This window comes from Mizuhopecten yessoensis, unplaced genomic scaffold, assembly GCF_002113885.1.
Source record: "Mizuhopecten yessoensis strain PY_sf001 unplaced genomic scaffold, ASM211388v2 scaffold11141, whole genome shotgun sequence".
Taxonomy (NCBI): domain Eukaryota; kingdom Metazoa; phylum Mollusca; class Bivalvia; order Pectinida; family Pectinidae; genus Mizuhopecten; species Mizuhopecten yessoensis.
Genome location: NW_018408900.1, coordinates 12,784 through 156,962, shown reverse-complemented (window position 1 = coordinate 156,962; position 144,179 = coordinate 12,784). Strand labels below are relative to the sequence as shown.

General features: G+C 35.3%; 8 protein-coding genes across 13 annotated transcripts in view; 5 read left to right on the top strand and 3 right to left on the bottom strand.

Moving 5' to 3' along the window:
* Nucleotides 1-6,240: 6,240 nt before the first annotated feature.
* On the top strand, nucleotides 6,241-8,598 carry LOC110466693 (vesicular inhibitory amino acid transporter-like). Its single transcript, XM_021523378.1, has 2 exons — nucleotides 6,241-6,282; nucleotides 7,378-8,598. Exon 2 carries the CDS (start codon nucleotides 7,381-7,383, stop codon nucleotides 8,596-8,598), a length of 1,218 nt encoding a protein of 405 aa, XP_021379053.1. The 5' UTR covers nucleotides 6,241-6,282; nucleotides 7,378-7,380.
* A 4,769-nt stretch (nucleotides 8,599-13,367) lies between these two features.
* Nucleotides 13,368-21,400, bottom strand: LOC110466700 (synaptogenesis protein syg-2-like). Its single transcript, XM_021523395.1, has 11 exons — nucleotides 21,346-21,400; nucleotides 20,619-20,741; nucleotides 19,369-19,563; nucleotides 18,621-18,935; nucleotides 18,053-18,263; nucleotides 17,084-17,166; nucleotides 15,888-16,101; nucleotides 15,108-15,199; nucleotides 14,506-14,790; nucleotides 14,124-14,260; nucleotides 13,368-13,633 (listed from the first exon to the last, which is right to left on the bottom strand). The coding sequence occupies exons 1-11, from the start codon at nucleotides 21,371-21,373 to the stop codon at nucleotides 13,586-13,588; spliced, it is 1,731 nt and encodes a 576-aa protein (XP_021379070.1). The 5' UTR covers nucleotides 21,374-21,400; the 3' UTR covers nucleotides 13,368-13,585.
* A 5,189-nt stretch (nucleotides 21,401-26,589) lies between these two features.
* Nucleotides 26,590-54,934, bottom strand: LOC110466668 (extracellular signal-regulated kinase 2-like). 5 transcript variants are annotated; one of them, XR_002464758.1, is made up of 16 exons: nucleotides 54,782-54,934; nucleotides 52,921-53,019; nucleotides 52,051-52,171; nucleotides 51,648-51,778; nucleotides 50,448-50,617; nucleotides 49,733-49,872; nucleotides 49,168-49,225; nucleotides 48,577-48,711; nucleotides 48,092-48,197; nucleotides 45,849-46,065; nucleotides 44,915-45,021; nucleotides 42,892-42,975; nucleotides 38,630-38,794; nucleotides 35,940-36,035; nucleotides 26,931-32,703; nucleotides 26,590-26,896 (listed from the first exon to the last, which is right to left on the bottom strand). XR_002464758.1 is itself a non-coding variant. In XM_021523339.1 (15 exons), exons 1-15 carry the CDS (start codon nucleotides 54,845-54,847, stop codon nucleotides 32,512-32,514), a joined length of 1,887 nt encoding a protein of 628 aa, XP_021379014.1. In that variant the 5' UTR covers nucleotides 54,848-54,934; the 3' UTR covers nucleotides 26,590-32,511. The 5 variants fall into 5 exon arrangements, 3 of the variants coding, with proteins under 3 accessions (XP_021379014.1, XP_021379016.1, XP_021379015.1); XR_002464757.1 differs by having other exon boundaries at nucleotides 26,590-26,994; nucleotides 27,366-32,703; XM_021523339.1 differs by having other exon boundaries at nucleotides 26,590-32,703.
* A 272-nt stretch (nucleotides 54,935-55,206) lies between these two features.
* On the top strand, nucleotides 55,207-59,277 carry LOC110466682. The gene is made up of 2 exons (XM_021523362.1): nucleotides 55,207-55,291; nucleotides 58,124-59,277. The coding sequence occupies exons 1-2, from the start codon at nucleotides 55,285-55,287 to the stop codon at nucleotides 58,603-58,605; spliced, it is 489 nt and encodes a 162-aa protein (XP_021379037.1). The 5' UTR covers nucleotides 55,207-55,284; the 3' UTR covers nucleotides 58,606-59,277.
* Nucleotides 59,278-67,489: 8,212 nt separating this feature from the next.
* On the top strand, nucleotides 67,490-93,850 carry LOC110466701 (methyltransferase-like protein 24). Its single transcript, XM_021523396.1, has 6 exons — nucleotides 67,490-67,866; nucleotides 79,730-79,860; nucleotides 86,634-86,762; nucleotides 89,285-89,359; nucleotides 89,613-89,760; nucleotides 90,827-93,850. The coding sequence occupies exons 1-6, from the start codon at nucleotides 67,735-67,737 to the stop codon at nucleotides 91,127-91,129; spliced, it is 918 nt and encodes a 305-aa protein (XP_021379071.1). The 5' UTR covers nucleotides 67,490-67,734; the 3' UTR covers nucleotides 91,130-93,850.
* Nucleotides 93,851-98,145: 4,295 nt separating this feature from the next.
* LOC110466702 (eukaryotic translation elongation factor 1 epsilon-1-like) lies at nucleotides 98,146-104,872 on the bottom strand. 2 transcript variants are annotated; one of them, XM_021523397.1, is made up of 6 exons: nucleotides 104,758-104,872; nucleotides 103,969-104,080; nucleotides 102,605-102,708; nucleotides 101,809-101,904; nucleotides 98,783-98,842; nucleotides 98,146-98,301 (listed from the first exon to the last, which is right to left on the bottom strand). In XM_021523397.1, exons 1-6 carry the CDS (start codon nucleotides 104,842-104,844, stop codon nucleotides 98,215-98,217), a joined length of 546 nt encoding a protein of 181 aa, XP_021379072.1. In that variant the 5' UTR covers nucleotides 104,845-104,872; the 3' UTR covers nucleotides 98,146-98,214. The 2 variants fall into 2 exon arrangements, with proteins under 2 accessions (XP_021379072.1, XP_021379073.1); XM_021523398.1 differs by having other exon boundaries at nucleotides 103,969-104,068.
* Nucleotides 104,873-105,100: 228 nt separating this feature from the next.
* On the top strand, nucleotides 105,101-126,822 carry LOC110466687 (uncharacterized N-acetyltransferase C9.02c-like). The gene is made up of 6 exons (XM_021523366.1): nucleotides 105,101-105,346; nucleotides 116,051-116,154; nucleotides 119,132-119,204; nucleotides 123,513-123,562; nucleotides 124,511-124,664; nucleotides 125,353-126,822. The coding sequence occupies exons 1-6, from the start codon at nucleotides 105,271-105,273 to the stop codon at nucleotides 125,388-125,390; spliced, it is 495 nt and encodes a 164-aa protein (XP_021379041.1). The 5' UTR covers nucleotides 105,101-105,270; the 3' UTR covers nucleotides 125,391-126,822.
* Nucleotides 126,823-139,333: 12,511 nt separating this feature from the next.
* LOC110466666 (monocarboxylate transporter 13-like) overlaps nucleotides 139,334-144,179 on the top strand; it is a 13,961-nt gene continuing 9,115 nt past the window's right edge. The window contains exons 1-2 of the mRNA XM_021523337.1: nucleotides 139,334-139,483; nucleotides 142,642-142,884. Of these exons, the coding sequence (XP_021379012.1) occupies nucleotides 142,647-142,884 (238 nt within the window). The 5' untranslated portion in view covers nucleotides 139,334-139,483; nucleotides 142,642-142,646. The remainder of the gene's footprint in view (nucleotides 139,484-142,641; nucleotides 142,885-144,179) is intronic.

The following is a 144,179-nucleotide window of genomic DNA, read 5'->3' as shown; positions in this document are numbered from 1 at the left end:
GGCTCCGACATTCAAATATATAGTTAATTTTGATTCATCAGGAAAGAGATATGACGCAACGGATAATTTCGGGGAATTCCGACAATCGACACATTTTTGTCAGGAGAAAAAAAGGAGAGCTGTCTTTCGCAGTTGAAATACATTTGAATTTTTGCGATGCTTTCCAATAAAAAAGTGAATAAATAAACCAAAAAATGTTGTCTGTAAAATAAATTAAATCACTCAAATATGTATCTCAAAAGCCACCAGATGGCACGACAGAGCTTCTAGATCAAAAAATAAATCCGGGGAGACATGCCCCGAACCCCCCCTATAAAGGCTTCGCGCCTTTGGCGCTCGCATTCGCACCTTCGGTGCGACTTTCGGCATGCACATGGAACCAGCCCAGCCACACGCCTGATTTTATCTAGGATTTCCATGTGATTATATTGATACTCTTATGATTTTGGTTAGTAATTGACAATCTTACAACTCCTTGAAATACGGACAGGGCCTCGTTTGGGTTGCTTCCGCAATACACCGTGCTGTAGGGACAATTAATTCACGCACCCTGTTAAAACCGGACGCAATACGCACTGAGATGCTCCAAATAGTTTAACGTTCATGTAACACATGTGTCACTTATGAATTCAATCACAGACGACATGACAGGGTTAAACATTAACTTTTCGGCTTGGTAGTCTACAGGACTAGTTGAACTGAACATAGCTCTAGATTTTCCTTAGGCAGACAAGCCCAGTAAGGAATAGAAAAAGGTATTGATCGTTGAAAACATGAAGCCTCCTATATTGTGACCGAAATTCGGTGAAGTCATAGGAAATCGTGACAAACCAATACAATACCTTTATAATTTAAGCAACTTCGGAAATCATTTTCTTATTTTATAGATCAGTCAAACGATGTTTATACAAATCCAAGCGACTATTGAGGTCGGACGGTTCTCTAGTTCTTGTAGAAATATACTAGTCTCGGACTAGTTAGTTTCTAACCCTGCCTGAAACTATTGGACTTGTTGTTCTCACTTAAGCTTACAGTGAAACTTCGAAAAAAGTGACAACAGAATTAAAAAAAACATTGTCACATATAAACTGTTAATAAAAATGGTGACAGACAATTTTAAATGTTCAATTTGTTTCATGATTAGATGGTTTTGTGATTTTAAATGGACACAAGGAAAATACACGTCTGTTTAGGAGAATAAAGCATACGATACGCCAAGAAAGTATTTCTGCTTTTATTCTTAAATGACCACATTACATATTAACTGCGATGAGTCGTGGAGTACGGAGCGAACAGGAAACCATTGCTACCAGCTGTTTGGTTGTGTAGATGCTAATGCGAAAGTTTATTGAATAATTCCATTCCGAGGATGTCAATAGTTCTTTGCCGTTTGGAAGTTTTTGGCAATTTGCTTTGTAATTTAACAGCTGTCGAATTGCCTTACTGTTCCGTAATGATTTAAGGGGAAGGAAGCTGTCAAAAGGAGAGAATTAATAACTCTTAAAGCTTAGAGGTACTTGTGACAGCCAACGACATTGGTCGTCTGCTAGAGATGTTTGTCACTGAAAGTCGGGAATGTTTACCAACATGATTGCATCGGACCAAACCAAAAGAATTTCCCAGTAACCCAACAGACCGTGATCTATAAATCAATCTCCCGCTGATAATTGGTTTTGTTGATTTCAGAAAACTGTACACATATTTCCATTCGTTCTTTTCAAAAGTGGTTATACAGGCTTATGTGGCGTGCCATACGTTGCAATATTCAATGCAGTATAACCCTGATAAACCACCATCTCCCGTTCAAGGACATTTCGGCAGTATAACGAGTTTGTCGGTACAACGACTTGTCCCTCATAACTGACATATGCTCTACGCTTGTTTGTTAAACAATGAATTCTCCAACATACATGTATGTATATATATACAATGTTTGAAACAGTAATTAAGTAGGAAATGTGTTGGATGCAATAAACAAAGTTATAAGGCTTTATGTATTCTAGAGTACTTGTTAGTGTCAGTTTGTTACTTGCCCGGATTTAGATCTACTTACGTTTGACAGGTACTGTCTACTTAGTAATATAATAGCCAATGCTGGCAATAACTTGCCGCAAATACATGCATATGTGTACGTCAAATTGTTAAATGTCAGGGTTTTTTCACGTCATCAAGAATGTCATCTGTAATTTTGCATTATAATCGAAATTTTATATATTTTCAATAATTATACATATATACGCAATGAATGTTCATTGTGCGTTTTGCAGCTGTATTAATTTCACTTTTGCGCTACATCAAAGCTGTTTATGACGATATGATATTCAGACACAATCCGTATGTGCGTTTACGGCCGCCATTTCTCATGAAGTTGTATTTAAAACTTAATAAGTAAGGAGTTATATTACAAAATGGCACAATACACATATTAATGATGCTTGGTTTAAATAAATATTAGGAACACACTAAAAGTTGATATCGTAACCGATATTCAATTTTATCAGACGGTAAACGTTTGTATATTACAGTTTTGCCCAAACTATTTTGTTGTACGGGGGCGTGTCACGGAAATGGGAATTGCTTTACGCGCGCGACACACCCACATCGACCACAGATTGCGGACAGGCGTAAAGCACCATAGAAGGGAGACACCGGCTGTGTGACTGGTCTTACACACACACTAATGGAGTAGACTACGGACACGATTTCCAAGTCTGTAAGTATCGTTTTATACATATTATAATTAACTTCTATATTTTTAAGGATGAAATAAACATATGGACAATATTCGTTTTAGAAAAGAATTGATTTTATATTGTTCTTCTTTGCTTCGTAATTAACAACGATTGGAGGTACATATGTAGAATTATGTTATTTCATTTCAACATATTATATTGACTGATACGTACTAGGACATTACGCCATGTCTATAAAAGAGCTGCCAAGAAAGAATTCTAATGGTTGTTTTTGCATCTGAAATGCTGTTACATGTATATTAATTTTATTCTAATATTCAGTATAAAATATTACTATTGTTGCTTGTTTCATGTACTGTAGAAAATCGAAAATAATTAAGTTTCATGAAGTTTGATTGATATGCAATGAAACGGGGTTTCTGCAATAGTAAGATTTTAAGATGATTTCATAGATGTTTTCCCCTTCCTTGCACGGTTTCTGAACCCAATGCCCACTAGAACTGAAAAAAGGGCATACAAAACTTTCTTGACGCTTTTTATACGTCTCACTGGCCTTACTTGATTTTGCGCCTCTTGGGTTCAAAGTAATAGACCCTCATCCCCTGTAAGTAACTCAGTGTTTTTGAGCAGCCTTTACCGCACGTTTTTAATATATTTGAGCACATGTCAAAGTCGAAAGAAGAGTTAATCGGACACAAAGCTTCTTTAATTTTAAGCACTTGGTCAGAATGTGATGTGTAACGCCTTCTGGAATGCCACCATATGAGCGATCTCATAAACAGTACAACGACAGGCATACAAATCATTGCTTCATATCAGCAATGTTCGTATTGATGCTACAGCAGCTGGTCTTTCTGACCTATCTGGCATGCATGGGCGTGTGATACGTAGTTGATATTTCTATTCAAAAAGCAATTAAATATGTCTACCATTCATCGAAACACAAATCCAAACATCATATCAAATGATTAAAAGTCACTCTATATTTGATCGTATATGAAAACTATATGAGTTTTTATATCTAATGCTTTGTGTCGGAAGTTATTATATATTTAATTTCATTTTGAAAAAAGATCAACTATATAGGTTATGGACTCATCTGTTAGGTTGGGCGTGGAAGAAATACATTATGATTTGTCGGGCTACTTAGAGGGTGTAACCTTATTTTAATGCCGTAGTGCGGGTGAGTTATATTACAGAAAAGGTTATACAGAGAAAACAGCTATTAAGTTAAATGCAAATTGACGCTTTAAGCTACTTTCGAAAATTTATTTTAGAACATTTTGTTTCTGTTTAATTTTTATGTATGTTAGTGATGCATTTCCGTGATAATACATTGTATGAAGAATTAATTACATAAAGAAAACATTACTGTAGATTTCTCAATTTTCGTGCACACTTAATTTTGCGAATATTTCTTACTTGAAATAAGAAATTAAACGATGTATTCTACTACATACAGTATAGTTAATGCGCTCATAACTACGTATCTTTATTGGAAAAATCATTACTTACGATAGAAATATAAAGTGAGGAAAAACCAGTCAATGTTTACTGTATCATAGACTAATTCGGCCTTTTAAAACTATTCAGTGTTACTAATTCAATTTCAACAAATTTTATTGACTTTATTTATGTCAAATGGATTGCACATCAGGCTAGGCCTATTTATGTCCTTTCCAAACTTATTTATAAACATAACATACATTCTAACAATTAAATAAATCATGTTTATTTGTTGACAACCTATCCTACATAAAGTCGAAGGCACACAGGTCCATAAGTCCCTGTGTATAAACACATTAGCCATCCACCCACTTGATATATAGGATCAGTTACCAAGAAATACACATTTTGTAAAATTTCAAAATATGATATGGATTCATATGAGAAAATGTACATGTACTTACTATTATCTATCATTGGAGTTAATTCTCTTAAAATTTAGCTCACAAAGCACTATAGATTGATCATGTAACTATAAAATAATTAAAACAGGAATAAGAGCAGTAATCATAAACTCCACCTAGTGAAGCCAAATATCAGAGACGTTGTGAAGATAGGTATACAAAATGTATGTACACCAGTATCGATATTTATCATCACAGTGACACTGTACATATTAACATCACTTTCATTGTAAAGAGAGAAAAAAGTAAAAAGACTAAAAATCCATACCTAAATTGTTCCGCAACAGGAAGATTAAAGTACCATAAAATCCTTTAGATATATAGAAGGGAAAGAAATACGGCCTTGGAGACAAAAACACCAACTCATGTTAGGTCCGAAGTGAATACAAATAACACGCTTGGTAGTAGATAGATCCTACTTATAATTCTTACTATCAGAAAAAAGACTTCAAACCTGGAAAACAACCTATTTCATATAATAAATATTAATATAACACGCTTGGTAGTAGATAGATTCTACTTATAATTCTTACTATTAGAAAAAAGACTTCAAACCTTGAAAACAACCTATTTCATATAATAAATATTAATATAACACACTTGGTAGTAGATAGATTCTACTTATAATTCTTACTATCAGGAAAAAGACTTCAAACCTGGAAAACAACCTATTTCATATAATAAATATTAATATAACACGCTTGGTAGTAGATAGATTCTACTTATAATTCTTACTATCAGAAAAAAAACCTCAAACCTGGAAAACAACCTATTTCATATAATAAATATTAATATAACCCATACTTCGTTTTTCTGGTTTTCGATTGATATGATACGCACAAATAAAGTACATGTTAGAGGGATCAGGGAACAGGTGTGGAGCTTAAGACAATATCTGTTACCTTAGTCATTGATATTAGGTTTATTAGATATCTTTTCTTGAAAATATGATTATCCGATTTTTTTTTTTAATGATTTAATCAAGTCTACATCATGAATGCTATTTTGCAGTTTTTATGATAAGGTTAGTATAGTAAATGTTATTTGACAATAAACATTATTTACTCTAACGAGTGTTTATTGTATTGTAACTTATATTATAGCTTACATTTTTTCTTCAGATGAGTTCCTAACTCGGAAAACTGCAAAACTTTTTTCATGAATGGCCTAACAAGCTTTTGACATTATAAAGGGTTTGTTGTTATATCGATCGAGGCATGGAAAAGGAACCTATAGGTATGTTTGAGGTAAGCGAGGTTGCATTATGTCAAAAGGTGCGTTACATTATTACACAATAGTGAAAGCGCTAAGATAAATCAAGGACTTTAGACATGACGAGGTCTTTATCATTACCTTGGGCTTGGAACGTTTTAAGAAATTAACATTATTCTTATTGACCATCGCATTTACATTTCAGAAGGAAACACAAGGAATTCAACACAATGTCCTATTCACTTTCCGGTGCTTTCCGATGGGCCCGATCGTTCTGTCCAACATTCAATGCGACAAAAGAGGAAAAACTACATTTCGTGAAATACTCGTCCTCTGAGAATGAGAAGGAATTGTGTGAGCTGACAAACGGTAAATTCCCTCATTCGGAATCAGATGAGGTCGGCATTGACCCAAAAGATCAAATCAACGAATGGCAGGCTGCTTGGAACATAACCAACGCCATACAGGTATGTTTAAAAACGTTAAAAGTGGAGCCAGAGCGAAAATATACACTCGCAATCATTTTTCGACCTCTAATGTACATGTTTTTGCGCATGGTACATTATTTTGGTACACTTTCTAAATTCTTTTTCCCTGAATAAATATTAAATAAGTCAAAAGTGATACTAATGCATTGATTTATGTGTATCATTTTTGTTCATTACTACGGTAAAAATGCCTTCATTGATATATCGTCACAATTGTGACCCATCAGCGATATAACTGCGGTAAAAATGCCTTCATTAATATGTCGTCACAAATGTGACCCATCAGCGACATAACTACGATTAAAAATACCTTCATTAATATATCGTCACAAATGTGACCCATCAGCGACGTAACTATGGTAAAAATGCCTTCATTAATATATCGTCACAAATGTGACCCATCAGCGACATAACTACGGTAAAAATGCCTTCATTAATATATCGTCACAAATGTGACCCATCAGCGACATGACTACGACAGCGCCATAACCTAATAAGCCGCTTTGTTGTAGACGAATTAACTTTGTCGATTTTGTAAACTAATGCAGTGATATTGGAAGACATCATGTAAGCGACATTCTCTTTAGTTATTCACCAGTTATTCTTTATTATCGAACTAAGAGTTCAAATATGCTTACATAGGGACGCAACTTAAAAATCTTGTTTTATTATTCTTTACGGATTAAAGAGCGGTAACAGACGGTATACCTGTTCGTTTTGTAGCACAAATAAGAACTACATGTAGAGAAAAACTACGAATATGATTTTAAATGGAGTTATGCTTTCTATTTGTGTGGGGTTTTAACATCCTCACAAAATAGCTACGGTCATATGGAGACGGATGCGTAGGGAAACAATGTTGAAAACAAAATGGAGTGAGAAAAGAATATATATATTGATCCCCAGTGTTGCACTGAGGGAAGCATATGAGTTTTGGTCTCTTCAATATTCCCTAAGTAGAAGAAAAAGAAAAAAACCCACCCGATTCTGCAGAGGGACCCACATAGTTCGCCTTTGACTATTACATACAAAGATAATTTTTTCACATGCTTACACGATATTTCCTTTTTACAGGGTATGGTGATTGTCAGTCTGCCGTACGTGGTCCTGAAGAGTGGCTACTGGGCCGTAGTCGCCAACGTGCTAGTAGCTGGTATTTGTTGCTACACGGGAAAGATCCTGGTCGACTGCTTATACGAGGAGGACGAACACGGGGTCAGGGTCAGGGTTAGGAAGAGTTACGTGGAGGTAGCTGACTTTGCTTTCGGATCTGTGATTGGAGGAAGAATGGTATACGTCGCTCAAATTATTGAGCTGCTGATGACGTGTATTTTGTACATGGTCCTTAGTGGTGATCTTATCATTGGTAGCTTTCCTAACCTTCCCGTCGATCTGTCGTCATGGATCATGATAAGCACGGCATTCCTTATCCCTTGTGCGTTTCTACAGTCGCTTCGTAGTGTGTCGTGGTCAAGCTTCTGGTGCACCGTCGCACATCTTATCATCAACGCCATTGTACTGATTTTCTGTATTACCAAAGCAGCGCAATGGAAGGTCAAAGAGGTTAAAGTGCATCTGGATATATGGTCATTCCCTATATGTCTAGGAATCATTGTCTTTAGTTACACATCCCAGATTTTTGTGCCTACTTTGGAGGGAAACATGGTCGACAAAAGTAAATTTTCCTGCATGATGAACTGGACTCACTTTGCTGCTGCTCTGTTCAAGTCTCTGTTCGGATATATAGGATTTCTGACATGGGGAAGTGCAACCAAGGAAGTAATTACCAATAACATATCATCAGAAATATTCAAAATCATTATTAACATGTTTCTTGTCATCAAAGCATTGTTTTCGTATCCTCTACCATACTACGCCGCTGTAGAGTTGATAGACACCGCTCTGTTCAGCACTGGAGGTAAGGCAGTATTTCCTTCTTGTCTAGACGACAAAAAGGCTTTAAAAGTCTGGGCTGTCGCACTCCGTTTAGGACTTGTACTAGCGACGATGCTGATGGCAATATTTGTACCGTTCTTTGCCCTCCTAATGGGACTTATTGGGAGCTTCACCGGAACGATGTTATCCCTAGTCTGGCCCTCCTACTTTCATTTGTACATAAAATGGAGGACATTGCGTTGGTATTCGAAGGCTCTAGATATTGGAGTGATGATACTGGGATTTGTGTGCTGTTTTGTTGGGATGTACTACAGCGGCATAGCACTTTATCAGGCAATACGGGGACTCCCATCCACCCCTAGTCCCGCGTCACATGTGCCCTTTCATAAGGGCGTATGACCTGTATGTGTTTGGTATTCATATTATTTTATTAAAACAGAACAAAGCATTGATAGACAGGAGAAACTATATTCTTTTATTGATCAGTTAATGAATTTATGTTCCTATAATAGTTAGATTGAATAATGCAATACTTAATTTCTGAAAAATCATCAAATAATTTAGTCACACAAGCCGTCATTCATTTGGCTATACATCCTTTTATGTTTCGTTAAAACCTTAACTCTGTTCCAGGGGTCTTTTGCTGTTTCTATGTCGATACACAGTCGTACAGGTAAGCGAATGGAACAATTTGTGTTGTTTCAGGTTCGAATTTACATCTCACAATGGACCCATCGGATGTTGGCTGTATTATTGTTATAATGTAATATTTTATATATAAAAGAAATACAATGTACAACTTTTAATTTAATCAAATCTATATATAGGTATGATAACACAACAGTGTCCTATCCGAAGAGTTTGTAGGTGGAAAGAGGGATTGCGCAAACATTTCCCGCCAATTTACTTGGATAGGGACATTAGATTTGTTAAGTGACCAGTTTGTTGACATGTACATCAAATTGTAAATAATTGAGGCTGTTGTTTAATTGATTGTAATATCGCTCCGTTTATTGAAACTCCAATAAAGCCACAATTGATTGTAGATGTAGACGTGAATTAATTTACTGATAATCGTTACTATTGAACTCGATAGACGAGTCTGTTTACGCTAGGTAGTCTTGTGTTGTTTTTAAAACAATTGTTACCATGTGAACCAGGATTATTCGGTTAAATGTATAGTTTTACCTCTACATTCGTTTGCAGAAGATCGAAGACACACTATATTATACTTTGTGTGCTTCTGGGTGTGAGTGTGTGTGTATGTGTGTGTTGGGGCGGGGATAAGGAATCATATGATAAACTCGGTTATTGTTAAATAACACATTAATTCAAAAGAAAGATCAAGTATTACAGTTAAGAAATTCGACCAGACACACCACAAGACATGTCTTCACAGTTTGATTTATCTACGTATAATTTCATTAATCAGCTAATATCATACCAATACTCACGACAGTTGGCTTACAATGTTTTGACGACTCCTGTAATTTCAGACATACATGTATTTTTGCGGTAAAACATGTTATCTCTCTGTTTTAAACACTCGTTTTAGCGACACATTTGTCATTGTGAACTCAAATCCATCTTCTCTTGATGTCGATAATGTCGGGTTACCAACGTCTTTACCGACCTAATGATATCCAAACCCTCGGCAAAGTCAGGTTTCATAGAACCGTAATTAGATTTCATATTTTATCAAAAATAAACTGGAGATGTTCTTCTCTTTCCGTTTGGCTTCACTTCTGCATCACTGTCAGAGTCTATAAAGGCAATGTCTTGTGTGATTTCCCCTATGACTGGTTTCTGGTCCGAGGACACCTCTACGATGCTGTCAGGTCCTGCCGATTCCTGAGGGGTGCTAAATTCTTCTGAATCACACTCGCTTGATGAGCTGACTGAAGAATTTGAACTTGAGGATGTATCACTGTCAACATGAGAAATTGTATTTGCCTCAGCGTCAACACGTTTGCAACGTAATCTTATCTTCTCAACTTGTTTGGAAGGTAAATTGTTCGACTCATCCCGGCCCTGTTTGTCATGTATTGCATTCGTATAGCTTATACATTGCTTACTAGGTGTTGCCGTCATATCAGTGTAGTCCTGTTCAAGTGGTATTTGAGTTGGCTCAACCTGGCGCAGATCGTCAGGTAATACCGCCGTCTCATCGTGTTCTTGTTTGCAGGGTAATAAAGTCATTTCAAAGTAATTTTCCTGTTCAGGTATTGATGGCGCCTCAATGCAGACCTGTTCGCCGACAGGAATTAAAGTTTTCTCGTCAAGATTTCCCTGTAACGAAGTCATCTCAACGTAGTCAGACTCCTTGTCGCCATGTAGATTTTGACACCACTTTCCCTGGTCTGTTATTGGTTGGTCGTTGTCGTTAGAAAGGCCTTCGTGATCCTTCTGTACGACATGTTGACTCATATTGTCACTACTGCTCTTGAAGGAATTAGATGTATCACTGTCATGCCCCGTGTCCAGTGATGTGTCGTCTGCCAGTGTGGCATCAAGAGCCGCCAATGCCTCAACCGATGCCGAGAAAAAGTCGTTAAAAGCAAAGTCGTCATTATTATGCATGGCTAGTTTGTAACTTGGTCTCTTAATTGTTTGTTTATTATAATCTGAAAGACTAGAATTGTCTTTTTTCGGATTGATATCAGTGTCTCTGCGCATGCGGTCTTGTGCTATGGTTTCATGTCCTTCGCGTTTCGAATCGAAGGAAGCTGACGACGATCCTGAACTTTCATTTTGTTCCACACAATTATCCATGTTTATGAAACGGGGCGAAAGTGTAGTTTGAAACATCGAACCAGTATTGTTAGTTTTTGGATCATTCGTCAGCGGTATGATTTCTAATGAAACAGACTTCTTGTCATCAATCCAAGATGCGGATCTGGGATTTATAGAGGCCATCGAAATATCCGCTTCACTGTAACAAAGATTATGCCTTGAACTTTTGCTAAGATTAGAAGGAGTGCCATTTAGCCAATTCTGAAAGTCGTTAATGTCGAAGTTGTCTTCATTTTTCGTCTGTACTTGGACGTTGTCCCCAACAAGCGACTGCTCTTGTGTCTGCGGGGCAGATACAGGAGGATATGTCTGCATCTTATCGGGGATCGAATTATCGATGTCACGATCGAAGTTCTTGATATCATTCGGATTTATATGTATAACGAAGGACTCATTTTGATTTGCTGCTATAAATCGATTGTTTGAATGTTCTTCATAAGAATTCTGAGTGGTATTTGTATTCTTTGTAACATCACTCTCTTCTGCTCTCCTCGTCCTATGACTTACACCTCCTTGTTTTGATTGGCTGGTGTCTGGAACTGTGTAATCATAGAACATTTCATTGAAAAACAATATGTCTTCAATAATTATTATACATATCACATGCATTGCAATCTCATTAAAATCAGATGTTAATAAAAAAAAAAAGCTATTGTTCATGCGGTACGTGATAATGAACAGCTGTATTTATTCAGATTTCATGCATTGCAGTGTTCAAATTTTGAATGTTTCGCCTATTGTGTTGGTTTTGTTTTATAAATCCATAGAGACGATATCCTGAACATGGTGAGAAATAAGAGTAGAAATTTAACACGTGATAAAAACATTTTGTAATTTGCAAAATAGCAACAGGAACACAATTTCAACACCGAGCGACTTTGTTTTGATTGAACCGAGGTCGGAAATATAGTGGTGCAAAAAAAACTACGGGTTTCAATAATCATCACAACACAACCGTGGCAATGCCACTTGGTAAAGGGAAAGTGCAATTGAAAATGTAGTGTATACTACAATTGTGTAAGCAGGAAAGATAGAAAAATAAAGCAATTCAGTTGTAAGTCTAAATGTGTGTAAACACCATGTGACTGTAAGTATACCTAACGTTAAGTGATGATCGGTGGCGTAACACGTGATCGATATTGTGTACTCACGAATATTCTGGTTCCATGAAGATTCCTCTGTTTCCTCTGACGGCTGTAAATATTTTTACATTTTCATTTTCTCGGTATAATATATTAAGTAATAAACCTATCGTATATCCTTACAGTTTTTGGGACTGGTACCATAGATAAGAAGGCATTTTGCAGCTATGCGTCTCTACTTTGTAGCCTTACCCACTTACGCGAATCCAATATTCCATTTGAATGTTCTCATTTATTAAACAAAATATTGTCATAATAAAATGACCATTCTGAAGGATATCGGCTCATCAGGTTTCACAAATAATAAATAATTCAGAAAGCAGATACTTAAGTAAAGCATGCTAAAAGGAATAGTATTGTATTGAATTCAAATGTTTTAAAAGAAAAAAATCCATTTTACATTTGATTTGTTTTATTTCATTTTGTAAAATCACATTTCTGTATACATATTCTTATGTTTAATTGTTGCAGTAAAATGTTGTAAAATTTATAAGTAATGTCCTGAAATTTGTTGAAGCATTACTCAAATGGGTTGTTTGTATGATTTACAAATTGGTAGTTAAATATCTATAAAAATAGTTTTCATATTTAGTTTTTATATGACTCAGATTCCGATTGTAAACTAGACGATAATTATCAAAGATTAATTATGTAAAGTATTTTGAATAAAGGATAACGTTTAACATTTAGATTCTAAGTGTGAAGGTTTATGACATTTTGAACGAAAAATCGATAACATCGATATCTAAAGGGAAACCCTAATAAAAAAAACTCCGCGTAATCATAACATACACCTGCTTAATTGAAGTCGGTTGTGTTCTACATATTGGCTTGGACTTGACTCGAGAAATCCTGAATAGTTTCACAAATTTCTCTCGTGGGGTCCATTATTTTTCCCTTTTTTATGTTTCCTAAGTTCCTGTTTATCTTTTTGTATTGACTTTCATTTTTCATTCGCCATCATTAGATATTAAAACAGTGCAGTTATAATGATTCAAATTTTAGTTCCAGCCTAGTAAATATTTCCATAAACGTGGACCACTTTGTAACAGCACAGCTAAGAAGCATGTGTTAGACCTTGTGTCGGATACATAACAAAAATATACTGTACACACAGACGATAAACTACACAAAGAACTGAAACAAAACAGAAAGGAAGGCTGAACATACAAATATGATAACATTTATTATTCATAGAATATCAAAAATAACGAACAGCAAGTATAACACTGTTAAAAGAATATGAATATGTTCTAAAAATGCAAATTGCACATGCAAATGAAAGAGATGTGTATGCGCACATGCATGACCGGTGATAGTGAGTGTCAATTCTTTGAAGTGTGTAGAGGAGGAGGTTTCAGATCATGCAGACGGCTTCTTCATGGTCCAGCACACTCCTGTGTCCGTATCAAGGCAGATGATATACGTATTTCTGAGGAAAAAGAGGCGTCTTATACTGTCACTGGTCCGCCATAGAATATAATGGAACGAAGAAATTTCTACAAATTAAGAGACGTTTATCATGTAAGTAACACTAAGTGTGCATAGGATATATCATGCTGGTGACTTTAAAGTGTTGTTGTGCATTATTCTTAAATTATAATTATACCTTTCCATCTGACTATAATCTAAGGTATTTATATTTTATAACTGTTGTAATCACTGTGAATACGTTCATCATGGTATGGCATGAATGAATCATTCCTTAAATCAAATCTTAACTTACAAGCATATTTAATACAAAAGTTGTTTGTTGTTCCATTGTACCGATTTACGGATGGTTTTAGTTGGATCATGTCCATAGATCGAATTGTTCAGCTCACGCCGGTTGGGTAGGCTGAGAGAGGAAGTACTGTAGTGCCCATGCGTGGTGCTTGTTATGCTGACGCCATAGTTATCATGCCCGTCATTATTTATCACTTGTTCTCTATACATGCGGTGAGCTGCAGAAGCAGCCAGTTGGCTGTCGTGGTCATACGGTTTACGAACCTGTCTCCTTCTCCGAATAAAGAAGATGATTAGTCCAAGTAAAATAAAAAGGACAACAGCTCCCATCACTCCCGCAGCAATATAGGGTGCGCTTTCAGGACTTCCGGCGGACGCTAAAGCCTGTTGATTATTGTTACCTATATGAAAGAAATTTTCCAGAGATCTCTATTATTAATAAATGTCAATGAAATTACTGATATGACTTTATCAATGCTAATTAATTGAATGCATGAAGAAAAAGATTTGTAACGACGACAAACATATAGAAAAGAAATGGAATTATTGAAATTGAATTCAAGGGTTAATTTCCATTTATTTTTATAAAACATAGTATTTAACTGAAGACAGTCTATCGTTAAACGAATTGACGAATCAACCTTACCTGTAGATGTCTGAGCTGCTATTTCAGAGGAGCAGCTTAAAAGTTGTGGATACAGATCAGATGCAGCACAAATCTTGAATAAGTAGCGAGTGCCTGCCTGTAGGTTGGACACAAGAAACATAGCTTCTGTGTCGTTTAGGGTTATTTCGTACTGGCCTCCACTCTCAGACTGTTGGATGACGAAATACTGATCGGACCCGCCGTCAAACCCGGGATTACATTGAACCCGAATCTCTGCGTCATTCAGCTCAGACCATGTGCAGTTTGTCGGCACTTCCGGGTGACCTATATAGAATAAAAAACATTTCTGGATAACAATGGGAATGAAAATACGACAAACTATAGAAACAACACCAGTGCATTAATGATTCTAAAGGGATTTCACGATTTTGAGGAACGCAGATAAAAGACGTTGAAAGAAAAAAACTAGATATTTAAATATGATCACGGTAAGCGAGATGGCAAATGATACAAGTGGCGTTATATTGAGGTATATCAGTATGACACTCACCTGGCCTCACTATACGGTAAAGACAAGGAGACATGGACACACCAATAGATACAAGTGGCGTTATATTGAGGTATATCAGTATGACACTCACCTGGCCTCACTATACGGTAAAGACAAGGAGACATGGACACACCAATAGCGTTCGTTCCCACGCATTCAACATCTGTGTACTGCCATTCCTTCCTAATAGAATAAACCAAAACAGTTACTTTATTCTATAAGTATTACATTGTTTTTTGAAAGTAACCAAGTGCCCCACAATAAGATATAGTCGCCCAAACATTAATCCCCCTGATAATTCATATTTAAATACCTCATTTCAACATCGGAATTTAGACATGTAACTTGGATGCATTTAACTTGTATTTTTGTTATTGAAATGGTACATAGCGACGTTCACTTAGTTTGTTATAAGAATTGTTTTCCTAAACACATTTTTCTTTGTCTGAAATTATGATTAAATTGTCATGATATTGAAAGTTAGGTTGACCATTTCATCATCTAAGGGGCTTGAGGAACCCTTATGCAGTGCAATATCAGGTGGTTTATAGACGTGCCTAAAGATTGATTGAACAATGGAGGAAATGAAAACAGTTAAAAACAAATAATAAGTCATAGAAGTAAAGCATATTGACGAAAAGTCGGTGTACGAAAAATATATACATATAAAGTAAGGAAAAGCTGAATTATAATTTTGAAAAGTCTATGGAGAAAATTATTTTATTATAATATATCATCTTAATTATGATGACCACTACAATATGGAATCACTTTATTCCTCAGTGATATTGATAATTGTAATCTGCAATATGAAAGCATATGCTAATTTATATAAGTTTAAATGGAAATAAGGTTGGATTTAAATACTTACACGACTGAAATGACTGCCGTCGACGCTGTTTCCCTCGGCCTCCCGTACACGGAATGTGTGGCTACAGTCGGATTTATTGTGATCCCCGTACCCTTGTAACGCCACTTAATAGTGGAATTCCCAGGGTTCCCATCAACTGTGCACGTGACTGTCACAGACGCACCTAGCTTAACAGCATGCTTCACAACACCACCTAGTGTGCAAAACGGGCGGTCTAAAAGGAAAGCAGGAGTCAGTAAATATGACAGCATTTCACAAATGAGTTTGAAAGAAAAGTACTTGTTCAAGAAATCAATAGCCAAGAAGGCTGAAATTAAAACGTTTTTTTTTATCAGGCAATCATTTCTAGTAATCAAACGTTTACAAGAAAAGTAGTGATTCCAATTTTGGAGCATAATTCAGGACCATTCTCGAAATTTATATTTTCTGTGGAGACAGAAACCGAAAAAAGAACGTGTGCTCTGAAATAAATCAGCTGATAATTTACGCAAACTATGCATCCATAAACGAAAAATACAAAGCAATCAAAAAGCGTCCACCAGGAGAGCTACATGAAAACGTGTTATTCATATCCAATTGCATTAGAGACCACCTTCGGAGTTCATATAGTATTCTCCCACCCTTCACAGGTGTGTTTCCCGTTTTAGGCGGGAAAGATCAGTTTGTCGCCCCCTAGGGTGAGATAGCCTCGTGCCGATTAGCACGTGTTCAATTGTAACGTCATGAAAATGCGTCACCGGTAATAATGACGTCATCATACCCCACATGGGTTTTTGTTTACACTATTCCGTTTTTGCGTATTGCAGAGTTATCTTCTATTGTCAGCAGGTTTTAATTGTTACATCATTTGTTTGTGAGAGTAACGTCATCAATTTTTGAGAAAACGACGTAATTTTCTCACACAAACCAATGACGTAACAATCAATACCTGCTCACAAGAGAAGGTAACTCTGCAATACGCAAAGATTGAATTGTCGGTGGAGTTATGAAAAATAATCATCGGGTGATTTTTCGGGGTTGTCTGACCCTCGGCAGAGCCTCGTGTTAGACAAACAAAAAAATCACCCCGAGTGTTGGAGATTTCTCTGTCACACCCTCAAGGTAGGGGAAGATTCTATTAGTCACTAGCTGCAGGTGGTCTCTATATAATCAGGTTCATATAACATGGTGTTTCGCACAGGTTTGGCTGTACTTACATGACACGTCGATGTGGATGTTCTGTCCAGTTCCTACACCGATAGTATTGAGAGCCTGGCATACGTAGTCCCCGGCGTCCTCTCTGAGGAGGAGATCAAGGTAAGAATTTACAAGAAAGATTTTTTACATTCGTAGAGACTTTCTGTAATGACGGCAAGAGGCGACTGGTTCGGGGTTCCCTACGGCAGACGTTATTTATATCGTAAGCAATTGACCATACTCATGAGAGACGACTGATGGTTGGGATCCCATACACAATGTGTGCTTTTCTTCAGTATTTTATGCTGCAGAGACAAGTGACCTGTCAAGCAATTACTGCAATAGTTTAATCCTTTACCCTATGTTTAATGCCTGAAAGTTTAAGACCAAATGAATAACCAAATACAATTTTGCTATAGACAGCTCCATGACATTGACAAAGAACTGTTTGTAGATACATATTGACAGTTCACACAGTTAACTGCATCACATGTACTTCCTCAACCCTGAAATACCCTTGTTAAATCGCATGTTCGAAAAAGATACCGTAGTAGCTGCCTTTAATTTAATTTTGTTCCAAGACAGACAAAATGTGTTTTGTGGCATTTTTTTTATCTCGATTGTGCTACATCCTTTAACATATTGTTGAACTAGGTGAAGAGGCTATTGCATTAAAAATGCGTAAACTCACATTACAAGCTTTTCCAATAGATAAGTGTAAAATATTTAACACAATAATATGAAAATACATCTTATAAAATCGAAAATGACACCAGGCACTAAACAAACAGACACCGAAGTAAATGGAATGCCATCGTCAATCGACACCAATGACTGAAATGACATTATATGTTACGGAAGAGTAAGCGTTTTCTGTGATCACATTAACACGTCATTCTGTATCCTGTACTCACATTATGGTATTTATGGGAAACATGTATACATTTATAACCAGGATGTGGAATTGGCGACAAACGGATTATGTTTACCTTTTTACTGACGAGATACGAAGATCAGCTACCCGGCCAGCAGTGTAATTAAATCTGCTTCCGGTCCCGGTAGATATTATGTTGTTGTTGTGGCGCCAGAATATATTTTTTGGTGTAGGCATTGGTCTGGCAACTACCTGACAGGTGAGGACGACATCCGAATCCTCTGTTACTTCCCTTGTTCCGTTCTCCGATGTGATTTCAGGAGCATCTAAAAAGTCAATTAAGGTTGTGAGCTCCTTTACTTTTTCAATTAAATAATCTAATTCCAATCGATATGAAGAAGCATGTAAAATTATGTATCCAAGACATAATATACATTAAAAAGTCATGGCAAGCTTTGAGTGAATTAGTCATTTACCAAATGTTAATTAACAAGTTTGGATATAATTACTTATTCCAAGATGCATTTGATTAAAATGTCTCTTATTCTTTAAATTTGACCTATATATGTTTATCATATATATATGGTCTCGTTATAAATAATATACTTATGGTCGTTTATGACACGATATAGTTTAATATTTCACTTCGAAATAACCCGCGGAGTTAGACTAGTGAGTCTTACATGTAGCCAGGAGTGTGACCGATCTGTTGACCTCGCCGACGCCATTGTTACGGACCACTGAATTGGAGGCAGCACATCTCATTTGACGTCCACTCATACTCTTGTCAAATGTTACAGAGATAATTCCAGTGACGAAGAATGTTCCATCTGACCTCGGCAGTACCTCATGAATGGTGTTCTTTAACTTCGCGCCATCTAGATACCAATCAATGGTGGCTGCGGGTCTGCTTCCTGCTGACGTACATCTAATGGTACTTGTCTCACCGTTATTAAACAGACCAGTGAAATAATGGATAGTTGGCATTAAAGGTGATACTGAAAGGTCAAAGGTTAATAAATGTTATCGTGAATGGTTAAAAGAATAGTAATCGCGACACTGAAAGGTCAAAATTTAATAAAGGTTTTATTGAAGTTAAAAATTAGCAATGGTGCAATTGGAAGGTCGAAGGTTAATAAAGAAACACATTCCGGAATCCCGTTAGCTGTTCTGAACAACCTATGAAACACATTGCCATAACGTATTAAAACAAGATTTTTATCATACAGATTGTCACAAAAAATAGATACCCCGGGCCCGATAGGAAAATTAACCTTTGTTTACCTTCTACTGTTAAGTCATGACGAAATCGCATTATGACACTGCCAAAATATAACTTAAGAACTTTGGACATTACCTAATTAAACCAATATTTCCTATTACATCCTTTGCTTCAATATTGTTTAGTTCAAAATGACACCTGGTACTTACAGTTGACATCAAGATGGACCTGGAAACTCTCATTGTAGAAGGGTATTGGACCTGTGTTGACCAAACAGAACAGAGTACCTTGGTACATCTGCCTGGTGACTGTGAACGTAAGGCTACTTCTCTTGTACCAGGTCCCGTTAGGATACTGTTGTGCATCCTCACTGCCAGGTAACCTTGTTCTGTTCACGTCTGGTCCTAAAGAAATTAATTTAACGCCTATAAAATTCGATATGTAAATTGAACGAACAAAACCCTCTAATAACAAAGCCAACACAAAAGGCAATCAAAAATAAGGTTTGAAACAAAAATACAAGAACCGCGGAGACACAAGAACAATAGAAAATGTAACAAGCACATAAAACAGGGCAGTGCAACCAGAATCTCCTCAGGGGTAATCATTTTCCTGGATTATAGCAGACTGGAATTTTCTCAAAAGATCACAAGAAACAACATAAGTTGCACATATATAGAACCTAATGCATTAAAAACCGAAAACCATTGAGTGGCAATGTGTCTGTTAAATAAAGGTTATACATATTTGTAATGTAGGTGCAATAATGTTTTCAAGTACAGTTTTGCCAAAAAACAAAGAGACGAAATCCTGAATCAGTGATTTGTATTCAGGAAGTGCAATGTTCAGCTGTTTCAAAGAATCTACACAATAGAATATTACATATATATCTCATATATTGCTATTATATCGCGTTTTCACTTGTGAGAGACCACTTCATTAACACAGACAAGGAAAGAGGATAACAATTGTCACGTATACTAATCTTAGATAAAATACATGGCAAGCCAACTTCACATTTATTTTGCCATAATTATATATAAACGGCAGTTCAGTTATAATGTATTCAATAAATAAACACAATGTATCATATATACCACCTGTCGTGATTGTACTGTGTTTAATATTAATTAATATTGGTACAATTTGTATCCATGTATATAGCTATACCTTGCTATCCAGGTACTCATACCATCAAAAGACGATTTGTCATTATGACCACGTCGAGAGTATCTGTCGTAATTATACTTTATTCGTAAGAGAGTTTAATTATATATGATATAAAATATCTTATAATAATACATATTTTCATACATTATAAAATATCGTATATAGCATCCTGCTATATCAAATGCTAAATATATATATACATGTCAAGAATAATAATTATGATAATCTTGCTATGGATTAATGTTCATATGACTTGCCATAAAGATAGATACTAAATGTATTAGCTTACCTAACAAATACCAGTCTATGCTCGGGGTGGGCTTCCCGCCATCCGCAGTGCACGTGATCGTCTGTGTGGTTCCCTCATCGATCTGGCCAATCAGTGAGGACATTCCAATATCGAAAGGGCGGACTGAAACAAAACAACATCTTAGGAGAGAAGGAAGTAACGACACAACACCACTACGACTGCAAGTGTTGACCTTGTTGAGATTACCATATAATAACAACATTTAACCTTTAAAAGTTGACTATCAAGATCGCAGTTATCTTTTGTTGTAAATAGTCTGATTGACAGGCAAATTGCCACATGTATTTATCGAGCAAAAGTTTGCACTATAAAGAGATATGGCAGTATTTTGTGCGAAACATAATAAGAATTTTCAATAAAAATAAAAATAGGACATTGAGAGGTGTTGGCGGTCAGCTAGGTTGCAAATGAAATCGGGAGCATTATATACTTAAGTTTTGTAATGATGTAATAAATCAGAATAACCTTTGTGTCATCAACGCTTGTAAAGTGTATGGAAATTAATTAACACAGTCAAAACTACTTTTAAAAGAAGATAATACATATTTTGCATTCTTCCAAAATGATATGCGCGTCCCAATAGTATGCAGATATCTTTAGAAACTTACTTATTTTTTGTTCTATAATATTGAGATAAAATAGGTACATATTTGTGATTTAATGTGTATACATAATTGTTTCAACTACTACGAATCGACGCAATTACCCAGAATGCTGACGTCAAAGCTATCCATCTTCAGCAAATCGATGACGTCATAGCACCTATACTCGCCATCATCCATCAAGCTCAACGATGTCAGCTCTAACGACGTCGTATTGTCGGGACGTAAGTGAACCGATACCTTGTTGGAATTCTGGAATCCGTTTTGTAATTTATCGTTAATGGCTATAGTGGCCTTTGTAGGGTGCGTTTTCTCCCAGATTAGGAATGAGTTGGCAGTCTGGGGAACGGTACAATATAGAGTCACAGAGCTGCCTAACACCGCGGGTATCATTCTGGGATTGGTCTGTGTTGATACCAGAACGGGACCCACAAACAGCAGGATACATGTGACTATTGAGGCGTGAACTAACATGGCGCTGCAAAGAAATGTTAAGTTTGGATCAAAAGTTTCAGCAAGAACTATATTCATATTCATCAAATCACTATTTTGATAATTTGGGGAATATATAGACGAAAACAGACTTGCAATCGATACAAAGAGACAGAAAACAGAACAAACACCAAAAACAAAATAAAACACATCCCCCAAACAACATTAGAGAAAGCAAGTATGGACATGAAACGCTTCATTATGAAAGAAAGGGATATTCGGCGATATTTCCTTGAGATGATGCAATCAGTTATTTCTACTGTGGAGAATTTGCGATCCACAAGTTCAATTTGAGGTCAAATAACAAAGATCACACTGCCTCTTTGCAATCTGCTAGAATAAAGCAATTGCTCATTAGGTAACATCAAATAATATATTACTACTTAATACTAATGCTCATTGTCTCGTGGAGAAATATATACATATGGGTATAAAGCAAAGTAAACTAAAATACCACAGCCTACACCTTCAGAACAAATTTGACATTCCGTCAACAAAAAAGGAGAAATTTGAAACAAGTCAATATTAATATGCTGTCAAAAACCGTAGAAATATGAAAATGTATATAGAATTAGAATACCTCAATTAACCAAGAAAGGTAAGATATAACAATACTGTTTACAAATAAGGGAGAGATGACAAGTTGGTTACATTATCACAGAGTCAAAACAACAAGAGAATACCATAGTGTCGACAAAACCATAATTTGCATGTACATGTATAATAGATTAAACGAGGGTAAAACATAAACAAGGGAGAGATGGAGACCCTTGAAGAGTACAAGGAGATCAGGTGTTCTGGAAAAGTAAGCGTCTGCTGCGTTTTCGCCAACACCCGGCAATCCTAGTAATGTCACTTCCTCACAGCAAAACCTCGGAGAGTGACAACAGAACCACAAGGCACTCAAATGAGCATTATAAAAAACACTTATGTTATTTAACACAAAGAAATAACATATTTCCCTGTGGGGATGGAAATATTATCAGTGTAATAACTAGGACAAATATGACAAATATGAAAACAAAATAATGTTTCTGCAGCGTCAACAATGACGAACGAATTGAATTTGAAAATAAAATAGTATCAAAATAGCATCAACAAGGACAAAGTGAGATATTACAATATCGTCTTAAAAAAAAAGAAAAAAGAAGGAAAATTTTGTAACATTATCATAGCTTCAAAACAGAAGGACATATGTGAAAATGAGATACTACTGAACTTTCTTCAAACAAGGGCAAATTTGGAAAAAATATAACTGCAGCGTCAACAATAACGGACGAGTTTAAAAAAATACAAAAAAATCGCAATTGCGTCAACACACAGAGACAAGTGTTAAATAAAATAAATCTAGAGCGTCAACATATCAGGATAGCTTTGAAAAATAAAATAAAAATTAACCATTGCGCCAACATACATGGATGAATTTGAAGAAAAAATATTACCAAAGCGTCAACACACAGAGACAAATTTTAAACAAAATGATATTACTAAACAGTCATAAACTATGGACAAATTGAAAACAAAATATTACCTTGACGTCAACATGAAAGGACGATTTAGAAAATATTTATATAGCTTATAATTGCAAACTTGAAAAGTGGAAATCGATAAACCAAAATGGGGACCATGCTTGCAGCCAAACGGAAGGAAGTTCATCAAGTACAATTTATCAAAAGTTGCTTTGAGATACAACATCTTATATATACAGTTAGAATGGAAGGTGACCTACCTGGAAAAGTACGATGCTTTCTGTAAAACTCCTCTGTTCTATATAGAACTGCTACTACTTCCCAGGGTGAACGACAATGCTATAGAATGTTGGATTTGTTTTATCTCAATAAGATTACTACGGAATCCACCCACAAATCAACTAAATCATTTCATAATTCGAAAAAAATGTACAAATGATTCACCGTGTTGAGCGACTACGTTGACTGTTGTGAACATGTGAAACTGGCATACCAAATATACCAACACAACTTATTATTATAGCACAACAAAGGTAACGAAAGGGAAGCATCTTCATAAATAATATAAAGAAAAAGGTAGGCATGAGGTGTTTTGCAGTTGGATTACCGTTGCATTTTTTAAAATATTTTAAGCTAGCATGCAGATTGGAAAAAAAATAATAAAAAAAATAGGATAATATAATATAAATCTCTTTCATTTCTTGTTCCCCTTTAACTGGCCCCTTTGTTTACCATATATAGACTTGTATGAGTATACCCGCTACAGATCGAGGTGGATGTGTTATGTAGGGTGAGATAAGGGAGTTATCGGATAATTAGCCAGAGACAAGCTTATTTCGAGTCATTCGCCCGCGCTCTGTTTGTCCATTGTGTTGACTGACCATCCCAAACAGATTAGGTCATTATTACGATTACAGCCTGGGTATCGTACATAGTATGTTAAATACATATTTATTCAGATATTTACACATTAAATATACAATAATGTATTTGTCTGGGTCATATTTCGAACACAGACTAAATTATATTATTTTCTTAAAATGCGGAAATATCGTATGTCTTACAGAACAAAAGAATAAATAGACACAATCATATGAGTTTCTACATAGAACGGTGTATAACATGCAATAATAATGTCACATATTGAACATTTTGTGTTCATGGAGTGAATGTATAGTTCCCACCATGACACATCTCAATATTGTGCATGTCTAGCAAGACTAGCATGTCTCCATTTTGTTTTTACTATTTTTTTGTTAATGCCATAGATGAGGTGGGTTAACGTAATATAGAAGACACATATATCACTACGTCAACACTCAAATACGGAATAAGGACTAGATCTGGTTCTAGTTGTATCATAACAATAACCTCGAGGTGAAGCCATTTGCTCCCGATTGTAAGCATGTACTGCACCACCATGACGTCTTTCATAAAATGCAAGAAATCATGTCATCTAAAATCTTAGACATGATAGACAATGCTCTATACATGATTGCTATTATCATACTAAGGATTTTTGAATAAATGCGTCCCGTTGGCCAATATGCCAGGGTTATTTACCAGACAAGTTTCATACTATGCTAAATAAACGTTCGTCGTCATCACAAAATAACTTCCATAATTACGATTTCAGGAGCATGTCGTAAGTAAGGTCATGTTCGTGGTACCCAATATCGTTCTTGACCTACATTATTTTCCTAAATTTGATAGGAGACAGCCAGACTGGTGAAAACTTGAGGTGTAAGTAACGCTTACCCTTAATTCTAGACCAACTGGATTCGCCTTCGGGTTTTAAAATGATTAAACAAAACTCTGATTACTGCATCAATGTCCTTGTCTATTACAATGCAAATGAATGTCTTATTTAACGCTTCTACGAATGTGACACATAATTATTCAAGATGTTTTCCTCTGGAAGGACCTGATATTGTTTTTCATCGGGCGCAAAAGTATAAGACTTGATAGGGCGAAGCCATGGCCATGATGTGCCAAAATAATAGTAATAATAATATAAAGTAATACATTCAATACTTAATTTAATAATTATGCATATCACTTTGGGTAATTTATCTGCTTTTGCATTGTTCCGAGAGTATACCCATCTTACTGGTTAAAATAGATTGATGTATTTAACATGCTTAATAATACCCATCTGCTAAAATTATATCGGTTTATTATCTAAAAAGTATTTCTGGCCAGTTTACGAGCAAGTTTTTCTTTTTAATTTACATCACATTTGACTCATGAGGGACACCAAACTGTGCATGTAAAGTATTCTTCCTGTGCTGTTTCCTAATTTACCTTGGTTTCCTCCTACAAACGTTTATTTTTGTTCCCTCTTAGCCCTTGTCAAATCAGTATTTATTCCAATTTCCTGAAACATTCATATACATTTTCCTTTTGAGTTCAATTTTGTCAGTAACAAAGACTTGTAGCTGAGAGATGGCTGTTTGATTTTCTGTTTCACACTATACAAAAAAATATTTCTCTTTATAACAGATAGGTTTTCCGGTGTTTGTCGCATCTCCATTTCATTTTTTCTTTGTCTTTGTTTGCTATAAATCTTTGCATCTCCTCATTTAGCTCGTACAACTGCAACATTACATTTATATTGTCTAAAATTCACCAGCACTACTATTCACTGTACAATTGTACATGTTCTCCTACTTTATGTTTTTAACGACATCCAAACCAATGTTAGGTTCGATATTTGTCACATGCGAGAAGTTTTATGTCGGAATCGGTGAAGAAAGTATCTCAGGAAATGCATTGAATATTAACTCTCCCATCCTCGGTGCCATGCTAGATCCCTCAACTCTGACACCGATTTGTACATTACACCAGATTAAAAGCCGTGGGTGGTCAAAAGCATACATTAGGCTTGTTTCTCCCCTAGTTGACGCAGAGACGTGTGTTATATACGTCTCTGGTTGACGCCCAACAAATACTGCGTTCATAACGATGATGACTGCCTCAACTTCTGAATACTACACGCCGATTCATTGAGGAAAACATTACCTTTCTCAGATAAACTTAGCCACGAAAACCTCCCGATTGTTTACTCAAGATCAAACCAAATACATTTTATGTTTGCGGGTTAACAATGACCGTATTTCTGTTGTGGTAGCTCCTTAGTTCCTGTTGTTGTCCTTTTGAATCGGTTCCCATATAGTTATATATAAGTATAGAGCGTTCAGCCTGTAGTCCAATAGTTCATGATGTTACGAAATACATCAATGAAAACAAGTTGGCTCAGTAACTAGCATGGTGATGATCAAAATCATCAAATCAATACCTTCGATTCACACAGTTCTTTAAATATGTAATAAATATATAAAAAAATTGTATGCTTTTTCAAATAGCCAAAAACAAATCAAGAAAAAATATCTTGTCATTCATCTTTATTTTCATTTTCCAAATACATTGTACAAGGAAATTCGTAAACATTTCTGGCATATAGCATCAAGCTTGACCAGGAAAAAAAAACAGAAAAGAAAGATCTGACATTGTTGGCTAATACACTACATGGAGACCAGTGTGACTGTCCGTTATCTACATATTGACCTGTCAGTTTGACAGTAACCTACATACAGACCTGTCAGTAACCTACATATGGACCTGTCAGTCTGTCAGTAACCTACATATGGACCTGTCAGTAACCTACATATGGGCCTGTCAGTCTGACAGTAACCTTCATATAGACCAGCTGTCAGTCTGACAGTAACCTACATACAGACCTGTCAGTAACCAACATATGGGCCTGTCAGACTGATACCGTCAGTAACCTACCTAAATATCTGTCAGACTGACAGCTGCAGTAACCTACATACAGATCTGTCCGTCTGTCAGTAACCTACATACAGACCTGTCCGTCTGTCAATAACCTACATACAGACCTATCAGTCTGACAGTAACCTACATAGACCTGTCAGTAACCTACATATGGACCTGTCAGTCTGAAAGTAACCTACATATAGACCTGTCAGACTGACAGTAACCTACATATGGTCCTGTCAGTAACCTACATATGGACTTACTGTCAGTCTGACAGTAACCTACATATAGACCAGCTGTCAGACTGACAGTAACCTACATATGGACCTGTTAGACTGTCAGTAACCTACATATGGACCTGTCAGACTGTGCCGTCAGTAACCTACCTAAAGATCAGTCAGACTGACAGTAACTTACATATATGGACCTGTCACTGTCAGTAACCTACATATGGACCTGCTAGACTGGCAGTAACCTACATATGGGCCTGTCAAACACCTACATATAGACCTGCTAGATTGACAGTTATACCTACATATTGACCTGTCATACTGTCTGTAAACTACATACAGACCTGTCAGACTTGCATACAGGCCAGCCAGATCGTCCTTGACCTACAAAGAGACCTGCCATACTGTCAGTATCTTATGCACAGACTTTGATAGACCGTCATGGATCAGTTACCTACATAATGACTGACCAGACAGTCAGTGGTCTACATATAGATCAGCCAAACTCTAAATGACCTATATACAGCTCAGCCAGTGACCTACATACAGACCAGTCAAGCCTGTCAATGACTTAGATACAGATTAACCAGGCCGTCAGTAACCTAGTTACAGAACAACTGTGTCAGTTACTACATACAGTCTTTGTTAGTCTTTAACACAACTTCTACGAGTATTCAAATGCCAGCTTTGCCTTATTACCCTTCTTGGTAATAGAGGCCATTATTGTACAGATCTACTAGGTTAATCTATCCACGACGTATTAAACAGGATATGGTTTCTCCCTACTAATGTAATTATAATAGGCTATACTCACTCTTTACTGACCAAAAGGTGATTTAGTGATGACCACTGAATTAAGAAATGATTTAAAAGGACAAATATATGATAAATAATGTTTAAAATCAGTGGTATCACAACCATTTCATAAGGAAACGTGAAACACCAATATACAGTTATTATTAGTGAAATGTGATTACAAAATGTACTTCATTGTGAAATGATTTACATATGTTCCTGGATGTTTTCAATTAAAAAAAATCCAAACCCTTTCTACACCCTCCTAAATTTCAGATTCACGTAATATGCAATTGATGATCAGATGGTTGAAATCGTGTTAGTATCAATGTTATATATTACAACATTTAGTGGTAAGGTGAACGTTTTTTTCAAGAATTGAGTTTGATCACATTGACACTCCACTCAAGACCTTTTGAAGTTACACTTGCATCTAGTCATAGCAATTTATGTACAATACAGATATTTGCAACATGCTGTGAATGTACAAATTTAATTTAAAAATAAAAAATAAATTATATATATCTCATCGAAGTTTCATCATATATATCTTTTTCATAAATTACATAGTCACAACAAATAATCTTATTAACGACCTCATCGGCGGTGAGAGTCAACAGCCCAAACAGGGATCAACAATACTGGGACGGAATGGTGTATTACTATATATTATATTTGGCAAATTTTGCTGCAATTTAAAAATTATTTCAAAATAATTTTACTTTCACAAATCATGTGATGAAATAGCAAAACATTTTTTTACCAATTTAAAAATTTTGCTTTTCAAACAAATTGCAGCCAGATAGAACAATTTCACATGCAGATAATGGTGGATTTTTCTACATGATCACAAAAAGGCTTTCAATTCCTCAAATAACCAAAAACATTCACAAAGTCTATAGTGAATAGGTTGAAGTATTTCATTCAAAAACACTGTCATTTCCAACACATATCACATCTTTAAATGATCAAATTCTTACCAATGCTTCAACAGAAACAGCAACAAAGATCAAAGGACTTCCTTTAAAATGCTTCATACTGTAGCAATCACATGTAACCTCTATATTAATTAAACAGTTCCTTTGCTTTGGAGATAAATCATTATTACCTAACATCTGCCACAAAATATTTCAGAAACTGATTATGTTCCTGAATATATGTACCTGATACATGTAAAATTCATTCCTCCGACAGAAAAATAAAACTCACAGTAAAATCACACAGGCTTATTATCTAAGACACAGGCTTATTTTCTAAGGTAAATGGTACCACGTATTACATCAGTTAAAAGAAGGATTTCACTTGGAGCTGTTTTTAATGAAGAGTTACTTCCCTTGTAAAGGTATTCATCTCTCTACATTCCATTTTTCCTCCTCAGCAGGTAATTCAGCTGATAGACTCATTTTGATGCAATGCATTTATAAATCCTTGGTAGCAACATTTGTAGATGTAGGGTGGGAAGTATATAGGTACTGAGTTTGAACCTTGCACTTTTTTGTTTTTGTTTTTTTTTCATTTCTCTTTTCAAATTTTCAACAAAGAAGTTTTTAAATGTGTCACAACATGTAATTTATGTGATTTCTTTTTTGTAGAAAAGAACTTATTGAAATATTTCTTAATTGTTACAATGGTAATACATTTTATCTCAGTGATATCCTTTACCTTAAGAGACCAGAAGTTTTTTTACTCATATATATATATATATATTATACAATAATGGACGGCAGTCAACTCATAGTGTTTTGTATCACGTTGTGTGTAAAACTAAATAAAAAAAAATGGACTAAAAAAATAAGAGAGGTATCTTTAAACAGAAAAGTATGTATCAAGTTTTACACAGTGGTCCTCTTAAATTGATTCAAACAAATATAAAAAGGCAATATTTCTAAAAAGCAAAAAGAAACAATCATATTAACTCAACATCTGATAGAACCCAATATTATGGTATACATATTTTGATCAATTGGTTATTGATCGAAATCAGAAGTTAATGAATATAAAATAATGAAAAATATAACAGCAAAAAAGTCCATTTCTATGAAATGCAATCAACCGTTGCTGGAATGATAAAAACATTGGAATGTAAATGTGGATAATTTGAAATATATCATTCAATTTGAGAATACACTAACCCTCGGCACACAGTACATTATATGTATATAATTATTTAATACATAAAACAGGATGTATACATGTATCATGAGATAATATTGGTGATGTATATTGGACGGCAAAATGGTGACGGTTTATACTATACTTATATCACACTATGGGTAGTCATCATAAAATATTTAAAATTAACAATATTTAAAATTAAAATAATGTTCTCACAACAACAAAAAGTGAAGTTTCCAACATGTGCGAATGGTTTGATTCTGTGAGGTGCGTGTTGGTACATATATTTGAGGAACACACTGGTAGTCCTACCTGGACTTCCACAGCCTCATTTTATCTTTTACTCAACTGAGGGTATTTTAATGAACACATTTTCAGCAAAAACCTAGTTCAAACTGTTCTGTGTAAATCCTTGTCGTAGACCATTTCAGAAGCATTAAAGTATGCAAAATACATTTTTTTTTTTTTTTTTATAAAATCACGAGTGCAAATTTTGACTTTTAAAATAAATGTTACGAATGCACTCAAATTTTCTTTTATGTCAGATTGTTACACCTTTTTTGAAGACAACTTCCTCCTCCAAACGTTACGTTTTCCAACGAAACTGAGGAAAATCAGAGAATAGAAGGAAATGGTTCAGCTTTTGAAAATATAAAAACTACCCTAGCATTCTTCAAGTTTCACATGCAATCACTTTGCTATTATCCAGATAGTCTGTCCAAACCAGGAAAAATCCTGTCATTCTTATCCTCTCACACCTGCCCTTACAAATACTCCTTCTCATTGCAATCAATACTTCCTCTCCTTGCAAGCAAAATATTGTGGATTTTAAAAATCATTGTTATAGTACATGCAACACTATTTCAAAAAGATTTTCATGTAAGACATTTTCTAATGCACACAAGGTCAGAGTTCTGCAAACCCAAATTAATACACTAACCTTGCCCTTCAGCAGACAAATAAATATTATTTGCACACATGACCAGACTCCAAAAAAAGGTGATTTGACCTCTACTTGTGACCTTGGCCTTTCCATATTAAGTAGTGTGTGACACAATGTCCAGTGATAACAAGTACCAGGTTAATGAGGGAAATCCAACCTTAAACCTTGGGCAGTAAATCCAATATCATTAGAACTTTGACCCCTAACTGTGATCTTAGACTTGGGGCGACATTTTGGGGTGGTAGACAATGTAATGTGTAGCTGCAGGGATACATATTTCATGTTACTTGCATTAGACTTGGGCAGCCTTATCCCTGAGAAGGGGGTGAAATCTGTATCACATTTGTACCCAAATTTTACTCTTTATTTTATTTTATCATATTTATAGCAGATGAAGAGATAATGCCAGAATATAACATCAAAATAGTCAAGTAAAACAAATCAAGCCATGAAATTAGAATCTTCATAACATGATTCTTAAACCAACATCTGATGAACTTAAATAATGAAAGGTTGGGCCTTACTGTTAAATGCTAAACTAATGTCTTCTTGTGTATGACAGTTAACAGCTATTACTTTCCCTAGACCTTGCTTCTTGAACAGTAGAACTGTCTTATAGTTATAACTTTTAAGACCATCAGTAAGCACGGGATATTAAAAGTGCCCCCTATCCTTGTGTGATCCCAGTGACCCAACCCTTCACCAAACTCAGAAAAACAGTGTCTCCTATGGCTTTACTGGGCCAAATATACTGTACTATTTCCAATAAATTGTGGCAAGTAAAATCTACAGAAAAAAACACCAACCAGTTCTCCAAAGGAAAACAGATACAACCTGATATTTCACTTGGTCACAAATTAGCTTAACTCCACACTACTACATTCCAGGTGTTTTTTTTTTTTATCTTACACCTAACTGTTAAATAGACAGTTAACTATATCATCTGTCAGTTATGTTCTGTATATATACTTCTGGTGGAGGTGACAATATACAGTTTGTCTGCAGATTCTAGTTACTAGTGAATCTCAATGAATTCTTTTGTTACAAATCTCACTGTAGAAAGCAACTTCCTGATCTGTTACAGATCTTTAAATTTACTTTCCAATTTTTCAAAAATAAAATCTGACTTTTAAGGACATGTTTATTGCTTCCTTTAAACCACACCTAAATATTTTTTTCTGTGACCATTATTACTCGGACAACCCTGAACAAATGAGCAATGAACAGTCCTGACTTATCTAGCTTTAAAAATGTCAACCTATTCCTTCAGTCACCTCATGATGGTTTACAGACATTCAACCAATAACAGTTGAACAAAAACCTATTTCCAATTCTCAGTGAAAGGAAGAAAGCTAGCGTCAGATAAAACATACATAGGTCAGATGTAGACATGAATATGTTTTGTGGTCCATACACGTTGCCAGAGCCCTATCACGCCCCCTTCACCAATCATGACCTCTTGCCCTGAAGTGAAGCTAGCGCTGAGGAGGAGATGGTGCCTACGTTCTGATTGTAACTGCCGAAGTAGGCCTTGTGAGAACCTGCTGACGGGTTGTTGATTGCATTGCTGTACTGTTTCTTGCCATACAAAGGCTTCCTCTGTTGTTGATTGGTTGCTGAGGATGGCCGCTGACCAGGTACCTAAAACACACAACACAATTTCTTTCCATAACAAAATTCTACAGCAGTGGGCATTATATCAAATTATTACCTAATAAAAAATAATCAATGGAAAAGATCCTCCCCAGTATGTGTGTAGGCACAGTACTGTATCCGACTTATAAGCGGCCCCTTTTAGGATCTGAGCATTCCATTTCTCAGATTTTATTTCTGTAAGTTCTGCAATCCTATAACTTTCCCAAACATGCTATGATCATGAGCCCATAGCCCATATTAGCTAAAAGATGTCTCTAAATTCTGATGTTGGATAAAATAAATAAATATTTTCAAATTTATGTGAAATTCAACATAAGGAGATATAAATATCAGAAAAAAATATCTTCCTCCATAAAACAATGAAAGAGGAGTGCTTAACTTCAAAATATTTGCACAAAAAAATGAAAAATAAGAAAAAAAATATTGACTTCAAGAAATAAATTCATTATGTTAGAGGAATTTTAGGAAGCATACTGCTTATAGCTACAAAAGTGGGTAGATGTGCATATGCTAAATTTGGCTGCAAATCTAAATAACAAGAAGTAAGAGGCCCATGGGCCTTAGCGGTCACCTGAGTTATGTAAAAACTGATGTTATCGATGTTGCCAAATGAAAAAGAAATCATTTTGTAACAAAGGTAACTACGTACATGTTATGCAAAACTAGTGTGAAAGATCTGGTAGTATATGTACTATGTACAAATAGTGGCTCTGTCAGTCAGCTGAATTATGGTAAAGCATCTTAAGACCCTTCCATCTATGAAGAGTATTTGAATCTACCATATCTTGGTCTTGAGAAGAGGGTTATTGAAATTTCATTCAATTCAACCCTTTTTGGCCCCACCTATCAGCCCCTGGGGGTCAGTCAGGGCTATATCAGCATACCATCAAACTTCTATCCAATACTGATAATGCTTACAAAGTTTGAATTAATTCCAATGGAAATCAAACAAATGTTGGCCCAAAATGTGATTTCCCTATATAAACAAGAGTAAAATTTGTCCCCTCCCGAGGGGGAAACATGAGACCCAAGGCTCATGAAATTCACAATTTTGGTAAAGAAACTTAGGATCCTTCCATCTATGAAGAGTATTTGATTCTACCATATCTGGATCATGAGAAGAAGATTTTTGAAATTTTAGTCAATTTGACCCTTTTTGGCCCCGTCCCTCAGGCCCCTGGGGGCTGGGGACTACATAATTCACAATTTTGGTTGACCTTTGGCCATGGAAGGTTTCTGCAAAATTTCATTGAAATTCGTCCAGGGGATTTGTAGAAGAAATCGAAATTGTAAATTGTTAACGGACGCACGATGGCGGTCAAAAGGCGATCGCAATAGGTGACCTAAAAAGCTGTGAAATGCAAACCCGTCACTACAAAAGAAGGTCGATGAGCTGTTGTAACTGCAGCTATACACAAAAGCTGTATAAGCTATGAAGATCTCTAAGAATACATAATGACTTTTCACAGCACAAAATATTTCTCCAAGAGTAATTGTCATATTTGGGTAATCTGGATGTTAGTGTTGATTTGACATACATTTACACCATATTTTAAAAGATGGGATTCTAATGCGCGACCCAATTTTCCCACAATTCGGGTCTAAGGTAGCACTTGATGACTCAAATCAGGATACTGAAATGCTGAAATGAACCTGTGGCTACCCCGCACAAAACACAAGAAAGTAACAGTACATTTGTACTAAATTAAAATGCATGCATGCAACTGTGTAGAAGTCACAAACTACCAATGCTATATTCTATTTCAGAACTACAGATACAATTTGTGTTGTGCCTTCATTAAGTCTAAAAGAAAGGTGAGATATTAGTAGTCTGTGTACAAGTGTATCACTAAGCATATAGAGGAACATCAGAGAAAACGAGGTAGGAATGATATATGGCTGTCAAAGTTTGTACATCCTATATATGTCCCTTTAGTTTCTTTTTAATATTCTAGTAAATAAACTAATATTGAGTTCTGCATTTACTGGCTGGTAGGTGAAACAGGCTTTTAAATGGGCCTAGAGTTCATATGTACAGTTGACTCACAATAATCAAGTCATGTTCATTCCCACCAAAAGTTAAAAGTTGCTGGATTAAAGGGCCATTTTGTACAGGTAGATGTCAATGTATCCCTTAAACACTGACTGGATATATAATGGGACAACCTGATTAATGGTCGCAGAACAGAATCTTATACTTTGTCTCAGGTGACTGCTCTCAAGAGCAGATAACTCTGCAATACAAAAAGACGGAATATTGATACCTTACTTCACTGAGCACAACTTACATGATACATTCAGTTAAACTGATAATATAAAGTAATTTTCTAACCATGACAGCCTTATTATTAAAATGTAGAGCTCAAGTAAGAGTTAGCCTTAATGAGAAACAGCCAGATTAAGTAATAGTTCGCACACTCGATCACTACAGCATGTTAAAATCGTGGCTGGACAGTGGTCAGTCACAATCTGTCTCCACAGGCAAAACACCACATAAGAACCACAGCAGCATGCTGTCCACTACTTAGTACTGGTCAGTTCACGTTAATGTGTTAGGGAATACCAGAGTGTTAGAACCATCAGAAGTACTGACAAAGCAATGGACCCTACAAGCTCCATCCAAAATCCCCCACAAAATTTAAGTCTTTTTGCTCACAACAGTTGCAGCAGAAAAATAAATGCATTAAAACTTTTTGTATTATCATCAAATTAGACTAGAAGAATTGGCAGTCATGATCAGTTAGCTAATCCCCACCAAGACCGTAATGAGCGAACTGATGATAATATCAAATCCAATTCTGTGGAAAAAATAACACCAAAATTTGACAAACATGCTATAGTGATGTCATTGTAAGAAGCCATACATGAATGCAGAGTAACACTTTATCAGATTGACCAAAAAACAGTGTACCATTACAAGATTGTTTTCATTTTTTTTTTATCTCACACAAACAGTGCAAGCATTATAGCAAGTTTTTCGAAATCAAAAAGCCAAAGAAAACATATCCTGTTGATATCTTTGATTTTTTCCAAAATGGTTAATTTTTTAAAACAAAAAGTAAATGTTCTATCATAAATGCTGAATTTTTAGTCATTTGACTTAATGATTGTGTATGGTTGATCTATAAAATTTAGGTAGTGAGGCTAAAAAAATACAAAGATTCTGGTGCGCTTGTTGATTGGTTAGGAGCCAGTAATGCTATTTCAACCCCATCACTTACAGAGCAGTCATCAAAAGGTTCGTGGTACTCATGGAAGTGAGACTTTATCGGAGGAAGGGGGTCCATTGCACAAGAAAGCAATCGGTCAATCCCCAACTAGGACAAGTGAAAAGTACACAAACATATAAGGCGAAATCCAAAACAACAACGTTGTTTGTTTCCACCCTCCAGCTGACATTTGAAATACAGTGGAATAGTACCAGATCTCATTTTTCAGTTTTAAAGTGTCAGTGCAACCTCAATCCCAGTATAACAGGCAGTGAAAGTCAGAAAATAGCTGGGCACCCAAAAGAATTTCAATCAAATGACTCATTCTGTGAAATAGTATAAATATTGCAGACAAAGAAATAAATACAAAGAAAATTTGTTGATTAGAAAAACAAAATTAAAAAAACCTTCATGGTGTAATTTTAAGTATATGGTCAGACAATGGTATATTGTAATTGGGTTTTCAGGAAAAATCAAGTTGTGGTGCAGATGGTGTGAAAGGGTTGCCGGGGTAGGAGAGTGTCAGGGATGGTGTGAAAGGGTTGCCGGGGTACGGGAGTGTCGGGGATGGTGTGAAAGGGTTGTCGGGGTAGGGGAGTGTCGGGGATGGTGTGAAAGGGTTGCTGGGGTAGGAGAGTGTCGGGGATGGTGTGAAAGGGTTGCCGGGGTACGGGAGTGTCGGGGATGGGGTGAAAGGGTTGCCGGGGTACGGGAGTGTCGGGGATGGTGGGAAAGGGTTGCCGGGGTAGGGGAGGGGCGGGGATGCCGGGGTAGGGGAGTGTCGGGGATGCCGGGGTAGGGGAGTGTCGGGGATGCCGGGGTAGGGGAGTGTCGGGGATGCCGGGGTAGGGGAGTGTCGGGGATGCCGGGGTAGGGGAGTGTCGGAGATGCAGGGGTAGGGGAGTGTCGGGGATGCAGGGGATTATTATGATTATATCCATTCCATCTATGAAACACAGCATACATACAGGGTCACATAGAAAAATAAGGAAGCTTGGGTAATTCATCATTCCATAAAGGATTTCGTTTTCAAATATTGGAAAAATGCGGATAACCCTGTTATGTAAATTGTAATTTGACCTGATAGACACAGTGAAAAAATACATCAATACAATTTGAAGAATTACTTCTGATCTTTAACACCTAATTCTCAAGTTTAAGCTGTCTTTTTGTTTTTATTAAGTTAGTGGAAATGATAAATGATGAATTCTGACATCAGTATTCGCATGCATTATTTTAATTATTCAACAAGAACCTAATTCTGTAGTACCATTGTACAAAATGATTGCAAATAGAGAAATAACTCTTAACCAAAAGAATATACTACTGAACGTTTGTTCAGTAATGCTTTACAGTCTATAATTCCATATAAATGCATGTATGTGACCTAAGTAACACTAATGAATAATACTTAAAGTTGATAGCCATTTTTTCTGTGATTTTAATCAGCAATGCTTCTTGAGAAGAGCTCATTATTAGCCATTACACAGTAGAATTTCTTAGCCTTGTTTTTGATGAGTAGAAATGCTTTCTTTCAGAAGAAGCCCAAGTTGATGAAATGTTGATATAATATGGACAGCCAAATTTGATGAAATGTTGATATAACATGGACAGCCCAATTTGATGAAATGTTGATATAATATTGACAGCCCAAGTTGATGAAATGTTGATATAACATGGACAGCCCAAGTTGATGAAATGTTGATATAACATGGACAGCCCAAGTTGATGAAATGTTGATATAATATGGACAGAGTGATAGGGTAGAACAGGCACCACCACAACACATTAAGTTCACTTAGGATCCCGTCCCACTGCACTGTGTTTTACCTATATACTGTTACCTCCCCTTAACTTCTGTTAGGAGGTAACTGTAGTCGTTTAGACTAGAAAACTTCTGTTGACTGGATTGCTCAATAGGTTAGAGAAATTAATAAGTATACCAATATGAAGCCAAAGTTTCAAAACACTGCATACAAGTAGTTTTACTGGAGTTTTTACACACAGAACACTGTTGTTGGTTATCATTTGTTAATTTCTTTTTTCTAATACAAATTTTGCAAGGTATGGTTTTCTTTTCAGAAATAATTTCTCAAAGCTACAGTTAGGCCAAAAATCAGTTTCCAACACTTATTTACAGTTTTTGGCAATGGTAAGGGGATCCTTGATAACTGGTGAAATCCACTGTATTTCAAATGAGGCAAATAAGGAATGTAACTGATTTGAAACGAAACAAAATCTGGCTATATATGTTATATACAGTGTATGTGTATAGAGAATATATTAATGATATGAAAAGGTTAATTTTGTTATCTCTAGAAATAAAAAAAAAATCATTTAAATATCTGTTGTTAAATCCAAACAGGTAAAACTACTCACAACAAAGCAAAATTAAATGTACGTACATGTAAGTGTGGTTGAAGTCATCAAGTTAATATGTATTTATATAAAAGATATTTCCCTAAATTTTCACAATCTCTTTTTTAAATCCTTGCTGAAACTAGGTAAATTATAACAGGCCCCAGTTCCACAAATTGTTTAACTTACCTTAATATTTAAATAATGTTCCTGAATTTCTCTACAACTTTGAACAAATTCATATCTAAGCAGACAATTAAAGTTAAGGAAAATCTAGTACTAGGCTAGTGCTTTTAATATCCCACATATTTGTGACAAACAAGGGAGTGAGGAGTGAAACTTACCATTCGTGAGCTAGTAACTGCTAGACCTGACGATTTTTCATCCCTTGTGATGGTAGGATTCTTTACACCATAGGCACCAGATATGGGTCGACTGCCCATCCGTGAGGCGGCGGGGGCTGAGGCTTGTCTGTTCTTAGACATAGCTGGATAGGGATCATGTGCCATCTGTAAAGACAAATTTGCTTATATAAGTAAATACATATCAATAAAACAAATCAAGATAACATCTATGAAATAGAATAGATAAAAAAATCACAATAGTACAAATGCTAAGCAGCAAATTTAGATAATATTATAAATTGCAGCAACAACATCTTGGAGTCAATTCACATTTTCAAGTAGAAGAGAATTATTTTTCCAAATTCATGAAAAGTTAATGTAAGAAGTACAATGACTGGAATTAAAAAAAAAATCCTGACAGCAATGGTTTGTCAATATTCAATCAAATCTCCATGAATACTGATAAATCTCCAGAAACTGTTAATTTCAGTCAAAGCAAACTTGATTTGAATCAGTAAAACAAGAAATTCATTAGTTTGGAATAAACTTCAATAAGTACATCTGGACAGAAATAAATAATATGTAGGTCAAGATTGGAATTCTCACTCACACATAAATAGGAATACAATATTAAACTCTTATGTAAACTAAAGCCTTGTTACATAAAAAAACAATTTAGCAGAAATAATTTTTATTTTTTTTATGTGGTTTCTGTAATGATTGAATCTACTCAATATAACTGTGCTACTGCTATTGTACTCTACCTAGTGACAATAATGATGTCAAAGTAGAAGTCAGCATAGACTTGTTCTTCAGTGACAACATTCATAGTCAACAAGTTACAGAAGATGCTGAAGGGACAAAGACCTTTGCAAGGAAAGAAAAATCAGAGGCAGACCGACTAATAAGTTAGTTTATAAACTCCATGACATAAACCACTAGACCAGTGATCAATTAAAGATTGTAAAATCAGATTATCCTTCTTTTTTGCTTATTTTTTTGTTGTTAATCTCATGAAATACGTATTTTTTCTCTCTCTCTCTGTTAGACAATTTTAAAGTCATATTTATACATTATTCGAAGTTGGTGGTAGACCAATAGATTGTGTCTTTCCATAGTCTGTTCAGTCTACTTATACCATGAGGTCTGAAGAACCATATTGTTTATATGAGTTTTGGTGATGTGATGAAAACAATTTTGAGAAAATGAAGGTTTTTCTGTTTGATTAGTGATATTTTTAACCTCTAAATATTATATCTATTAGAGGTTAAAAATTGTCCACTTGTGTTAGTTAAACAATTGTAGCATGGTGGATGTCCTGAAATCCCAGAGCTTCATGATAATAAAGGATAACAAATTACCAAGCGATTAATTTTCACAGAAAAGCACAAAATTCTGTCAGGTTCATTCTTTATTATATATGTACATAAAAAGCAAAATAAGAAGTACAAGCAAAGTTATCTCCCTTTTGTTATAAGTTGTAAAAATTCTAGTCATTTGTAAATTCAGCAGCAACTACATATAACACAGCAATGAAAGCATTAGATGATTAGTCGGAAACTGATAATAAAATGACTAAATTCTAGAGCTAGATCTAGTTCTCCAAGAACCTTGCTTAGATTCTGGCAATCTCTGGAAAACTGTAAAGTCAGGAACTTCATTAGTATGGACTGTAAACAATTTCTAAAGCAAAATTATCAATCTGAAATTTGACAATTTCCAAAAGAGAAACCTTGTCAACTCGGACTCAATAATTTGTAAAGCTTGGTCTCTGTAAAGTACTTTACGAATACAAATCCTACACAAAAGTATATACTAGACTACAGGTTGAGCATGTATATGTCATAGGGGTATATACCTATCTACAGGTTGGTACCATGTAATGACATTATTCTATAGCTATTAGCTAGCATAGTCAAGGCTACACATGTACAGGTTGGTAACATGTAATGACATTATTCTATAGCTAGCATAGTCAAGGCTACACATGTACAGGTTGGTACCATGTAATGACATTATTCTATAGCTATTAGCTAGCATACAGTCAAGGCTACACATGTACAGGTTGGTACCATGTACGGTAAACCTTCGGTCAGTTCGAACAAAATTAAATAAATATTGATGACCCTGTTCGGATTATACAAAATTATGCTTCAGAAATTAAGCGTGAGTTTGAACTATCGGCAAAAATTTCAGCAAAGTGTAAATCAAGTCACAAACATATCCCCGACATATTTTCTTCACCGGAGTATACCTCTATATATCCAATGTAAGGACGATACGTAACAACGACGGCCTGGCATAGAACAATGGCACATTTATAAATGGGTAAAATGATAGTATATTATTTAATTCAATGTTAATTGATCATTAAACTTTCTTCATTTCGTGATAATTATTATTGTTATTGCGAAGCAGAGGCCATTGTAAAGGCCCCTAAACAGTCAGTACACGTTTCATTTGTGACACAAAAGTTAGACTACCTAGCTTGTGTCCTGATACCTACCAAACTTAGTTGAAACTTTCAAAATTACCCAACGCTAATTGGGACACCTGTGGATTGTTTGGACTTGGACATGAATGCTAACACGTCACTCACAATGGCTGGGCGGACGATCCCTACCGCGACATCGTGTCCTGCCCTAGCTACCTGGTGTGAGGGCCCACGTTAAAGGTAACACCTTGATTGGCAATAATTAAGGGATGTCTGGTCGCAATTAAATAATCAAAATGCTTAGTTAACACTGTATTTGTGAATACACGGGCGATTTCTTAGTTTGCCATACAGCGTGACATCAGTTCGTACTGATCGCATGTTATTTATACATTGTCGGGGCCTAAGTTGCTATTGGCTGTCTCGTGCACGATGTATTTTCAAACAATGTAAAAAAATAAATCAACGCTAAAATCTGTGACATATATTTATGGTTTGTCTGTCACAGCTGTACTGCAATGCTCACACATACAACCCATTACCCTCAACGTGTCTGTTGATCAAAGTATTGGCATTTTTCTGGGGCCGATCGCCGCAAGCTTTCAATGGAGTTTGCCGAAAAAAAAACTTACTTTAAATGTACGTTCTTCATTTGACAAGTTCGGACTATCCGAAATAGGGTCAATCAGAGTTTGAACTATCACTAGCTAGAAAATTATTGTTTTTATTGAAAAAAATACGGTTTCGAACTATCCGCCGATTCGAACTGACCGGAGGTTTACCGTAATGACATTATTCTATAGCTATTAGCTAGCATACAGTCAAGGCTACACATGTACAGGTTGGTAACTTGTCATGACCTTAAACTATAGCTATGAGCTAGCATACAGTCAAGGCTACACATGTACAGGTTGGTACCATGTAATGACATTATTCTAAAGCTATTAGCTAGCATAGTCAAGGCTACACATGAACAGGTTGGTACCATGTAATGATATTATTCTATAGCTATTAACATGTAATGACATTATTTTATAGCTATTATCTAGCATACTGTCAAGGCTACACATGTACAAGTTGGTAACATGTAATGACATGATTCTATAGCTATTACCTAGGATAGTCAAGGCTACACATGTACAGGTTGGTAACATGTAATGACATTATTCTATAGCTATTACCTAGCATAGTCAAGGCTACACATGTACAGGATGGTAGGATAGTCCATGTTATGTCTTATATGCACACACTGGTTAAGTTAAATGTCAAATATTTGATGAGGCTGCCAACCCTGATCCCCAGCGAGATAGTAAAATCTGACTTCTCAAAAGCAAGTTAATTGTATGTCAGGGCTAGTGAATATTTTTAATAATTATAATGAAAACATAGGCTGGGCTTGTAAAGCTTTTTAACAAAATTTGTGGATAAGTACTCAAAATGTAAAATTATTACCCCTGCCATTGCTTCTGAGTTTTGGAATACTCTCTAAGTTCAGATAACTCAATTTTACCGCCAACGTGGCGTACTGAATACTACACCTTGGCGTATGGAGTATCACCTAAATTTTCCAAGATCTGGCATCCAAAAAAATGTGATTAGCAGCCTCCTTGATCACTTAAGCAATGCCAGCAATACCATTCACAGCACAAAAACCTGATACATTTGTAGTAGTAAGGATATTAAAACTTTGTGTTATAAATCTAACACTGAATTTCTTTTAGATACATTATATAGAGGACAACATTTAAGTCACTGTCTGACACAGACTACCAGTAAGTACATTTAGTAATAAGACATACACAGCATCACTGCCAAGCCTCTCACTCACCTTGGGCATATTACGGCCATAAAGAAACTGATTCATCTGAACTTTGGGGTTTTGAGATTTGAGGAAGACTTCAAACATCTCCATCTAAACAAATTCAATACCTTGTAAGCTTCATAAGTGACCAAGGTAAATAACAAACCTAGCTATTCATGGCTATTGTAAGCTTTTAGAAAACCCAGGGAAACTTAACACTGTGTAAGCTTTAAGGTTACCTAGAGGTAAATTCAATACCTAGTAATCATCCAAGTGAACTAGATTTAAATTCAACATCTAGTAAGTTTCAAGGTGAACCAGATAAACTCAACACATCTTAAGCTTCAAAATGATATTAACCCAATGCCTTGTGGGCTTCAATGTTATCCAGGAAAATTCAACACATAGTAAGCTTAAAATTAAAGTGATCCAGATTAATTCAACTGCGACCATCACAGACCCCAGTAAACTTAACATTTAGTAAGCATCCCCATTATCAAGGTTAACTTAACACCTAAGCTTCAAGTTTACCCAGGCCAATCTAACACCCATTTGGCTTCAGGTTGACTCAAAAGGAACTCTTTAACAGCTGAATGCATGTGTCACCTAACATGAAGTTCAATGTTGTGTTGACATCTTTATATGCATTTAAGTATAACAGTAATATTTTTGTTAAGTCAAATTATCTCAGAATGTTCAAAACAGACCTTTCTGAATTCTGAAAACTGATATGTGTAAATTTGTGTTTCTGTTAGTCAATTGTGTATGACTTTTGGCTAATTTTGACTGAGCTTACTATGTCTAGTGCCTAACATGCTACAAAATATATTACTATTTGTCCCATTTAGTGCACACTCTCTATTTTGCATGCATGCTCAGTGTTAATTCAAAAAAAAAATAAAGGAAAAAATACTATGGAATTTACATGAATTCTTTGTTCAGAAATTGTTGGGTCAGTAGTTTTACTTTTAAATTGCAAGGAATTTTGACCAAATGGTGAAAAAAATGAAGCTTAGGATTATTTTGTATGATATATGGGAATATGCAAAGTGAAACACTAACCAATGAACAAATTTGGAGAAGTCAGATCACAAAATTAAGAGTAAACATTGCCATAAACGATTAATTCTTTATTCATAACAACATGATCTTAACTGTCAATCTATAAGTTGAGGTTTCTTTAAGCTTCTAACTAGAAAACGAAAATCTCACTGGATCCATTTGGTGTTTTTAAGTTTTGCATACTAAATGCTGTATAGAAGCCACATTTGTACCTCGTGCAAACAGCAAAGCATTAGGCTGCCAGCCTGCCAGCCTGCCACACATACAACTCGCTTCTGTTACTTGACCCATAAGTGCATGAAATGATACATGAGCTTGTGAGGGTACTACAAAGCAGATTTATGTAGATCTGTTTATATTTCACCAAATCTCTATGAAATGTTATAATAGTGTGAGTATTGTGTGCCACAACCATAACTGTGTTTAGGTTCAATAAATCAAAAGACATTGTGTTGAGAGGATGAATTTGAGATTAAAAACAGGTGAAGAGATTTGATGTTGATAAGGTTTACTGACAAGCCACTCACAAGAAAAGTAAAAGTATGGGAGGCATTTCAGAGAGTGTAAGGCTAGCAGACTAGGTCTGTGAATGCAAGATGCCATACCACTGCCAGGCTGAAAATCGGGATCTGGGAGGCCATTGACTTAAAGTCAAAAGCCTAAAGACTTCGAATCTAAGCGAAATTTGAAGTTAAAGTCTGAAGTCAAGGGAAATAAGGGGCTATAATTAGGTGTCTGGAGATCATGAAATGGCCATATGCTACAACAGTGATGATTTGGATTGAGATACTGGGATAATGGTAAGACGAGAAAGTGGGCACAGCCTGGTTGAGAATTGAGAAAGTGCATGACAGACTTGGCTACAGTCAGAGTAAGATGATAACACTTACACCAGCGACAGACTTAATTGGCTACAGTCAGAGTAAGATGATAACACTTACACCAGCGACAGCCTTGGCTACAGTCAGAGTAAGATGATAACACTTACACCAGCGTTTGTTGCAGCTCTCTCCATGTTCTCATTGTTTGGTCGGCGTACATTTCTTGACTTTGGTTGTGGAGGCACTTGATCTCCATGTGTTGTTCTTCCAAATGCTAAAATACAAAAACAATGAATACTTAATTTTGCTCATGATACCCTTCAACTGAGGAAGACTTTAGTCTACATGGCTGTGTACTGAAACATAATGTCCTTCACCTCCAACACCCCCACATTAATTTCAGGGATGTACAATTAATTATTTCAACTGAATAACAGTCTGCAGGCAGATTTTTCGAAAAATCCACTAGCCTGAGTTTTACTTTTTAAGTAAATATTGAACAGTTTTACTAGTCTAGACAAAAGTCTGCTTGCCCTGGGAATCAAGCTAATGGAATTATTTGCCCCTGTATTTGGGTATCACCCTCTAGTAGAAAACAAAAGTTTGTACAAATTTGATAGATATTAATGAATCTTTTCATCACAAGCCTTGATATAATTAGGAAAATTGCCAACCGTTTACATAACCTGATGACTTTAAACATAGCTCTTTAATTTTAAGTAATCATGAAAACCAAGAATTTCACACAATGTGAATAAGACATCACTTTGGTCAATACTTATCTTGACTTATTCACTGATGTCTTCTAGAATATGAAAAGGTCTAGAACTTTATATTGGGATCTTGGTATAGAGCTGGTGGAATTACCAGCCAAGAATTTTAACCACAAAATGATATAAGGACATTTCAATATCAAATATGCTAATTACCAAGCTAATTATACCAAGTGAGCTTAAAATGAAACAGATATTGATATAACTCAGCAGTCATGCTTCAGACCTAGGCAATATCAAAACAGGCTGCATAGTAATCTTGTAATCCCATCAACAGGATTTGATCATTTGACATGTCATATGAACATTACATGTGACCTGTCCTCACCTGAAAATGATGAATGGTGTTGAGGGGCCGATTGTGGAGGGCCGTCTCCTGCATGTTTGTTGTTGTAGACTTTGGGCGACGCCCCTTTTGGAGAGTTGTCTTTGTGGTATGGTTCACTGGGAGGGTGGGGGCTCTCTGTGCGTACACGCATGGGATGAGGGGCACTCCTCATTTCTTGGCGGCGTCTGCGGCGCTCCTGTTTCTTTTGCATAATCATCTGTAAATCACAAATTTGTTCAATTCTTGTTCATATTTTTCAATTCCATCAAATAACCTTAAGTCTGGGGTTCAAATACATTTCTTAGTCAGGTAAATCGAACTTGACCTGTCAGTAAATCACATATTGGTATTGACATATTCTGCAGGGGAAATATCAACATATTTAGTGTAAAACTTATTTATATGAAACAATTTTATTCTGTATTTAAGAGATATTGACATCTATAAAAGTGATATTGACATCTGTGTAAGAGATAATGACATCTTTATAAGAGATATTGACATCTTATAAGAGATACTGACATCTTATAAGAGATACTGACATCTTATAAGAGAAACTGACATTTGTATAAGAGATATTGACATCTTTATAAGAGATATTGACATCTTTATAAGAGATATTGACATCTTATAAGTGATATTGACATCTGTGTAAGAGATAATGACATCTTTATAAGAGATATTGAAATCTTTATAAGAGATATTGACATCTTATAATAGATACTGAGATCTTATAAGAGATACTGACATCTTATAAGAGATATTGACATCTTTATAAGAGATATATCTTATAAGAGATACTGAATTGACATCTTTAAAAGGGATATTGACATCTGTATAAGAGATATTGACATCTTTATAAGAGATATTGACATCTTATAAGAGATACTGACATCTTATAAGAGATACTGACATCTTTATAAGAGATACTGACATCTTATAAGAGATATTGACATCTTTATAAGAGATATTGAAATCTTTATAAGAGATATTGACATCTTATAAGAGATACTGACATCTTATAAGAGATATTGACATCTTTATAAGAGATATTGACATCTGTATAAGAGATATTGACATCTTTAAAAGGGATATTGACCTCTTTATAAGAGATATTGACATCTTTATAAGAGATATTGACCTCTTTATAAGAGATATTGACATCTTTAAAAGGGATATTGACCTCTTTATAAGAGATATTGACATCTTTAAAGAGATATTAACATCTTTATAAGAGATATTGACACCTTTAAAGAGATACTGACATCTTTATAAGGCCAAAAAAAAAAGATTACTTGGTTCTCAGGCCCGCGCGCATTTCATTTTAGGGCACCGCATTACCGATTTTATCGTGAAAGTAATAAAAAAAAATTGTGAATGCGCCAGCCGCCGTCTTAAAAAAATTCCGGAAAATTGGTCCGCATGTCGTTTTTACTCGTTAGTCACCCAAGTCACGAAAAAGGTTTGAATAAAGGTAAGGATTGAGATACAGGCAAGCGTTAAAATGATTATGACTTATTAGTCTTGTGTACAAATGGCGCTCATTTCGGTACAAATAAGGAACGGGGGGTTCGTGATTCTCGTCTGGAACATCGTGGGGGGATTTTCGGAGGCTTGATCTATGATGGGTCTCTACAAAACTATAAAAAGACAAGGTAATGTCCACAATGAACGTTTTACAGACTACACAATAAAAAAAAATCGCCCTTGTCTCGTTTTTGCCATGTAAAATGAAAAAAAAAAAAAAAAGCCATGCCGCATCTATTTTGAAAAAAAATTGCCTGAGAACCAAGTAATTAATTTTATTTGGCCTAAGAGATATTGACTTCTGTATAAGAGATATTGACATGTTTAAAGAGATATTGACATCTTTATAAGAGATATTGACATCTGTATAAGAGATATTGACATCTGTATAAGATATATTGATATCTTTAAAAGCGATATTGGCCTCTTTAATAAGACATTCTGTGTAAGCAACGCTATCATCAATTAGATGTATGCAGCTTCCTTTACATAGCTATGACTTTACTTCTACGATAAATTGCAATGTTAACAAATTAGGGTGAATATTAACCACATGAGTAATGGGCAAATTTTTCATTGGAGGACATTTCACATACATTGCAATGGAGAAAGTAGAGAATACTGATAATGTCTTACCGCTTTACTTCACCACATACCCTTTTTTTTAATTCAAATGAAAGTTAACTGAACACCATCTGTGAGAAGTGAGAACCTACCTCGTATAACTTGTTTCTGTACTCGTCGACTGTTAGCTGTACATCGTCACTAAGTGGTGGAACCACATCGTAGTCTATACTTCTTTCTTCGGCCGGATTATGAAACCTGCAATAAAATATTTAAACCCTGCAAATTTTTTAACAGAAAAAAAGCCAACATTTTGACCATGTTAAACTAAAACACAATGCAGTGAAATCTGTTACCACATTCACCCTAATAGGCCTCCCATCACTTATAAACACCCCTTTCCTTTGTCTTACTCAAGCAACCATTGCCTTCACCTTAACTTAATGCTTTCATTCTTATTTTCTGGAAGAATATGTCTATTAAAGCATTCAGGGCACTTGTTAGGTCAAACATGGTACGTGTGCTTTTCCTCGGGGAACAATTTTCATATACTAGATATGGGGAAGTATTGTACAAGTTGAATACTGTCCAAGGATCTGTACCTATATATTTCAACTGCACATTTGTATAACATTACCTAGATACATAAGGATGGCGTAGTCCTTCATCAGCAGTTATACGTTTGTCAGGGTTAAAATGAAGAAGTCGTCGTAATAAGTCTAAAGCTTCTTTTGGAACATCAGGTAGCATGTCTTCAAAACTCTTCTTTGGCCTGCAAGAAGGATTTCAACACATTAGAAATGCTTAATAAAGTTTGAACCAACACAAAAAATGACAGAGAGAAATATTAATTTGTCATAAACATCAGTCATGGGAACATGTTTAAATCAAATGTTCAACAAGATATATTCAAGGAATTCTCTTTTGAAAGATGAAATCTCAATGCACAGAAACCCTTTAATAAACACAGTGAAACATTGAGATTAAATAATGCTATTATGAAGGATGAAAATTCATCATGCCAACTGAAGTATTTTTTATTTTATCTATGAGGGCAATTGTTTTTAATGTCTCCTGGATATTTCCAGATGAGGTTTTTTTTTTATATCATCATTGTAAATAGTTCTGTTTTCAGCCAAACAAAGGTTTCTTTTTGAATAGCAAAATAAGTGGATTAAAGGTAGGCAGTGTACTCTGATATACTAGATACCGTTTGAGAAATACTTACTTCACAGAAGCTTTTCCTAACACTGAAGAACCATAGGCCGATTGTAAACTTTCAATGTCTATAACAAAATGGTATGATGCAGTTAACAAACAACTGAAAATATTTACAATTGATATACAAGACCAAAAACATTTTGTTTCAAATATCCCTATTATTTTTCTTACACTTTATACATGATCTCAGAAATCAGGCAGAAGTAAAAGTTGATAAAAAGATTCTATATATTGATTTGTAATCAGCTCTGATCCCTTTTCTTCCTATATGAGCTAGTAGAGGATCCTCATATCTCTCGTAATTTCCCTATGTTACTTTTCAAAGCATGTTGAAGAAGAGGATGTCCCCCGTTATATTCTCAATGAGATTTTCTGAAGTTGGCTGAGGGAAACCTTCATTTACTTCTGGAGTTTGCAGAGGGCTTTTAACTATTTCCCCTATCTTACCATCCCAAGATGGCAGAGAGATGCCTCTTGTTTTCTTTTCCTTATCATCCCAAGTTTGTGGAGGGCTGATCTTACCTTCCCGAGTTGGCAGGCAGAATGCCTTCTCATTGTTTTCTATAACTTACCTTCTCGAGTTGGTACAGGGATGCCACCCATAATTTTCTCTATCTGATTGAGAGTTGAGGAGCCAGGGAAAAGAGGCTTGCCCCCTAATAATTCTCCAAGGATACAGCCGAGACTCCACATATCCACACCCTTAGTGTACCTGTTATATTTAAAACAAATTAGCATTGTAAGTGTTTTCCACAAAATATACATATAAATGTCCTAAACATAGGTGTTATGAACATATATTACTGACCTCTTAATACACTGGTCTGGCAGGTAAGATTATCTCTTCACCTGCATCATTATATTCCACACTATACTGACCTACGTTTTAGACCTCTCTGATTTTTTTCAATTTAACCTACATCACAAAGCATGATAAAAAGAAACAAACTGACAATCACCTTGTCAAAATTATGACAATTTTTACCCTGGGTTTTTATTACTTAAGTTTAACAAAAAATAATAGTTTACACACGTCAGCTTTGACAAATGTAGACATTTTCCACAAAGCCAATTCATACATGTACAAAGTCAGACCAATACCTGTTTTTCGGTCAAAAGGGACCTACAGCATGTCGGGTTCAGTTACATAAACCATACATGTCTATTTATAAATTCCGTCTGTACTTAAAAAGAAATGAATTATTTGACATCTGAAATGTGAGCAGCCATCACCTGTTAACACATGGATATTTATATCGAAGATATAATGAGTAAGAACTACTGTACCTGTGTGATGCTAGCAGAATCTCTGGTGCCCTGTACCAGCGAGTGGCCACATACTCCGTAAGGTTGGGGTCCCCAGTCTCAGCATCTATCCCTATCTGTGTGAGGGAACGAGCCAATCCAAAGTCACACACCTTGACCACACAGTCGCTGTCCAGTAGTACGTTTGATGGCTGACAAAAGAATAAGAAAGATATGTTTATCATTCTCCAAAGCCTACACCGCATTACATATATACAAGTGAACTAATGGAATGTGTCTCTCTCTTTTATGAACTCTGCCAATCAGACCAGATCAAATGCTGACAAATACATTTAGAGAATAAACTTACTGTAGCATTTGGGTGTCGTAACCTGCATGTAACTATATTCCCTGTCAGGTCCAGTGACCCATAAATGGTGTTGGTAGTAAAACTCTTCTTGAACCTCTCAGCTTTCAGCTTTCTGTCATGAGAGGTAATTCAACTACTAAGAGACAACCAAACATGGCCATCTCTGAACGCAACAAAGGTGTGTCCCATTGTTTCATTTTCCCAAGTAAGAAGTTTTCACACATTTAGATGTCAAACAGATAATGTGTTTCTGTAGTTAACTTGTCATACTGTTGGTAAAGTATTAATGCTGGGTTTGAGTAGGAAACAAATGTTGACTGGAATGAGACCGTTTGTAACCAACAGCAAGTAAAGAAAAAAACAAGCAAATATAGCATGTAAAGATAACAATCAGAAATTGTGGGAGTTAGACTTTCTGTGTAAAAGAAAAACCAAGAATCAACCAATGAAGCATTTTGTAAAACACTCAACTTATTTTAGCCTTAGATTTGCTCTTGGAATGATGTACAGTATCTCACTATTACAAATTAGTAATTCATGTTTGTTTACACATTGTTTATAGTAGAGGTCTATGACATCATTATGAAAACTGCCTAAGACACACTGACAGCAGCAAGTGAAGCTGTGTGACCCTAGATACTGTACTTAATCCATAACCGACCTAAATGCTAAACCTTAACAAAGGTCACCAAAATGTAATGCCACATATTCCACTGATAAGCATGTGAAGTTGTGTGCCCCTAATTGTAGAACTTGTCTCTAATAATTTTCCAAAACGCGAAAAGCAAGGTTCAACACTGGATGCCTGCTCTGCACCACTTTATGGTGGGGTATAAAAAAGGTTTATCAGGAATTAACATCACGGAGCCTACCTTGTTATCCCTGTGTATGACGTTGCCGGAGTGAAGGTATTTAGTGGCCTTTAACAGCTGGTACATGATGTAACGTTTGTGTACATCCCGCAGAATACTTCCTCGCTTTATCACATTATGTAGGTCAGTTTCTGTCAAGACAATAAACAACAATGAACCAAGCTGTCTACTTGTCTTTTCATTTATCCATGGCTAGGTACAGATTCAACGAATTTTATGGAGGTTTTATGGAACAATTTCATCTTTTTTCTTTTTCTATTTTGATTAACCTTTGACCCTATCCCTGACCAGAAATATTAGATATGTTACACAAGGAAATCTATTTACAATTCTAAAATATTGATTGTAAAAATTATCACATAAATTGAATATTATATTATGTCTTGAATATCTTGAAACTTACCCATAAATTCAAATACTAGATAAATATCTTTGTCATTCTCGGCTTTGATGACATTGTGCAGCTTGATGATATTAGGATGGTCTCCAAATTCCTGGAGAAACATTATCTCACGGAAAGTACGCTGTAAAGATACAAAAACATCTGAAATTTAACCTGACATTTGACCTTGACCCAAATATTGTGAAATGACATATTTTTGCTGTGCTCAATTTTTGTCCCTGTAACTTTGTAAATATATTCTTCTTGTGACCATTTTGCTGTCCGATTAAGACACCTTACTGTACGTGTTAAGATTTGATATTTTTTTAAATGTCAACTAGTGGATTCTGAACCTCTCGTTTCAATTAGATTTAGATGACATATTGAAGTAAATTAGTATGTAGTAAAGACAAAGACATATTTGTTTTATTGTTCTTATTAACCCATGGTTTTTTTCTGTTATATTGTGTTTACTACCACTAGGAATCTGTACAAAAATTGACTTATATGTAAAGTACATATTGACCAGATTGCATTGTACATGTATAGGGTTATCAATGCAAAAATGTCACATCCTGTACTTTGAAAATGTCTATTTTGTCATGGTATATACCTGGTATTGTAAAATAAGTTTATTTTGTAGCACTCTTCCAGACTGTTATCAGAATTGTATAGCAGATAGGATTACAGGAATACGGAAGTTCTGATTTCAATGTTCAAGAAGACACATCTGTATATATTGCCGTAAGAGACAAAGTTATGGCCATTACAGAGGATGCTGACTTCTGCAGAAGTGACTAAAACAAGACAGCAAACTTTGAGATCATCGGTACAAAATACCATAGAAAAATAGAGTTTTACTGAATGTAATTGATATAAAATGATAAAAACCTGAGCATCTGTCTGGTTTCTGAAAGCATCAAATATTTTCTTAACAGCAACCACTTCCCCAGTCCTCCGGTCAACAGCCTTCCACACAATCCCATAGGCCTGAAAGTATCAATCACATTGTAAAAAATGGACTTATATTTTACTTAAAGTTAAAATACCTCTTAAAATATTTACCTGAATTTGCTTGCAATATGCAACATTAAATAAAATATTTTCTGATTGAATGTAGATGGTTGCCTAACCAATTACTGACAACTATGGGTTAATATATTAACTGTAAAATTACTTTACATTTGGACTTAATGGCCATATATTCCCGATACATGATCCTTTCAAGTAATGTTAATTTTAACAGAATGGAAAAAAAAACCACTATGGGCCAGAATTGTTTAACTCGTCCATTCTTTCCCTAAATATGTAAATCCTTGACTCTGAAGACACTATTCATACATGTACTTTACGTATAGTTACAAATTAAGCCACAGTTTGGGTAACCCTTACAGTACCAATTACATACAATACAATGATCCATACAATAATTGGATCAGTACCCTAATCAGATCACTCTATGCAAAATTACCTGTAAATCAATAAATGGATCGACAGTTAAGTAATTAAGTTTAGAGATGATTAACTTTAAGCTCAAAATTCAAGCCATGATCTGTTTTGGAAAAAGCAAAAAGCTGGAAACACTAATTGGTGATGTGAGAGTCATTTTTAAATATCTCATGTGAGCCCTGGGTGTTTACTTCAATGGTTTTAAGAACACCCATCCATATTCTTCGTTTGATAAAACCATAAAATGTGATATAATTAATCTGCTGAATTTTCAATGAATTATTTAGAAAATGGCTTGGTGATCCATTTTGGATACTGTCACCTTAATTAAGCTGTGTGGTATATCAAAATCTGGACCAGACAATCCCCACACAGCTGAGGGTGACAAACGCCAAATTTATACATTTTTCAAATCCCTCATTACTGTTTTAATATGTTCACCAGGGCATTTTCACTGATATTTCTAAAAACTCACCCATTTTTCTGGAAACGCAACATCATTTCCATAAAGTGAAAATCAAAGGTAATATTTATAGTATTTTTTAACGCAATATGTGCATTAAGTGTTTTCTCCAGAAGTGGGTATTATGTATGTCAAACCCTGAGAAAAACTCAGCTCATATGCCTGCCACCAGACAGCATCGATATATATTCATCAATATATATATACGCTGAAGTAAATAACATGTTTTTTTCCTTACTCTAATTAGGGAAGCTCCTAAAAGATGACATGACCGGACGTCAAATAATAAAAGCTTCCTGATGATAGAATGATATGAACTGCTGTATGATTGGGTCAATTTAGATTATTCTATTGGCAATTTGCCATTTTTTGTATACATTTCTGGAGCAAACACTTGCAACAAATATTTACTGAAAACAAAAGCTTAATTAAGACTAGCATATAGGTAATTGAATTACTGCATATCTAATACCGTTGCACTGTTAGGACAGATAATAGCAAAGTTTTCGAATTTCGATGATAAAGAAGTGTTTTTCTGTATTGCTAACACTCATCTGATTCGCCCACGTAGATCACCTGGAGTTTTGGAAACAGTACTTTCTAATGATAAAGACAAAAAAATTGAAGATGATGTAAATGCAACAAAGGTATCTTATGCAATTCGTGTGATTTTCAGTAGCGCAATACATAAATTACAATGAATAAACTGCATGGGGTATTTAGAAATGCAAGCACCGACACATCGATTTTTGACTGTTTTGTTCGAATGACAGGACGCCGAAACAAAGGTATTGTAATCAAAAGTATACCAAATACTACCTCCATGTATCACGAACTTACCCCTTTTCCCAATCTCTTTTTGATTTCATATTTTTTACTTATGTGGGGTTCAATTTCTGAATTCATGTTCCTACAACATCAGGATTTACAGTTCGTAAATCAAGCAATCCACCATTGAAAAACAACCACTTTACTACCCAGAATTCCTCCGAAAGATTCGTATGTACTTTTTGTAAAATTCATAATTTAAAAGTAACATGCAAAATATACGGTCAAAATGTGGATATTGTTCAATCCTTACATGAGAAATACATTGAAAACCTACATCTAATGTTTAAATTCTTTGCAAGTATGACCAAATTAATTTTGGCGGAATGATATGAAAGGTAAAAAGGTTGAGCTCATTAATTGAGACGTCATCAATATTGCGAAGTTTTGTGGTGTTGTTATGACTACTTAATCTCAAACAACGTTTATATAGACAGCGCTTTGGTTTGAAGATTACAGTAGTAGTTCCGTTAAAATTGGCGGGAATTGTCACCACGCACCTGCTTATATTAGCAATGTCGCGTAAGAGTTTATTGTTTATTGAGGTTTTGCAAAGCCCAACGATTTATTAGGTCACCTGAGCTTTGCTCAAGTGACCTATTCCAATCGCTTTTCGTCCGTCGTCGTCCGTCGTGCGTCGTGCGTAAACTTTTACATTTTCAACTTCTTCTCAAGAACCAGTGGATGGATTTTTTTCAAACTTGGTCAGAATCATCCTTGGTAGATGAGGCTTCAAAATTGTAAAATTGGGATTCCTACCCCAACCCCTGGGGCCAGGGCGGGGCCCCAAAGGGAAAATTATCCAATATTTCAAAAATCTTCTTCTCCAGACTCAGAGGTACTACAGTGATTTTCTCTACGTGGAAAGAAAGATCATCAGGGGCTTTACTTAAATTGTAAATTTCAGGACCCCCGAGCTATCCGTTCTCCCTTGGGGAGGGGGTAAAGTTTACTATAGTTTATATAGGGAAATAACACTTTTGGGTATATTTTGACAACTTTCTGTAGGAAATTATTTTTACTTGGTGAGAATTATCCTTGGAGGTAGATGGTTTCAAATTGTAAAATTGAGATTCCTACCCCGACCCCTGGGGCCAGGGCGGGGCCCCAAAGGGAAAATTAATCAATATTTCAAAAATCTTCTTCTCCAGACTCAGAGGTACTACAGTGATTTTCTTTACGTGGAAAGAAAGATCATCAGGGGCTTTATTTAAATTGAAAATATCAGGACCCCGAGCTATCCGTTCTCCCTTGGGGAGGGGTTAACGTTTAATATAGTTTATATAGGGAAATAACACTTTTCGGTATATATTTTATACATTTTCAGCAGAAAATTGCTCAAACTTAGTCAGAATCATCTTGGGTAAATGAGAGTTTTACTTTGTAAAATTAGGATTCCTGCCCCATCCCCAGGGGCTAGAGCGGGGCCCCAAAGGGAACATTTACCAATATTTTCAAATTCTTATCCATTGATGACATGACAAGTATTGTATTTCACTTAGTTTACATGCTGATTTCCACATCACATCTAAACAATAAAATAAAGCTACCAGTATCTATGATATAACTCAGGTGACCGCTAAGGCCCTTGGGCCTCTTGTTGGTTACCTGATCTATTGTGATTGTCTTTCGTCCTCTGTCAACCGTTCACCTGAATAATATTTCGCCTTTTCAGAATGCCCGTCCTATTTTGATGAAATTAATCAGTTAGTTGAGACGCGGCTTAGCTGCCTATACCTTGCAACCTAGATCATTGTCTGTGATGGACAGTTTTCAATTTCAAGCGATATGATCTGAAGCAAGCATATCCCGCCGTAAAGACGACACCATTTTTTATGTCAATGTGAACTTCTTAGAAAACTGGTATATATTGTACAGTTTAAAAGGACATATTGGCTATTATTGGTTAAGGGTAACAACTCTTTAATTAATTCTTGTCCTACAAAAAATGCTGCACTCATTAACTAAATACGTGAATACTCTTAATAACTGCTGGAGTGTCGGGTCGTTTCGGTAACAAGTCGGGTCGTTTTGGGACATGTCAAAAATCGTTTCGGGATAAAAAAAAATCTTCTGTAGATACCATTGCCTTTTTTCTTTAAACGTATTTTTAATGACAACTTAATTCAAACAATCAATTGGATAAAAGTTATAACAACTTATCATAGCCTTCTCCCGTCATATAAATATGCACAACATGTTCACATCAATACATCGTTCAAAAAGTATTTGGGGATCCAAATGGGGAACAATTGAGGAAAATGGTGAACATACCTGATTTTTAAAGAAAATTCCCAAGGTGGGGAGGGGGGTTCCTGAAGCCCAAAAAAACCCTCTGGATCCACCGCTGCTCCAAAAGACCTAATTTAATTAGCATTAGGTTCTTCCTAGGGTGACGGTTCATAACAAAGACCTAATTTAATTAGCATTAGGTTCTTCCTAGGGTGACGGTTCATAACAAAGACCTAATTTAATTAGCATTAGGTTCTTCCTAGGGTGACGGTTCATAACAAAGACCTAATTTAATTAGCATTAGGTTCTTCCTAGGGTGACGGTTCATAACAAAGACCTAATTTAATTAGCATTAGGTTCTTCCTAGGGTGACGATTCATAACAAAGACCTTATATAATTAGCATTAGGTTCTTTATAACATACATATTTAATGGTCTCTACCTATTACACATGTTATGAAGTATCCTTGGTTCTTTTGCCAATATAATCAATTATATACCATAAAGGAAAAGTGTATAGCTGCTCTTTGAATTGTGGGGCAAGGTCCAGAAGTCGAAATTTTGGCATTTCAGGCCTACTTTTTGATCAGTTTATATTTGGAAAAAGAAATTGTCCTAGGTCTGGTAGGAATCTTTAAAGGGGTTCATTTTGTTATTTCATTGAAGTGTGTTGTACATAACACAGATCAGATGAGCTGTATGAATTTCAACCATGGCTAATTATTTGGAACATTTTGTGATGAAATGTAAATATACTGGTATTATGGGTTAGATATGATCTACAAATCTACTTGCCAACTCTCCCTGTTTAGGAGAGAGGCTCCCGATTCTGGACCATTACATTTAGTATCTTCAACCAGTGAATTTGCAAAACTGTTCCTATATTCTAAAGATTATATAGATATAGATATAGATATAAAGATTTCATCTGAAAGAACAACTCAAAATATGTCATTTTAATTGTTTGTCTCTTTGGTGGTATATATACACTTTTAATTGATATTTTAATTTTGAGAATGCAAAATATCCCCCATGAAAATTTCAAATAGTTTGTAAGTATGTAGACCTTAGTTGGTTATCAATTGCAAATGCCTATTATAATTGTTGTTAATTCTGTTGTAGATGCTCGCTATTATGTAAAAGAAGAAGTGAGAAACAATAAGAACAGACATCGTTTCAGACAGATAGCACGAGAGGTCTGCGGTGAAGTTTTTGACGTACCTGAAGACAATCGGGTCCTATTTGCTTACCAAAAACATCATGGCAAAGAGACTCTCATTGGTGAAATTAGTTTTCAACTCGCCAATGAAAAATTGACATCACCAGGAGTTCCCTTTGTTTCTGAATATTTTCATCAAGTTACTTTCATGTTTGTGAAATATGATTTCCAAGGAATAGGAATTGGTCGCCGCTTAGTATCCAAAGCTTTAAAGATAATGACAGAAAAGTCTGCCCGACCTATACGAGTACAAAGTGCAGAAAAAGCTGTGGGATTCTTTGAAAAGATGGATTTTGTATGCCAGTGTGAACCAATCGAAAGTCTCTGTGGTGTAAACTTATTTAGATTCATGTATAATATGGAAAGACCTCTTGGAAAACCATAATTTTGTGAACACAGTATCATGTTTTATCATTATTTTACCACTGCCAGCTGAGAAAGTAACTTGAAACAACACATTCAACAATTGTTTAAAAAATCTTTAAGGTGGTACATTTTGTAATGGGCATTTTATGGATGACACCATAAGTACTTGGTTGTGTAACTCCCTTTTTTGTGTAAATTTTTTAATAAGAGTCCAAGCCTATGACCAGGGGAGTTATGTTATATATAGATAATTGACAAAACTCACAAATTAAGCATGTGGTTTAAAGAAACTATATTAATGTATTCAATGATTAAGTGACTCTGATGAAGTTGTAGTCTTTAGTAAAGTACAATCTTTTTTTTAACTTTCAAGTTCAAGCTCTAAAGAAGCATTAATGATATGCTCTTTAGCATTGTGAGAATTTCAATAATAAGTTTACCATGTTGAACTGTAGTAAATGTGTTATATATTGAAAAACAGTATTCAATGAAATTTTGTATTGCACAGTTTTTAATGATTGCATTTGATTTAATGTTTATTTGTGTTCCCTGTATTGGCCATGTTATAATTGTATATATGTACATAAACAACTACAAATTGTACCTTGAATAGATTTGTTTGTCCTGGAAGGTGATATATTTATTGATAATAATTGAATGTTTCAATAACGAATAAAGGAATACCAACTTACTTTCGTGTTTGTTGAATTATGAAGCTAGTCATGAGTTTTTTGTTAAGCTGTACAAGGGAAATAACTCTTTAATCCTTGTATGAATTCCAAGCAGATATGAGTTATTGGAATTCCAGTTAACCCTCGCAGATATGTATTTTGTATTAAATTTCATCTTATCGGAACACGGACTCGGCTAATTCCTTGATCGGAAGAACAAAATCCAATTGTGCATAGAATTAAATAAGGACATACATTTCGCAGCAATCTTTTTTTTTAACGCCGAGACATAGTCGGTATATGTAGTATACGTCTCAGATTATAAACAGATCGTTTTTAGAGATAATTCGTTTTACTTTCTTTATGTGCTATGAATGTTGTATCGCCATATCATAAATCCTTAAATTATATTTAACGATAAATAGAAGCAAGTTGATGATGCAAAACGTCTGGTCAGAAATGGTTGGTAAAGACCACAACTCTCGAGATATTGTATGATTCATGCTGTCAGTATCTACAGTAGCTAGCCCCTGGCAATCTTGGCGAAGCATTCGTTATATAAATTTATTTTATTAGCTACTTTTTATTGGCCGGGTTTCTACCAGCATTCTCGGTGAACATCCGACGGCATTACCATTCGATCAATCTGCATTGTAACTATTGATATTTTTATAGTGTACTTCAAAAATGGAAACAGAAACATAGATTATAGATTATACTTTGTTATTTCCCATTATTTTTTGTTGTTATGCATCTTTATTGAAATCGTGTGGATAAAATGATAAATGGATAAATACACTTCGTATACATCTTTTCGAAGTGCTTCAGTCCCCTGTCGGTGTCTGAACGCGTACGGTAGTCCATACACAGGGGCATGGATCGCTTCCATGCCCCTGTGAGTCCATATTCAATTAATTGAACCAGAGACATAAAACCAATATACGTCTCTGATTGTTCCTTTTTCAAATGCTCAGAATGAATATACAGTATGTTTCAAATTTCAGTTGCAATTGAACGATACTTTTGAGTCGGTTAGACAAAGGGAACATAAGAAACGCACGGGGAAAACAGACCTACATAAACAGAAGACGATGCAAAACAGCAGAAAGAAAAGGGTAATTTTGTCATTGTCTATCAGTATTTAACTTAACTGACCAAAAGTCACAAGGCCAGGTGACCGAGTCAAGCTTACTACATGGATGCCTTGATGAACTGTATTGAAACCATTAGATCTTTCTAAAATTCTGGTTAATGAGTCTTTAAAAGAATTATTTTCAGATTATATAGTAGTCCATTATGATTCTAATTTTTTTTATTTGGTACTCATTGCTGTAATAGACTATTTTGAATGTCAAACAAAGTTAATGGGTAGAGTGGAATCTGTGTACATTGTCTGCCTGACTGTACGAAAATTCTCTTACGATTTACACATTAATAATTATAATATAATTATGTGAACTGTAATGAATATTCCATCTGTTGATTTTCACAATGGAGTGGGAATATTATAGTTTACATTTCCAGATTATTTTGTTTTAAAATAACATCATTTTATTGTAAAATCTGTATACCTTGTTTTATTTCTAAACAGAAAATGACATCATGGCAAGAATGAATGCACTCCATGCCAAAAAAGGCTACAGTGAGGAAAAGTAAGCAAAAGTGAAAGAGGCATTGATAATGGAATTGATGTCATCGGAAGAAGAAAACAAATCGGATGACGAGACGTACGTGCTTTCTTGTCAAGACCATCCTTGGAGGTCTGAGGAGTATTCCAAAATTATAGATGAACTTGACAAGAAGGCAAATTCAGCACAGACACCAAAGTCAAAAAGACTTTATGTCAAAAGAATGAAAGGAGCTCTGGCAACAAAATTGAAAAACAAATGTATAATTTAAGGTAAAGGGTACCACTGCATCCATTATAATTGTAAATAGGAGTTCCACTCAGAGTCACTTGACTTAGAGTATTTTCGCTTTATTATAGAAGATATGCAACAAAATGCAGAGTGATTTCCCTTGAAAAGCATTTCATTAGCATTGCTGCCTATGAATTGGACACTTATTTTGATGCTGTGCTTTCGCAATTCCTGTATCATTGGTTAATTGTAGGCTTTGAGTTCAACTCCTACAGTTTTCTACTTTTTGTGTTTATTATTTCCATTTTCAAACATTCAAATTTGGCCAACTATAACACATTAAAATGCATGGCAACATGTGATGTTATGGAATATTTCTTTTGAAATTAAAGGACTTAAAGAAATATTTCACAATAGTGATAATGCTAATAACATAGTTTAACTTGTGTTGGTGGCCTTTATTTTAAATTCAAAGTTCATTGTTACTTACTTTTGCCCTATAGTTGTAATATATAGATCTTCATTCTTAAATAAGTTTATATTTGGAGTGAATAAAACATCCTCGGATTTTGTCTTTTGAAATGGGAATATTTTTCTGAAGTTTCCTTTGAATTTCATATGATCATGTTTAGAGTTAGGTATTGCAATCAATTTGTCCAGGTTCCATAATTTGTTTTAACTTAAATTGAAATTATACTGAACCAATTTTGCTAAATTTAACTGTACAAATGTACAGTGCATGGTTCTGAGCATTTCTTGAAATTCTGTTTTAAACTTAAACTCAGATTTTGCTAGACTGACTCCGCTGGATGTGTTTTTAGACACATGGGCGCTTATTGGGTTGAATACAGTACTATGATTCATATATAGTGTGACTACATAAGTATTTATTTTTCTCAATGTATGTATCTCTATATGTATATATATACTATTACATATATCTACTAAAATAAAAGAAATGTGGCTTTGAAATAATTGGTTTTTTTTTTCTTATTTGAGTTTGTCAGAGTTGCAGAGATTTATGTGGAAGCACTGAAAATTAATTCCATTGATTGGATTGAAGATTGCAGTTTCAGTGATATGTTTGCATTATACTGACAAATGGTAGTGTCATTGCAATCAGGTGAGCAGTAAACTAACAGATATGTGTAAAATTACAAATTCTGTTCCAATAAAAAATAAATCGGGTAATATCAATGCAATTATGAATTTATGTTTCAAGTTTAAAAAAAGCACATCAATGCAATTTTACAAACAATTAAATCCTAAATTGTATTGCACTTTAATGGTGTATAAATGCTTTTATATCAGCATTTAAATCTCAAGTTTAATTGTGTATAAATACACATTTAAATTTAATTGCAATCAAATGTGAAATTATATTTCATTTCAAGTTTAATAATGTATAAATGCTATTATACAAGCTATTAAATTTAAATGTATTTAAAGGCGCATTTATACTTCTTTTTAAGTTTAATTGTGTATAAATGCAATTATATGAGTAACTAAACTCCATGTCTAATTACATTTAAATTTAAGTTTATATGCATGTAAACTCGGAAGTTTCCTGAAACATTTAAAATTGGTTTATATGTAATTTATTCTTGAAATAGAAATGTCATTTTTACGTTAATTATTTCTTAAACTTTAAAACTAATTATCGAATAAATAACAAATAATTGTCAAGTAAATGCATCTTTTCATGCAGTGCTATCTTCAATTGAATCCAAATGTACCTATCTTCAAATAATTAAAGGTAGGTACAATTATTTGTACCTATTTCCAACTGAATTGTACCTATCTGCAATTGAATTGAACCTGTCTTCAATTATTTGAAAAAATGGTAATTTGGCGTACCATACGGCCAGATTAGTCACGGGGCGTCCTAGTGAAATACTGCCACGAGAGTCCGTCCTGGAAGAAGAGGGACCGGATAAGTAAGATTCCGTCCTGTATGAAGAGGGACCGGATAAGTAAGATTCCGTCCTGGAAGAAGAGGGACCGGATAAGTAAGATTCCGTTCTGGAAGAAGAGGAACCGGATAAGTAAGATTCCGTCCTGGATGAAGAGGGACCGGATAAGTAAGATTCCTTCCTGGAAGAAGAGGGACCGGATAAGTAAGATTTCGTTCTGGAAGAAGAGGAACCGGATAAGTAATATTCCGTCCTGGATGAAGAGGGACCGGATAACTAAGATTCCGTCCTGGAAGAAGAGGGAGCGGATAAGTACGATTCCGTCCTGGATGAAGAGGGACCGGATAAGTAAGATTCCTTCCTGGAAGAAGAGGGACCGGATAAGTAAGATTCCTTCCTGGAAGAAGAGGGACCGGATAAGTAAGATTCCGCCCTGGAAATAGGGGGACCGGATAAGTAAGATTCCGTCCTAGAAATAGGGATACCGGATAAGTAAGATTCCGCCCTGGAAATAGGGGGACCGGATAAGTAAGATTCCGCCCTGGAAATAGGGGGACCAGATAAGTAAGATTTCGCCCTGGAAATAGGGGAACTGGATAAGTAAGATTCCGCCTTGGAATTAGGGGGACCAGATAAGTAAGATTTCGCCCTGGAAATAGGGGAACCGGATTAGTAAGATTCCGTCCTGTGAATAGGGGGACCGGATAAGTAAGATTCCGCCCTGGAGATAGGGAGACCGGATAAGTAAGATTCCGCCCTGAAAACAGGGGGACCGGATAAGTAATATTCCGCCCTGGAAATAGGGGGACCAGATAAGTAAGATTCCGTCCTAGAAATAGGGGGACCGGATAAGTAAGATTCCGCCCTGGAAATAGGGGGACCGGATAAGTAAGATTTCGCCCTGGAAATAGGGGGACCGGATTTGTAAGATTCCGTCCTGGAAATAGGGGGACCGGATAAGTAAGATTCCGCCCTGGAAATAGGTGGACCGGATAAGTAAGATTCCGCCCTGGAAATAGGGGGACCGGATAAGTAAGATTCCGTCCTAGAAGTAAAGGGACCGGATTAGTAGGATTCTGTTCTAGAAGTATATCGGACTTTTGCATGTCTGTACATGTATGATCAACCCATTTTCTGAATTTTGAAAGTCCACAGTTGGAGTCATTTGAAGTTTCGTTTTAATCATCTAATCATAAATGGCTAAGAACAAGACTACGTAATGATGTAATATCATGATCGAGGAACAAGGTTTTGGAAGCCATTATAGATATAACAAAATACAGGGGTGTCTGAAGACATCATACATAAGAATTAGTGTAAAATGACGATGTTTCTGAATTGTGTAACGTTACTCTGTGTTCAGGGAGAGATTTTAGTGTAATCTTAATAGCTCATGGTGTAGATGGTGTAAAGTTACACCCTGTTAAAAACGTCTGAAGTTTGACACTCTATTTACTCTAACTTCTGTGAAAATTAACACTAAAAACGGTGTCGTAGAACATATGACACAAGAACTGGTGTAAAATTATTAAAATTTCTGACTTGATACATTATGTAGTTCATGTTGTGTATTGAGGTGGTGTAAATTTACATGTACGTAATATTGTCTGAAAAAAAGTGCACATTTGTCACTCATTTTGCATCAAGTGCATCTCTCATCCCTTCAAGTTACCCGAGGAAGTCCATATTTCGTTACCATTTTATAGCAAAAAAAAAAAAAAAAACTTAAAAAAAAAGGCGACATTTATTGTACTTTTGCTGCAAAACGAACAAGTCTTGTATATAGTAAACCTAATGCATATATACACTTACTTTGTTTGAAGTTGTAAAAAGCTAAAATAGACATATGCACAGGGTATTTTAGGCTTTTTAAATTGGTCGAGTTTGACCATTTACTTTATTTACCTTGTATCTTAGTGTTTAAAAGCCTACTATTTTTCTTATCGCACATTAACTAAATGCTGTTCAACATTTTTAAGCTAGTCTCGCAAATCGCAGAGTAACTTTTCTCTGTCCCGTGTTAAGCGTGCCGTGCAGAGTTATCGGACATTAAGCTGAATAATGACACAGCCCATAGAACAATCGCAAGCAAAAAGAACCAAGTGTGATATTTGATTGACTCTGTTATGACTTTAATGCCCATGACGTTCATGGAATAGCCTACCAGTGATGATGAAACCACGATTATTTTAAAGTAGGCTATAGACAAACAAACTTCAGCAAGCGATTAGTTGAGAATTTGTTGACGAAATTGAATTGTTTTACATGTATGTTGGGTGTAATTCAGCTGAAGGTTTCAGAATGTCAAACTTTTTGCTTGAGAATGTTTTCAAGTATGGAGTGTTCCATACAGCCTTGTGTTATGGAATCATCACTGTTTATGCAGGTGGTAGTTGAGTTGTCATCCATGTTTGGTGTTATCTTTCCTGGTATCCAAACACTCCACCAGAAAAGCATGACGCAGAGTGTAATTTTACAACACATGCATCAGTGTAAGTTTACACTTACATTACATGGTGTAATGTTACTTCTTTATGTGAAGTGTATCCTAACACTTCAGAAATGACGGTGTAATGTTACACTACGTGTATTGGTGTAAGATTGCACTAAACGTATCAGGTGTAATTTTACACTTTCGATTTAAGTGTAACATTACATTATTTTTTCCAGTGAAAGTTTACACTAGAGCGGCCACCATTTTTGGTGTAACTCTCCACATTATTTTTTTATAGTATAGAGTAGCTTTGTAAGAAGGGAGATGAAAATACTATGCGTATAGTATGATCAAATAATTGGATTATATAAGTCCGCGGTATGATCACAGAATTAGATTATCTGAGTGCGTGGTATGATTACAGAATTAGATTATCGAAGTCCGTGGGATGATCACAGAATAAGATTATCTAAGTCCGCGATATGATCACAGAATTAGATTATCTAAGTCCGTGGTATGTCAATACTATACGTATAGTATGATCACATAATTAGATTATCTAAGTCCGCGGTATGATCACAGAATTAGATTTTCTAAGTCCGCGGTATGATCACAGAATTATATTATCGAAGTCCGCGGTATGATCACAGAATTAGATTATATAAGCCCGTGGTATGATCACAGAATTAGATTATCTAAGTCCGCGATATGATCACAGAATTAGATTATCGAAGTCCATGGTATGTCAATACTATACGTTTAGTATGATCACAGAATTAAATTATCTGAGTCCGTGGTATGATCACAGAATTAAATTATCTAAGTTCGCGGTATGATCACAGAATTAGTTTATCGAAGTCCGCGGTATGATCACAGAATTAGATTATATAATCCCGTGGTATGATCACAGAATTAGATTATCTAAGTCCGCGGTATGATCACAGAATTAGATTTTCTAAGTCCGCGGTATGATCACAGAATTAGATTATATAATCCCGTGGTATGATCACAGAATTAGATTATCTAAGTCCGCGATATGATCACAGAATTAGATTATCTAAGTCCGTGGTATGTCAATACTATACGTTTATTATGATCACATAATTAGATTATCTAAGTCCGCGGTATGATCACAGAATTAGATTATATAAGCCCGTGGTATGATCACAGAATTAGATTATCGAAGTCCGCGATATGATCACAGAATTAGATTATCGAAGTCCATGGTATGTCAATACTATACGTTTAGTATGATCACAGAATTAGATTATCTAAGTCCGCGATATGATCACAGAATTAGATTATCTAAGTCCGTGGTATGTCAATACTATACGTTTAGTATGATCACATAATTAGATTATCTAAGTCCGCGATATGATCACAGAATTATATTATCCATGGTATGGCAATACTATACGTTTAGTATGATCACAGTATTAGATTATCTAAGTCCGCGATATGACCACAGAATTAAATTATCTAAGTTCGCGGTATGATCACAGAATTAGTTTATCTAAGTCCGCGGTATGATCACAGAATTAGATTATATAAGCCCGTGGTATGATCACAGAATTAGATTATATAAGCCCGCGGTATGATCACAGAATTAGATTTTCTAAGTCCGCGGTATGATCACAGAATTAGATTATCTAAGTCCGCGGTATGATCACAGAATTATATTATCGAAGTCCGCGATATGATCACAGAATTAGATTATCTAAGTCCGTGGTATGTCAATATTATACTATAGTATGTACATGTAGATCTACATGACAGACGTATAATACTACAATGGCTTTATATGTCAGGTATTACCTGTATCTATTCATAGGTTCTATATGTCCAACGTTTCATTGCAAAAAAACTGAGATATATAAAGTCTCTGCATAAAATTAACTAAAAATATCCCTCTGACATTATAGGTCATGTCAGGTCCCTGTGCTTGGATTATTACGAGGTCCTGTGATTCGTAGAAATGGGGATCACAACACGCGTGCCACACATGTATATGTATGTACATATATGTGACACATTCCGTTCATTTCGTGGAAGTTAACATCCTTTCTATTTATTGATACCCGGTGGGGTTCCCCGGCCTATTACCTCTCAGTATCAAATTAAGGCTACCAAGTAGTAAATACAATGACCATAGACTTCCCCGTAGGCGCCTCGTGATCACAATCTAGACGTGCTAACCCGTACGAATGTTCGCGTGGAATAAGACCGAGAGTGTGCGGTGAAAATCTGCCGTCAGAAACAGTAGGCTCAGACATGAGGGCGCGTTGGACCTTACTCGCCGTTGTAGGGACCATATTTATGTTTTCATCCATATACTGGGTCAACAAAGGCAGTCTCAAACTGCAGCTCAGCGATGGAGCGATTCCGACCACTGAGGCACCGAAGGTGAGTACCGCTTTTTATTGAAGATGTAGGCTAACCAGAGACGTCTCTGGGCTAACACATATGACCAGTGCTCCCCTTCTGGTAACTCGACTGTTTACACATATTCGTCTCTTCAGACGTCAGCTGTACTCGTTAGGTTCACGGTGTACTGTGTATATGTTTTTTGGGACGAACCGTGGCGGACAATCTATTTTGAAACTTAGCACAGTAAAGCTTTGTAGCTATACAATCTATCACATGGGTATTTTAGGCAAGCTAAGGACCAGATTCAGCTGGTCACATCTGTGAAATGTTATCGACCAGTATGTGGTCAAGTGGTCAGACTGGTTGGACGTGTCACAATGTAAATGGTGTACTGCATTAAGAAATATATGTTAATGTAAACAGTTAAATATTAAAAGTATTGAGAACTTGTATTAATTGTTACCATACTAGGATAGAGATAGAATATATATTATCTTCACCCTTTCCTGAATCTTATCAATTTGTTGCAATTTCCTATATACAACAAAGTTAGTAGATGCAAAATATTGTATCAGAATAATATTCTGAGAACCCTTATGCACAGAGAGACTGTTATTGGAAGTTGAGAACCATCAACACAAGCTTAATTTTAAGGTAAGAAAATGTTTGCCCGTCCCTGACACTGTGGGTTAAATTCTCACTGAAAGGCCCAGATATTGCTCTATTTGGGTTGTAGCTATATTTATCATCAGCTTTCCCAAAAGAAAAAAATATCATACTGGACATTGGCTTATAAGCTAGCCGTTGTCCAGAACACTGCAGCATGGCTAGTTACTCGTACTCGAAAGAGAGAGCACATCACCCCTGCGCTTTATTCGTTGCACTGTTTACCTGTATGATACAGGTCGCAGTACAAATTTCTGGTATACACATACAAGGCACTGAATGGAACAGCTCATCAGTACCTACAGGAACTTGTTACCCTTTTTGTTGTGTGTCCCAAAATCTCGTGTGACCTACGGAAACAGATGCTTTGGGAGGGTTTCGGCTACGTTGTGGAATAGCTTACCATCTGCTATCAGGAGGTCAAATACCCTGGCCAAGTTCAAGAGGGACATAAAAACTCACATTTTCACGTCTGCATTTTAGAATCTTTGCAAAGACGTCATGTAAATACCACCCTTTTATTTGTTCAATTATGTGCACATTGCTTGTTAAATGTATGAAAGTGATTGCAAGCCTTTGTTGTTTGTTTTCACAATTATAACCATTACTAATATCAATATGTTGTAAATCGCCTTGGAGTAAATTATATAGGGCGCTATATAAATATTGTATATTATTATTATTATTATAAGGTCATGTCATTATCGACTTACGTACAGTTTCATAAGGAGGCATATATTTTCAGTATCGTATCGATTTTAAAGGTGTTTTTTGACTAAATAGGCCCTGAAATACTTATAGATACACCTGAACATGAATGAACAGGCGGGCATACCTTAGTGTGTATACTTTCAACAAACATGTTCAGATAATTGTCATGGTTTTCAAAATTGTTTTGTATTAATCATTTTCTTTGTTTTCATACATTTTCTGACGTTCTAAGACGTGACATCATCTTGCGGTATTATCTGTGACTCATTAGGTGTAACTGGTCATTTTAATAACTGGAAGAATATATATATATATATATATACAGTGGTGCTAACACTCAAAAAAATGCAACTCAACTCATTGAAATATACTATGTGTATAGGCATCGTTCAGCTCAAGATACACATTATCTTCTTTGCATCCTTGGAATATGTACCAAGCTGTTTTTTCATTTCAACAAATTTTATTGACAAAGTTGATACAAGTCAATTGGATGGAATAACAGGCAAAGCCTATATAAATTCTCTCCAGCAGTGGCTAAATTAACGGATTCTGTTACTTTTATAAACAAAAAAATTAAAGGGATGTAACTCCTTCTTAATTAACATAACTGAAATACAAATACATTCACACTTCTCAAATCATACACAAAAAACTTCCACAGGTAGTAATTATTTCTACAACCTTTTACAATGTATATAAGCTATATAGCTATCAAATCACACAGATATTGGCAGACATTGACCAAGCTGTTGGATTGGTTTCAGAAAAAATAACAATAAACTAGTACCCATGTTTTATTATACTCCATGCAATTAAGTTAGTGGGGTGTATAGTTGAATTAGGTTGTCCTGACCTCCATCAGCTATCAGCCAAATTTCTTGAAGCTTCACTGATGTTAAAACAACAAACTCTGGATTTGTGCGCCTGCGATTAATATTTTGATCTGGCTGTATGTGGTGGTAGTTATGTCCCTTAGTTTAAGAATATTGTTCGCTCTGCTTCTCCCTAAGCACTGCACCAATTTAAATGACACTTGGTACAAAGAACCCTTACATCAAGGAGATCTCAATAAAGTATATACATTAGTATTACCACTCCTTATGGAGCTATGCTCTTTTGTTTAAAGAGTTGTTCACACTACTGCTCCCAAAGTACTGCAACGATTTGAATGATACTTGGTACATCATTGTATGCACATGTAACACTTGCAATCACATTGAGAGATTATAAATAAAGTATATAAATTGGAATAACCTCCTCTGTTTAGGGAGTTATGCCTTTTTTGTTTTAAAATGTTCTCAAACGAACTATTTGTACAGTTCTTGGTGCAGGCAGGGGTTGTAAATCAGCCATTCCGGCAACAGTTCTAGTTTTCTTATTTATTTTATGATGTTTGAAAGCCAATCAAATTTGAACCATTAAGATTAATTTTATTTGGGGAGTTGATTCAAACCCAAGACTACAAACTAATGAATGTTGTAGTAGTCCAGTACTCTTATCGATAGAGCTGAATGGAAATCCTCCTCAGTCAGTCAGTTTTAAGCAACTAGATGGTTTATGTATCTATAACCACTGTTCATTATTCATAGTCAGCATCTTATCATGACAGGTGTGACAGCTAGTCCAGCATATTGTAAATGAGGCTAGGCTTACCATACTTTCATATTGAAGGCATTGCTTATATCTAATGAGTCGCTTACAAACAGCCTGTGTATAAAGACAGATGGACTGTGTCAGTAGATGAAAAGACATAATGCCTGGAAGGCAGATAAGCCCCAAGGGACATCACTTTTTTTGTATGTAATGATGACATGATTAATCATAGCTTGACAGATGACTCCACCTTGACATGTAGCTCCTGTGGTAACAGACATCTCAAAAAAACATTGACCTGTAAAATCTAGCCAAGACCTACAGCATCTCTGTAAAAGGACTGATATCTCTGTCCCTGATCGTTGTTTTTTCTCCAGGTACTCCGGTGTACATGTTTCTCCACCATCACCAAAACCCAGCCCGGTCTTAAATGACTAGCTGTTAATAGGATGTAAAGCACAAACAAACGAACGCATCAAGGTGTTAAAGAAGATATACAAATTTAACAAGCAATCAGCAAACTAGAATCATTTGTTTGATAATAAATCCAGGTTTCTGGTCTGGTCATCTAATTCTTATTTTAGTGTGGTGTACATAATCTGCATTTTAGGGATCATTATATCTATATGAATATGCATAATGTCATTTGATCTTGCTCATTGTTGGGAACAGGCCTTTGGTTATTGCAGTTTGATAGCAGACTACGATATAGCTACTGCCAGCTAAATCCCTCAAGTTGATAAAAGTTACACAATGAAGACATTATATATTCTAGATGTAGCCCTCAGGGCAGTAATTTTTCTCTATATGGAATGATCACTGCATGATCTGTGTTTTTATGTGTTTTACTTCAAACTCCAGATGTTTAATAGTCCTGACAGCAGTGCAAGTAAAGAACCTCTGATGCTCCTCATGAACAATTCATGTGGAAGGGGTGGGTGGGGTGGGGGGTGGGGGAGAGGTTAACAAATATTTTCGAATTAAAACCAATTTAGTGCATTATAGGAGACAACATGTTGTTAGTAATATACAATGGACGTTTCTTTATAATTGTTCATGAGCAATGATCTCCTCTGTCAATTGTCAGTTGCATGTTGATGTCAAGTTTGTGTCACTTTATATAGTGGCAATCAGAGCTGGTGACTTCGTAATAATTATGAGCAAAAATGTATCATAATGTGCTTCCTGTTTCTGAGAGAATGTTTTTACTGATCTTTTCAATTTTTGTTTGTGCTGTTGGTGTTTCTTAACTTGCATTTTGACAGCGACATGTACTCAGTGTCCAAGTCCAACTTGGATGACTATATATATACTTGAATCTGTAAGATTTCATTATGGTGTATAAATCGTATAAATCGTACAGAGAGCTGTATACAAGCTGTATACATGTTTAGCATTAATACAGCCTCCATTACATGACTGTAAAATAAACCAGTATATGGATTTAATATATAGTCCATCTAATGTGTTGTTATTAACCTTTAGAAGCTTGCATACATTTAGACTGTTATGGGTTGTTTAATGTTTAATTATGCATTCTCTATAATATTATACCACATTTGTCCTGATGAAGGTGCCTTAACTGTAGGTACCGGTATACATAATAAAGATGTCTCAAATTCTTACAGTAAATTTCAAAATTTTATTGTTCAAGATTCTGTTATTTCTGGAAGATGTCTCGCCTTGTTTTGTGTAAGTTGGAAATATCTGCCACCATTTTGGTGTTTTAATTAGCCCAGACTCTTGAGTAATTGAATGGAAATAAATCCTGCCATATATGGAATATCTGATTCAGGGACCAGTACATGTGCTATCTTTCAAAATGATTGTATACAACTTTATGAATGGAAAATTCAATTGAGCAAATTAAATCAAGAGACCTTCATTTCTAATCAAAATCAGTGTTCTAAGTAAACTGTGAAACAGGTGGTGAATTGGATAGAATAACCACTGGAATGTTCACTTGCAATATAATCAGGTGACCTACAAGTACATGTTTTCTGAAAAAATAATCAGTTTTGCTAGCAGCTGGTTTTTAACAAGAACATTTACACTAAAAATCTTTTTTTTTTTTTTTGAGGAAATAATTGAATTGAATTGAACAGTGCCCCACTTATGAGTTACCCAGACCCAGTGTGTTATCAGGTCGGATACAGTAATTATAGTCGATGTGCCATTACTGTATACATGTATTAGATTGAAGTATATATAAACTTATATTGTACACTGTAATTTTAACTTCTTTGTACAAAAGCAGTAAATTAAAATCTGTTTTAAAAATGAGTGTATACTGCAATGAGTATTTCCATATTTTAACATAGAGAAACAAAATGGAAAGCTACATCTATTGGGGTAGTGTAAACACTACAAAGTTGCGTCCTGGACTTGAAAATATCAGCTTCAGCCAAAGAGATTTGATAGATTTGGTTTGGCTTTATTTTGTTTAACGTCCCATTAATATCTTAGGACATTTAAGGATGTGCTTCCATGTGTGTTGTGTACGTGTGTATGTGTGCCGGACTACGGAGACAGGGTATGTTGGGGTTATTGCCTCCTTGTGATGGCACGGATCTGATGCCGACTTTATAGAGCCATCTCACTGAAATACCATGCCAAAGGCATCTAGCTAGTACAGCATTCCGCCAGTTCACATTTCACTGACAACGGGTGAACCAGTTATTGCCATTCCTCTAAAAGCTGAGTGTTATACTATATAGCAGGGATTAAGAACTTTCATTTTTAAGGACTTTGGTTTGTCCTGGCCTGCCCATTGCCTTTCTCACTGGGGCGAACGTTCAACATTAAAGCCAAAGGTGAGGTATTGGCAAGCAAGGTGTAAGGAATTAAAAGAGTTAGAAGTAGAGAGAAATATAAAGATCTTTACTATTGCAATAGGTGCAGCAGATTTATTATGGTCGCTTTTGTATCCCCAAGTAGAGGGCACAAAAGCAAATCTCCAAATCTGCAGGGGGTTCACACATTAGTCGCCTCTTACGATAAATGTAGTTGGTAACAGCAGGTGTATTCTTTTCCTGATCCCCGACATGTAGGGGTGTATCCTGATAGAAGCTGAACTGTTTCCAACTTAAACAACAGCCTATGCTTTCTCAGAGATATGATCAATGTATTTAAAGAGTCGATTAAATTATTACCACACAGCGTATCGCTTAAAATTTAGGCTCAATTTTATGTTTGTTACAATTTATTGTCGACATGATAATAATATGAGTATAGAGAAACCAAAGCCTTCATCCACAAATGTCTTATTAAATGATGTAATTCCCATTCTATTATTTTTTTTTAAACCTTTAAAAAAATCCATCAAAAACATCAGGTATGATTTTCATTCTCAACATTTAAACTAGACAGTTTGTATGGGCATTGCAATTTGACAGTCTAATTCATTTGTTAATTTCATGTCTCTCCTTTTTTCACCCCACATATCTGGGGGGTCATCATACCGAAATGTCGTATAGTAAAGAGTTATAGCCAGAAATATTTTGTCAAAATGTAAAAAATAGTTTTTTTGTCCTTTTTGATAAGACTTGAAAGACTACAAGCTTTCACGTGTCTTTATTAACACAGCACTGTTTAATCTTTGGTAATTAACACATGATTCATTCCCACTTCCGAATTGGTTACCTGTAGTGTCTCAATGGCCTCCTACCCAGATACTGGTACACACGTACTACAAGTATTTACCAACAGTGGTGACTGTCACACCAATACAAACATTTACTCTGTACGACCCTCAGCTCACACATTTGAAGCCATAATTATTTATATTACCAACAGTGGTGACTACAGTCACACCAACTCAGCTCACACATTTGAAGCCATAATTACTTATATTACCAACAGTGGTGACTGTCACACCAATACAATCATTTATTCTGTACGACCCTCAGCGCACACATTTTAAGCCATAATTACTTTTATTACCAACAGTGGTGACTGTCACACCAACTCAGCTCACACATTTGAAGCCATAATTATTTATATTACCAACAGTGGTGACTATCACACCAATACAAACATTTACTCTTCAAGGGGAGGGGGGGGGGGGGGTTCAAACTTACATGTGTACGACCCTCAGATCACTCATTTTAAGCCATAATTCTATGGTGAACCATGGCTTTCATATGGTACATGTTTTTCACCAGTCTGGAGTAACAGTTCGGTGACAGAATAAAGACCATGCATATGGTAGCTGCAGTGGTATCAGTTCCAGTATATACAAACCATCCTTTAAAAATGAACTCCTAATAAATCTGTGACTGACTTCCTCCATTTTCATAAAAAGACAATTATAGGTCTTTACATTGGAAACTATTCTTAGAGCACTATGTATTGGTATGGAGGGATAGGAAGAGAGGTGTAAGAATATTGGCAGCACATACCTCTACATGTATTAGGGCCAGACAGGTGTCTAGATCTATGTGTTCTATTATGTTTACATAAGAAGTTTCATGAATGTTTCTGTATAAGGTGTAGTGAAATAATCCTCTTCCTTAGCAGCCACAAACCTTATTGCATGTATATGTGAATATATGCATTGGTGTTGTTAACATGCAGTGTGAAAAAGTGATTTAAGGCTTTTTAAGCCTCTGGGTTATATCCCAAAGAATCTGTGAACAGCATTCATGGTGCACATATACATGACATATATATATAATGTGACATGTTGTGAAAAGTTATTTATATAATTATTGTAATTGTACAGATCTGGTGTATGCTTGGAAGATGCCCTGGTGATTGTGAGAAATGAGTTTAATAGTACAGGGTCAGCATTGATACATAAAGTAAACAATATGCACTGTCTGAAGGGTGACTCATGTCTCCTCCCCAGAGAGGCACACATTCATGTGTGTTAGTGCTGTGGTTTGCAAGATGCCAACACTGCAAAACACCAAGACAAAAAGCGATAAGGCTATATCATTTCCAACATTTTAAGTGGCAAACAAACAGGTCTTGTTTCTGAATGGAATAGATATATATATGCTGGTGCACTTTGTATGGGTTTAAGATGATTGACATATCTGTTGTATATAATTTGGTGGATTTTAGGGGTGATCTGGGTACAGTGAATGAGGTTGTACATTACCGTATATGTTATAATTACGGTGATCTGGATACAGTGAATAAGGTTGTACATTACCGTATATGTTATAATTACGGTGATCTGGGTACAGTGAATAAGGTTGTACATTACCGTATATGTTATAATTACGGTGATCTATGTTACAGTTACCTCCCTTGTTTGGTCTAAGCTCATCTGGCATTATACATGTATGTACATTACAATGTCTGTTGACTTTTCATGTCAACGTTGTCTTCAAATAATTTCTCAAAAAGGTGTAGACTATTGATACATACTTGTTGTTTGCTGGTATGAAGGGCTGTTAAATTCAATGTTGGAGTGAAAGCCTTTCACCCATTTTCAAGGTCAAACCGGTTAAATATGTTGTCAACGCTTAATTAACAAGGTCTTCTCAAGATTAGTAACATTTTACAGTCATGATGTATGATCTGTAGTTTACCAGTTTGAAGAGATATCATTATAATGGGCATTCAGATGACTTTACCTAATTTTAGGTAACAGGTGACAAAATGTGTTAAAAAAGATTCTTTAAATCTTAGGGCCTAGAATGCTACTGTAGGACACTGTCAGGTTTGTATGACACAGAGTAATACGATAGATGTATGAGGTCTGTAGTATAACCTTGCTTGTTAATAATCAAGTTTGTTAAAATATAATTGACCTTGACCTACTTTTAAGGTAACATGTGAGAAATTCAATGAAAGCCTATCAATTACCGTAATAATACTTGATAAATCCAATATGAAATCAAAATGATTTTTATGCATGTGATATTTTACAAGAATATTTCATATATAATAACTTTAATTGACAACTGCCTACCACCTCCCTTATGTGGTCAGTCTGTGGTCCGCCTGATAGAAAAAACTATATAATGAACCTGAAATAAGCAGACACCTGTCTAATGCGGCCAGCGGTCCCAAAACTCTGGCCCGAGATGTTATCTCCACCTGTATTCAGTGGTTATTTTGTCCAGAAATTGACATTAAGAAGATCACAATATATAAGCAGGAACACATCTCAATGGAGCAAAGCTAATTACAATGTGTATTTGAAAACCATAGGTAAGGTTTGACACGTTGAATTGACAAGTTGTTTACACAGCGATTTACAGCTTGCAAATTGGGGCAGGTCCTACCATTCATGTGATTTTCGGGTGAGTCTGGTTTTAGCAGCCACCTGTCTAAAGCAACCCTTGGTTGGCCTCTTAATACAGGTTTGACTGTATGTGTAATATATCATAAGAGCAAGCGTGTGTTCAGTAACATATTTTTGACAAGCCTTGGGGGATTTTAATATCAGGTCACTACGTGCAATATATCAAAGTATTTTTTCTGCATAACTTTTAATTTCGGAATTTTTTACTATACAGATATTAAATACAAAAGGAATTGCATAATTCAATACTACCAGGCTAATTCAATGGAACCCAAGTATAGGTCTGTCATTTCTATAGGTACAAGTATGTGCAAGAATTCTAAATAAGAGTTTTACTGCAATGTTTTTCACTTACCGACTCAGGTTGAGGGCAATATGTGGTTTGTTAGACTTTAATGCCTGCAGCGTTGGCAAAAATGTGGCTGATCTTCATCTAAAGATCTATTGTGTGAAAGCTGAATCAACAACTGTTTTGCCATATATGTACATGCCATTAAACAATTTGTCCTAACACTTTGATATTTGTTATTTCATATAGAAGTATTCAATAAAGATCACATCTTGTGAGTCATTTTAGTTGTTAGAAATTTGAGAACCTGTATTTGAAACAAAAAAATAAATATAAAAACAAAAAGTACAGAGTCCTACTACACTTAACCTACATAACAAGCCATTTATCATAATGCACAGCATCAAACTGAGATGCATACCTTGACAGGTAAGAACATGTACTCTGAATTTGATGAACAGCTCAGAAGTGGAACTCTTCTTTGTAGTTATTATCCCCTCGCAATGAAAGTTCGAGGGGATATAGGATTCCGCCTGTACGTACGTACATTTATATATATGTTACACTCTTTGTCATCACTCTAAAAAAATTGTCATCGCTCTGGTGACAATATTTCCTCTTACATATGTCACAATGTGTGAATGCGAGGGGATTTGTATCACTTGTGATGCCTTGTTAGTTGTGCATTGGTACTCTTTAATTTACCATAATGAAATGCAATATTAATTATGGTGTGTGTATGACATCAAAATGACAATTTCGGGGTTTGTGTTTTTACCATCCCAATATCTTAAACTGAGGCAAAGGATTTCAGAAGGACCTCACAGTTTCTGAACTTTTATCTTCACTGTGCAAAAAGATCTGACTTCTAATTTGAAAAGAACCCTTTTCTGGTATAATATTTCAATAGCGAAACAGGACATAATTAAGTGTTGCATAATTCTGAGTATTTTTTGGAGTGATTGATATTTCCAGTACAGGATCTACCTTCTCGGCCTCTTTTGTTATGTCCTGTAATCTTTATCACAATCTTTATCGCTGTATTGGCAGTGGGGCAATAAAGTGAGGTAATATGATTCTAATGAAGGAGACTATATGTTATGCCAGTACAGGTTTTACCTGTGGTTTTCAACACTATTAAAAAATAAAAAACACATTTTTGGGATCTTTTTTCTACAGTAACATGTAATTGTAAAGAGTGAAATAGCCTCTGCTGGTTTATTAGGATAGGCTAGTGGAATAATTGTACACCTTTGTGGGTTGAAATGCCAGACAGAATCATGTGTAACGATGCATACATATTTCAACACATTTATTTCTGAATATCAACATATGATCATCTAATTATCTAAGGGATAAAGCATGTTGTTGAGCAAATGAATAAAGAAATACATGGACATGTGGACAAAAGGCTGTCACTGATTTTTCCCATTTTTTGTATGAAAAGGAAAAATTTACTGTAAATTCATCGGGTATTATTAACACACTTGGACTACCGTCAGAAAATGTACTGTAGATTTTTATGTCTACTCTAACATTTTGATGTCCCACGACTCTTACAAAATGGCTGCCATTGTTTGAAGGCCCTGTCAATACATTTTTGCTTGTAGATCAGTTATGGATGAAGTACTGAAGCTATGTAAATTCACATCCTTACGTGTCTTGATTCATGAGTACTCATTCAAAGCATTTTTCTTGACCTTCACTTTTGATCTTAGACTAAGTACAGAGGCTATATACATATGCTTAATAGCTAGGGTTGTGCATCTTCATGTTATACTGCTCCTGTGTGTCGTGCAACTTTATGTTATACTGCTACTGTGTGTCGTGCAACTTTATGTTATACTTCTCCTGTGTGTCGTGCAACTTTATGTTATATTGCTCCTGTGTGTCGTGCAACTTTATGTTATCCTGCTCCTGTGTGTCGTGCAACTTTATGTTATACTTCTCCTGTGTGTCGTGCAACTTTATGTTATCCTGCTCCTGTGTGTCGTGCAACTTTATGTTATCCTGCTCCTGTGTGTCGTGCAACTTTATGTTATATTGCTCCTGTGTGTCGTGCAACTTTATGTTATCCTGCTCCTGTGTGTCGTGCAACTTTATGTTATACTGCTCCTGTGTGTCGTGCAACTTTATGTTATAATGTTCCTGTATGAGTACAGCATGCTGCAGGACTTTTGTAAACTTGACCTTTGACCTTCACCAGTGTGACCTTGCTTTACCAGAGTATTTGACTTTTCATGAGACTTCGGACAGACTGAGTACTGTGAGGTTATATGAGGTTTTATAGTTTTTGTCTAACAGTTATATAGTCATATCTGCAGTGAAAAGGACAAAATTGTACTGCATTTAAATTTCTTGCTGTTTTTTGTTTTCAGCCAAAGGAATTAACAAGGGCAGAAAGGCTACAATACATGAACCCAGACCCAAACAACGACACATTAGTCCTGCCACCTAAACAGTTTATGGATCGCATGATCAGACAGGATGTCATGACCCTTTATCACAGGTTTGTAACCCTGAATCACAGCTAATCTTATGACCTTTGTCATGGGGAAAAGGCTTTATATAAATTGTACAACGTGTGCCCAATCCCTTTTGTATATTCAATGCAAATAAAAATATATTTCAATCAAACCTTTGTCACAGGTTCATGACCCTGCATCTCAGCTTATCTTATGACCTTTGTCACTCAATCGTTTATGAACCTGAGTATTGGCTGATCTAATGACCTTTGTCACATGTTTGTGACTTTGAGTCTCGGCTGTTTTATTGACCTTTGTCACACGTTTGTGACCCTGAGTCTTGGCTGATCTAATGACCTTTGTCACACCGTTGTCACCCTGAGTCTTGGCTGATCTAATCCGACCTTTGTCACACCATTGTCACGCTGAGTCTTGGCTGATCTAATGACCTTTGTGACCCTGAGACTTGGCTGATCTTATGACCTTTGTCACACCTTTGTGAACCTGAGTATTGGCTGATCTAATGACCTTTGTCACATGTTTGTGACTATGAGTCTCGGCTGTTTTATTGACCTTTGTCACAAGTTTGTGACCCTGCATCTCAGCTTATCTTATGAACTTTGTCACTCATTTGTGACCCTGAGTATTGGCTGATCTAATGACCTTTGTCACATGTTTGTGACTTTGAGTCTCGGCTGTTTTATTGACCTTTGTCACACGTTTGTGACCCTGAGTCTCGGCTGACCTAATGACCTTTGTCACACGTTTGTGATCCTTGTCTAAGCAGACATCTTCCACATGATTTCAAAACAAACAGAAATAATTATAAATCTTATGGCTTTCATATGTACACAGTAAAACAATTGTTTATATCACATCCAAGGTTAAAACAAAACAAATTGTTGTAGAATTTGAGATTCATCAGCGACAATAGCTTGCCAGGGAACATCAGAAAGAGTTTGTAGTATACAAAACCATAGCACCATCCATTGTGATACAATAAAAGCAAGTTGACTGCTGCACCCCAGGGTCAAGTTATTCCTTGTTAATTCATTTCTTCATCAAAACAGGAAGTTGGCCATTTAAAATCACTTATTCCACACATATAAATTGGCCTCTTTCCGTCTGTGTTATATAAGGCCTGTATATAGAACATAGCTATAGTTCTGACAGTATATTTGTCTATAGCTATTTACACATATGAATACTTGACTATTTGAGTTTTAAGGTCAAGGGTACCAACATGTTACACTGTAATATAACCATTATCACTGTTGTGAAAAATTTGTTTAAGCCTTTTCAATTAAAGTATTCAATGAAAATCACATGCTGCTGTGCATTTTACAGAATTATACTTGTTCAAAGTTGTAATGTTTAGAAATAAAATTAAGGAAAATGCAAAAACTACAGGGGTGGAACTTGGAACCTTTACATTACAAAGCCTATGCTTTATCAATGACCCACAAAGCCTTTAATTTGACAGGGGAGGTTACTCTAAGCCAGAAAAACTAATTTTGGGTTGCTTCATCTTTGATATAGAAGGGAGAATACTCCCAAGTCAAGAAAACTCTAAAGTAAAACTCTTCATTGTGATTATAACTGATGCATACACGAATCATTGTGATTATAACTGATTCATACACGAATCATTGTGATCATAACTGATGCATACACGAATCATTGTGATCATGACTGATGCATACACGAATCATTGTGATCATGACTGATGCATACACGAATCATTGTGATCATAACTGATGCATACACAAATCATTGTGATCATAACTGATGCCTACACGAATCATTGTGATCATAACTGATGCCTACACGAATCATTGTGATCATAACTGATGCATTCATGATTTGTATCGCCCTGCCCAACACAAAAAAATCTATCATAGTTGATATTCAATCGCAACAAGCTCAGGATAGGTTGGTTTCTTTATTGTATGTCTACCGGTTTCGCCCGAACATGTGGTCATACGGCAGAATGGAAAGTTATAAAAGACACCTAAACCAGCAGCATCCAGGTTACACCGTGGAACCTGAAATTATGAAAGACGCCATCAAACACATGTTCGGGCGAAACCGGTAGACATACAATAAAGAAACCAACCTATCCTGAGCTTGTTGCGATTGAATATTGCCTTTAGTTTCCCGTTCCTCAATCGCCCTGCATACCCCTGGGTATCCAAGCAAGGGATAACGGAACCTACAGAACCTAGATCAGAAGTACGGCGTTGGCTCTACACCCGATGATTCATCATAGTTGATGATAATTTATTATAATCATGACTTAAAATGCTCATACATAAGCATCTTTCACTAGATCAATTTAGAATAAATATAAGAAATTACAAACTGCAAAGTAAAATTGGAAATAACAAAGGAGATAATTCTGTGATGTGAAATTGCCAAAGGCTAGTTGACACTAATAATCTGCTAGCTAGAAATAAAATTCTGTTAGCCTGCAGACAATTACAAAATGGATCAAGCTGACACGATCACATGACCTTTATTACATTCACAAAAGGATATGTTTTCAATTAAAAGAATACAACTTTATTTTATAATATTATTATGACCACTTAAGCTGATTGCTTTTTAAAAAATAAAAATGAATTTTGTACAAAACAAAAAGCAAACCAAACGTTTTTTTGATTGCGGCTGAAAATCACTCTGGATACAAAAAAAATAACCCACCAAAACAAGCATGGTGGACAGCAAATTGATTACCGACAGCTTTGGAGAGATGAACTTCATTTCTTTACTCCACATCATCAGCTTAGAATGTCAAATAAAAGAAAATGATTTGCAACAAAGACAACTATTTTGGTGGTTAGTATTGACTTTCAATATTATTTATCTTATGTTGTATAAAGTGGTTACTAGCACTTTTAACACACACATGAAAACCCCCAGAAAGTCTTGCATCGTCAATGCGTGTGAATAGTTCCATGTATTCTGATAGATATTGTAGTGAAATTTACCAGGAATTCACAGGTTTAAAACATTAATTGTTTATAGCCTCGTGATGATAGAATTAAACAAAAACATCAGTGTCGGTTATAACATCATAAACAAATCACTAGCCTCGGCTAGTATGCCTTTTAATTACACTAGCCCAAGCTGAGAATCTGGTAGCCCAGGGCATCAGGCTAGTGAAATTAGTGAATTTTTAAAAATTAAGTATTTTTCGCTCAAATCCACAAAGATGAACAAAAACCCAGTTCAACCTGAAGGTGATATGTATACATTCTACATTAAATGTCATGTTCTTTCCATTAATATTGAAATGTTTTTGGCCCTTCATCTAATCACCTAACAATCTGAACCCCAAGATTATAAAACCTTGTTACCTTTTACTTTAGACATTTTGTATATTTATCTTCTTGTAAGGCATTAACCAAATTAGCACAAGTATTCCTGTTGTTTTGTAGTTTCAGGTCATGTTCTCGGATGACAGCCATTACTTTTTAATGAATATTTTTAACTGTGGTAGGAACAATCAACAGAAATGATGTCCATTTCCTGTTTGGTCATAAGCAAATTATGTAATACGGTGATCTTTTCAAATGAGACATCTCTTCTGGGCGTTTTGAATTGCTAGTTATATTTAATCTCGACACAGCTTTAGGCTTGTACTTGCATCGTGCAGTACTGCACTGTATTAAAGTCACCACAACCTTCATGCATGGTCATGATCAAAGGCTAAATAGGTACAAAATTTGTTGTGCAATTTTTGTCCAGGCTGTATAGTTAGTAAACTGTTGAAGATATCTTGATGAAACTTGATGCATATCTGGATCACCCACAGAAGGTATGCTGTGCACTGTATTTTGTCAATGTGACCTTAACCTCTAGTCCAAGGTTAAATAGTATAACATTTGCAGTAAAATGTTGTAGAGGTTCTAAATTTTCAAACACTTAAAGAATATTATCTTGATAAACTTTGAGTCATACCAGTGTATTACCAACAGAATATGTGCAGTGCACCTGCTTTTTACATATTTATAGATAACGTCTTGGTCATATAAGCGCAATTTTTTTCCAGTAAAATCATGTCCTTGCTTGTAATTCAAAACTGTTAAAGATGAATGTGCCTTGATAAAACTTGAAGTGTCTGTACTATCAACCGTACACCATGTTTATAATTACATGTATTTCACAATTTATAAACATCTTTATACACCTGTTATACAGTTATAAACATCTTTATACAATTGTTATAGTTATAAACAACTTTATACAATTATTATACAGTTATAAACAACTTTATACAATTATTATACTGTGATCAAAATGCATAGATCAACATTTTTAGACAGATGTCTCTATCCCACTTCAGGCAAATACTAAACTATTCCATGGATTTTTTTTTATGCCCAGTGATCTCCCCTTAATTATATTTTGGTGTGACTGGGACAGACACTACCATTGACCAGGAAAAATCTCAGTTGAGTGTTAAGATTGTTTATTTGATCATTATTATTGTTTCATAAAAGTCCTATAAGGTATGGTGGTCTCTTCAGAAATTATTTATCAAAGCTTAAGTTATGTCGAAAGTTTACTAAACATACTCAGTAGCTGCAGTTTTTAGTATTGGTGCAATGATCCTTAATATACGTTATCAAGTTTGTTGGGATCCTTTTTAACGACTTGTGGTTTGTGACTACGTAGTTTAGAAGTCATACAGTAAGGGGCCCAAAAAGGGAAAATTTATATTATTCTGCAATTTTTGTGGTTGTTGTTAACAACATGGTGCCAAGACCAGCTGATTGCTGGGATACGAAAAACAGTCGAATTTAACTGTAGGAGTTTATAAAAGAGTTTGAACAGCACATTATAATGCAGTAAACAACATTGTATCTTTATGGTAGAATGATAAATAACATTGAATCTTTATGGTAGAATGATAAACAACATTGTATCTTTATGGTAGAATGATGAACAGCATTGTATCTTGTAGAATGATGAACAAGATTGTATCTTTATGGTAGAATGATGAACGACATTGTATCTTTATGGTAGAATGATGAACAGCATTGTATCTTTATGGCAGAATGAAGAACAAGATTGTATCTTGTAGAATGATGAACAAGATTGTATCTTTATGGTAGAATGATGAACAAGATTGTATCTTTATGGTAGAATGATGAACAAGATTGTATCTTGTAGAATGATGAACAACATTGTATCTTTATGGTAGAATGATGAACAAGATTGTATCTTTATGGTAGAATGATGAACAACATTGTATCTTTATGGTAGAATGATGAACAGCATTGTATCTTTATGGTAGAATGAAGAACAAGATTGTATCTTTATGGTGGAATGATGAACAAGATTGTATCTTTATGGGGTGTAGAATGATGAACAACATTGTATCTTTATGGTGGAATGATGAACAACATTGTATCTTTATGGTGGAATGATGAACAATATTGTATCTTTATGGGGTGTAGAATGATGAACAACATTGTATCTTGTAGAATGATGAACAACATTGTATCTTTATGGTAGAATGATGAACGACATTTTATCTTTATGAAAGAATGATGAACAACATTGTATCTCTATGGTAGAATGATGAACAACATTGTATCTTTATGGTAGAATGATGGACTACATTGTATCTTTATGGAAGAATGATGGACTACATTGTATCTTTATGGTAGAATGATGAACAACATTGTATCTTTATGGTAGAATGATGAACTACATTGTATCTTTATGAAAGAATGATGAACAACATTGTATCTTTATGGTAGAATGATGAACAACATTGTATCTTTATGGTAGAATGATGAACAAGATTCTTTATGGAAGAATGATGAACAACATTCTTTATGGAAGAATGATGAACAACTTTGTATCTTTATGGTAGAATGATGAACAACATTCTTTATGGAAGAATGATGAACAACATTGTATCTTTATGGCAGAATGATGAAAGACATTGTATCTTTATGGTAGAATGATGAACAACATTGTATCTTTATGGTAAAATGATGAACAACATTGTATCTTTATGGTAGAATGTTGAACAACATTGTATCTTTATGGAAGAATGATGAACAACATTGTATCTTTATGGTAGAATGATGAACAACATTGTACCTTTATGGTAGAATGATGAACGACATTGTATCTTTATGGTGGAATGTTGAACAACATTGTATCTTTATGGTAGAATGAAGAACAACATTGTATCTTTTTGGTAGAATGATGAACAAGATTGTATATTTATGGTAGAATGATAAACAATATTGTACCTTTATGGTAGAATGATGAACGACATTGTATCTTTATGGTAGAATGAAGAACACCATTGTATCTTTATGGTAGAATGAAGAACACCATTGTATCTTTATGGTAGAATGAAGAACACCATTGTATCTTTATGGTAGAATGAAGAACACCATTGTATCTTTATGGTAGAATGATGAACGACATTGTATCTTTATGGTAGAATGAAGAACAACATTGAATCTTTATGGTAGAATGAAGAACAACATTGTATCTTTATGGTAGAATGATAAACAAGATTGTACCTTTATGGTAGAATGATGAACGATATTGTATCTTTATGGTAGAATGAAGAACAACATTGTATCTTTATGGTAGAATGATGAACAACATTGTATCTTTATGGTAGAATGAAGAACAATATTGTATCTTTATGGTAGAATGATGAACAAGATTGTATCTTTATGGTAAAATGATGAACAACATTGTATATTTATGGCAGAATGATGATTTATGATTGAGGATTGAACTAGTAAAATTAACGTCTTACTTCTATTATTCTTTTCAGATACATCAACAGTCTTCAGTTTTTCTGTCACCGCGTCCTCCACTTGGGCAAACTTGATGATGGAGGCTGGGACATTTGTGATGACAAAGAGTTTAGACCTAACCAACATTGTCTTGTCTATTCCTATGGGTAAGTGTTTACCTACTTGACAACTGTATATTATGGTCGCTCATGACCCTCAGGATTAAGTTTCATTTCTATCTTATGGCTATATGGATATCCTGGTAAGGGTCCATGCATTTGTCCCATTCCCAAAAATATTTTCCAAAATTAAAAAACAAATTACTATCTCAACTTGTACAAAATGACAAATGAATGTTGTCATTTATGAAATAAATGCATGAAATAATCTGTCATAAATATTTTTTGTATAGTATCTTGAAGATGCAAACACTCTGTGTGTGTTATGCCAGGGTTCTCCCCAGGCCATTTAGTTGATACGGCTCCGTATCAGCTTCATTTTGAAATCCTCCCTGCCGTATCAGCTTAATTGACCCGTATCACCTTAAACTGTGAACCGTATCACCTTGTTATTTGTACTGAAGGTGGTCTTTTTACACAAGAAATTGACACTGATTAAATCACACGGCTGACCCAAGTCCAGCAATGACCCCACTGGTCAGTTGCACGATAGGCGTATTGCCACAGGGGGCCTGTAATTAGTGGGGAGGGGGACCGGACGACAAGCCCACAGGTGTCCGGCAATAAGCGTGCTCACTGGAGCCTAAAGCAATTATCACCGGATCCTTTTAGCATGGTCAATAGGTGATTAATTGAGGTACCTACTGTTGGATTAACAAAACAAACACTTATTACATCTATTATAAATTAATTTACTCCCATATGATTGCATTTGACAACGCTGAAATAGCGTGTGTATTCAGTTAGTGATGGTCGCCATCTTGGATTGTGTAAAGTACAAACCGGAAAGGGGAATGAAAATCCGGATTTGTCGTTTTTAATGAAGAAGAGCTCAAATAAAAATGCTGTTTTAATCTTTGATCACATTAACTGACAGCAGCATTTAATACAGTTTTGGAGGAAATAAAAACACTGTACATTTTATTAAACCATTTTCTCTTACAATAATAAGAACTATGATATAAACTTTTTCATGTAAGTGTTTCCCCCTAAAGCACAAACAGCTTTTAAATATGTCTTCTTTAAATTATTTTTAATGGGGATTAAGTAAGGGATACAAATGTTAAGATAAGAGACAAATGTCACAAATGTCATATCTATTATTCAATGTACAAAACTCATACACCTTTCTATCAATTGTATTTTTTTTAGAATATTTTAAAACAATAATATTGCTGAAAATTCAGACATAAGAAACACTTATTTATTTCCTTGGTTTTAATGTTCACCAAAAGAAGTTTGGTAATTAAAAGTAACTTTTTAAACATAATAATACCCCCCACCCCCTTAGGTTTGATAAGGTATTATATTAGCGTGTCCGTCTTGAATGTTCGTTGCAAATGAAACATATCAGCTTAAAAAAATTCTGGGGAGAACCCTGTATGCTTATCATTCAAGGTACAAGGTGGTAAACTGCTGGTGGATGTTTTAGTCCCTGAGGTTTGCTGTAAACTTGACAGCAGAGTCTTCTGAGTAGTGGCACGGTACACACATTACAGACTCCTTTATTTGAAATAAGCCAGTACTCCTCAAAATCTTTTAATTCATAAATTAAATTTGTGCAACTGCCACTTTGTTTCAACAGGAGTTTAGACCATTTGGATTATTTCCAACTTTTTGGCCTCTAGCATCACTGATAATTCCTAGAAGGATCAATGAAACAGCTCTATGATGCAGTGTAGTTAATTTGTGTTCATGTTAAGTTCATCTATAAAAGAAGACCAATAGTATCCCATATTGTGCATAGTGTCAAAAACTTTCCCAATTTTTGCACAGGGAGCTTTTTGTCTACAGTAACTTGAAAATCTCTGAAAAACTGTAATTCAAGTACACTTGAGTGCCTTGTTAGAATTATTATAAATGTTAAATTCATTGTAGGAGATAACTTCATGTGTACATTACCTTAAATGAATAAATCCAGAGAATAATTAGTAAGTAAGGAATTTTCCAAATTATGTTCATAAAAAACATCATGTAAAATGTATTTTACAAATACAGTATAAACTTAAACTTCATAAAGGGAACTCTGATCTGTGTATACTTAACACATCTCTACAATCGCAGATGAAATATAACTTGTATGAAGAAGCAAATTGCATTATTTCCTTAATATTTGCAGCCTTTCTCAATAGACTTTCATGTGCTTTATTTTAGTCAGGCATCTTCATGCCAACCCATCAAGTCACTTTTTAGCACATAGCTTAGATAAGAGAATCGGATGTTGCTCCTTTATTAGACAAGTAATTATAACACAGGATATGCCATGGAATATATGTGAGAAATGTTGTCATTTTCCTCAAAAAGGCTGCTCCTAATGATATTTTGAAAAATGGCCTCCTTTTTTTTAATTATCTCGGTATTGTGCTCAAAAACTGATGTTTTCATCTGAAGGCTGACCGTCCCCAAATCCCGATTGAAAAAATGAAATGTTTAAGTGTACTTGGTATATGTTAAAACAGTTATAATAAGGGGTTGATAGTCTAACAGGTGTATTACTTTCCTTCTTTTAGAATCAACTTTGACTTCAGCTTTGATGACGCTATTGTGAAACAATATGGTTGTGAAGTGCACGCCTATGATCCTAGGTAAGTTGAAATTGTACAGTTGTGCTTACATGCCTATGATCCTAGGTAAGTTGAAATTGTACAGTTGTGCTGACATGCCTATGATCCTAGGTAAGTTGATATTGTACAGTTGTGCTCATGACATGCCTATGAGTTGAAACAATATAGCTGTGCAGTACACACCTATAGACTTTTATCTGAACAAGACTTAAATTGATGATGCTTTAAGTTTGCCATAATTTTTATGTAAATATTTTTACAACTTACCTTATAGTATGAACATGATGGACCATATCCACGGCAATCAAGTGTTCTTTCACAACGTCGGTCTGACCAGCGATAATAACTCAATGACAGTTAAAGGTATCCCATGGAAAATGGGAACGTTTGGAGCTCACCGAACAACCAATGGCCATCTGGAGGTGAGATAGTGTTGCCACAAGCATCAAATGTAATCTAGTCCATTGTCTAGTACATTTTAGCATAGTTATCCTGCTGTTAGTCCAAGGCCCAACCCATAAACCGTAACTCCAGGTTCAGAGGAAAGAATAGGCCTACTGTATATCCCTGCATGTTATCATAAGAGGCAACAAATCGGCAGAATCCATAATTTTCTTCTGAGTTTTCTGCTGAAGGGACATTGAAGAACTAAACATTGATCTACTGCCCCCAGTAAGAACACTTTGGATCAACATCTTTTCTATCTCACTTACCTTCTCTTTCGTTTTGTTTGTGTTCCCTTGGGTCAGTTAACCCCATTAAAAACATCTAAGTTAAATAAGATATGGGCTTATTACAGGATAATGAAATAGTATTATATGACATTTCAACTGAATTGTAATAAATATAAGTGGGTTTATTGTCTGGCATTGGCTTATTGTCGGATAAATACAGCATATTTCATGTTAAGTCAGTCTTTGCGTTTGCCCAAATTCCATATGCATTTGAAAGGACTGAGTGGTGGAATGAATTATAATGTCCCAAAATGCTCATTCAAAACTTTTAGTGACAAACATTGATTCTTCAATTTGCCAAAGCAATATACAGAATATTGTAACTAGCCTTATTTCATGTGAGGTAGCAAATTGATAATGAATATGTTAATAAAATACAGGTGAGGGGTGTGGGCCGAATAGACCTCATTTTTCAATGTAATTTCTGTACTTCTTTGCATAATTGTGTCAAATTTATTGACATATAAAAACGGTACAATATTTTGGAAAGAACTCGCAGAACGCACAGCCAAGGTTCATAAGACACAACATGATTTATATACACAGTCGTTGGCACATGTGGGCACAACTAGGTTTATATATGCCTAAACTCTGTTTATTTGGCCTAGTATCACTCTGTACAGTAGCAAAGTGAATGTTCCTTAAGGTGTGGAAGAATACTTAAGTTATGTTTGATGATCAGAATTAATTATTTATGAATTGAGGTATAGGTTTTAAATTTTGTCAATTAAATCCTTATTTGTGATTTTTTCAGAGGGCAATTGACATCTTAAAAGTGGACATCGAGGATTGGGAGTGGATCGCATTGCCGGAAATGTTGCGCTCGGGAACACTCCGGGATGTCCAGCAGTTTGTCATAGAGTTTCACCTGACCAGGGTCAAAGCTGAACCTAGTATTGCCCAGTATCTTAAGTGCTTGAAAATACTCAAGGATATATATGACGAAGGATTTAGAATATTCTGGACACATCGTAATTTATGGTGCAAATTTTACTCATCGTATGGGAGGGATGAACGGTGTGGTTGTCACGAGGTTTCCTTTGTGCGAGTGTCGTAGCCTGATCTTAGTAACTAATTACGAGTATGTGTACAATGTTGAGTATGTTTTGTGTATACTGTTTGTTACATACAGTATAATCCATGCGATATTCATTTTTGCTTAAATTGGCGTTAAGCATTGATTGTGAATTCAAGTATCGCGTGAAAAATGATTTTTATGCAACTGAAGACACATAATAAAAGTATAATGAAAATAAACGCCCTCATTATTATCTACAAGAAATCAATAAATAAAATCAAGGGTGTACAAAACATAAGTACAGACTTGGCATCAGTTATGTCCTGTCTTTGCAAATAATTTATTTTTTGCAAATTGATAATTTTTTATCTTCAAATGACGTATAGACTCTTTCAGTTTAAATTGCGACTGCAATATTGGTTTTGCAGATCTCAAGTACCCATGTCAACCAACATCTCTGCCATTACAATATAATCAACATTTCCTATAGTGACAGCAACATTTTCATGTTTGCCAACCAACATTATAGTCCTGCAGTAATTGTGAAAGAGTCTATTTCAGAGGACTTCAATTTGCTATGCTTTTAATGAAACAAAATATTTGGCTTTAAAAATGTTGATTTTTAATGTGCCTGATTAAATATTCATGAAATAATTTAATTCAGTTCTTGCAAATTTTTCATGAAAAATAAATATCTCACGAGGGAGATGTGATACACAGTAATGTTGAGATGAGAAGTTTCAAGGATTGTTTTTCTTCCAGATGAACGCGAGATTAGTTACTGTCGTGTCAAATTGAGTGAAATAGCATAATGTATAAAGGTTGATATTTTTTTGAGCATAATATACTGATTAATTACTGTAAGACAAAATATTTTTATACATTTCATGATTCACTTAAAATTTGTATCATCCTTTTAAATGTATAAAGTTGATAATATAATGAGAAAGATCACAATTTTTATAATCAAAAACAACATCGTTTTAAGTTATGTTTTTTTTTAAGTGGAGATTTTTATTTTCATGTGTGAAATAGAGCATCAATTTAATTCAATTTTAAATTTAGTTTTGTGTATGTATGTTTTACATATAAAACAAATCAATTGCCTAAATGCCAAATGACACTCACATACCGATACTGGAGGGTGGCACCATTGTAGCATGATCTATACTTAATGTATATGCCTAAAACAAAAGTCACTAACAGATTATGTTGTTACCAATTATTTGTCATTTTTCAGTATGTATCTTTTTAATGTTTGTTTTACATGTATTTACTTCGACATTTTATCTGTAGATTAAATTTTGCCCTTTTGCTGGTTGAATGATGCCATTTCATATCGTAGTGAGATCAGAATTATACCTGACAGTGACAGGTACAGGTACATTTTTGTTAAGGTTGGATGTTTGGAAGTACTGTGTTTATATGGCTGAAGCTGGTATATTGTACCAGACTCTTTACCTGGCCATGGTTTCACTTTAATGTCCTGAGTTGAACTAAGTTTTACCCTAACTTACTTTTAAAGTTGAGATAAAATACAAGGAAAAAAACAGTTTAAGTTAGAGGGTCCCAGCACTTTTCTGTTGTGTACAAACCCAGAAGAACTTTTTCCTTCTAAATCTATGTTTATTTTCTCTATATTGATACAAAAACAATTATCAGTTGCAAGTCTTCTTAGGAAGTTAAAACATTTTGATTATTTACAGGTATATTGTAGAAAAAGTAGTAACAAATATCATGATTGGTAGCACAGTGGATATGCTCCTTACTCTAGATCTTCAGGGACCAAATTCCCAAAATTGAAGTGTTTTTGTAAAGTAGAAAATCATAATGGAGATACATTTTATCTATATATATATATACAACTTTCACTATAGTAACCGCATTTCTAAGGCAGAAAAAAATATCAACACACATTTGAACCCATCTTTGCTGGAGGTATACTTAAACCCTCAGTGCTGGGGCTCTCTACCTTAACCCTTTCACCCCTATGCAACTTTAGTAGACTCTACCATGCATTGATCTGGATGAGTCCATAATGGTCTACAGTGGTGAAAGGGTTAAGGTGTTTCCTTAAACCAAAGCCATTGTGAAATGTGTAGAAAAAGTCAGCGTAATCTTATGGATACAGATTCTTTTATGTAGAATTCTCCGTATATTTGATAGTTGTGTGTGTTCTGTTTCGAATGTAAACATTAATTGACCTATAAAACAAGAAGTAAATTTCTCAAAGCCTTCAATACGGTTCCTTGGTAAGGTAATAATTGCTTTTGGGACTTTTTAAGTTTAAAGCAAAATGGAGACAAGATTTGGTATACCAGGTCATTGTATTGTAGATATACGTGAGTTGTTGTTACTGGTTTAGAGCTTGTGTGTTTGAGAGTTCAGGAACATTGTACCATTTGAGGCTTCACTTCCTGTCAGGTGGTTTAGAAGGCACTTGACATATATATTGTATACTTTGGTATGTACCAGATGATAACGCTACAAGCCCCAGTGTAATATTTGGTCCCTGATGTATAGACAGTATTTTCCATTTGTACTTCCTATGCTGAAGGATGATTGGATTTAATAACCATCAAAATGAAAGAAACTCAAAATCCTTCCTCCCCTTGTAATTCGTGTTTATCTAATACAATTCCCACCTTCAAATTCAGTTAATTTCTAAATGTATTGATCAATTTTATTAACTCATTCACCCCTGAAATTTCATAATGAACCATTCCAACCTTTCAATTGGAAGGGTGTAAATGTGTCTTCAGAGGTGAATGAGTTAATATATTTAATATTGGCCCCAATTCAGAATTTGTTTTCTTTTCTATGTTAATAGCACCAAAAAGTTTGATGCTTCTTCCGACTGGTGTACTTTGCAAAGCTTAGTCTCCCGGCATTCATCATCATTTGGACTGTTGTAGTGACATCATTTACTGGTTAATGTAATGATAAATTATTCTAGTCATACCTAAATGCCATATGAAATCAGACATACACCGCACTGTCGTTAGAATGTAGAAAGGGCTCACTATACATGCAGTGCATCATTGAATACTACGCTGGATTATTTAAAATTGAACACATGTTCCTTTATTGCAATAGTTAGCCTAATTAGCTGTAGTACACCTGGATTTAACATTTTAAATTTCAGTATTAAACAGGTATCATATAGTATTTACTGATATGTTTAAGTTTTAGACATGAATCTCATTACAGTGTGCATGTATTATAATGGATGTAGAGTGCATAATATTTTTGAAAAGGGTAAAATTGAGAGACACATGTCACAATGTATTGTGACTGCATGAGATTATGTTGACTTTTATGCTCTTAAGAATTTCTTTTTAACAAAAGGATTTAAATTTTTTATTTTATACAAAATGCACACTTATATGTCAAATGTATCTGGTTATCATTATTTTACTGCAATATTTTGCGCATTTTGTTGTCTTCCACATGATTTAATTAAATATAAACAGCCGATCAAGTGGTCTGAAGTTGATTGATATTAATGCTTTAGCTTGACAAAGAAATTCAAGCCCAGCTGTGACATTTGCAGCTACTGATTTTTATCCAAAAAATATCGTATTAATAACCCAGTCGTTTCGCGTAAATGAAAAGAACTCTGTTTTTTGTAAACATCAGGCTGAATGTTCACGTTTGCTATAGTATTGATAGACTTCTGATTGTGATACTGTTTTTAAGTTTTCTTGGAATAATTTCAAGCCAAAAGACACTATGTTGCCTGAAGACATTTTTTTTTGATAGCCTCCCTTTATTTACATTACTGTGTGTAAACTTTGCTTTCATTAGAATATCTTTTGGGTTTAGTGTATGGAAGATATTAATCCTGTACAAAAGCATTGGTAAAACTGTTGTTTATGATTTTGACAATATGTTAACATTTCCGTAGCTTTTCAATAACATTAAGTATTAAAGGAATTTGGCTATGTTACAAACTGTTTATTTTAGGGAGATCCTTTTTTTTTTTTTATTCTCACCAAACTGTGGCATTTTCCCAATGTTTTGATTGCCCTTTGAAAGTGATTTTTATCTTGATTAACATAAACGTTTTCTATTTTTGTCCGTTTGGTATTTTTTGAATGATAAACCGAGTTTAAAAGGTGGTCACACTGGTGAAGAATATTGTTTATAGTAATATACTGTAATGTCAAGTATCTGAAGGGTGTGTCAAACATTATCATTATTTTATCAGTCATTTGTATTAACATACATTATCTTATTGAATTATAATATACATTATTTTGTTTATATACCCAAGTATTCATTCAAGCAAGTGTACAAATTAATTTTTTATTAATAACCAAAGAGATAAATTCTTCTTGTAACTTCTTTAAATCGAAATAAGATGAAATGTATGACGCTTTAACCATAATATGAAGACTATTTATTTTGGTTCATAGTCTACTGCAATAAATGTGTTGTTCTGACACAGCTGATGGAACTTCCTTGTACAGGATCTAGTAAAAGGGACATAACTCTTGATGCATTGTAGTTCATGCATCATATATATAATGTAGCTGCATTTTAATGTTTTCTGTTGAGCGGACTGCAAGGAGTGTGAAGTTGAATACATCTCTGTAATTGATTGAAATTTATGGAAGAACCAAACAGAACATTTTTGTTGCAGTGAATAATCCTTAGAATTTAGAAAATTCTCTGAAATAGATAACAAAGTACTTATTGTGCGTCATATATATATATATATATAGTCCTTGGATTCACACCATTTATAGATGAATCAGTAATTTTTTAAATCAGTCTGGTGAAAAAGAACGCAACTCTTTTTCTAATCGGACCCATTGTTATTTCAGGGTTTTAAACCTTTCATAGCAAAATTGGTCACTATTTTGGAGGGAGAATAGAAGGAAAGAAAGGGACCATATCTAGTGATATTCAATATACCTTCCAGTTCTGTGATATAACACTGTCAAATTTTTCCTCCAGCATACCCAATATTTATGGTCGGGTGGCGCTGTAAATAGCACCCTTCCTTTTCACCAAGACAGCTTGGGTTACGTTTCCCAATTAGATATGAAAAGGTATGGGTCACCTGCCTGACCACCTGATCTCTGTGTTCTTCGGTTTCCTCCCACATAGAGATCCTCTGCACACTTCTATCCAGGTCAACAAGTATGATAAATATAAGTTGGAATAACCTGTTTCATAATTATTGTAAAATAAATCAAGTTTATAAACTGTTTATTTAACGTCATTAATAAACAACAGTAGTAATATTAAATCTTGTTCAATTTTAACCTTTTTATACTTGCGTCATATGAAATTTAGGCTTTATCATGGGGGGTTGGCAATATATTGAGGGATACATTACTCATTAATAATGATCAAATATTGAGAAATTATAAAGAACATCATTTTTAGCTCACCTTGAACTATGGTTTTGGTAAGCACTGTGGCATATGAAAAATGACATTATATAGAAGTTTAACTGTACGCTCTCACACCTTATTAATGATACATACTGATGTATATGTATTCTCAGTGCTTGATACACAAATGAATGTCGATGAATCAGATAATTCACTTATCATTAATGAAGGTACAGGTTATGAAATGTAGTTTTTTATGCCTGATAGTCATTGCACTGTCTGTTTGTATCACATGTACTGTATTAATTGGATATGAAGAGTTATGACATTTTTAATAATGCTGCATTTACACCTTAATCTTTTGTTAGAATAATCTAGTCTGAGTTAGTATCCGATTGTTCATCGCTGTTCTGCAATGACCTGTTGTTATAAATTGTAATTGCTATTGATGATGAAGGACTGTTGTTTCAGAAATTTGATAGCAGTCATCCTTGTTTATATTTGTTCTAAAATGTACATCTAACGAAACTTCATTATTGTATTTTATTTGATATGTGTATGCCATAATTAGTATTCTTGTTCATCTGCAATGAAATGCAATATTTCATGAAGTTGTCCAAATAATCATCTGTCATTAACCCGCAACAATATGTATAGACCAATTAATTAAACAGCTACAGTTTAATTTGTATGCCACAATCTTATCAACCTTGACCAATGCATGCTTATATTAAGGATGCATGCTATCTCGCACAGTAAAGATTTGATTCATGTTAAGATTTGACTCCCTTTCAAAAATTCAGCGAGTTTATGTATGCATACATTTAAGTTTTTCTTACTTTGAAACTTTTTAGGAGAAAAGCTGCTTTATATTCTTAAATGCAATATCCACCGAAAAACCTCACCGTCAAAAACTTTTAATTGAATATTCAATATGACAGTCGTCACATATAAAGACGATGCAGAATCGTAATTTATATTGGAATTGCCAAAAGAATTCATTGTCTTCAGTGTAACTGAATGTATTCAACCCTTGCCCTAGCAAGATAGACAAACATAGGGATCAAGTAGCTGCTTTGAAAAATCAAAAATCAAGACTGTCCATAGATAATCTTTATGGTGCATGTCCGGTATTTAACTAAAACCTAAATCAGTATATCAAAACGTTGCTGTCTCCCTAAAATAAGCATTACAGATTTATGTCAAATGTATTTCAATGCTTGTTGTGTTAACTATAAGCTGACATGTGCTAATTTGTTGTATACTATTCAGGTTTCACTTATTTTAGTACATTGTGTATTTGTTAATACTTTTACTTTAGTTGTTATATAATTGGTATTTGTTCACTTACCTACATTGTATTTGTACATCAGCTCAACATTAAATGAACATTTTGAGTATGTGTGTGTTGTTACTTACTTGAAATATTAATAGCTAAGTAATGGTATCTCTGATAAACAATGAACCTTTAATGTTCATGGGCATGGGTGGAGAGACATTTAGGGAAAAGGACTGAAGACTATATAAAGTAGAAGGGTGGATAATTCTTACCAGTGGTCTCCCGCAAATCTCCTGCAAGTGCGAGTCTTGCATAAAAAATGATTGAAAAATCTTTTACTAATTTTAACCTCAAGACTTTTTTTATCATTTAATGGATCGGCTACTGAATTGACATTGCACCATTTGAAAGAAAAATATGACAACACATCATTTGAAGATATTTAAACATGTATTTCAGTGACGATGAATGATAAATAGACAAATCTAGACATGTGGGTGTCAGTGAACTTTGACCCCTTTGTACAACTGGTTCCTCTGGAATGATACCAACCCCAAAGATTGTCGTAGAGCTGGCTGGTGTTGTATCTGTGGCAACAAAACAAAAAATGTGATAACATTACAGATCTTTAAAAGACTGATACATAATATACTCCTGTTAGTTGTTCGAGAGTGTGCTTCCATTCAAATTACACCCGTTTTGTATTGAAGTAATCTCCCTTGAGGCTTTATGCTACCTTCAACATTATAACTGTGATTTGTGGTAGAATTGTGTCCTTTATAGGTATATGCTTCCTTATACATTATATCTGTTAAATTGTGTTAGAATTATCTCACTTAAGGTATATGCTGGCTGACAAATTATACCTGTGATTTGGATTGCAGTTATCTCCCTTAAGGATATATGCTTTCATTTACCTATGATGAAGGACTCATTAAATGAGTGCAGAAGTGTAGAAAGGATTCTCTTGACAAATACACAAAAATACAAATAAAGCATAGATTCTTGGACAATATATGTACAAACATTGAGTATAAATTCTACAATGTAGCATGTATCAAAACTTACATTATCAAACCACCTGGATAGGTTCATAAATGTCTCTTTTTCATAAAACGTCAGACCTCCCTAGTAAAAGAAGAAGAGTTGTTTTTAAATGAGCATTATGTGTAATATATATTACCAAATTGACAAAATAAGTGCCCTTTGCTCTTATTAAAAAATCTGGCTGATTACCACCTCTACTCTGGCTGATTATCACCTCTACTCTGATTATCACTTCTACTGTGGCTGATAATCACCTCTACTCTGGCTGTTTATAACCTCTACTCTGGCTGTTTATAACCTCTACTCTGGCTGATTATTTCCTCTTCTCTGGCTGATTATCACCTTTACTCTGATTATCACCTCTGCTCTGGCTGATTATCACTTCTACTCTTGCTGATTATCACCTCTACTTTGGCTGATTATCTCTTCTACTCTGGCTGATTATCACCCCTACTCTGATGATCACCTCTACTCTGGCTGCTTACCACCTCTACTCTGGCCGATTTTCACCTCTACTCTGGCTGATTATCTCTTCTACTCTAGCTGATTATCACCTCTACTCTTGCTGATTATCACCTCTACTCTTGCTGATTATCACCCCTACTCTCATGATCACCTCTACTCTGGCTGCTTATCACTTCTACTCTGGCTAATTATCACCTATACTCTGATTATCAACTCTACTCTGGCTGATTATACCCTCTACTCTGATTATCACTCCTACTCTGGCTGATAATCACCTCTACTCTGATTATTACCTCTCCTCTTGCTGATTATCATTTCTACTCTGACTGATTATCACCTCTACTCTTGCTGATTATCACCTCTACTTTGGCTGATTATCTCTTCTACTCTGGCTGATTATACCCTCTACTCTGATTATCACCTCCAGTCTGGCTGATTATCACTTCTGCCCTGGCTGATTATCCCCTCTACTCTGATTATCACTCCTACTCTGGCTGATAATCACCTCTACTCTGATTATCATCTCTACTCTGGCTGATTATCTCTTCTACTCTGGCTGATTATCCCCTCTACTCTGATTATCACTTCTACTCTGGCTGATTATCACCTCTACTCTGGCTGATTATCTCCTCTTCTCTGGCTGATTATCACCTATACTCTGATTATCACCTCTACTCTGGCTGATTATCACCCCTACTCTGATGATCACCTCTACTCTGGCTGATTATCACTTCTGCTCTGGCTGATTATCACCTCTACTCTGGCTGATTATACCCTCTACTCTGATTATCACTTCTACTCTGGGTGATTATCACCTCTACTCTGATTATCACCTCCACTCTGGCTGATTATCACTTCTACTCTGGCTGATTATCACCTCTACTCTGATTATCACCTCTACTCTGGCTGATTATCACCTCTACTCTGGCTGATTATCACCTCTACTCTGGCTGATTATCACCTCTACTCTAGCTGATTATCTCCTCTTCTCTGGCTGATTATCACCTATACTCTGATTATCACTTCTACTCTGGCTGATTATCACCTCTACTTTGATGATCACCTCTACTCTGGCTGATTATCACTTCTACTCTGGCTGATTATCACCTCTACTCTGGCTGATTATCACCTCTACTCTGGCTGATTATCACTTCTACTCTGGCTGATTTCCACCTCTACTCTGGCTGATTATCACCTCCACTCTGGCTGATTATCACTTCTACTCTGGCTGATAATCACCTCTACTCTGGCTGATTATCACCTCTACTCTGGCTGATTATCACCTCTACTCTGGCTGATTATCTCTTCTACTCTGGCTGATTATCACCTCTACTCTGGCCGATTATCACCTCTACTCTGGCTGATTATCATCTCTACTCTGGCTGATTATCACCTCTACTCTGGCTGAGTATCACTTCTTCTATGGTTGATTATCACCTCTACTCTGATTATCACTTCTACTCTGGCTGATTATCACTTCTACTCTGGCTTATTATCACCTCTACTCTGGCTGATTATCACCTCTACTCTGGCTGCTTATCACTCCTACTCTGGCTGATTATCACTTCTACTCTTGCTGATTATCACCTCTACTCTGGCTGATTATCACTTCTGCTCTGGCTGATTATCACCTCTACTCTGGCTGATTATAACCTCTACTCTGGCTGATTATCACCTCTACTCTGACTGATTATCACCTCTACTCTGGCTGATTATCACTTCTGCTCTGGCTGATTATCACCTCTACTCTGGCTGATTATAACCTCTACTCTGGCTGATTATCACCTCTACTCTGACTGATTATCACCTCTACTCTGGCTGATTATCACCTCTACTCTGACTGATTATCACCTCTACTCTGGCTGATTATCACTTCTATTCTGGCTGATTATCACCTCTACTCTTGCTGATTATCACCTCTACTCTGGCTGATTATCACCTCTACTCTGGCCGATTATCACCTCTACTCTGGCTGATTATCATCTCTGCTCTAGCTGATTATCACCTCTACTCTGGCTGAGTATCACCTCTACTCTGATTATCACTTCTACTCTGGCTGATTATCCCCTCTACTCTGGCTGATTATCACTTCTACGCTGGCTGATTATCACCTCTACTCTGATTATCACCTCTACTCTGGCTGATTATCATCTCTACTCTGGCTGATTATCACCTCTACTCTGGCTGATTATCAGACAGACTAGGGATTTAATCCACCCCAATGTCTCCTTTTCCAGTCAGAAAAAAATGAAGTCTGAAAGTATTTACAGATTAACAAGAAAATTGTTAGTACTTTCAAATTAATTATTACCTAAATATCAGCTAGTGTTTGGGATTTCTTGTACATTGGTATCCTTGTTATTAAAGGTTCGTTATACAGTTGGTTTAATTTAGCACAATAAATTTCAACAAGGAGAGATTACATATATCCCTGTTGTTCAGTGGTAGACTGTAGGAGAAAAGGGTCTACGTCTTATATAAAAAGATTAGAGATGAACTCTTTCTCCTGTCAACTATTTGATACTGTATATGAATTAATCATTCATTGTTATAAGGATTTGTTTGGTGATTTTCACACTTACCATGATTTCAATAAGACCATTATAAAGGAGGATGTCGGCCAAGGTCAGGCAGCTACCCATTATGTAAACCTTGTCTGCCAAGTAGTGGTTCAGCTCCTGTTTGGCATAAAATATACCTTGTTCATGAACAGTAACTAACGTTGTAAGTAGAGGTCTCCAGCATACCAATATACAAACTGTACTGTTGAGTTGCAGTAATCTAATACAAATCGCATGAAGCATCCAAAATACATTACACAATTAGACAAAAGTTGTTACCCGATACTAAAATTCCTAGCTGTCAATCAATTAAGGAAGACTGATTGCAAAAGGTTTTTTCAATGCACATATGATAGCATTCAATTCTTTTAGGAGAATTACCGACATTTTTTTTTATTATTATTCATTCATCAGATATTTACATTACAGATATCAGGATATTGTGGTATACATGAATCATGATTGTTTCCATCATTCACTGTAACATTCTCTACATCACACAATCCTTAAATAACAAATTTGATGATTGTACATGCTTGCCAATATGAATCATTGTATGAATCCACACTAAATTTCGCTCTTATCATTACCATAATATTATGGATGCATATACAAAATCAGAAAAAGTTGTAAACAGTTCAGAGTGTACAGTGGGACTGTATGTGCCACTTGCCTTAGCTGAGGGTGAATAGGGCAGTGCAATTATACCATTCACTTGAGCTGAAGGGTGAGGGTGCCATGGAACTGTACCACATCTTGCCTAAGCCGAGTACATGGTGTTATACCTAATACAATTCATGTACTACCTAATGTCTACCTTGAGAGTGTTTGTGACATCCTTATCCTGGGCTGACCGGTCAATGCGTGTAATTCTGTACTCCAACCATTGGTCAACTGCTGCCTTTTCCTCTGGTGTAGCTCCTGTTGGTGAGATTAAAACAACACAGGTTAATTTTGTTAAATAAATTTGTACTATACAATACATTCTAAAAACATTTTGACCCAGCTGTGTTTTGCCAGTCTGGCCTGACTACTTTCTTCACTCCATGTTTGGTAAATTATGAAATGTGGTACACTTCTGGTAAAACTAAGAACTGAAATTTTAAAACATTTTTAGAATAATGTAGAATAAGCTCCTGTTTTTGGACCCCTGCCTTGACCAAAATACCTAGTAACCCCAAAATCAATAGAGCTATTCCTCTTCCCAAGAGGCAACATTAATCAAAGCTGTTAATTTTAAGATCTGATGAATCATTTAAGGGAAATAATGTGGATATCAACATTTTCACAAAATTTCAATCCATTTATAGCTACTGTAATGTTGACCTTTCACCTAATACCCCTGAATTCAATAAGGATCTTCTTTTTCATCGGGTACCATGCAGTCACAAGTTTAGGTTAGATCTGATGTATCGCTTAACCAACACTTTCATAAAATTTCAGTCTATCTATATATAGTCATTGTGACTTTGAGATTTTGCTTAGTACCCAGGTAACCTAATAATCAGTAGAAGTAGTAGTATAAGCATTCCCCTTTCTCTTAGGGTTACAATTCACCCAAAATTGACTTATGGTCTTACATAGAATTACCTGGTAACTGTTATACTAAAGTAAAATGTTTTTCCAAACCAACATTTTTGCAATCAGCTACTGTGACCCTGAACTTTGACCTAGTAACCTTAAACTCAATAAGGGTCCTCCTTTCCCCCCAGGGATATCATGCATCCATCCAGGACCAATTGCAAGTTTGGTTTAGATTTGATGTATTGTTCATAAGACAATACACTGAATACAGTGAAAAGGAAACCATTTTTTTTTTTTTAAATTTCAGTCTGTATACAATGTATAGCCACTCTGAACTTGACTTATGATGTGGTTTAGGGACCTCAAAATCAATAGGCTACTTCTGCTCTTTTGGTCATCATTCACCAAACTTTAGTTTATGTATGATTAATTATTCAGAAACAATTTTTTGGACACTCGGACAAATGAATTAACCAATGCTCCAAATTAGTTTTTCTTTATTTGGGGGGGNTTACATTTACAGCCCGATTTTCAAACACTATTATATATCATTTCTGATTTTATTCAACAGATGGTTTGGTAACTGCATGAACTGTTGAATCAATGAAAACAGACAACAGCAACTAATATGTTACCATCTTGTCCTTCACTACTTACCTAACAGGTTTTTTGCATTCTGACTTGATCTTGTTAAATATTTTGCCACAGTGACTAGTCCTTTGGGATTGGAATTGTTCTGAACTTTCAGAACTGGTACCTGTAAACACAACTATGTAAAGTAATTTTGAAAGTTTAAAGCATGAAAGGCATCACTTTATTTTCCAATTCAAGCACGAAAAAAAATAATAGATTGTTTACGCATTGGAAATATTTACAGCAGCTAGATCTAGTACACTCTGCTGATTGAGTTATATAGTATAAAAACTATAGAAAAGCTGTATCATCAATACATATGAAATAGATATTTTGAGCTACTTTTACATTATTTTCGTTCTAAAACAAGACGACACAGGACTGTCTCACCTATCCCTGCTGAACACATTTTGGAGCACCCCATACCATCCCCCCCCCCCCCCCCNCCCCCCCAACACACACAATGACATACCCAACCTAACTACCGTACAGTGGTGATGTTTTTGAATCGGTTAAACATAACTTAAAGAGATAAGTATCAGTACGATGTTCCATGATAAACAATTTGTTCATGTCTGAAATACACATATGCTATGATATGGGTCACAACACACATAAACATACATTGTTTATGTGTGTTGTGACCCATATCATAGCATATGTGTATTTCAGACATTTGTAACGATACCCTGTGTACAGACGTTATCACGCACCGAAAATAGCTACCGGCGACTTTGTTAGATTTATACGGATTTGTTTCTTTATTTTTATACACAACGGAATTTCAACACTGAAAAATACACTGATGATCACCTTTTCCTTTCCGTCAAATGACATCTTTCCACAAGAAACACCTAAATATGTTGCCAGTCGTGAAAGTTCATCACATGTGTCAACCATCTTGGATTTTTATTCGGAAAGCATTTAACTATTCGATGAACATATACCCATAATCCACGAAAGGCTCCGAAAATAAAGTGTTCATTGCAAGAAGTATAAGATTAAAACATTAAATTTAATTTATGCTTAAACGTGCATTTTATATCCTTAATTTATGTATTACCACATAATTAATTTATTTTCTTTTTTTGAAGATTAGAATGGGAATATATATCTATTGGTAAAAAAATCCTAACTCTACATAATAAAACCTCCCTGCCAACCTCGCTACCAGACCAATCGATACGTATGGATCGAGGTTGACGACTCTCCACGTATGTATTGCACACCTGTGATTATTCAAGACATTTGACAGTATGAAGCTGGTGAGAACAGAATGTCAGCCTTACTCATAGTGTTATTAATAAGTTCACGGATTATTGTGAGATGCACTCAAAGGACATACAAATACGACCTCTACGAGAAGATGAAGTTGGACTTGCATACGAGATAGAAAAAGAAGGTATTTTTTTTTTAAAGTTTAATACTCGTTATCTAGTTACTGACGTAGGCTCATATGACATTCATACAGGTATATTTATTTCATATACGAGGCTGGAAAAGTATTGATCAAGCGTATCATTGAACGTAAAGTTTATGTATGGTTAAGGACATTTTTTAGGCTAATAATAACGAATGTTCCTGTGTATTATATATTATTTAAATTTCACAAAGTGGAACAGACATATATTTATTACCCGTGCATGCATCGTCAGACTAAAACTGGAAGCACTTGTTCAGTAAATAAAACCCTGTGTAAAATACGTGTACATATACTTCTGAAGCAGCAGTACGTGGTGTCATGTTACTGCTAGAACGGATGTACTGTGCATCACTTGCATTTGGCGAGATGCTTATTTTCGCGCTTATTCTCGAGTTCGTGTATATTTGTTCCTCGTGCGAACTTAACTATTCTCAAATAAGTTATGTATTTTCAAGTTCATGCATGGGACTTAATAGGCATGGCATTTAAGTGATCTAACAGCCAATTGTAGAATTTACTGACATTTAATGCAAAATAAAGTAATATTTTTGCATAAAGTCACGAAACAAATCTAGAATGAAATGTCACAATTTCAAGAAAACAGTTATGAGTATAAAACAGTTAATTTGCAGGCTTTATGCTGGTTATGTTATTTGCTCTATTTTTACATATAAAGTTAAAACTAAGTAAAGGTCACATGTCTGTCTATGTAAAATCGGGGGCCGCCGTAGCCAAGTGGTAAGGCGTCTGACTAGCTCTCCACTACTGGGTCGTGAATTCGAGACTGACCGTAGGTCGATGGTTTTTCTCCGGAAACTCTGGCTTTCCTCCACCACGTCCAAACTCACCCTGCAGATGACTGTCCCCTCATAGCATGAGACTGTTATAAAGGCACATAACGATTGTCACAGTCCCTCCCCTAAATGTACTGTAAACTCGGCGGACTTGAGCAAACTCAGTTCGCGAAGGCTACTGGTTTAGGAGTAGTAGGTGGATAGGGCAATAGATTCAAGCACTTATGGTTGGAGAACTAAGGACATTTTTAACTGTCATTGTCCTTGTAAATGTTAATGTCGTCTTTTCAGAAACAGTGAGTGGTCAGACACATGCGATATCGGTAACATAGGTATTATAGCGTGATACACCGTGAAATATAATGCCAATCGTTTCATTTAACACTTCACTTATAGTCTGACACCAGAGGAAGGTCGGGCTACTTCACTTAATATATTATAAACTTTAGTTATTTTACAACAATTATGAAATAAGTTGTTTCAACTTATATGAATTACTTTTGTTGACCCGGATGTAAGCGCTCGGGGGGGGGGGGGGGGGGGGTTTTTTTTTNTTTACTACTGCCAATGCATTTCCCTGGTCCCTTTCCATTTTTCTTAATAGTTCCTGTATACATGTCCCTCGATGTATCGCCAATACCATTTATAACGGCAAGCTTTGGGGCTACGCTCACTTTCGGAGGGGTGCAGAGAGCGAAAGTGAGCGCGGCCGCTGGAATATCGAGGATGACATGGACCTGTGGGTATCGGGTTGATTGACAAACGTTTAACACATGCATTTCTGTTCAAATCAGTGACTTTATGTTGTTGGAGAACCCGGTGTACCTGTCAACATGCCGAGTGTGTGAACGTTTCGATCATATTTGATGATCTTAAAACTATTATCAAGTTATTGTATCACAAACAAGCGTTATCTATCTAAAGGTTACGGGCGTTACAACCTGTTTAACCTCGAAGCTTCTCATGGCCACGGACCTTTCTGATAGTGAGGTGTTTACAGTTTTACTTTTTTTTTTTACTTCAATATCAGAATGAGGTAGTTGTGGTAAGTTGCCCCTAATGTACTGTATAGGGTGAGATCCGAAGGCAGGGTTACATACATTTAAATATCTATAGATCTATATATAAGCCGAAATACATAAGGAAATATATAATGGTTAGATATACATTTCTGTGTGGAGTATTTTTACATCCTTTCTCACCACATATACCTTCTATTGTCACCATGTTAAAAGAACCCGAAATAGTTGCATACTGCCATAATAAACCATATTTGTATCATACGATACAACTTGTTCATCGAACGATGATCGAAGGATTGCGGAAATCACTGAATCTTTCCATTGTCTTTTTTTTTAATATAAAAAAATAGATAAAAAGAAGCGACAGTTTTCATCAATAAATAAAGTGAAAAAAGGATTTGTCTAAGAATTTTTTTAAGATAAATTGTTAGGTCATCCCCCAAAAAGTGTCTGTCCCTGTAAACGCCGATATAAATAATACGTTAAGAATCCTTTCCCTTTTTTTGGTCCAATATCAACGTTAATGTTAACTACACAGTTCTAAATTAGAATATATTTGATCATTGATCTGTTTTCTATACAAACTTGGCGGGGTCAGCAAACATTTGCAGCAGAATGAACGTTAGTAGGGAAGACCTTTATTGAATTTATCGCAGGTGAAAGGTGTCGTGTTCCTACTCAAATTATATTTCGAACGTCTTGAATTGAAAGAAAATTATTTCAGTGTGGAATTATATTTGCATAACTCCTCACCTGCGGACGTTGTTTTATTAGTCAGTTTATGTTTTAACTTGCAGTGAATATAAATATTTCATAATGTATGAAGAGGTTTTGAATGAATGAATTATTGTTCTGTAAGAGAGGAATCATGCGGTGTACCTGTTCAAAGAGTCCGCCAAATGGTCTCCACAGAATAAATAGACCAACAGGTATATACTTGATACTATGGCTAGTGGGGAAAGTAATTTCCATTTCTTTTGTTGAGCAACTTTCTGTAATTAAAAATGATCATTATTAGCAGACGGCAAGACGGATAATAACTCCGCTCTTTATATTACATAATACCGAATACACTTTATGACCGTTCCTGTTTTTATGGCATTCATTACGGTATTATGACTACCAGCTTTGTAATTGACAGACAATACTGTTGCTTGTATTGTTGCTTCATTGGAAAATTCCCTTTACTATGCAATGAAGAATCGTGTAAACTATGTACCATTGAGGAGTTATTTATACTCCTCACATCACCGAAGACTTCTTTATTAGCTTAAACAGTAATTTCAATTTTTATTCCAAAAGTAAACATACTTATAATAAATAGACATATCAAAAGGATTAGAAACTATGCTTAAAGCTTATATGAATTCGTACTTTTGTATTGATGTCGTCCCATGTTATGTCAACTTGAAATATAAGGAAGTTTTTTGTTCGTCAGGTTTACTACACTTGACCGTATCTGGCTGATTGAATCTCACATTAGTTGGTTCGAAGTCACTACTTTTCCCTTTATTTCTCATAAATTGAAATGGATTGATTTAATGGAACTGTTTTTTTCTAAGAGTCGTTTTAAAAATATTCCATAAAATCCACAGAGTAGATATCATCTTATCTTCTTACTGCGACGTACACAAAGTATTTCAAAATACTATCATATGTATTTTTTAGTGAGACGCATACGACTGCAGAATACGCGAAAAATATAAATGTTTATTTATTCTGCACTAAAAAGAGTGAATTGGGGAGGAACAAACATTCCGTTCTAGCTATTTTACACGAAGGAAACCAACCTATTATTTCAAAGACCAACCACCAGGTATTTCTGTTTGATTTTGCTTTAATTTAAACCTACACGAGTATAGAAATCGAGATCGATAATATACCATGACAAGGAAACGTTTAATTAATGTTTCTATAGTGTAGGCGACCTCCCGGCTAATTCACCGGCAACCGTCACGCCAAACAGGGTCCTTTGTGATTTCTCAATATATCTCAAAATCACACAAACTGTCAGTTTCTCATAAATACCCGTATCTTTGTGTGTGTGGAATGCCGCCAGTAATGGCCGTGGCATTTTATCACCGCGGTTCACTGCTCCGGTCAATTTGTAAATGTGTAGCGGGTTCTTTACCTGGTATAGTATAAAATCGATACATTTCTGGAGTTTTGTTTTCCCGTCTCACCGATAACAACTCATTTTTTGTTTGTTTCCCCTATGATTTATTGAGCCAAAGAACTTTATAGGCGTTTAAATAACATTGAATCAACGTCCGCATAGTAACATTGTTCCACAATAGGAACACACATTATTTTGAATCTGTTATTGTTGTTGAAAAATATGAGCACGCGATTGCTGGTTTCATTTTTTTTGTAGATTACAGAAGTATCAAGTGGTCGTCAAGTTGCAATACCAAAAGTTTAGATACTGTTTTTACTTCCTTACCTTATATGCATTCTTACGTATTTTGCTTTTTTTTTCTTGAAACAACGACGATGATCACTTGATGCTGATGTTTGCCGAGAATCCGTGTTGTCTTTCCTTTAGATTTGGTGTTTCCCTTGTTAATATCTTTAACTTCCCATTTTGTCCGTGTGTATGGACGCCATGGTAAATTGACAAGATTTATTTATTTGTTGAATTCAGGAGAAGATTTTGAATTGGCGAATGTATACTTACTCAAGAACTTACACGAACATATAAACCTCGTGATATACACGTATGCAAGTGTTCTCTCTACTTTAACTTCTGTGTGGTGTCGTTGGAAACGATACTGCTGAGTGTCACTGCAAACTTGTGATTTCTGTGTTTTTTGTTTATTTGAGTTTGTTAACACATACACTAGAATGTTTTATACTTATAAACACCGTCGTGACCAACGATAAATCAACCTGCCAGTGTGCAGGGTGAGGTGGAGGTTTCAGAGTAGAATGTCTGGTACAAGTCTTATGCTCTTCCTCGGACCTGCTTTTCTGCTCAGTTCTTCATTCGTCCTGTCGTGGAGACTATCCCCGCCTAAGTTAACCACTGAACAGTGGGGATTTGTCAGGTATATTTTATATTGGCAAATATTGACATAAGCCGATACTATATCAATAGAGAGTGCATTAAGGTGATTTATGTACTAATAACCCGTATTTATCATGCAACCCGTGGGAGCAGGTCGAGAGAGCCAGTCTCCACCCAAATCTAACGTGTATTACGGCGGAATCTGGCCCTACATTTCTACACGTGGTGTAATCTATACATTTCATTTTGCTTTCTTCAAGACTATATCTTTTCCTGATTTTACAGAGCTTTGATCCAGCTATTTAGTACGTAGAGATGGAAAAATGTATTCCGCATCGTCAAACTATTAACTCAATGTCTATATAAAAAGAAAACAGGAGCCTAGGAGACACCAAACAAAAAGGAAAGACATGAAACGTCACTGACTACCAGATGCTTTGGAGAAATCACTCCTCCACGATGATATCGTTTGAGTTTACAACCGTTAATAATTTCAGCCTTCATGGAATATCGGGAGGTTTTACTACTGAAAGTAATACAATGATAAAAGACACAAAGGTATGGTGTATGCGTCTGTAATCATAGTAGGTCCTGATGACGACTGTAGATTTTCTTGTGCGTAGATCGCAGCATGTCCGATAGAAAACCTTGACTACTAGTTTATTGAAAACGAACAGAACATTCTATAAGGGAGTTACATAAGGAATCAACTGTGACGAGAAAGGTATCAACATTGTTACTAGCAACTCTGTTATTCTTATTTTGACATTAGTAGATTGCATGTCCTCTTTTTTCCAGAAACAATAATTTAAAGACAACAACTGAGATATTTATAATTTTTATATCTTGGATGTCTAATTCAAGTTTCAAATAATGGGAAGGTAAGTAGTAAAAACTTTAAGAAAGCAGATGGACATTTTGTTTGTAAAACCTTAAGGGCTGGTAGCCAATCAATGAAATAAGTTGCACATTCTATATATGTATCATAAAAGAGAAATCATACAGGAAGTTAGAAGGCCACGAGTTGGTGGATAACTATACAACGAGGTGTTCACACTAAAATCCATGCTATCTCTGTCAAAGAATGTTGTCTTATCCGTAATCCTCCACACACAGCCGCAGTACATACCAGTGTATCAATGAAGTCCTCACCTGGTCCCTTACAAGGATCCGCCGGCCTTAGATAGAGTACCAAGCTTGCCCTTATTGTATTTCCTGTTTGTTCAGGGATCGTTTAAAAGGGTCACTAAGATCCACGATTTATCTGAGAATCAACGAAAAATCAACGGGGGTTTAAACTTTGACTGAAACATGTTTGCACGAGGAGCCAAACGCACCCTTATCCAGATTTCTAATCAGTATCTTTACAAAAAAATCAATTTAAAGAACACTGGTGCGTGAATTCACTTGGAAACTTCACAGGTTTTCAATTACATTAATTATAACCAATAAATGATTACACTGCGTTCAGGCATGTTCACTGCAGTTTTGAAAATGAACAAAAACTACGAAAATGGGTTAATTTGAGGTGGTATGCCGGTAATATTAGATAATTACAACCGTGGCATTTCGTGTCCTTTATTATTGAGAAGAGTAGAAAAATATCGAGAGAATGTTTACTATGTAAATAATTTGCTGTTAGAGAAGTAGTTTAAACCAAATCACCCTCTCTTGTTTCCTACGCCAGTAATCATGACTAACTACACTGTACTTCCTGGCGTGAGGTCTGTAATTTCACCATGTTGAACTTTCTTTTCCCAAGTAGTAAACTACCAAGCCTTATGAATAAGTAATCAGGGTTTCTACCACAGACGATTCAGTCTACGCTACCTATTACCAACTGTTTTAGGTGCAATCACATGTGAGTGCCTTATGATCACCTTTCTTATGTAGTTCTACGGTCGTCAGTGAAATTTAAGTGTTTTCTATTAGGAGATTTTCACTTTTGTTGTCGATCATTGGAAACAGGCATGTCATGTATGTTTCAGACGGCATGACAGCGAGTACAACATATATTTCAGACAATGCTTATTTCTACAGCACTTTCAACAGGACCTTGTGTTCCAGTTTTGTTGATCTATTATTTCAGTTTATGATGTTAATTGTTTTGTAATCGTAGAACTACTTATCGATTCGTGCAGGCGTTCTTATATGAGATGGTGCAGTATGGTTTGAATTAAGAATGAAACTATGTTTGATGGTGCAGGTTTGCTTGAATCAAGAATAAAGCTGTATTAGATGGTGCAGTATCGCTGGACTCAAGAATGAAACTATATTTGATTACAAAGTATGGCTTGAAACAAGAATGAAACTATATTTGCTGGTGAAGTATGGCGTGAATCAAGAATGAAACTATATTTGATTGTAAAGTATGGCGTGAATCAAGATTAAAACTATATTTGATGGTACAGTATGGCTTGAAACGAAGAATGAAACTATATTTGATTGTAAAGTATGGCGTGAATCAAGAATGAACCATATATTTGATTGTGAAGTATGGCGTGAATCAAGAATAAAACTATATTTGATGGTACAGTATGGCTTGAAACAAGAATGAAACTATATTTGATTGCAAAGTATGGCGTGAATCAAGAATGAAACTATATTTGATGGTAAAGTATGGCATGAAACGATGAATGAAACTATATTTGATTGTAAAGTATGGCGTGAATCAAGAATGAACCATATATTTGATTGTGAAGTATGGCGTGAATCAAGAATAAAACTATATTTGATGGTACAGTATGGCTTGAAACAAGAATGAAACTATATTTGATTGCAAAGTATGGCGTGAATCAAGAATGAAACTATATTTGATGGTGAAGTATGGCATGAATCAAGAATGAAACTATATTTGATGGTGCAGTATGACTTAAATTAAGAATGAAACTATATCTATTTGATAGTAGAGTATCGCCTGAATCAAGAATGAAACCGCATTGGATGGTGCATTATATCTGGTTTGAATCAAGAATGAAAGTGCATTAGAAAATGCAATATAGCTGGAATTCAGAATGATTGTATAAGATGGTACAGTATGATTTAACTCAAGTGTGAAGGTATAGAGCGGCGGTTTTCGTACAGTGTATGCAGTATAAGATGGTACAGTATGACTTAACTCAAGTGTGAAGGTATAGAGCGGCGGTATTCGTACAGTGTATGCAGTATAAGATGGTACAGTATGACTTAACTCAAGTGTGAAGGTATAGAGCGGCGGTATTCGTACAGTGTATACAGTATAAGATGGTACAGTATGACATCAAGTGTAAAGGTATAGAGCGGCGGTTTTCGTACAGTGTATGTAGTATAAGATGATGCAGTATTGACCTATACAGAGTTCGTGGTTGTACACCGCTATTTCTATGGTTTGTTATATCGGATCATGTAACATGGAGTGAACTAACAGTGAAGCTATTTTAAGCTAGTATTCGTAAGGTGAATGTAGTATGACATTGTATTGTTTTGTTAAGACTATACGTTTGTTTTTCAGACGTCGTGTATTCTATAAACCACTTCACTTGATTATTCTCTGGTATTATTTGGTGAAGACCTATTTGCCCCATAAGCTTGTTCCAGCCAAAGTTATTTGTGAAGCAGTGGTTCAGTTGGAAGTCTTTTGTTGGGTGTTGGTGTATATTGAAGTACTAACCGAGCTCGGACTAATTCCATTAGTTTATCATTTAATCTGTTCTTATTAAACCTTGCATAATTAACTTCATTTTAATGGTGTTATATAGAATGGCCATTTTATTGACATCCAATGCACTGAGTTTAACATATAAAACATTAGAGATTTTATCTATCACCAAGAATTTCAGGCCAATCTATAAAGATAACTACGAAAACCGATATACACGTAGACACCTACGGGGCGTTTGTTTTACTTTTTCTTTCCAAAGTAAAGATGGTAATCTTGAGTCCGACGCTCACCTGTCTATACGCCTTTAAAAGCCGATGATTCACGGTATAATTTAACTAGACAGTTTTAAACAATTATGTTTAGGAACCAAATCAGATGAGAAACATTTCAACAACAATCGATAAAAACTGCACAAAACAAATTTGTTTGAGACTACTTGCTTAAACTCGAAGTCTTTATGCCAACCCTCTCTAGTTACGCTGGTGTCGTAATACTAAAATAGAAGAGTTTGCTTTCGATATCGACATCAAGTGTGAAATATCTGTCCGTCAAAGGAGTCCAATTACAGTTGGTGAATTTCACACTTATCATTGTTTAGCCGTCTCCGTGATCTAAATCACATTCTTATTAGCTATCTGTACGTGTTAAGTTGAAAGTAAACAACCAACAAAGATTCCCTATAGGTAATCTAACAGACACTCGAGTGGAAATACCGTTAAAATTGGCAATCGAAAGTCGTCAAACGTACCAATATTGACCCAACAATACGGAACGGGAAACCCGAACAACGAAGTCATTCGGAATGCGAATAATAGACTCAATCGTCCATATGAAAGCCGAACAAATTAACAGTTTGCGTCTGTCCCTAACATTTCGATCGACGTTACAAACGAATGAAATCGATAGTTCAGTGAGCCATACAGCTGTTAATGTTCCCGTCCATATGGTTATATGATATGGGTATTTTTTTTTAAATGTAGAAAAACGATTATGGCTACATTATGCTTTTAACAGCGAATGTGTTGAGGACTGTTTGACTAAAGATTTTCGGTTATTTATACTGTTTGCCTTTATGTTATTTATTCTGGTTTTCAAAGTGGTAATGATTTATTGTACCAACTGTGCTTTAAAATGCAATGATTTTGGTCAAATAAATAACATCAAACGATTGTAACCGTATCTCGTAAAATTGGAAGTATTTTATTCTGGTTCAGTCAACAGATCTTCTGACGTGAATCGATATCAATTTCCATATTTGGAAACATTTTGAAATTATGATGCCTGGGAAACCGTGTGACAAAAGGGGAAAAGTCTCATTAATACTTGCACTGATGATTCCTTTTAGACAAAATACCTGCATTAAATGTCATAGTTTGATATGTTTGGAATAAATAGAAATTTGAGCGGAAAGCATGATGAAGGGAATTCAGCTACATTTCCCAATGTTTCAGTTGTTACTGTTAGAAGTATCAGTGTTCCAGTTATCGCTAGTCAACACGTATATTATGTATTGTTTATTTCTTGCTTTTACCGATAAATACCTATTGTTTTATTGATGTATGTCCTCGTGGTTTTATTCATACAAGTATCTCCCAATAAATTTATTATTCACATCACCATGCACAACATATATTAGAACATAAATTAACATGTTAAATGCATGCTTGTCTGCTTGTCATTCTAGACGCATCAGAGCAAAACATGATTATCATCAGGGAATACAACTATATGTTATAGTTGAGAGTTCTATTTCGATACTTGCAAACCTTTAAAAAAAATTCTGGGGTATAAACTGTATCGTTAAACTTATAATATATCTAATATGCACTTACAACGAGACATACCTTGACAAAATGATGTTGTTAAACGCGATAGTGTAATTTTTATCACAAGTTAGTCTATACAATGATTTATTTAATCTGAGAAAGGAAATACGATGAAGTGAATTCGGCTGATTTCTACGCAAAAATACGGATGCATATTATGAGTCTACCTCCGAAACAGAGGAGGTGAAGAAAACTGACTTTGGCTATCCTGATTTACCTATAAAAATATTGAATTTCAGTACTCGCCTAGCATGATGTGGCATGATATACATGTAGATTACTTGTATGATTACAACTGTTACATAACTGATGGTAAATTATAAGTATCGATCTTATCAAAAGACTGTATTTAATAAATATATAATTGATTATATATCTTTTTGTTCTATTTCAGGTTTCCCTCAAGATGAGGCGGCTACATTTGACACGATGATGTACCGACATAGCGAGGCTCCCGAACTCACCGTCGGCTACTTCGACAAAGGGGAACTTGTCGGTGTAAGTCACGTCATACAATGTAAACTCCGCCGAAAGTAGGGTTAATGTTTCTAAGGACCAATCTCTTACTGTTTACTGTTTAAGAACAATGACAAGATCCACAAAAGATATCTGCTCTTTATTTTAATTTAATTTCACCAAAATACCTATAACATTGCTCAAGGGATCAACGACTGTCTCATGTTAAACAATAGCTATATCTTCATGATCAGTTAAATTCTAGAAAGTTATATCTATCACCACGGACTTAGATAACATAATCTAATCTAATTCCGTGCTATGTAACTCATCATAGTAGACACTGGAAATTAGGTCATCGGTAGAAGTCCCTGACTAAGTAGGCTTATCCTGATCTGTAGAACAGACACTATAAACAGGGATGGTTTGTATATTATAAAAAAGGAAAACAAAGTAAACGATAGTGAATATGAAGTCATCGTGTTGGTAAGAGTTTTGTTTTCGAAATGACTTTTATTGTCATATTCCGGTTATGATATGAAGACGCAAAGAAGGGTCTGTTGTAACTTCAATGTCAAATTCTAGGGGTAAGTTATAGGCAAATTGTTTATAATACTATCTTCGATTTATGTAATTGTGAAAGTTGCATCAGAATACATACCAATATCTCAGTCGAATCACAGTCAGGTCAAGCAACCGACTGTTTCCTACTGTTTTTCAGGGTTTGCCTGTTGACAGATAGGTAGGAACGTAAACTCGTTTACAGCGTTTTCATATGAAACGTTGAGCATGTGTTAAGGCTATTTACCTATATCATGTTTGATAACTGTAAGGCAAATGCATAAAGTTGTAACTCTTTCCGGTTCGTTAAGGCTATTTACCTATATCATGTTTGATACCTGTAAGGCAAATACATAAAGTTGTAACTCTTTCCGGTACGTTAAGGCTATCTACCTATATCATGTTTGATAATTGTAAGGCAAATACATAAAGTTGTCACTCTTTCCGGTACGTTAAGGCTATCTACCTATATCATGTTTGATAACTGTAACGCAAATACATAAAGTTGTAACTGTTTCCGGTACGTTAAGGCTATCTACCTATATCATGTTTGATAACTGTAAGGCAAATACATAAAGTTGTAACTCTTTCGGGTACGTTAAGCCTGACCAATCAGGAACTCATCGATATTCTCGTGTTTAGCATTGTCACGACAAACAATTAGGCCACACGCGCTCAGTAAATATTTCATACAGCTTGTATGCATGTCATAAATAAAAGAGAAGGGATAGGGATATGGCACACGTCACACGCACGGTACTTTGAAAGGACACTGTTCATCTGTTTCAAAAGCACCAATAATCTGGTGCTAAAATCATCATTAACTGTTTTGGTACTAAATGATGCATGTCCACATGTTTACAAATATTTTTATACTCTTCACCATTATTTTTTTATTATGCGTTTATAATTCAGGGAAATAAAGTACCTTATATGTATAAAACAAGGCAAAAGCAATACGAGGTGGTTATCAGTGTTACGTGAACGAGGAACAATAGAAAGGTACAAATATTTGACGACCTACCCTATCCATGTTTCTGGTCCTTAGCAATGTCACTTTATTTTTTTGTGCAACTAATTTAGAAATATCGATGTCGTTTAATGGTTTAGCTGTGTATAAAGTAAACAAATTGAAGTACTATATAATATACATTGAAGATGTTCATTTTCTTATGACACGACGAGATAATAAGTATTTAAAAATGTTAAAATGGCAACAAAAGTAATCATTATAATTATGAAACGGACTTCTGATCAATTTGAATATACAGAATGTAGTTAAAATAAAAGTAAAAAGCAAATGTTTGTTCACACGTATAAATTATATTGGAATCCATTTGGCTGTCTCAATCTAGATCGTGTGATGTGTTCGTCCGTCTGTATTTTGACCAAGTCCTATACCATAAATAAATAACCATAGTCAATGTTTAACATAGCATATTTCTTCAATTCCTACTTCATAAACGTAAAACACCAATTCCCTAAAAAGTCCCTAGTCGCTTTAAATGCAATCTTTGGTCACAAGTATTTCACATCGATAAAACAAAAGACATTACATACCGCTAGAGATAGGTGGACACAAGCTTGAGATTAGATTGGACGATATTTGTTTAAATACAAATGTATACATTGGATTACTGGGATGATAATCCTCAATCAGGGTGACAGGCGATCGTTTTATCTACAGCCAATCTACATATAACAGGTTTAGAAGAAGGGGTTTTATCGCGTGACAAGGTGTCGTGTTATCTAACGCTACCTGTTGGTCTTTGTGTTGACACCACGCGTGCTACAGATCACAGCGTTTGTTTGAATAGCGACAGATCACAGATTTTGAATGAATAAATCAAGCTTAATTAGCATATAACAATGTAAAGTACTCGGGTCGGAAAACAAAGATAAGGCAAACAATCGGGGGTATTTTCGGTGGAAATTGCTTGTAACAAACAATGCTTGACTCTTTGATGAGTGGTGATAATTGAGTGAAGAAACATAAGAAAATGCCTACATTAGGTAGGAGACCGGGTAATAGGTTATACCGAACACTGCCTGTACAAGGAAAACAAAAACCACGAAACTCGGCAACACTGCGCGTAGTTTTACGGGTAAACAATACACTGATTCTGTCAGAGTAACATAACACAGACCTTGGTAAAATGTTAAAATCAATAAGATTATTATATAACTTAAGAAATATAGCGGAAACGTCAACTACATTATTGCTATACCTGTATTAGAAATGGAGAAAGAGCGTTTATCAAATAAAGTGCCCAGTTTTTATAGCTTTCACCTAGTTTGAAGATAACATTTTTCATTCTTTGCATTAGTTTGATTGATTTGGAGTTAGAATTGCAGTTTTGTTAACACTATGCATAGCTTTGTTTCCTTGCCGGCTTACTTTTGTTTCTGTTTTATAAGTTTTTGTGACATTGCTACATTTTTGTTTTGTTTTACACAGTATGTGTCTGGGACCCGTTTCCATGAGCCAAACCTTACTCATGCTGCCATGAATATGCACATTCCCAATGGAGGTAAATATGTAATAGTTTGTTGTGGCTCTAGGAATGATCAAATCTACTCATTCACTTGACGAGAGGTTTTACAATAAAGCTAAGATGAATAATAGCCAGTTCCCCAGACTTAACAGGAGCATCAGCATAAAGTGTATATCGATTTTTTTTACTTCAAGTTGGGATAATGCTGTAATCTTGCTCGCCACAGTTATCTCTTTTGGTTAGTTGCATTGCTCATGATAAACACACTTTACAGATTATTTAACTTGAAATTATCCAGTGCTCCTCTTAACTTTTTAGCTCACCTGAGACAAAGTCTCAAGTGACCTATTGCGATCGCCTTTTGTCCGTCGTCGTCCGTCGTGCGTCCGTAAACAATTTACATTTTCGACTTCTTCTCCAAAACCCCTGAACCAATTTCAATGAAATTTTCCAGAAACCTTCCATGGCCAAAGGTCAAAAAAGAGTTGCCGCTTTGGTCCCCGGCCCCCAGGGGCCTGAGGGGCGGGGCCAAAAAGGGTCAAATTGACTAAAACTTCAAAAATCTTCTTCTCAAGACCCAGATATGGTGGAATCAAATACTCTTCATAGATGGAAGGGTCTTAAGGTGCTTTACCAAACTTTACTATAGTTTATATAGGGAAATCACATTTTGGACCAACATTTGTTTAATTTCCATTGTAAGTAATTAAATTTAGGTTAGCATTATCAGTATTGGATAGCAGTTTGATGGTATGAACATATAAGCCCTGACTGACCCCCCAGGGCTGATGGGGGGGGCCAAAAAGGGTTGAATTGACTGAAATTTAAAAAAAAAATCTTCTCAAAGACCCAGATATGGTATAATCAAACACTCTTCATAGATGGAAGGGTCTTAAGGTTTATGACCCTAGGGTCTCAAGGCAAAATGTATTATGGTTGATAATGGCAAATGATACTTTGAATATTACATGTTAATAACTGATTGGAATTATAACCCCGAGTTGACAGTTTGATACTTTGAAAATTTTGAGCCAGCCCTACCCCCAAGGGTTGTAGGGTGGGGCCCAAAGGAGTCAGTGTGCTAAAATTTCTTCATTTTCCTTGTTTACAATCAGAGGTGCTAATTTCAAATGCTTTTTAGTCTTAAATCTGTATGCTAGATATTGAATAAGGTGGTTTTATTGTTTTTTTGTCACTGAATAATATTTCTGTTCGTGTTAAAAACAAAATTAATTCTCTGTATAAATATATCAGGTGGCTGTTAAGGCCCATGGGCCTCTTGTTAACGTTAAGTTTTTGTTTTCTCTCTCAGTTTCAACAGTAGTTTAGACAATTGAGATTTACAACGTTTTGGCCCCTAGCATTGTCGACGACAGTATACATTTATTTCCCCTTGTTTAAGGGGAAACACGATTTTTTTGTTATCCCGAGATAAACCATATTTCATGAGGGCAAAGCGCTATTGTTGTGTTCTCCTTCAGTCACTTACAAAACTGGGTTTTGGTGGTTCTTGTCATTTTTCTAGATAGGCTCCGAATCAGGAGAATATGACAACGGGAACTCGATCGAATAGGACGACACGGTGTATTGTTGTCACGTCATGTGATGAATATAGTCCAACCAGACTCGCTGTTATATAGATGGGGTAAAATAATAATGTTCAGCTCACTATCTAGTTCTATGATAATCATGACAACCTTTGAATGCTTTCCAAAGACAAGATTTCAGTGACTGTCCTAAATAGACACTACCACGTTAAGTCACAAGTTTAAGACATCGTGCCAGGTGTTACACGTGTTATATCAATCGCTTACTCTCATGAAACACGTGAGTTTTGGTTTCAGTTTTTATCCGGATTAGCGCCGTGCTTCTGTTTCTTATTTTTTTCCTTGGTTTCTGTCGTTCACTTTAGCGATATCAAGTTCTGTTTTGTTGGTGATATGTTGGTATGTTTGTTTGGTTTTTTGGACGTAACATTTATTATGCTCACATGGAGCATCAACATTTTACTAGACGTAACAAAAACATTCGTTTAGAAGAAAATAAACATTAATCTGACGGAACAAAAACACAAGCTAAGATGAAATATCGGCATCTTACATAACATGAATGAACAGATCAATTTACAGATGCTTGATTCTCCATTATTTAACGCTGTAGACATTAAATATTCAAATTCACATTTTAATGGTTACACACATTATGACAAACTACCAAACTGTATGACATTAACCTTTACGGTATTATAATAATGACCGCTTCACTACCGAACCCATTGCCATTAACCTATAATATGATAAAGTGGTCACCTCTTTACCAACCCTACTGGATTTACCTATACTATTACAATAATGATCGTCTAACTACTAGTATCAAACCCAGTGATATTAACCTATAATATAACAAAGTGGTCACCTCTATACCAACCCTATTACACTTACCTATAATATTATAATAATGATCGTCTAACTACTAGTACCAAACCCAGTGACACTTACCGATAGAATAAATAAAATTGGTCATCTTTCTTCCATCCTTTATGATAAATTTAGGGAGTCAAATTTCTCTTTCGTTCAATGCCCTTTCGTCAAGTGTAACACATCAATTTACTTTGCTTATGTCTGCTCCAAATATAACGCTTTTCCTATAGATGTGGTATGTTTATCAAAAAAATACTTCAAGATTCAAGAAGCTTTATTTAACGTCGCATATACATGTAACATGATAACATTAGCACTGTAGTGCTATTCTTGCGGCAAAACATATATAAAATATAATAAGGATCGCAGTACTTATGAATAACTATAAAAACAGGACAACAATTCAAATTAGATATGCTAAAATTATACAGTTAGAGCAAATGATATCACACTTGAATGTCACACAAGTGTTACGAAAGACAAGTTAAGACACTATACTAGTGTAATGTACATATATGCTAATGTAGCAAAGTGTAAAAATTAAAAAGAGACAATGAAGTCATAAATAGAAACAAGAGCTATAATTATGATATTGTAAAAAAGTAATGATCTTTTAGATAATGGAGCTCAAATCTAAAATAGCTATCAATTATATAATAAGTATATTACTGAAGTACATTAAATTAAATAACACAAGCAGCAGTGAAATTAAATAGTTGTAGTATAAAGCATGTAGGTAGATTCCAAAGGGGGACAACTCACACTATATGGTGTGTGCAGATAGCACATGAGTAGACATTTTTGTTCCAGGTGCGGAGCAGCCCACGAAATGACTTATAGTTTTCAGCTGATCGAAGTTCATTTGGTAGGCTGATCCACACCTGGGAAGCAGCAAATCGGAAAGATCTCTTACCATGTGTGGAGGTGTTCACCTTTGGAATCGTTACCAGGTTATCTTGTCTCAGATTATAAAAAAATTCTTTCCTCTCAACAAGATTTTGTAAAATTGATGGAGAAATTTCATTTAAATTTTAAAAATCTCAGAGGCCATATCTTTCATACGTTTTACATGTAAAAAATCGAGTTTGTGTTTTCTAAGAATATCAATGACTGGGGAACCATAATCATTTTCAATAAAACGAAGTGCTCGTTCCTGAACTTTTTCCATTTTTCGAGTATTTGTCAATATACAAAAGTGCCAGGCAAGTGGAGAATAGTTAAAATTTGATAGAATAAAAGACTTAAAAATGGTAAGTTTTCCTTTCTTTATAAGATTGTTTCCCAGTCTTTTTAAAACAGCAAGTTGTTTAGTAGCATTTCTGTAAAGGCGAGATATATGTACATCAAATTTAAGAAGAAAGTCAATATCCATACCTAAAAGTTTCACACTGTCTTCACAAACAATCTCAAGGCTTTCAATATTAAATATTACTCTGTGTTTTCTATCCGACAATACTTTCAGTATTATGTTTTTCAGACTGATATGCTGTGATGATAAACAAAGTACTTACTAAGTTATTTCTACCCGAAAATGCTATAAGTGACAGGTTTTGTTGATAGCTGTGATATGTTGATCAATAAACTACTTGTCAATGTTTTCTATTCGGTAATGCTTTAAGTATTATACTTTTGGGATAGATGATAGATGTGTCATGTTGAACTATAATGTACACTGCCAGTGATTTTGGTCCCAAGAGGCTTACCTTTCCGGATATCTGGTTTCGCCTCCGTTTTATTTTCTTTTGTGGTTCTTCTGCAGTTTTTATTCCTTTTACTAATATAGTGAAATCTCTATCTAAGATGACGTATAGGTCACGCCAGCCTTGCTGGACCCTCAAACATACCTTGATACATTGTCATGAAAAAAGTCAAATATTATCAACAATTTATGTGATAAAATATCTATGGTTTTGTCTCTTTACAGAAAGTGTATGTATCCACTCTGTTTGTGTGGCGGAGCTCCGGAGAAGACAGGTAAGTTATCTCCCTTCTTGTGTTTAATAATTTTGTACATACGAAATGTAAACAAATTTAAAACGGTTTTGTAAAAAGCAAATAACATAAATGCATTTATTGTGACCAATTGAGCAAAATAAGAGTTAATTGATTGAAAGAAACACATGTTCACTTAATAAGAAACTTACAGCAGTGTTTAAGAACTGAATCAAATAGTTAACTGTTTAGTCTTTACCACAAAATGGTACATTTTAGAAAAATGGAAAAAATGGAAAACATAAAAGAGTATAAAGTTTAGTAAGGAAAAAGTATGAACATTTAAAAGTATATTCAAATCAATCCAGAGAATTTTAAAGATAACGGTAAAAGAGGTAAAGGTTATCTAGAAATGCTAACAATAATGTTTTAGAAGATTTGCATTACAAACAAGAAAACATTTTGGGAAAAACCTAATACCGTATACACTTTGAAAACATTAGCAACACATGAATATGATTAATTCCATCTCTGTATATCAATTATGCTACATGGACTATGGAAGTGATGGTTATGGGTGCAGGGAGTCAGCTTTGGGTCATTCATACGTTGCTTATAAATCTATAGAATAGGAACTAATTTGTCATAATATTAATAAAAGGATGAATTAACGTGTGGAAGAATGGACGACTATAAAAACTGAATGAATGAAAGTACTTTTGAATTAAGTAAGAATGATATATTGATATTATGTTCATGGTCTAGGCCAGGCCCCATCCTGATATTCCCTGTTTATAAAATGTTTTCATGTGGGGCAAAAAAATATAAAGGAAAAAGATCGTACCTGCATGTAATTCCGTTGCATAATTAGTCGAACCGTCAATGCTTCCGCCTGGACCTTTTCCTTTCCTTATACCTGCCCTTACCAATGCAATCAAGGTATATATTGTTCAAATTGTACCTGTTACTGATTTTTTTTTATATTAACAGGGAATTGCCTCGAGATTACTTGATTGGTACACCGATGCCATGAAGACAACGGAAACTGATGTAAAACGTATCTTACTGATTGCCCACTCTAAGCTGATACCTCTCTACACACGGGCTGGCTTTACCTTCAAGTGCAAGTCTAACATAGTCCATGGTAAGTACTCGTGTTATCTCCGTACCACTTCTCAGTAGGTTCAGGGGAATTCATAGGCATGCCATTAATCATTACCTGGTAATAAAAAGGAGCCAAATGCAGTTACCTGAGATAATCGGGGATTTATCAATGACCTTGCACTAAGAGGGGCTTGAAACATACCTAAAGAAATGAAAACAATAGCAATGCCTGTACTATATTCTCCTAAACGTTTTTAAAACTCATTTGCTTTTAGTGTATTTCCTGTCACACACGTAACGATTATACATAGTCACAAGTCTACCGTTTGCCAATGTTAACCGTTTGTATTCTTTCACTTCCATATGACTGTATTGAGTGGCTGTTATTTTTTTATTAAGACAACAATTCGGAAATTCAGTAACCGACATTTGTATTTTACATCATCATTGATGCGGACTATCAGTTGTCCGTATCGGTTTTCTTGAGCGGTATTTTGGAATCGCTTTAACAGCACATAAGAGTAGGTTTTTAGCGGACACAAATGTTAACGTATTTTAGAAATTTAACAAATTAGCGCATTTATTAATTGGCTCCCTCACAATATTTGCAATAGAAAAATATGTCTTGCATGTTGATGCAATAGAATCGTAAATCATTTCTGTAGTTTAAAACGCAAAAAGAGGGAATCAACTTACATATGCTTTTCATTAGTTTATTTCTATTCCAGGTAAGGAAACTTGGTACGAGATGGAAATGCTTGTATGATATACAAGATATTACGTCAGGTGGAAATGCTTGCTCAAATGAAATATTCTTCGTCTGAACCCGGAAACGAAGTACTCACGACAATGCTTTCTTTATTAAACACCTTTATTGAGAGCGGATCAGCATTACTAAAGACCCTGTCATCTACATACTAAAGACATAAAACAATACGTGTCAAGATATTGTAACACGTTTATTTTGACTTTAGGTTTTTTTTGCCTTTTTTCATTGAAATATTTTTAACAAAATCGAATAAAAATCCCGGCTTTAAACGGGAATACATCTACCCATTTACAGTTATAAATTACATATTAACGCAGCATGTATGTATAGAACGCTTCACAAGTGTACAAAACCAGATTTAAGAATGATATGTCCGCATCGGTATTTTGTGGAAGCAAAATTCAGGTAGATTATTATAAATATCACTTTCTATTTAAAGTAATTCAGAGAGTGCTCCAGGCACCAGTTGTTATGAGTAAATGTATTTTTGTGTCATGTAGAAAGAAACTTTAACGTATGAATTCCTCGGTAAGCATAGTGCGAGAAAAAACGATGTACGGTTGGGTCTGTCTAACTGACAGTGATGTACTTGTGAATTTGAAATATGACAGCTGTACGATTCGAGAGATTGGGTGACACAGAGTTAAATGGAAGTTCTACGACTTCGTGTCTGTGATATAAGTGCTTGATAGTCAGTGTTATTCGATTATATTTTATCAGTATTGTCATTTGCATATTTTGTTTGTATAACTTGTTCACATCTTACTGTTTTGCGTGGGCGGACAGTTACATATCTTAACCGTATTACTGATGGAGGGCTGCATGGATGTAGACCTCAGTTTTTTAAGGAATATTTTTAAGCTGTACTTTTCTACTAGCTTATCTCCCCCTAGTTTGAAGCTTAGGACATCCAAGTATAATTCAAATATAAGAGTCTATTTTGACTGAATAGTTCAAAATATATCGAGACGGGGGCCAGTTTGAAGTGAAGGTCTTAATTGCTTTGTGAGCAGTGAGATGTCTTGATTTCTTGACCATATTGGAACACATTTCTTGTGTGAGCGGTTATATGTTGTAATTATATTTGTGTGAGCTACTATCTGTCTTAACTGTACATGTGCGCGAGGTTAAAATTTCATTAATACCAGCTGTTAGATACATTTACTTGTCTTGATACTATATGCTGGATGCGTGAATCGACTTAATATAAGGTATTATTGTTTTAACTGGTACGTCTCCAGGTAAATTATAGCTGTGTTTGTCCATTAAATACATTGGCTGCGTTAATGTAATGCGAATTCCTTTACCGAATTATATATGTATCATACCTTAAATCAAACTCTTACGCATATCTCGATTGAGGATCATTGTATTTGTATTTCACAATTATTACATCGCAATAACTATTGTAATAAATATGTATATTTACCGAAAATTGGTTTAGGTTGTTTATTTTGAGAACACACCTGGGAAATAAACTAAAAGGAAATTTGACCAATAGGTTTTTTCTATTGCTGTTACCGTTCGTTTTAAATAGATATGCATACCAGGTGTTGCAATATGCGGAGGTATATCTCGCCTGTCGGTAGTGTTATAACTGTTCATATAATTATAAACATAAAGTGAAACGGTTAAAGAAAATGAGGTGGGCCGAATACGGAGTCCACGTTTGAAATGTTTGCAATCATTGCAGTACTATTTGGTCAATGGTGTTTTCTTCCGTCATCTTCTCTAGTCAGGTCAGTTTCTTGTCTTATGCTGTCATAACCCGACTTCAAATAGACCTTAAGGTAATTTTCTTACTTGACAAAAAACTAGGCACTTTGCTTCATCTACGACCTGATACTGTTTTTTGTATTCGGCTCGGTTATCATTTTATCACATACCTGTTGAATCTTGTTATAGTAATACAAGCAATTTTCAGACCATGAAATACAACCTTCTGTATTGCACATGTGCAATACGGAATGTTGTATTTACCTACTAGCCGGAACTAATTTTCTATGGGAATCCCCTTGTCATGGAGAACTGAAAAGTTCCTGGTATTTGCAAAAAATATCAAAGTTTATAAACTCTTTGTATCGATCTCTACCAAATACGAAAAGTATGTGATAAAAGCAAGACCACACACTTTTCCTAACGAATCAGAAAGCACTATTTTATTGCGCTGACGTATATATTCGTCCGCGCAATAATCTTGTGCTTTCTGATTCGTTAGAAAAACACAAGTGTGTGATCTTGCATATTTATTGATATCTCTCGTTCGTTCTTTGTCGTAGCTTTCTTTATCCTTATCACTGACAGCTTGTTACCTCAATCAGTCCCGCTTATTGCTTTGTCGTCACAGTCATCCATGTACATTCGGATCTGGTCCCAATCAGGCACTCGCTAAACCTAGAATGCAAATCAAAACTTATCATCACAAAATTCAGCATCAACGTAACTGGAAATATCAAACATCGTATACAGCATTGTCAAAACATAGTAGAGAATTAGCAAGCTTTTATGTGAAATCACATAACAAGTAATATATAAATATACATATAACATTGAACTAAGAACAAGTTTCTCGTACCACTTCACGTTTTAATGCTCCATCTAAATGATGGTTGTTACTCTATTATCAACATAGGCGTTTATCTCAAAACGTATAATTGCAATATGCAGCTATAGCCCTTTCCTGCATAATATGAGTTTTTCTGCTTAGGGCCAAAGAAGAAACCCTATTGCATGTGTATCGTGTGAGACACCCCTTTGCTCCTCCTCCTCCAAATCGATTTGTCTTTTCTGTATATTCAGCTTAAGGGTTATCAAAGAGACCAGTAATAATCGGCTGCTAACACAGATGTCTGTCTCTCCGAAGTCTTATCTACTCTATCTTTTTTGGTGATGTCTGCCAAGTGAACCGTCTTTGTACGACCACAGATGTTGCAAGAACGTAGAACAAAACCATACAGAAATATACCTGTCAACACCAACGATCAAACAATACCCCCATTGTGTTTAACTTAGTCCTACAAGCAATACAAATTGATAAAACAAAATGCATGTCTTTTCCCTCAAAAGAACAGGGCGCAAATTCATCAAAACACGTTTTTCTTTTCCCCACCCCGTCATGTTTATAATTGAATTCGACATGAGTTTAAGACTACTATATTGCTCGATGAATAAGGAATATCAAGTTAGCGGGCTGTCAACAAAGGGATATCCAGAGCCACCTGGTTCGCACATTCAGACGTCAGATCTCCTGCTGTATGTTTCGGTCCCTTAATGGCTTTCATGATCCCATCATACTGTGTGTCCAAGTTAATTCACCCAGCTCAGTTTACCTGTTTCGAGGTTATTTTATTCCCCGCGATAACGAGACTCACAAAAAAGATAACTTTGAAATATACAAAAGTCGGCCAAAAAATAGAGATAACCATTTAGTACAGGTTATGAAAAGTTTAGTACAGGGGAAAGATTTTTAAGTAGCTGCCTTATTTTTCAAGTTTCATATGTCTATTATAGACTACTACGAACATTACCGAACAGGTTACATATACTTTATATTAACCATGAAGCCAAACAAGTGTTCGAAATACAAAATAAGAAAATACCTGTTTAAATATCTAGTGTGTCGTTGCAGAAACAAAATTTAACATATAACATCACCATAATTATGTTCCTTTGATTTTGTTTTTATTTGCATTTGCGTTCCTGTTTTGAGTTAGAATTATAGTTTATTTCAAGCTAAGGTATCCCTTGTTGTTTTTTCATAAAAGCAAGCAAACATTTTTTGGAAATTTGTTTTAATTAACTCTTATGACGTCACAGAATCGTGATTATGTCAATACGTGTTCACAACTCATACTGAACAACATGTAATATTGTGACATCAGAATGTGTTAAAAGGGAAAGCATGATTGACCTTCATTTATATAGTCTAATACGCAATCCATAGTCTAAGCTATCGATTTCGTAAATGCATTTCCAATTTTACACGTATTGTTGCTTGCGATCACAAAGTGATGTTATGAGCATTGGTAGTTGTGTAGGCGAGACGTGCTAGTGACTAGAAATAGTGACTAGATATATCGGATAGCTAGTTTAAAGTATAAATGACATAATGATAGCTATAGTACGGGTGTTTGTTATAAATACCAGCTGTAGAGTTGATAAGAGCAGTTTATATGATGACTTGGGCTGTTACAGGGTAGTTATAGCACTTCTGTCATTTTGTTAAGTCGTATTTTCGCTCGTAGACAGCCATATTGGAACATGCTGTAGTGATGTAAACCCATAGTACGCGTATCTCATTGGCTGGGTTCAGAGTTAGGAGCCAATGAGAACTGTCCGTGGTATATATAAGCCGGTGTCTTCACGTACGCAGGGCAGACAGAGATTGACAGCTTGTCAAACCATGTCCAGGTAAGGATGGGTTAACTGCCATTTATCTAGAAAGGCTCTCAGGTTTACCCTTACAAAACCATTCCATTATGATGTATACTTGTTATTAAACTTAAATTTTGATATTACTTACTGTCCATATTCTACAATGGCAACAACATTTACAATGGTTATTATTGTTAACACTGTTGATATTTTATACTATTATTAAATACTGGGAAATGTTATTTCTGACTCTGGTTTTCATTTCTTTTATCTCCCCCCTGATGGGAAAAGAATACAGTGGAAGAGGGATAATGAGGAATAGGTGTCTGGCATATGAGATCACAGAATTAAACACAACGCGAAGTACATTATCATGCCCACCATATCCGGGATTGACACCTATTCGACAGAAATCCGCCTTCTACTACAGTTGTACGGTTAAGCTACACATCTATCTGAATTTGATGAAGCAAAGAGATTCATCAATCATCTAACAAGTTGCTCCCATCAACTAGCAGCTTTACAGAAATAAAAATAAGTCTGGTTGTGTTACAGCTACTATTAGATACCCTGTGTATAACCTATATCATACATAGTTACAAGGTTGATAAGACATAACGAAGGGAATATTATGGACGTTAATGATTGGCGAAATATTCAAACACAATTTGTTGACAATTTCTATATTGTTTGAAGATCGTCGGTGGGCATAATCCACTTGAAATCGCTATATTCATGTCACGATCGGTACACTTTGCTGGATGCACTTAATCCTCTTTGAAGCGAAACCTAAATTTGTTGAAATTATTTTACTTCTGACTGTGACCTTCTTACCTTCATGATTATTAGACCGCATGAAAAATACGTCATAAATTCCCAACACTGGATATCTTAATTTTAAAGGAATAACGAGTGTATGTGCGGGTCGATTATAGAGAGAAACAAGAAACTTTCCATTCTATTCTTACAGTTACTGAATCATGCAATTGTCAGCTTTTATCCTGACAACATGTGTAAGCATTCCATTGTGTATATAATATAATGAATGTTGGATTTACTCTATTTTGCATATTTGTTCGGAATCATCAGATACGACAAATAAATAAACAACAGACGATTTGCACAACCAGTATATTTATTTCATATAAAGTTTATTAGCTAATGTGTTTTGACCATCGCAAAATTTGTCTTTTCATTTTTGTCTACCGTATATCTATGACATCAGTTAAAATCTGTACTGAGGCAAATCCTTGTGTCTCGGTACCGCGACTAATGTGATTTTAAGTTGAAGTGCATATAGGTCCTTTTAAAAATGAATACTACCCAGGTCATAACATCTATAAGCACTCTAATCAATGGTACAGTAGAGTGTGTTGTGATGCGGAACAAGATTTGAAGATAACATATAATTTATTATTTTTATGGGTTTTTCCAAGGCGTTAGTGGTGTGTTAGTGTGTGCCAGCATCTTCCCCGTATACAAACCAAATTATTTGTTTTTCAATGTAAGTGTATAATTCGCATGTTATTGCACTTATTCAGCTGGCTTATAGAACATGTATGATAACTTTAGACACACATTTGTTTTGCAGCGGTAGTACAGTTAGACCTGCTCGTGTGACCACCTTTATTGATTGACCACATGTGGTAAAAGATCACGTTTAATATTCCCCATTGTAGTAATTTTCCATCTGAATTGAACTCTAAATTAAGAGATAACTTTTGTTGAGAGACCACGTTTTGAATTTTTGTTTTGGATGGTCGCTTAATACAGAGTTGATTGTACTTACACTGATAACAATTTTAGACAACGTATGCATAAGCGAACATGTGTTTGAAGTAATGTGATTGGGACGTAAACATTGTGACGTTAGAATGAAATACACAAAAAATGTTAAAAAGAACCTCGCCAATTTCCCTACACTTACCTGATTATTTAATCACATATAATGAATCTTCATCAACGTGGTTTTGTAAATACATTTAACACACCATTATGCTATAGTTTTTGGGAAATTTGAAATTGGAATAAAGTTTATTTTCATTGTTAAATTAGGAACCAATTATGTATGATTATAGCTATATTTGTAATAATGAGTTGATGAACATTTCAAAATTTCAACATATCACTTATTCATTAATATACAAAAACACGACACTTCCATAAAAACCTGACGTACACGTATCATAACAAGTTTTTGTATATTATTTGTGACACGGAATCTCAAAGCCCCTAAATGAACATTTTGCTAAATAAACACCCATTTCTAGAAGAATAATGGGGAATTCAATATAGCTAAAAAGTAAACGTTCTCGTATCATTACAATTACATATCCACATACACGTCGAAATTTGGTATTAGTTACAGTGTGCCAAAAAACTGAATAACAGTTCATCCTACAACTGTTTCGTCCTACAAGGACGCGTCGGTGATGCTAGGGGCCAAAACGGAAGGGCACGTGCGTAAAGCCCCTTAATTAATGAAATAAAGAATGATGATTCTTAAAGAAATCGTTATCTTTAGTTATCGACTAAAGCCTTAGCTATTTGTTCACAAAGGTAACAGTAAGTAAAGAATGTGGTTATTGGTCGGCAGTGATCAAATAAAAAGAAAGAGACCATGGATATGAGAACCAAATAAGCACAGTGCGCTATTTTTGGGACATTATAAGCTATTTTTGAGACATTGTAAACTATTTTTGGGACATTATACGCTATTTTTGGGACATAATAACTTGTAAGCTATTTTTGCGACATTGTAAGCTATTTTTGCGACATTATAAGCTATTTTCAGGACATTATCAGCTATTTTTGGGACATTGTAAGATATTGTGTGGACATTGTAAGATATTGTGTGGACATTGTAAGATATTGTGTGGATATTATTAGATTTTTTTGTGAATATAATGTGTTGTTATGTTGACATGATATGATATTACGAGGACGTGATACATTTATTAACCTGAGCTTAGAAGGTTTCTGAAGTGAATCATATTTCACACTACCGGGGCAATATATTGTTGAATATACATACAAAAAAGTCTATCAATGAAAGACAAGCTTTATTTAGTTGAAAATAAACACGCGACAGAAATTGAAGCAATTATTTCCCTTAGAAGTGAAACAAGCTTTAATTCCCAACAATACTGTTAATTTCATAGCAAATATTTAGACGTAAAATCATAAGAAATAAGAAGTGCGAATTAAATTCAAACATAATCAAGGTTTATTTTCTACCATTGTGTCAAATTTTTGCGAATGCATTACTTAATTTCACGTTCGTACAATTTCCTTTCCTGAGTAACATACCAGCCTCTCCTACGTATCAAGTAAATATGCTCCAGTTGATGAGCCTATTATGTCATACCCAAGGAATATCATTTCACACATTTAAAAGTTGCATATAAGAGAAGGCCGTTAAGGATCTACTCTTGTAAAAACCCAATATTTTCTACTGGCCTTTTTAAGCCATTCTTCATTTTAACGATAATGATGTGAGTAAATGATTATGATAATTGAAATAAAAGTGGTATGGTCTTGTTTATTTTCCTGTGATCGGTGAAAATAAAAAATGAAAAATATACCTAATATTCATTTTGGGTGAAATTTTGGACCGTATACAAAGTAATCTTTACAATATCGTTCAAATGTGCTATATATAATAATACTAATAATATCAATAAAAAAGAAATTTCGTCTAAATTATGTGCGTACAATTTCTTTAAATCATATCATGTTTTAAGAAAATCGATTCAGATTACCCCTTCCTTTAATTTTCAAAATAAAAATCCTTAATTTTTACCGATGATTTACCAATGATTTTACAATGACTTCTGATGACCAACTTATTTCATATTCACGAATTCAAAAAATGCTTTTTCCCTTTCAAAAAGGAAAAGAATTTGTGTGCTTCAATGTTTGCCTTGTTATTTTTATGTTAGTTCTCACCCTTTGCGAGAGAAAGGATGAAAAGAGCTTAGCTGCCGTAAATAAGTACACAAATACCAACATTGTACAATATTACACATATGTTTCACATCATTTTCATAATTTTAAACACCTAAAATTTACACAGCAAAACACAATCTGATGTTTCTAAAATATAGTGATACTGTGACAATTTTTACGATTATTCAAGCGTAAAAGTAAGTAACATTTAATAATGCGTAGAATGCAAGAAACATAAATTTTAAAACATTTTTCGAAATGGCTGCAAAATAGGTGATTTTCAAAAACGTGTATGAAAAATTCCACAAATAATAGGCAACTAGGGTTTTGACACATTTTACAGATGCATGTACTTTATTTTTAAAATGAATCAAATTTTGTTAAATGTATTGAAAATCTCAATCACTAGATGAAAATGAGATGTGAACGGAATTTAAACCTCAGGAGAGTTGGATTCTGAAATGTAGGAAAACACTTACCTTCTCTGTCTACACTGCAATACTATTCAACAAGTGGAACCAAACAGTTTACATGTACGAATAATTTCTTGGTTGTTCAATGGTTCAAATGAATCTAAAACAATCTAAACCGTGTAACTTTATACATAAAATATGACAATGTTAGTATCATTATCACCAGAGAAAAGTAACGATGGTATTGACATTGTTAGTTTATTGTCATAAATGAATGGGAAAAGAAATGTTTTTATTAATCACGGTTTGTATACTGTAATAGGCAAAACGTGGGCTAATAAAAGTCAATGTGCTGTAAAAAGTGTCTACTTTATCACAGTAAAGGCTGTTTATTACGTCGCCATATAAATGACGTCACAATGTTCCAAAGCAAACTAATGTAATTTATAAATTTGATATGATATTTTGGCAGCTTAATGTAATAAGACAATTTTGATCTACAAATATAGCTATAATTCTACTAGTTTTTAAACATCTGTTTATCAGGTGAAAGGAACCTTACCACCCAACGCCAATTAAAGCCCCGGACGGAGGATGGGGATGGGTCGTTACATTTACCTCCTTCATGGACCATGTATTGGTCGATGGAACGAATTATACCTATAGACTTAATTTCCCAGAATTTCTTCGACATTTGGAGAAAACAAAGAGAAAACACAACATACATGCGTTAATGGTTGGAATCTATCTTGCTCTCGGTAAGTTTGACCTTATTTATTGACTGATACCTTTCTATCTTTTAAAAGAAAAAAATCATCCATGGTATTTTATATTTTGCATTTAATGCAACTGGTTTTCCGCTTTTTGTATGTTTCAGATTTAGACTCAGATTTCAGTTACATCACATTAGATTTCCACGAGCTGGGTTCAGGTTTTGTGCATGAAGATCTTTATTGCGTTGGTCAAATACGGATTTCACAGTTCTGTACTACGTGAAGCACTGTTGTTTGTTGTGTGAATTATCATTTACTCCTTCTTTGTGACGTTAATTATCTATTACCTCTTCGTGGATGTTAATTATATCGGTAAGTATTGTAAATATATATTATCAACAGTTACAACGACCAACTCATCGTTATATAAAGGTTGCGCGTATACATAGTTCTGTATTCGTATAAAGACATAATTGGGACAAAAGATATTCATACCGAGGTATCGAATTGAAGTTACTGTACCCGGGGATATGTTTTCTGAAGGCCTCTGCTAGGGGTCTAACGACATTGTCTGTGATGAGATTGTAATGCAATCCTCACAACCATTTCCTCTTAATATGAAAAGGCAAAGCCTAAACAAAATGTAGCTTTTGTTTATCTCTGATATTTACTGATGCAGAATAAGATAAGATAAGATAAATTCCGTCTGAAGTAGGCAAATTTAGGAATAGCCTTGCTACACAAGCTTTAATTAGATAAAAATTAGGGGAGACAGGGGGCAAGTCTTTCTGGGCAGTATGTCATTTGTTTATTCGCCGAACGAGCCTTGTCTTGGGGTAAGTTCGGACAGGGAGTCGGGTAAGTTCGGCCCACGTTGGAATCAGTTTAACTATGATTTCATAAAGCATGCAAAGTCAGATTTCCCAACAATTTCAGGACTGTTTCATTTCTTTTTGCTATGTGGTTGTGATGACATGACAAAACAACAGATATCAACAATAGACTTGTATTCATAAGCCAGGCGTTCATATTACAACAATACAAGTTTACATGCCGCCAAGCTGGTTCCAAGAGACCAGAACGAGGCTAGTTATAGTCTGCATCGGATAAGTGCTTATATTAGAGACTCGATCTCTCTATAGTCTGTTTCACAACATAGTAATACTAATTATTACACAACATCTCCCTTAAACTCTTTATAGTTTTAAACAACAAAGTAACCATAAACTTGAGTATTATTACTGACTAGATATTTTTCTAATATCCAAATGTATATTATTAGATAATTAACCAACATGGAACTTCCAAACTATAAGTAAAACTTGAACACATGAACATTCTGAACATAATTACAGGTCCATTCTTCGAGGAGCCTTAGAAAGCCTACCAGAACGTGTTTTGACAACTGCATAATTTTGATTAGTTTTTAGACTTAGCTCGACTGTCCTCGACACTTTAGGAGACACATTGACAGGCTTAATAACTTTCACTGGAGAATGCGCGTCACATACATTATGACTAGACTTATCAACTGATTTTATCACAGTCTCTTTACACTGTTCATTTGGAACATCTTGACATCCTTTTGGTTGATCAGTCACCAATGATGGAGTATGGACGAGCTGACGACGGTTCTGGCGAATAAAACCAGAGGGTACACTGACAAGATATGACCTGTCAGAAACAGATTCTTTCACTGTTCCACTGTNTGCTTCTGCGCAACACGGTTTTCGCGTTCCTTTAATCGAAAATCCGCAAGATCAGGCCACTTTGGTTCCAGATTGCTTGGATTCGCAGGGAGATTCGTCCTGATTTTACGACCCATTAACAGCTCAGAGGGGCTGTAACCACCTTTGAGAGGAGTCGCACGATAAGCCAACAAAGCAAGATATGGATCCTGTGAACCACCAAGGATTCGTTTAACCGTCTGAACTGCTCTTTCAGCATCCACATTGCCTTGAGGGTGACGGGGGCTGCTAGTTGTGTGGTTAAATCCGTACTTTGTTGCAAACTGTTGGAACACAGCACTCGCATACTGTGGTCCATTGTCGGATACCACTTTTTCCGGTATTCCATACTTTGCAAATATGGATTGCAAGTGTAGCAGTAAATCATGGGAAGTCGTTGAACCGACTTTCGCGATCTCAATATATCGAGAAAAATAGTCCACCACTAGTAGGTAGTTGGTTCCTTTCCAATATAACAAGTCTGACCTCAACTCTTGCCAAGGGCGTTCCGGGAATTCGGTTGGTTGGAGTGGTTCCGGAATGTCTGCCCTTTTTGTGAGACACATAGTACAGTTCTTAACGATGTCTGCGATTTCACGGTGTATCGCAGGCCATCAAACAGATTGCTTGGCGCGTTCCCTACACTTAACGATACCCTGATGCCCGTCGTTTAGTTTTTGCAGAATTTCCGCGCGAAGTGAGGAAGGGATAACCAATCGATTTTCTCTAAGAAGAAGACCCTAACAGACTGACAACTCTTCCCTCACCTAGGCTTGCCAGTATTGTTTTGTCGCGACTGAAATAGACGGCTTCTCAAAACCTGACCAGCCGTCCTGGCAATATGTCATTATGATACCACACACGGAATTTTCATGAAGTTTCATTCTAATTTCCTCCAAACTTGTCTCTGAGGCTGGCATGTTTATCAATATGCTGTCAACGTATGCCTCTACGTCCAGGTGAAAATCATCCTCCTCCGGAAGTTCCATAGGTTGTAAGGGTGCTCTGGATAGAGCATCAGCGATATACAGGAGTTTTCCTGGGACATGGTTGATGTCGTAACTATAACGCATCAGACGCATTCGGAAACGTTGAACCCGTGGGGGTAGTTCTGGTAATGGTTTTTATCCTAGTAAAAAAACAAAGGCTTATGGTCTGTTTCATTCTGGAAATGCATGCCGATAAGTAGTTCAGATTTTTTTCACAGGCCCAAGTCGTTGCCAACGCCTTCTTCTCCACTTGCGCGTATTTCTGTTCTGTAGAGTTCATGGCCCTTGACGCGTACGAAAGAGCAGTAGGACCATGCAATAACAAAATCGTTTTTTCGTGTTAACTTCTCGAAATTTCGACTTAGTAATTCGAAATTTTGAGTAATTATCTTGAAATTACAGGTTAGTAAGTCAAAATTTCGAGTTACGGTCTTGCAATTTCGGGTTATTAATACGGAAAAACGATAATGATTTTTTCCTTACATGACCCTTATCCTCTTACTTACAAACCATTGTATCATCAGTATTCATACACATTAGATAGCAGCGGCAGTTATGCTCTAATAATCTAACCTCCTCATACAAAGGATGTGGAAGGGTATTGCCACACTAAATGAAAATATAAAACAAAATACCTGAGTGTCAAGGTAGCAGTATACGGTAGAAATGGCCCGACTCTGATAAACAAGGCACATGTCGAGGAAATGTAAACACAGCGGATTTACCCTACACAACACATGTATACATGTATATATATTTGTAAACTGCATTACATTTACAATACATATAAAGTACTGAGAAGTGTATAAACCTCTTTTTTCTATGTATGCCACTTGTGTGAAAACCATGGTTACCACATCAAAAATTACCAAAAAATGCCAAAAATTGCTATTTTTTAACCCAAAATTTGATCCCCGCAACTAGTATTTTTTTCCTAAGCTCTGTCTGAAATTAAAGATTACCTACCTGGTTGCAGAATTATCTGGGTCCCAGTAAAGTTGTAAAACTTGATTTTTTGCAATTTTGTGTCGTGTGCTGTTGTCAAAATTTTACCTCCTGTAAAGCTAGCTTTTCATGTGTACGCACCCTTTCGGATTATGGCCAAATTTTTATTCTCAAACCAAAAAAATCTTCTTTCTTTTTTACAAATGTGAAGCTCACATAGCCCACTTCATCATGCTTATACTAATTTTAGTACAGTTTTATTTTTATATTTTTTTTACATATCATTATACAGGGGTTAGCCATTTAACAAAAATATCACCCATGGCCACAACCCTCTACTGTACACTGCTACCCAACAGAGTGAGCAACAAAACCATGAAAACATAAAAAAAACCCCATAAACGTACACCTTGAAATCGTTTTAACCCATACAAAGGGCGTCTTGTTACCTTTCAACGCATATCTGTTGAACCAGAACATATCTATCTTCTCTCCTACTGGACGATCCAAACAGAGGACAGATTGTAACGTGATTAATAGTTGATGTTTACACTGTCAAAGTGTAAAATAATATATGAACTTAGTAGTGTTAACGTTAGAATGAGAAAGGTAGGTGTAGACATCGTTATCATACATCAACGCATCAGCATTCCTTCTTTTATTGCTGTTTTCGTTCTTTAATGTGTAATTTTAAGCATATTGAATAAAGAGTAATACAGTGTTTACCCTCCCTCTGTAAACACCTTTGTGTAACCACCCATTATTGGCTTCAGTGCACACGTACGGGTAGAAAACATTGTTACTGAGTTAGGTTACACATGGATGGAACTGCGTAGGATCACCTTGTGAAAACTACGGATTTGAAGTCATAACATCAAGTCTGACACTGATATTGGCAATTGTTCGGCAAACGAGGTGATATTGTGTGTTGAGTGGTAGATTATCGGATACTTTGTCATTTCACGGACATAAACATAATTGGTAAGTATTGCAAACACATATTTACTTACTATTCGTAGTGAACACGACATCCTGACCTTCCTGCGGCGCAACTATCGTCATTTACAAGATTCATTGTTTTACCTTTTTGCCATTTGATGTTGGATTCTATCAACCTGATAAATCTGAAATCTTTCACAGTTTGAAACATATCAAAAATGACATCTTTCCTTTTTTTTATATAGACCAATCAGAGCGGTACTCTCTATCAATTGCATTCAAACCCCAATTTCTGTTCAGTTTGTGTCGCAGATGAAGGAACGGTATAATAAATGATTGTTAAGTATATTTGTGCTTAAGACACTTAGATATTTACTTAGCTTAATATTTGATGACATCTGTGTAAACAAATTTTACCGACTAGTAGCATTAAACAATAGAATTGTAGGCCATTCGAAATAGCACAAGGCCTTGTCGTTCCTGGCGTCGTTAGAATATGGTGCCAAAGAGCACACTGTAAGTTACCGATTTTTTATGCAGTAACATTTTCGTCGTTGTAGGTTTTTTGGGGTTACAACTCGTTGAAATACCATATACATTTCACTTGTATTCAGCATATAGCGATATATTTCCACCCTGTTTAGGAATTGTTGAAAATAAATATTGTATTCAACAGGATAGCCTATGTCCTCTGTCTTAGCGTTTCTATGTCGATAGCAATATCACACTTCATGGTCTTACATTTATATGGATTTATTACAGTTTAATTTGATCAAGTTCAATTACACTGTTGCGACTCTAGATGAGTACCCTATTTCTAAGACACTCCACTATGAATCGAACATGAGACTACAGAATACTAGTCAAGTGATCTACCTATTTAGCTAATGGGGAAAATATCTTGTCTAAGGAAGTAGCAAGAAATGGATAGCGTAATGATGTTGGTTGTGCAGATTTAATTTCCTATCAACAACTAAGGTCATTAAGGGCATGCCTCCATGTGTGTTGTGTATGCCTGCATGTGTGTTGTGTATGCCTCCATGTGTGTTATGTACGCCTCCATGTGTTTTGTGTATGCCTCCATGTGTGTTTTGTATGCCTCCATGTGTGTTGTGTATGCCTCCATGTGTGTTGTGTATGCCTCCATGAGTATTGTGTATGCCTCCATGTGTGTTGTGTATGCATCCATGTGTGTTGTGTATGCCTTCATGTGTGTTGTGTATGCCTCCATGTGTGTTGTGTATGCCTCCATGAGTGTTATGTATGCCTCCATGTGTGTTGTATATGCATCCATGTGTGTTGTGTATGCCTACATGTGTGTTGTATATGCCTCCATGTGTATATACCTCCATGTGTGTTGTGTATGCCTCCATGAGTGTTGTGTATGCCTCCATGTGTGTTGTGTATGCCTCCATGTGTGTTGTATATGCCTACATGTGTGTTGTATATGCCTCCATGTGTATATACCTCCAAGTGTGTTGTGTATGCCTCCATGAGTGTTGTGTATGCCTCCATGTGTGTTGTGTATGCCTCCATGTGTGTTGTATATGCCTCCATGTGTATATACCTCCATGTGTGTTGTGTATGCCTACATGTGTGTTGTATATGCCTCCATGTGTGTTGTGTATGCCTTCATGTGTGATGGAAGCCATGAGAGCAGAGCCTATTGCCTTCCTTATCCTGGCGAATGTTCAACGTCAAAGCCAAAAGTGAGGTATTGCCGAGCAAGTCGCTAGGAAATAAAAGGTAGATAGAAGTAGAGAGAACGATAAAGATCCCAAATATTGCAATGGGTGCAGCTTATTAAGTTTGGTTGCTTTTGTTTCCCAAGCAGAGGGCACAAACACAAACCCACATTCTACAGGGGTTCCCCATTAGTCGGCTTTTACGATAGATACCGCCAGTAACAGTAGTTGTATTCTTTTCCCGATCCCCGACCTGCAGGAGTGGCCAACTACTATGAACCAATATCTAATAAATCGAAAAATGGGTATAATAAAGTTGTGGGGTAACGTTGTTCGGTGTACACGTGATGTGCGCACGGTGTGTGCACAATGTTCGAACGATACAATTCTTGACGATTATTGCTTGCGAACATTTGTGCGGACGATGGACGAACGTTGTGCGATGACAATCGTAGTTGGTGTAAATTGAGAAATGGCTTAAAGCAATATACGGTTTCGAGTTTGAACAAATAAACTTGATTTATTGAGTATGTTTCTATATTCTAGCTATATATATAAGATAATCTTTCAATATTTTCTTAAATTGAGAAAGTATGCTGTTTTGGTAATTTTTAAACGACCATACTCGACACATGTAAAATTATAAGACGTATGGACACGGTCCCTTATCCCGGTAAACAAAACCACTTTGGACATATACATGTACCTGGATCGTAGTTTTCCCTACTTGGCACTCATTAAGGTGTGAAAGTCCAGGTGATGGGGAGCTGTAGACCAAAGCGAATGCAAATAACAAATAGCAGTCATGCGGTATCATATTTCGTCAGACACATGGCGCCTGATAAAACTCCGGTCACTAATCAAAATGTTATTTACCTGTTCTGGGATCCAAACCCATTCTTGACAGTCTAACAGGGTCACTGTAATATTGTGTGACACGCATTTTAAAATTGAACATAATCTTAATTAATATGTTGAGAAAATATATACAATGTTCCTTATTCCGTACGAACCTTCCAGAATTTTTCATTCCGTAATGTTGTAATATCTTTACGGATAGAAGCACACAACGGCGCAAATGATTGTTAAATCGCACAGTTGTGCGCATCATGTGTGGACGAGGTGCGGACAGTGTGTGCGTGATGTATGCACGATGTGCGCACGCTGTTTTTGGTGCGTTGTGCGGTCAAACAACTGTATAGATACATAATGATTTCAACTTATAGACATGTAAATATATTCCATTGTTCATGTTTGTTCATATATTTGTAAGCTGAGAAATATATAAGTTTCATTGAGGTACTTTAAACTGTCGAAATATTAATTGTCCTCTGTCATTTCCTGATACTAACTGTGAATATGTATTCAACGTCACACTTTTGACGTCACAATATAAATGACGTCAAAACCAAGCAAAATTATCACATTTATAAATCTATAAGAATTTTGTCGCAGTTGAAAGTTACGAATAAAACCTACTCATTCCATATGTTATTATGTTATTAACTGTTTTAGGTAAAATGAGAAAACTGTCACTAGCCGACGTGGTACATGTATGTGAGCATCAAACAGTTCAAGTACCGGACGGTGGATGGGGATGGATGGTCACTTTTTCCTCCTTTATTGTCAATGCGTTGATTGACGGTGTGAGTTTTACATTCGGAATTTTCTTTCCGGAATTCCTGAGATATTTTGGAGAAAGCAAAGCGAAGACACAGATGTTACACTCAGTATTGGTTGGAACGCTTCTTGTTTTTGGTGAGGTGGAACTATTTCATTAACAGATCTTTACATCTTAAGTAAACATTTCACTTAAAAATCACATTCTGTATTTGTTGCAATTCGTCTTTCTGTAGTAACTTAACTTTTGTAACTGTGTTATTTAATCAAAACATCAGTATAGAAATTATAATTCTTTTATTTCTACAGAGATATCAAGAATAAGTAATTCTCACCAAATTTATTTTGAGGCGACTGAAAAACTGAAATACCGTTGTGAGAAACTACCCAGCGAGCACAACACGTACTGAAAACGTTGCAGTTACGTCAGGACAAAACGGTGCAAATAAGTAACAGTAACGTTGCAAATTAAAGTTTGCGGGACGTTTTCATGTAACGTTCGTACGACGTTTGTGTGTAACGTTATGACCACGTTTTATTAACGTTGTATATACGTTGTCGCCACGTCATATATACCACCATATATATTCAATCACATGGTTCTTTACAAATATCTTAAATACGCATAGGCTTTGTTGATATGAGTCACAGTACATCAGCATATCATATATATTGAAGACATGTTTAACGAGCCCTGTCATGTAATCCATTTAATAACAACAAACACACCTTTACAAGTGCAATTTTTGTAATTGGCAGTTTGAATACGTTTGTATGTATCAACCTCTACTTAAGCAATACTTTTGTAAGTTTCTTTTGTTCAATCTGCATTTTGACACGGTGCACATAACCTTTTTGGACTACATATTATGTTGAAGAACATGTAATAAATTCAAATATCGAAAAGGAAAATAGCAGCTGGAGTAATGAAGTATTCATAATATGGTTTACAAAGGTTTTCTTGTAAAGATAATTTGGAAATCCATTAGCAAAGATCATTGCTCTTGAATATTTGCAATCACAATAATGCATGAGTCAGATGTTTACACACGCTCTGTCGATTTCTTCGTAAACATACTGAAGGTGTCAAAATGTAAACGGTACGAAAAACTTCAACAATTACTAACCTAACGCAGTTGATATTGAAACATCTTCGAGCATTCAGATTGTGAAGCTAGCAATCAACAATAATCTAGTTTGGGTGACTCCTTATGACCAGTGGTCAAATTTAATCGATGGGCAAACAAAGAACCGGAAGTACAAAATACCGCCCAACTCTTTGAGTTATTGTTTCTTTTCGTCTTTTTACAAAAAGAAATATTTATAATGTAAACTGTCATTCATATATGAATTTGTTAAAGCAATTTGGATGCTACCGATGTCAACAATAATTATATTTTTTTCTCTTATTTAATTAATGGACGCTACCCTCT

Excerpts from the sequence above, each read along its gene's own strand:
- LOC110466693 (XM_021523378.1), top strand. The coding sequence starts at position 7,381 with ATGGTGATTGTCAGTCTGCCGTACGTGGTCCTGAAGAGTGGCTACTGG.
- LOC110466700 (XM_021523395.1), bottom strand. The coding sequence starts at position 21,373 with ATGGATAGCTTTGACGTCAGCATTCTGG. Across the intron at positions 18,264-18,620 it reads GGTCACACTCCTGGCTACAT|ATGCTCCTGAAATCACATCG; the intron begins GTAAGACTCACT and ends TTGACTTTTTAG. Across the intron at positions 14,261-14,505 it reads AGCAGCTCAGACATCTACAG|GTAACAATAATCAACAGGCT; the intron begins GTAAGGTTGATT and ends TCTTTCATATAG.
- LOC110466701 (XM_021523396.1), top strand. The coding sequence starts at position 67,735 with ATGAGGGCGCGTTGGACCTTACTCGCCGTTGTAGGGACCATATTTATG. Across the intron at positions 86,763-89,284 it reads TGTCTTGTCTATTCCTATGG|AATCAACTTTGACTTCAGCT; the intron begins GTAAGTGTTTAC and ends TCCTTCTTTTAG. Across the intron at positions 89,761-90,826 it reads CAACCAATGGCCATCTGGAG|AGGGCAATTGACATCTTAAA; the intron begins GTGAGATAGTGT and ends TGATTTTTTCAG.
- LOC110466668 (XM_021523339.1), bottom strand. The coding sequence starts at position 54,847 with ATGAATTCAGAAATTGAACCCCACATAAGTAAAAAATATGAAATCAAA. Across the intron at positions 49,873-50,447 it reads ATTCTGCTAGCATCACACAG|GTACACTAAGGGTGTGGATA; the intron begins GTACAGTAGTTC and ends TAAATATAACAG. Across the intron at positions 45,022-45,848 it reads ACACCATTCATCATTTTCAG|CATTTGGAAGAACAACACAT; the intron begins GTGAGGACAGGT and ends TTTGTATTTTAG.
- LOC110466702 (XM_021523397.1), bottom strand. The coding sequence starts at position 104,844 with ATGGTTGACACATGTGATGAACTTTCACGACTGGCAACATATTTAGGT. Across the intron at positions 104,081-104,757 it reads CATTTGACGGAAAGGAAAAG|TTGTGTTTACAGGTACCAGT; the intron begins GTGATCATCAGT and ends TACTTTACATAG. Across the intron at positions 98,302-98,782 it reads TATCCAGGTGGTTTGATAAT|ATACAACACCAGCCAGCTCT; the intron begins GTAAGTTTTGAT and ends TTGTTGCCACAG.
- LOC110466687 (XM_021523366.1), top strand. The coding sequence starts at position 105,271 with ATGCACTCAAAGGACATACAAATACGACCTCTACGAGAAGATGAAGTT. Across the intron at positions 105,347-116,050 it reads ATACGAGATAGAAAAAGAAG|GTTTCCCTCAAGATGAGGCG; the intron begins GTATTTTTTTTT and ends GTTCTATTTCAG. Across the intron at positions 123,563-124,510 it reads CGGAGCTCCGGAGAAGACAG|GGAATTGCCTCGAGATTACT; the intron begins GTAAGTTATCTC and ends TTATATTAACAG.